This window comes from Giraffa tippelskirchi, chromosome 5 (genome assembly GCF_054371585.1).
Source record: "Giraffa tippelskirchi isolate mGirTip1 chromosome 5, T2T-mGirTip1v1.2.pri, whole genome shotgun sequence".
Classification (NCBI taxonomy): domain Eukaryota; kingdom Metazoa; phylum Chordata; class Mammalia; order Artiodactyla; family Giraffidae; genus Giraffa; species Giraffa tippelskirchi.
The window spans coordinates 131424083-131568261 of record NC_137279.1 but is presented as its reverse complement, the minus strand read 5'-3'; the positions used below and the strand labels follow the sequence as shown (position 1 = coordinate 131568261).

General features: G+C 40.2%; 1 protein-coding gene and 1 long non-coding RNA gene across 9 annotated transcripts; one reads left to right on the top strand and one right to left on the bottom strand.

Annotated features, from left to right (window-relative positions):
- Positions 1-50316: 50316 nt before the first annotated feature.
- On the top strand, positions 50317-115249 carry LRRC8B (leucine rich repeat containing 8 VRAC subunit B). 7 transcript variants are annotated; one of them, XM_081495471.1, is made up of 8 exons: positions 50317-50433; positions 75039-75161; positions 75493-75539; positions 78255-78311; positions 92717-92771; positions 101468-101570; positions 104069-106236; positions 114799-115249. In XM_081495471.1, exons 7-8 carry the CDS (start codon positions 104095-104097, stop codon positions 115069-115071), a joined length of 2415 nt encoding a protein of 804 aa, XP_081351597.1. In that variant the 5' UTR covers positions 50317-50433; positions 75039-75161; positions 75493-75539; positions 78255-78311; positions 92717-92771; positions 101468-101570; positions 104069-104094; the 3' UTR covers positions 115072-115249. The 7 variants fall into 7 exon arrangements, with proteins under 7 accessions (XP_081351597.1, XP_081351596.1, XP_081351599.1 ...); XM_081495470.1 differs by lacking the exon at positions 78255-78311 and adding an exon at positions 78100-78209; XM_081495473.1 differs by lacking the exon at positions 75039-75161.
- A 9772-nt stretch (positions 115250-125021) lies between these two features.
- On the bottom strand, positions 125022-140451 carry LOC145507957 (uncharacterized). 2 transcript variants are annotated; one of them, XR_014055254.1, is made up of 6 exons: positions 139571-140451; positions 129084-129242; positions 128455-128582; positions 127826-128166; positions 125961-126036; positions 125022-125577 (listed from the first exon to the last, which is right to left on the bottom strand). It is a non-coding gene; the product is annotated as an uncharacterized LOC145507957 (long non-coding RNA). The 2 variants fall into 2 exon arrangements; XR_014055255.1 differs by lacking the exon at positions 139571-140451 and adding an exon at positions 132583-133564 and having other exon boundaries at positions 125961-126031.
- Between the last annotated feature and the right edge of the window lie 3728 nt (positions 140452-144179).

Below are 144179 nucleotides of genomic sequence, written 5' to 3'. Positions count from 1 at the left end.
TTAATAAATTACAAGATGCGCATTTTGTTCAAATTATAATAGAAGCTATGAGCCTTAGAATACAAAGAGATTACTCATATTGTAAGTTCTTCCCCATTGTATTACAATATTGAGAAAACAAAGAAAGGTATTTCAAACACCCAGCAAATGAAAGGCATGACTGGGTATAACTGAATCTGAAATACTGATGAACTCTAAAAATTGTTGCCAGATTATTTCTCAAGTTAACCCTATAAGGAATGTGTTAATACAATTCAGATTAAAATTATAATACTCTACTACATTTAGGTGATAGGCAGTGGTGTGTATTATGGAAACTAGGAAGATGACTAAGGTAAAATCTCTGCCTTTGAGAACAAAGAGTAGTGAATAGTCTTTAGTCATTCATCATCAGTTGGAATCATTGCTTATAAAATTAATTATTCCCTTCCCCCTCTCTTCCTCTTTCTCTTCCTCCTCCATTCTCTCTGGTCTACATGTTTTGCTATGTATCTATATACATTTACATGTGTGCATGTATACATATGAATATATATGTACAATTGAATATATGTTTATATATCATCTAATAGCCTCTGGGATAATTTCTCACCCAGAAAATTACTTGTCCCAAAACATACTCTTGCCTCAGTCTTTTTCACTAAGTAAATGGCACCACCATTTCCCTAGTTGCTCAAACCACAGGGAACCTTGAAAAATAAGAGTGAAAATAAACATATTTTTATAAATGATCTTGAAGTCATAAGAGAAGATATGATAGTAGTTAACAATATTGAAGGCTTATACATCAGATATTGCCCATCTCATTCAAACCTCAGAACTATGCTATAGTTAGAAAAAGACCTGAATAAACTTTTTGGTCAACTCAATAGTTATTTCTGTAAATCCAGTTTGCAGGTAAGGAAACTGAGAATCAGAGAATTTTAGTAGCTTGCTCAAAGTCATCCAGTTAATGTGTGATAAAACCTCGAATGAAAACCTAAATCTGTCTTATTGTAGAAATCATTTTTGTGCATGTGTTTGTGTGTATGTATTGCATAAAGTCTATGTAAGTATTATAAAAAACTGTAATAAGGAAAGCGTACAGGCTCAGTGGAATCCAATTCTTTGTGACCCCATGGACTGTAACCATCCAGGATTCTGTCCGTGAAATTTTCCAGGCAGGAATACTGGAGTAGGTTGCCATTTCCTACTCCAGAGGATCTTCCTGACCCAGGGATAGAACCCATGTCTCCTGTGTCTCCTGCATTGGCAGGTGGATTCTTTATCACTGTGCTACGTGGGGAGCCAGTAAGTAAGGCAAACTTGAGCATTTAATCTGAAATGTGAAAAGTACAAGAAGCCTTCTGTGTATATTGATGGAAATCAGATAAAGATTAAAGGCCAGATTCCATAAAAGGACATATTTTAGGGGAATGAACTGATCCTTTTTTAGGAATAAAGGAGCTCATCAAAGAGATATTTTAATAGAATGATCTTGCTGTCTTGACGTGATTAACTGCTTCTAAAGATGGCTCCCTTCTCATCTCTGTGTCCATGACCCTTCCTCTTGAGGAAGGGGAGTCTACTTTTCCTCCCTTTGAATCTGGGTTGTCCTTGTGACAGATTTGTCAAAAAGTTTACAGCAGAAGTCACGTTTTGATAGTTTCAGGCTTAAATCTTAAGAAATTTGTAGGTTCTACTTTAATTCCCTTGGACGATAGTAGCCACATAAAGAAGTTCAACTACCATGTCAGAGAGGAGAAGCCTCTTGGATGAATGGGTGCGTGGATAAATGGGTGGCTGTGTGGATGACTAAATAGATAGATAGAAAATGATTGATAGATGGATAAATGCTGGCAAGAAGATAGATAGATAACTATGTACATAGAGAGAAGCCCTGGATAATAAGAAAATTTGAAGGAAAATAGAGAAGACCAGCCAGCCCCCAGCTGATCCAGCCACTCCAGGTTATCAACATGTAAGTGAAGCTTGAATTACCCCAGTCAACACCACATGGCTCAAAGACAATACATCACCACCGAGCCCTCTTCAAACTCCAGAATAAGGAGAAAATGAATAGTTTTTATTGTCTTTTGTTTTAGTTACCTATTGCTCTGTAACAAATTGGTTCATAATACAATTTACGTTGAGCAACAGAACCAAAAATCATGACTGTATAATGACTTTCTCAGTTTTTTAATCAAGCCAAAGCTGAACAACAAATTCTTATTACTTGCAGCTTAGTGATAACTATAAAAATGTGCTAATCTAGTGCCAGTAGTGATGTATTTTTGATGTTCAAATTTGGAAATTGCAGGACTTTGAGCAAACATCTCATTTAGCTCTCAAGGGAAATATAACAGATTTTAAAAGATAAAAAAACTTGAGTCTTTTTGAAAGGTTAAAAAAAAACTTGACTCTTTTGAGAGATATGATTAAGAAGCTGGGATACCTAAACAAATTACAAATAGAAAACATTCATCCCAAAGTCTTTTTAATTTTGTTTAGTTTAAAACATGATAAACTGAATTTAGTGAAGCTGAGAATTTGAAAAGGAGAACAAGAAAGTTTTGTTTTTCTTTTAAATCAGAAACCACTTTACAGTAGCTGGAGACAGGGTGAAGTCAATTTTTGCTTTATTCCTGCCAACCTAGAAGACAGAGATGGAAGAGCTCCAAAACCACCCTTCATCCTCAGACTGGATATTAGTTTCAATCCACTCAAGTTCAACAAGAACAGTTTAAAGAGAACAGTATTTCCTTAGATTGGATTTCAAATCCCTCGACATCTAGTGTAATTGAAAATGGCCAGAACATAGACAAAGCCAAACATTAGGAAGGGTTTCTGGATATCAGGAAATATTTTAAACGACGGAAAAGTTGACTCAGAAAAGCTCTGTTGAAATTCTGGAGGTAAAGGCCATTAGTCTGCCACATGTGTCACTCCATTTATCACCAAGTTTGATGGTTGATTAAGGTGAATGAGGGCCCCATCCCCTGTCATTAAGTCCCATATCCCTACAAATGCTGCCAGGTCAATCCAGGACAGTATTCAACATTAAGGATAGATGAGTAGGTGTACTTCCCTGCTCCATGCCCTAGAAAGCTATCTGTTTGTGGCAGAGTACTCAGGAAACATTTGTGATAGTCTACCAAACATAAACTACGTAATGAATTTAAGAAATAATCAATATATTCTCCAGCCTCTGAGCGAGAGCGTAAATATCAAAAGCAAGAACTTTCTAATAAATAATAAAAGCAAAATAGTTCACAAATTCTTTAAATCTCTACCTATAAAGTTAATTTGTTTGTACAATGATCTCATTCTTGACTATTACTATCAGCACAAAAAATGTTTTATGTTCTGTCTTCTGCCAAACCAAGTTCTCTGATACAAAATGAAATAACAATACATTATATTTTTCTTAAATTCTATTTGTTTTATTCTTAACAGCTAAAATATTCCTGTGGAATATTAAAAAGAATGCATATGTGTAAAAAATTCTTGTGGTCCAAAATTCAAATGAGGATGTAATGTTAAAAGTAAAATTCCTATCCCACCTCCTCACCACCCAGTTCCCCTTCCTAGAGTTTCTTGTGTATTCATCCAAAGATATTTTATGCCTTTAAGGCATTTATTTTCCCCTTCCCATGTTTTTAATATACAAATGGTTACCTTATAGTTGTATATTTTTCTATAATATCCATTAAGATAAATTATGTTAAGCCTCAAAACTCCTTGAGGTAGGCATTTGCTCCAATTTTACAATGAAAGTGAAAGTTGCTCAGTCATGTCTGACTCTTTGTCACCCCATGGACTGTAGCCTGCCAGGCTCCTCTGTCCATGGAATTCTGCCTGCCAAAATACTGGAGTAGGTAGCTGTTTCCTTCTCCAGGGGATCTTCCCAACACAGGAATCGAACTAGGGTCTCCTGCATTGCAGGTAGATTCTTTACCAGCTGAGCTACAAGGGAAGCCCAGTGAGGACACTGAGAAAACATTTCAAACACTTGACCAAAGTTGAGATGACACAAAAACCTAGATCTGCTTATTTCAATAAACATTCCTTTCACTATAATCCAGTATTCTTGTTTATTTGTTTATCTCTCCACTCGTTTTGCAAATATATATTAAGCTTCCAGTACATTCAAAATATACGTTGGATGTTCTGGAGTGTATATATTTTGTGGTGGTGATTTAGTCACTAAGTCGTTGGTGAGACACAATATCTTCTTCCCAAAAGCTTTAATTTTACAGTGGAAATAAAATCAATTTAGATGAAGTAGAATCTTGCAGTGTTACTTTGCAAATTAACATGACGTCCAAAAGAGGAAGTAAGTATTTTACCTTGAGATATCAGAAACAGTTTCATGGTAGAAATGGCATTTGTGCCAAGCCTTAAACTATTAACACAAGTAGAATAGAAATAACTCAAACATATCTGTACAATTAAAATATATGTATTTAAAAAGTGTAATAAGTATGTATGTTATAAGGCATTTAGTTAAGCAAGCAAATAATTTTTTGTAGTAATAAATTTGGAATCTCTCTAGTACATTAATTTGCTTGTTCTTTATAGCAGTTCTATAGATAAAGAGAGCTATTTAATGATAAAATTTTCAATTCACCAAGAAACTATAATAACTCTAAATCTGTATGTATCTAATAATAATAATGTCTCAGATGATATAGAGCAAAAATTGACCAAACTTCAAGGAAAAATACATAAATCCAATATGCCTACTGGGAAATTTTACCATGCCCCTCTCATCAACTAGAGCAATGGGACAAAAATACTAACATGTCTAGAAAAGTTTCAACAATAATGTAATGACATGATATATGAAATGCTGCACAAAACAACTACAGATATCCTTTTTTTGAGCACTTTCTGGGTCATAAAATAAGTCAGAAATTTCAAAACTTGCAGGCATACAGAATGCAGTATCTTATCACAATGGAATTCAGTTAGAAATCAATAATACAAAGATAAAATTAAAACCCTCACATATTTAGAATTTTTAAAATACTCTGTAAATAACTCATGAGTCAACAAAGAAATTGCAACAAAAATCATAAAATATTTTGAACTAAATGATAATGAAAACAGTCAATACCAAAACTTTAAGAACGTAGCTAAAGCCAAACTTTTATAGTCTTAACACATACATTAGAGAGAGCCAAAAGTAAAAAAATCAATGAGTTAATTACAAAACTGAGAAAAAGAATAGCAAATTAAACCCAAAGAAAGTACAGACGAAAGAAAGGTAAGAGCAACTAACAAAATCGAAAAATAAATGTAGAATAAACAAGATCAACAATGCCTAAGACTTATTTGAAATGTATAAAAATAATGATTGATCCCTGGCAATCAAGAAAAGAGAGAAAGAAGGTGCAAAATAAATAATACTGGGAATTACAAAGTGACATCAGTATGAATCATAAAGACATTGAAAATATCATTAAGAGGATATCATAAAAGACAGTATTCAAGTGTATTTTAAAATTTAGGGGTAAATCAGTACATTTCTTTAGAAAAACTTAACTTTCTAGAATGACACAAAAAGAAATAGCAAATTTAAATAGTGCTGTAAAAGAATTGTGTATAATTTAAACATTTTCCATAAAGAAGTCTCCAAACACAAAGGATTACCAAAAACAAAAATTTTTTTTACTGATTTACCAAATACTCCACAGGAAAGGAGGTATTTAAGTTTTTCTTATTGATGACCATTGACACAAAGATCCCAAACAAAATATTAATAAAAGCAAAATAAGCACAACAATATATTAAAAGGATTATATATTACAACTAATTTGAGATTATTCAAAGAATGCAGTTAACATTTTTAAATCAATTAATATTATTCTTCACATTAACAAAATAAAAGAGAAACCCATATGATTATCTCAATAAATGCAGAAATTTCAATACTCTTTCATAATTTAATACAGCAAACTACAAAGAGAATCTTCCTTAATTTACAAAGGACACCTATAAAAGGGCCACAGAAAACACCATACCTAATGATTTGATGCAAGTGGTGGATCCTGCAAGAATAGAAACGAGATTAAAAATACATAATATACTCACTTCTATTCCACATATTTGGAAATCCTAACCAGTAAAATAAATCAAGGAAAAGAAATAAAGTGATTAATAACTGGAAATTTGTCATTATTTGCAAATGGCACAAAAATATAAAAAAAATAAACAAAAAGCCATAGGTCATATACACAGGTCGGTATTACAAAACTCAATTCTATTTCTGTTTACAGTACATGTGTATATGTCTGTAAAAGCTAGAAAATTAAATTTCAAAAGATATTAGCATAAATAAATATCAAATATCTAGGAATAATATTAATTCAATTTTTAATATGCAAGAAATCTACAACAAAAATTTATATATATATATATTAACTGTGCTTGGTCTTTGTTGCTGCACAGGCTTTTCTCTAGTTTCAGCAAGTGGCGATTACTCTCTAGCTGTGTCCGGGCTTTTCACAGCGGTGGCTTCTCTTGTTGCGGAGCATAGGCTCTAGGGCATGCAGGCTTCGGTAGCTGTGGCACGTGGGCTCAGTAGTTGTGACTCCCAGGCTCTAGAGCACAGGCTCAGCAGTAGTGGTGCAGGGGCTTAGCTGCTCCACAGCATGTGGGATCCTCCTGGACTGGAGATTGAATCCATGTCCCCTGCACTGGCAATTGGACCCTTTACCACTGACCCACCAGGGAAGCCCTACATGGAAAATTATAAAAGTATAGAAAGAAATTAAAGAAAATTTACATATACTATATTCAGGGATTAAAATCCTCAACTGTAAAGATGAAAATCTCAAAGTGATCGATAAGTAATTGCAATCCCAATAAAAGTCATAACAGATTTATATTCTTAGGTTAATTTTCCAATGGATTCTGAGATTTGTATTTGAATACAAAGGGCCAAGAGTAACCAAGACACTTTGGAAAAAATGACTGGAAGAACTACTTTATGAGATATCAAGAATCACTCATTATCAAGCTTCCATAACTAAGATACCCTGGGCAAGTGGTATTGGAACAAAGAGAGACAAATGGAACAGTGAAGCAAAACAGAGGGCTCAGAAAGCAGACCCCATGTACATGGACCTTTGTTTCGTTAAAAAGGTAGCACTGCAGAGTGTCTGAGAAAGGTTAGTGCTGGATGAATTAAAATATTTATGTGAGGGACTTCCCTGGTCAAGTGGTTAAGACTCTGTACCTCCAATGCAGGGGACATGAGTTCGATTCCTGGTTGGAGAACTAAGATCCCACAGGCCTGTGGGCCCAAATAAACAAATAAATATTTATGTGAGAAAAAAGTTAAACATTACCTCTGCTTCACACTATTAACAAAAATCAAGTCCAGGTGTATTGTAGACATAAATATGAACAGTAAAACAATAAAACTTTCAGATTTCATGGATGATATCAAGATTGGGGGGCAATGGGGCTTCATGGTGTAAAGATCACTAAAACAAGACTCCAAAAGCAAAAATCATAAAGGAAAAAATTAATTAGACTAAATTGAAATTATGAATCTAAGTTCACAAAAAGATTCTATTAAGGTAATAACAAGCGGGAGAAGAGAATTTCAACCCAGACAGTCGAAGAGTGCACGTTCAGAATATACGAAGATTCCTACTAATTAATACAAAAAGGACAAAGAAAGCAATTTACATATGGTTCTCTTAAGAAAGATTCTTCACAAAAGATGCTGACCAAAGGGCCAACAAACATATAAAAAGGCTCTCAATCCCACTGATCCTCAGGGAAACACAACAGGCCCATTAGAGTATCTAAGTCTAAGTATCAAGTGCTGGCAGACTAGGACAAAACAGGAACTTTTTCCCCTTAAGGTAGAGTTTCAATTAGTAAAACACTTTGAAAAAATATTTTCTAAAATGGTCATGCACACCCTACAGCCCTATGTAGCAGGTCTAGCTGCATAATTTGTGAGTCCAATACAAAATAAAAATATGGGACATGTTGTTCAAACAGCTGGAGAAAAGTGCTGCAAAAGGTACTAGAACAAAAAAAAATTTTCCTTTCAGTCTCTCTGGCAACTTGTGATGCTGTTTATTTTCCCTTTACTGTCTTCTAAGTAAAGAAAAATTAAAATTTTAAATTATTAGCCTGAGTTTTACAATTAATCTCTGTATTGTGCAATGCCAGTTTTAAGTGCACCTATAAAGACCTTTGACTCAGCTGTGGAATCAGCAATATTACACAATTTGTATTTTATAGCCCATACATGCAGATGTACTTTATTCTACCAAACAGTGGAAACTGCACAAAAGTAACTCTGCTATTTTTATTTCACTTCACATTCTATCTACATTCTCTAGCTTTGGCTTACTTTAGACTTTACTAAGGAAGGACTAAAAAGAAATGAAACTAGGATTTCTCCTATCTTTCCCTTTCCTTCTCTGTCATCATTTTCAAAGTTACGTGGTTGGCTAATAAAACGAAGCCATATTTCTTAGCATACATTACCATCTCCCTGCATTTGATGAAAATTATGATTCAAATGAAAGCATGGCCTCTCAAAGCTGCCATCCCCCACTTACTCTCTTCAGTCTGTAGATGTAACACATTATCTTAGAGTTGTTTTGAATCTTGTTGAACTTCCACGAGTAGTGACTCCACTGGAATTCTGTGCTTGCAGGCATTCAGTCACAGGTGAGTAAAGCCACCAGGAACTGTGAACATGGACGTTGTGCCTCTCTCCTTTGCTACGCGCCTGCTCATTAATCTATCAGGCTTCAATTACAAAACACAAGTTTCAAGGTAAAATTAAAAATTTCAAGCAGGAAAAGATGAAAGCTCTAATTTGAAAAGATAACATGTACCCCAATGTTCATAGTGGCACTATTTACAATAGCTAAGACATGGAAGCAAACTAAATGTCCATCAACAGATGAATGGATAAAGATGTGGAATATGTGTGTGTATATATATATATATATATATATATAACGGAATATTACTTGGCCAGAAAAGAATGAAATAGTGTCATTTTCAGCAACACAGATAGACCTAGAGAATATCACACTAAGTGAAGTAAGTCAAACAGAGAAAGACAAATGTTACATGATATTACCTACACATGGATTCCTAAAAATGGTACAAATGAACTTATTTATAAAATATGAACAGATTCAGAGACATAGAAGACAAACTGATGGTTACCCTAATGGGGAAGCAAGGAAGGCTAAATTAGCAGTACACATTACAACATATAAAATAGATAAACTGCAAGGACCTACTGTATAGCACAAGGAACTATATTCAATATCTTATAATAACATACAATGGAAAAGAATTGGAAAAAAGAATATATAGATAAATAAATGTATAAGTGAATTACTTTTCTGTACACATGAAACTGACACAATATTGTAAATCAAATATAATTCAATAAAGAAGAAGAATCTCAAGACAGCAATGACAGAGCATTAAACTAAGAACTGAACTTACATGAGCACAGGGCATTGTACAATTGTACAAGTTTCATGTCCATGAAGCCAGCTCTGCCCAACAAATCCACTCTTAAATTTATAGCCAACAGAAAGGCCTGCATATGTGCACCAAAAGATATACTCAAGAACATTCCTAATATCATTATTTCTAATAGCCTTAAACTGGAAATAATTCAAATGCCCATCAATAGGTTCTGGAGAAGGGGACAGCTACCCAACCCACTCTGGTATTCTGGCCTGGAGAATTCCATGGACTGTATAGTCCTTGGGATTGCAAAGAGTCGGACATGACCGAGCGACTTTTACTCACTTTACGATCAAGGATAAATGAATAATTTCATAGTAACAGCTCAGTTCAGCTCAGATGCTCAGTTGTGTCCAACTCTTTGTGACCCCATGGACTGCAGCATGCCAGGCATCCCTGTCCATACCAACTCCCAGAGCTTAATCAAACTCATGTCCATTGAGTCAGTGATGCCATCCAAACATCTCATCCTGTTGTTCCCTTCTACTACCTTCAATCATTCACAGCATCAGGTACTTTTTGAATGAGTCAGTTCTTTGCATCAGGTGGCCAAAGTATTGGAGTTTCAGCTTCAACATCATTCCTTTCAGTGAATATTCAACACTGATCTCCTTTAGGATGGACTGGTTGGATCTCCTTGCAGTCCAAGTGTCTCTCAAGAGTCTTCTCCAACACCAAAGCTCAAAAGCATCAATTCTTCAGCACTCAGCTTTCTTCATAGACCAGCTCTCACATCCATGCATGATGACTGGAAAAACCATAGCTTTGACTAGATGGACCTTTGCTGGCAAAGTAATGTCTCTGCTTTTTAATATGCTGTCTAGGTTGGTCATAACTTTTCTTCCAAGGAGTAAGCATCTTTTAATTTCATGGCTGAAGTCATCATCTGCAGTGATTTTGGAGCCCCCCAAAATAAAATCTGTCACTGTTTCCACCGTTTCCCCATTTATTTGCCATGAAGTGATGGGACTGGATGCCATGATCTTAGTTTTCTAAATGTTGAGTTTTAAACCAACTTTTTCACTCTCCTCTTTCACTTTCATCATTTAGTTCTTCTTCACTTTCTGACATAAGGGTGGTATCATCTGCATATCTGAGGCTATTGATATTTCTCTTGGCAATATTGATTCTAGCTTGCGCTTCATCCAGTCCAGCATTTCTCATGATGTACTCTGCATAGAAGTTAAATAAGCAGAGTGACAATATACAGCCTTGACGTACTCCTTTTCCTATTTGGAACCAGTCTGCTGTTCCATGTCCAATTCTACCTGTTGCTTATTTACCTGCATACAGATTTCCCAGGAGGCAGGTCAGGTAGTCTAGTAATTCCATCTCTTTAAGAATTTTCCACAGTTTGTTGTGATCCACAAAGTCAAAGGCTTTCAGTTCAGTTCAGTTCAGTCACTCAGCCAATTCCAACTCTTTTTTACCCCACGGACTGCAGCACTCCAGGCCCCCCTGTCCATCACCAACTCCCAGAGTTTACTAAAACTCATGTCTGTTGATTCAGTGATGCCATCCAATCATCTCATCCTCTGTCATCCACTTCTCCTCCCACCTTCAATCTTTCACAGCATCAGGTCTTTTCCAATGAGTCGGTTCTTTGCATCAGGTGGTCAAACTATTGGAGTTTCAGCTTCAACTTCGGTTGTTCCAATGAATATTCAAGACTGATTTCCTTTATGATGGACTGGTTGGATCTCTTTGCAGTCTAAGGGACTCTCAAGAGTCTTCTCCAACACCACAGTTCAAAAGCATCAATTCTTTGGCGCTCAGCTTTCTTAATAGTCCAACTCTCACATCCATACATGACTACTGGAAAAACCATAGCTTTGACTAGACGGACCTTTGTTGGCAAAGTAATGTCTCTTCTTTTTAATATGCTGTCTAGGTTGGTCATAACTTTCCTTCCAAGGAGTAGGTGTCTTTTAATTTCATGGCTGCAATCACCCTCTGCAGTGATTTTGGAGCCCCCCAAAATAAAGTCTGTCACTGTTTCCACTGTTTCCCCATCTATTTGCCATGAAGTGATGGGACCTGATGCCATTATCTTAGTTTTCTGAATGTTAAGTTTTAAGCCAACTTTTTCACTCTCCTCTTTCACATTCAACAAGAGGCTCTTTAGCTCTTCTTCACTTTCTGCCATAACAGTGGTGTCATCTGCATATCTGAGGTTATTGATATTTCTCCTGGCAATCTTGATTCCAGCTAGTGCTTCATCCCCAGCGTTTCTCATGATGTACTCTGCATAGAAGTTAAATAAGCAGGGTGACAATATAACAGCCTTGATGTACTCCTTTTCCTATTTGGAACCAGTCTGTTGTTCTATGTCCAGTTCTAACTGTTGTTTCCTGACCTGCACACAGATTTCTCAAGAGGCAGGTCGGGTAGTCCGGTATTCCCATCTCTTGAAGAATTTTCTACAGTTTGTTGTGATCTACAAAGTCAAAGGCTTTGTCATAGTCAATAAAATAGAAATAGATGTTTTTCTGAAACTCTCTTGCTTTTTCGATGATCCAACGGATGTTGGCAATTTGATCTCTGTGCCTTTTCTAAAACCAGTTGAACATCTGGAAGTTCACGGTTCACATATTGTTGAAGCCTGGCTTGGAGAATTTTGAACACTGCTTTACTAGAGTGTGAGACGAGTGCAATTTTGCAGTAGTTTGAGCATTCTTTGGCATTGCCTTTCTTTGGGAGTGGAATGAAAACCGAAATTTTCCAGTCCTGTGGCCACTGTTGAGTTTTCCAAATTTGCTGGCATATCGAGTGCAGCACTTTCACATCACCATCTTTTAGGATTTGAAATAGCTCAACTGGAATTCCATCACCTCCACTAGCTTTGTTTGTAGTGATGCTTCCTAAGGCCCACTTGACTTCACTTTCCAGGATGTCTGGCTCTAGGTGAGTGATCACACCATCATGATTATCTGGGTCGTGAAGAACTTTTTTGTACAGTTCTGTGTATTCTTGCCACCTCTTCTTAATATCTTCTGCTTCTGTTAGGTCCATACCATTTCTGTCCTTTATTGAGCCCATCTTTGCATGAAATGTTCCCTTGGTATCTCTAATTTTCTTGAAGAGATCTCTAGTCTTTCCCATCCTCTTGTTTTCGTCTATTTCTTTGTACTGATCGCTGAGGAAGGCTTTCTTATCTCTCCTTGCTATTCTTTGGAACTCTGCATTCAAATGGGTATATCTTTCCGTTTCTCCTTTGCTTTTTGCTTCTCTTCTTTTCAGAGCTATTTGTAAGGCCTCCTCAGACAGCCATTTGCTTTTTGGAGTTTATTTCTTGGGGATGGTCTCGATCCCTGTCTCCTGTACAATGTCAGGACCCTCCATCCATAGTTCATCAGGCACTCTGTCTATCAGATCTAGTCCCATAAATCTATTTCTCACTTCCACTGTATAATCATAAGGGATTTGATTTAGGTCATACCTGAATTGTCTAGTGGTTTCCCCCACTTTCTTCAATTTAAGCCTAAATTTGGCAATAAGGAGTTCATGATCTGAACCCCAGTCAGCTCTCGGTCTTGTTTTTGCTGACTGTATAGGGCTTCTCCATCTTTGGCTGCAAAGAATATAATCAATCTGATTTTGGTGTTGATCATCTGGTGATGTCCATGTGTAGAGTTTTACCTTGTGTTGTCGGAAGAGGGTGTTTGCTATGGCCAGTGTGATCTCTTGGCAAAACTCTTTTAGCCTTTGCCCTACTTCATTCTGTACTCCAGTTGTTTCTTGACTTCCTACTTTTGCATTTCAGTCCCCTGTAATGAAAAGGACATGTCTTTTGGGTGTTAGTTCTAGAAGGTCTTGTAGGTCTTCATAGAACCATTCAACTTCAGCTTCTTCACCATTACTGGTCAGGGCATAGACTTGGATTACCATGATATTGAATGATTTGCCCTGGAAACAAACAGAGATCATTTGTCATTTTTGAGATTGCATCCAAGTACTGCTTTTCAGACTCTTTTGTTGACTATGATGGCTCCTCCATTTCTTCCAAGGGTTTCTTGCCCACAATAGTAGATACAATGGTCATCTGAGCTTAAATCACCCATTCTAGTCCATTTTAGTTCGCTGATTCCTGAAATGTCAATGTTCACTCTTGCCATCTCCTGTCTGACCACTTCCTATTTGCCTTGATTCATGGACCTAACATTCCAGGTTCCTATGCAATATTGCTCTTTACAGCATCAGACCTTGCTTCCATCACCAGTCACATCCACAACTGGGTGTTGTTTTTGCTTTGGCTCCATTTCTTCATTCTTTCTGGAGTTATTTCTCCACTGGTCTCCAGTAGCATGTTGGGCGTCTACCAGCTAGGGGAGTTCATCTTTCAGTGTCCTATCTTTTTGCCTTTTCATACTGTTCATTTGGTTCTCAAGGCAAGAATACTGAAGTGGTTTGCTATTCCCTTCTCCAGTGGACCACGTTTTGTCAAATGCTTTGTCAAAGGCTTTGGCATAGTCAGTAAAGCAGAAGTAGATGTTTTTCTGGAACTCTCTCACTTTTTCGATGATCCAACGGATGTTGGCAATTTGATCTCTGGGTCCTCTGCCTGTTCTAAATCCAGCTTGAACATATGGAAGTCCACAGTTCACATATTGTTAAAGCCTGGCTTGGAGAATTTTGAGCATTACTTTGCTAGTGTGTGAGATGAGTGCAATTGTGCGGTAGTTTGAGCATTCTTTGGCATTGCTTTTCTTTGGGATTAGAATGAAAACCGAACTTTTCCAGTCCTGTGGCCACTGCTGAGTTTTCCAAATTTGCTGGCATATTGAGTGCAGCACTTTCACATCACCATCTTTTAAGATTTGAAATAGCTCAACTGGAATTCCATCACCTCCACTCGCTTTGTTCATAGTGATGCTTCCTAAGGCCCACTTGACTTCACATTCCAGGATGTCTGGCTCTAGGTGAGTGATCACACCATCGTGGTTATCACATAGTACACATTCATAAAATTGAAAAATATACAACAATTAAAAATTTAAAACTATAGCTCACTGCAACACTGATGACTCTCAAATTTAACGTTCAGCAAAGGCAGCCAAAAACTGAAGAATACATGATTTGTAACTACTTTCCTGTAAAGAGTTAAAACAGCCAAAATGATGCTAGAAGTCAGAATAATGTATGCTCCTGGGAAAGAAGGAAGGAAGCATTGATTGAGAGAGGAATGAAGACAATACTCGGTCTCTTAGCCTGGTTGTGCTTACTTTATGATAGTTTATTGAGTTGAATACTTATAATTTGCTCATTTTTCTGAATTGTCATACTTAATTCTATTTTTTATTTTAAAAATGGAAATATGGAAAAATACGGGGAAAGTATTCCTTTAGTTTTATTTTAGTAGTACCGTGGAAAGTATGAGTTCATTTAAAATTTTTGTCCAACAAAATATTAATGATGATAAATAGCACCTGCTATGATAATCATAGAAATCTATTTTAGTATATGTGCTGCCAAAGTGAGCACATAGAAATCTATTTTAAAATGAGCACACTACAGCTTTTTCAGTTTGCTGCTTAAGAAGTTCCTCTTTCATTACTGTTACAAATCACCATCACATGTATTTCCTAATACTTTCCTAATTTACTTTTCTAATGACACTACTTCTGGTAGTTGCAATTTGTTCTGTATACCCAAATATCATAATCATGGAAATTATTGAGATTTTATTCATTTTATCACCTTCTATAAGATTGTGACTTTGTCAACATACATATTCAGGGATTTCTTAAATTTCTGTTTATAATTATCATGCACTGAGGAAACAAAAATAGAACAGGCCTTGAAGTCTTGTATGGATTCCAGCTACAAGAGGGCAACAGCAACAATCCAACCATTCAGTATTGACAAGAATATCTTGATTTCTATAACTGCTGAACACATACAACAAATGAATTCATAGAAATTAGGTTCCTACTTCTAATGAGTTGACTGTAGGAATAAGTAAATGGTGAGAATCCCTTGTTTTTGATGTAACTTTGGAAGAGGGGTCCGTGAAAAGCAGAAATTATGCCAGAAGATTAAGTTTTGGCCACAAGAGGGAGATATGAGGTACAGAATGCATTGATTCCAAGGTTTTGAGATCTATGGCTTTCCAGGGTTATAAGAGAAATCACTAACATCATCTTCATCACTAGCTTTAGCCATTCCAAATTCTGTACAATTTTCAGCCCAGGGCCAAGGAGGGAAAATTCAGAAAAGGAGGTAATGAACGGCAGTCTTTTTTCCTGTTTGCCAACTCTATTTAATATATAGTTCTCTTCCCCATTTTTAGGACCTGATGTTGAATACGACAGCTCATGTGGATGTATTAGGAAAGAGTAGAATAAATTTATTTCTCCAATTCTCCTCAGTTCAGTTCAGTTCAGTTCAGTCACTCAGTCGTGTCCAACTCTTTGCAACCCCGTGAACAACAGCCCGCCAGGTCTCCCTGTCCACCACCAACTCCTGGAGCCCACCCAAACCCATGTCCATTAAGTCGGTGATGCCATCCAATCATCTTATCCTCTGTCATCCCCTTCTCCTCCTGCCCTCAATCTTTCGCAGCATCAGGGTCTTTTCAAATGAGTCAGCTCTTCGCATCAGGTGGTCAAAATATTGGAATTTCAGCTTCAGCATCAGTCCTTCCAATGAACACCCAGGACTGATCTCCTTTAGGATGGACTAGTTGGATCTCCTTGCAGTCCAAGGGACTCTCAAGAGTCTTCTCCAACACCACAGTTCAAAAGCATCAATTCTTCGGCACTCAGCTTTCTTTATAGTTCAACTCTCACATCACATCCATACATGACCACTAGAAAAACCATAGCCTTGACTAGATGGACCCTAGTGATCTCCAATTCCTAAAACAACAATGTATGAAAATATAAATGTTCCAGAACCATTTCAATCTTTATGATCATTAAATATGATTCCAACTTATATTAACTGAACTAACACTACCCTACTCTGCATCTATGTAAAAAAATGTAAAAGGTGAATGAAAATTACAATTGGCAGAGTTCTGTAACAATTCTGTAGCTCTCTAAGAAGTACAACTATATCTATTCCACAAATGTAATAGTATTTAATTGTGGCTTTTAAATCTTTATTATATATTTTTTCAAATTCTTTAATTTTCTCTAAAAAGACTAATTTAGATTCAAGTGGATTGATTGTTCAAGTTAACTAGAAGTCAACAAAGAGGAAGTATATAGAATGGCAAGATAAATGATTAAAACCTTCTCACCACATACTCTTTAACCACAAATCTGAACCACAAGATAAAGCCATCAGTAGGAGTTGCTCAATTTTCACTCATACAAGAATATGCTCAATTCATTTATGTCAATGCTTTACAAATTAGCTACACATGTAAGATTTCTTTTTCCTTTTCTTTTTGCCACAACTACTAATACATTGTGAAATTTAATGACCAATTGCTTTAATACCTTCATATAGTTAATATTACTTAAGTCTTCTTTTTGGGGGGATTGGGTTACTTTAAGATACTTTATATCTGAAGATCAGACTACTGGGAATCAAAGAAATTAAAACCATCTAAAACTGTCTTTCCTAGTCAGCATGTTGCCTGTGGTGATTTTGAAAGTATGCCTCAAAATTGTTTGAACCTTCTCCCTTCAGGAGGTAAAAATTAATCTCCTTCCCTTTGAGTGTAGGTTAGTTTTAATGACTAATTTCTAACGATGTGGATATAGCAAATGTAATGGTACTCACTTCTGAGACTAGAGTATAAAAAAATGTGTAGCTTCCTCCTTGGGAATGTGCTTTTTTCATTTACTCTGGGGAAGCCATGTCATGAGGAGCCCTGTAGAGAGGCCCATGTAAGGAGGAACAGAAGTCCCTTGCCAAAAGCCATTGGAATGAGTTAGAAATGGAACCCCAACCCCACCCAAGCCTCCATAGACTGCAGCCCAGCCAACAGCTCAACTAAAACCACATGAGAGATCCTGAGTCAGAACCAGGAGTAGCCAGCTAAGCTACTCCAAGCTGCCTTTGGAAACTGTGAAATAAGAAATATTTGTTATTTAAAGTTGTTATATTTGAGAGTAATTTATTACACAATTGATGGCTAGTATAGTTTTGGTATCTGGAAATGGGATGCTACTAAAACAAAATCTAAAATGTGGGAGTGGCTTAGGAATTGGGCAATGGGCATTGAAGATGGCATGAATGAACACCTAAAGTGCATTGAAGTAGCTATTAATAGATGCCTGGTAGTGTTTGATAAGGCAGTGAGTGAAGACTTACAAGAAAGTGAAGCAACAGTTTATTGGAACCCAGAATCAAGAAGAACTTCGCATTTTAATAGCAGAAACCTCAGCAACACTGTTGCATGTAGTTATATGAAAAGTATAAAGTGCAATGAACAGGGTGACATGAGAGATTTCCAACAATGGTGTTATAAAGTGCTACCTGCCTTCTTTTGCTGCTTACAGTAGAATGCAAGAGGAGAGAAATAAACTAAGGAAGAATTATTAAATACAAAGGAGCCAGAGCCAGAAATCAATGTTTTTGAAACTTCTTGGCTTTTCAGAATGACAAATGACCCTAAAATTAAGAAATGTCTTCCAAGCAAAGAACAAATCCAAGGCACTGCTAAAGGAAAAATATATGGGTCTAGCAAGAAAACAAGGGCTTTTGTTTAGACTTCAGGATCATTGAGGTGATTCTTCAGAGGGTGATCTAATCAGAAAAAGACTCTGAGAAGATTTAAAGTGTGTATCACAGATGCTCTCAATCAAACAATAGGGCCTCTTGGGATTTCCCTGGTGGTCCAGAGGTTAAGTATCCACCTTGTAATGCAGGGGACACTGGTTCGATCCCTGGTCCAGAAGATCCTAAATGCCAAGGGGCAACTAAGCCCATGCACCACAGCTACCGAGTCCATGCTCTAGAGCCCGTTCACGCAGCCTAGATCCCAGGCCCTACAGTGAGAAGCCACCACAATGCGAAACCTGCACGCCACAGCTGGACAGTAGCCCCCGCTCACCACAATGAGAAAGCCCACACGCAACAGCAAAGACCCAGCGCAACCACAAATAAAAATTAAAAAAAAAAAATGGGGCCTCTGGTAAGCTCAAGTGTATTATTGTTCCTCAGCCTTCTCAGAAAAAGCCCAAGGAAGAGATTGGGCTACATTTAAAGGATTTGCAGGTATGGCTTTTGTCTAACAGTTCAAGTTAATAAGGTTCACGGAAAATCCACAATCTTTAAAAGAATTACACACTCAGAAACATCATTCGGTTGGCCTGAGAGGGATAGAAACAGTACAATATGAAAAGTAGACTCTGGACTACAAAATTTCACTGGAAGGAAACAGGCTGAGAAAATCGTTCAGCTGCAAACACATACTATCTGTTGTGAAAAAGGAAGGATTTCTTAAAGGGCAATGCCAGGAGCCCAGAGAAAGGCACGGAGAGCCACGATGAAGTATTTCTAGGCCTGGCAACCTAATCAAGACACTTCTGATATGTCTGACTAGACTTTATAACTGCTCTGATCAGTGACTCACCATTGCCCCTTTTTGTATACTAGAATGTCTACAGTAGGTATCTTGTGCTTTTCACATCAGTGATCATTGTGTGTGAGGGATGATCCTTTTTTTTTTTCTAATTTTTATTGGAGTAACATTATCATCATCAAGTTGTTACTCAATCATGTCTGACTCTGTGCGACCCCATGGTCTGCCAGGCTCCTCTCTCCAGGGCATTCTCCAGGCAAGAATACTGGAGTGGGTTGCCAGTGCCTTCTCCAGGGGATCTTCTTGACTCAGGGATTGAACCCAGGTCTCCCACATTGCAGGCAGATTCTTTACCATCTGAGCCACCAGGGAAGCTTATTGGAGTATAGTTAATTTAAAATGTTGTGTTACTTTGTGCTGTATAGCAAAGTCAATCAGTCATACATGTACATAAATCCACTCTTTTTTAGATTATTTTCCCATATAGGTCATTACAGAGTATTGAGTAGAATATCCTGTGCTAGACAGTAGGTCCTTGTTAGTTATCTATTTTATATATAGTAATCTGTATATGTCAATCCCAATCTCCCAATTTATTTCTCCCCACCATACTCCCTCCTGTAACCATAAGATTGTTTTCTACATTTGTAACTCTATTTGTTTTGTAAATAAATTCATTTGTACTATATTTTTTTAGATTCCACATATAAGCAATATCATACAACAGTTAGGGGCTTCCCAGGTGGCTCTAGTGGTAAAGAATCTGTCTGCCAATGCCAGAGTCATGAGAGATGTGGGTTCAATCCCTGTGTCAGGAAGATCCCCTGGAGGAGGGCATGGCAACCTACTCTAGTGTTCTGGCCTGGAGAATTCCATGGACAGAGGAGCCTGGCGGGCTATAGTCCATAGCATCACAGAGTTGGACACAACTTAAGCGACTTAGCATGCATGCATGCACACAATAGTTGTTCTTGTCTGTCTGACTTGTGTCACTTAGTATGACAATCTCTAGGTCCGTTCATGTCATTGTAAATGGCATTATTTCATTCCTTTTTATGACTGAGTAAAGTAGACATGACTGAGAGACTTCACTTTCACTTTTCCTGTTCATGCATTGGAGAAGGAAATGGCAACCCACTCCAGTATTCTTGCCTGGAGAATCCCAGGGATGGCGGAGCCTGGTGGGCTGCCGTCTATGGGGTCGCATAGAGACGGACACGACTGAAGCGACTTAGCAGCAGCAGCAATACTGAGAGGGATGGATCCTTGTCTGTTCAGTTCACAAATGTACAGATCTAGGTAATTATACCTGAGAAATACATCCAAGGAGCCTCATCCACACCTGTACCTTAAATGATGAGATTCCAGATACTGCAATGACGGCCATGGGAGGAGGTGAGAGTAGGAGAGGAGGTGAGTCAGTGGGGGCCAGAGAACACACTGCCATAACCAGCTTCCTACAATTCCCAGTGATCCCCCATCTCCTGGTGTCAGACCTTTGTGGAGTCCCCTCCCATTCTGTACCAAGGTTGGTCTGTGTGACTAAGAGCATTGGTGGAAGTGACGCCATGTTACTTCCAAAATTAGATTATTAGGAATTACAACTTCTGTTTTAGGAAATGTTTCCTCTCCTCTGTCTTCATGCCCTTCACTCCCTCTCCCTGCCTCTTTTTCTCTCTCTTAGACCACTCGTTCTGGTGGAAACCATGTCATGAACAATCCTATGGAGGACCCATATGGAGAGTAACTGAAGGCTCTTGCCAACAGCTGTGACTGTCAGCCAAGCAGATTCTCCAGACCCAGTTAAGATTCAGATGACTCCAGCCCTGGCAGACACCTTGATTGAAGCCACATGAGAAACTTTGAACAACACCACCCACTTAAGCCTTTCACAGATTTCTGACCCACAGAAACTGTGAAACAATAAATATGTTTGTTGTTTTAAGCTGGTAAGGTTTAAGGTAGTTTTTTATACAACACTAGATGAGAAATACATTGACATATGCTGAATCGGATGCGCATATTTCATAGGAGCAGAAATGAACAACAGACTGGGTTTTTTTTTTTTTCTAAAAAAAGTTGTTTTGCAAATTGATTATGTGCTTTTCCTACTACTCCTGATACCACTCTATGACCTCTCATGGTTAACAAAACAAAAAGTCAAATTCAGTTCAGAAGTTCCCTTAACTATTTTCATTTTATCCATTATAAATAAATAATTATCAAGGACTGTTTAATCAAGAAATCCTATATTGGGACTTCCCTGGCAGTCCAGTAGTTAAAGACTCTGCACTTTCACTGCAGGGGCCACAGGTTCAACCCCTGGTTGGGGAACTAAGATCCCACATGCCTACTGTGGTATGGCAAAAAAAAAAAAAAAAAGAACATGGAGTTCATCTCCCTGACCAACGGACTGGGCAAAATCTGTGATTCTATTAACAGGCCATTTTGACACCACATCTGTCAAAATCGTGCAGTAAAAGATGAGGCTTAATAGAAGTAATTAGGAATATTTATAAATCATTTTGCTTTAAGAATAGTTCTTGAGTCATTTTTAATAGTTTGCATGTTTTTTTAACTAGTATAATAGCAGTTTTCCCTTTTTTTCCAGATGTTCAAGCTACATTTAGAAAAGGCAGAGGAACCAAAGATCAAATTGCCAACATCCATTGGATCACCGAAAAAGCAAGAGAGTTCCAGAAAAATATCTACTTCTGCTTTATTTACTATGCCAAAGCCTTTGACTGTGTGGATCACAATAAACTGTGGAAAATTCTTCAAGAGATGGGAATACCAGACCACCTGACCTGCCTCCTGAGAAATCTGTATGCAGGTCAAGAAGCAACAGGTAGAACTGGACATGGAACAACAGACTGGTTCCAAATTGGGAAAGGAGTACGCCAAGGCTATACATTGTCACCTTGCTTACTTAACTTATATGCAGAGTACATCATGAGAAATGCTGGACTGGATGAAGCACAAGCTGGAATCAAGACTGCCAGGAGAAATATCAATAACCTCAGATATGCAGATGACACCACTCTTATGGCAGAAAGCGAAGAAGAACTAAAGAGCCTCTTGATGAAAGTGAAAGAGGAGAGTGAAAAAGTTGGCTTAAACCTCAACGTTCAGAAAACTAAGATCATGGCATCCAGTCCCATCACTTCACAGCAAATAGATGGGGAAACAGTGGAAACAGTGACAGACTTTATTTTGGGGGGCTCCAAAATCACTGCAGATGATGATTGCAGCCACGAAATTAAAAGACACTTACTCCTTGGAAGAAAAGTTATGACCAAACTAGACAGCATATTAAAAAGCAGAGACATTACTTTGCCAACAAATGTCCATCTAGTCAAAGCTATGGTTTTCCCAGTAGTCATGTATGGATATGAGAGTTGGTCTATAAAGAAAGCTGAGTGCTGAAGAATTTATGCTTTTGAACTGTGGTATTGGAGAAGACTCTTGAGAGTCCCTTGGACTGCAAGGAGATCCAACCAGTCCATCCTAAAGGAAATCAGTCCTGAATAGTCACTGGAAGGACTGATGTTGACGCTGAAACTCCGATACTTTGGCCACTTAATGGGAAGAATTGACTCATTAGAAAATATTCTGATGCTGGAAAAGATTGAAGGCAGGAGGAGAAGGGGAAGACAGAAGATGGGATGGTTGGATGGCATCACTGACTCAATGGACATGGGTTTGGGTAAACTCCGGGAGTTGGTGATGGACAGGGAGGCCTGGCGTGCTGCGATTCATGGGGTCGCAAAGAGTCGGACATGACTGAGCGACTGAACTGAACTGAACTGATTTTACTTATAAGGAGCCTGCTAAATAGTAATATTGCATTCCTGTGCCACTCACTCAGTTATCATACGAGCCCAAGTACAAATCTGTATCTCTTTAAATTAGTTTAATAAACATTTATTATTTTATGATAAATGTTCCAAATACTAGACCAGACACCAAAATACAAGGAAAAGTTGGTATATACACTTATTCTCCAGAATCTTAAAATCGAGTAAATGTAAAAGTGAAATGGTGAGAGCAATGACAATAGTGATATACCAAGTACAGTGACAGGAAAGGGGAAGGGTACTTTCCCTGTTCTCTTATGATCAGGAGATACTTGGACTTGGAGCTCTAAGGATTCTTAGTTTATCCACTGATTCTATAGCCCAATGAACTCTAAATTCCCTGTATCTTAAACATAAATAGTTGAGAAGCTTTTTTGACAGATACATTTTTGTTTGTATGAAAGTGAAAGTGTTAGTCGCTCAGTTGTGTCCAACTTTGCAATCCCGTGGACTGCTTATATGATAAGATATCAAACTGGAAATTTTGTCTCATGCATCACAATACAATAGATATTTAATTTCAAAGTGAGATGCCAGGCCATATGTAAATTTTCAAACAAAATTATGAGAACAAGTTTTGGTTCCTTTAAAACCCCTGACCCACTTTGATGATATAAAAGGTTGAGAGCAGACTGAGAGAGTGGAATTATAAAGGAGTTTAACCTACTATAAGACCTTTATCCTTCTTCAAATGAAGTGAGGAAATCCTGAGGGAGACTCTGGGTTCCCTGCAGTTGTAGCAGCAGGCTGGGCTGGGGTTTGACCAGCCTGAGGACTATGGCTGGATTCTAGAGCTAGTGGCCAGAAGTGTCAGGACACAGACATCCAAGAGATTGGCTGCTGCTGGCTCATCAACGGAGACTGATCACTGATTGACTTTTGTCCTAGAATCATTTTAAAATTGCTGTTCAAATAGAACTTTGGCCTGATGGCAAGCGATCTCAACAGAATCTGGGCTTGGGTGGACTGCCTCAAGTCTAGAAGCTAAGTGGGAGCCAGTGGTCATTGAATGAGCGGCACAGCCCACTGTGGAGTTGAGGTCAGAGGGGCTCAGCAGGTGAGCTGTCAGATAATCCAGAATGACTCCAGAAGGAGAAAGTCAGCATTAAACATCAACCAGGCACAGAGAGTAAAGAGACAGAATGAAAGTACCAGTTAAGTAAGAACCTTCTGTTCCTTTTCTCCTTGTCCATCCTTGAGGCTAATTTAGGTGGGACAAGCAACCCATAGTCCCTCCCTGACAAGGCTGCAAGGAGACAGCTAGGGATGGGAGGGGGAAGGAGAGGGGAAGGAACTCTTATGTATAAATGAAAACTAAAATTTAGTCTAGACATTCTAATTTTTGAATCAAGCTCTATTTTGCAAGTTAAAGCAACCATGAGACTTTCTGTCATTAAGTCCCCTTGAGCTTTTATCTAGCAGCAGGAGAAACATTTATCTTACTGAATACACTTTAAAATGTCAGTGGGAGGCAAAAATAAAATTGCTTTTCTTATTATATCCCTCAAACTATGCTTATTCAATATACCAGTTGTATTGCTAGATTATGAAGAAAAACAAGAATTTAAATAGAAAATTGCATTGCTATCATGAAAAGTTATTATTAGGAATAACAGCCACAATAACTTACATTTAAAAAACTTTTAAAGAAAAAACTTAAAAATCACCATCGCATCTATTTTTCATTATCTCTACAATTCTTTGACATGGTAGCAGAATAAGATACTAACACCACATCAAGATACCTACATACACTTAGGGTTTTATAAATCTAATATAGACTTAGAGGTTTATAAATCTAATAAAATATTAGATTTATAAAGGAAACCAGCTTAGCCTGGTTTCTCATCTCTATATCTTTTCCCACCCAGAATTACTGGGTCTGGATCCAAGTCATACCAGCTGGCTGGGTCCCTAGTCCGGGCCTAGGACTGCCCCAGCCCCATGTCCCAGAGTCCCCTGTTGCTCAATTCTATTCTATTCTATTCCATTCTATTTTATCCTACCTATCCTATTCTATTCTAAACTAACCTGATATGAGTCCCTACTTCTGACATCTGCATTCCCAAATTTTGGCATCTACCTCTGTGACTTACAATTGGCTTCTGCCCATCTCCACGTTCTTGATTACTCACCTATACTCCAGTTCTTTACCAGGATATCTTCCAAAGGTCCTTTCCAAAGGATCGGGGCCCTGTCCTGGAAATCAGCCTAGAGAACCAAGCCTTCAAGTCTTCATTGCTGTGTCTTGCTCAAATGCCAGAACTCCCTGCTACATTATCGTCAGTTCTGTTACCAACTATTTTCCTGACTGAATCTTACTTAGCCCTCGGAAAGTCAGAAAGCGTGCTTACCCAAGAGCTTAAACCTCCAACCCAGCACATGCATCAGATGCCAGCTCCCCTGTAAGAGGGTTTATTGCCAGGTCTTAGGCCCTCCTATGAGTGTATTCTGCTGGGAAGAATTGATGTGCTATACTAAAACTCAATAATAATAAACATTATGCATATCTTACTAAGTTCCAGTCACTGTGAAGTATTGTATTATGTTATTTCTTACAATTCTATGAAGTAAATACTATCACCTTATGCAAATGAGGAAACCGAGGCACTTACTGGTGAGAATCTTTGCCTAATATTACTTGCTCAGAAGCAGCAGAGACCAAATTTGACCACCTAAGTAACATTCCAAGGAAGCAGCATGGGATAGGAGGGGGAAGAATTGATAATTGGATACATACACATTCACCAGGAAATAAAGCACTAGACAGAAATGACACAGGAAAACTTTAACCACATGTAAGAGAGACTAAATGCATTTTAGAAAAAGTAAAGACGAGTGAAAACGAATGACTTTAAATTTGTTGATACACAGGTGAGTTGAGCTATAAAGGGGAAAATAAAAGTTGAATTTGCTAACTGGGCAACTGGACAACCATTGGCAAGAGGCACAAGAGAAAAAGACTGGTTTTAGGAGAAGGACGTTCAGTTGCCAAAACCCTGGAGGGAGAAGGAAGCCCGAACTTTGTCCCGGTTGGACAAGAGCTGGAACTGCTCCAAAGTGCTGCGGGAGGTGTCGAGTCTGGCACACTGAGCACTTTAACTCTCAGTCCAGGAGGGTTTTCTACCACCTATTGGGAAAAAGAGCTGTAGTACAACTGTTTGGAGTCCAACCAAACTAGGCTTCTTGGATTCCATGTCCCACCACTTACTCTGAGAAGATAACTAGTCTTTCTGACTCTATTCCCTCAGTTATAAAATGGGAACATCATGATCTCCCCTGCAGGATTATGACGATGTTGTGAGACATTGTATAAACAACCACCACAGTGCCTAGCACAACCCAGAGGCTCAGCAAATACTTAACAATGGTCCCATTGTGATTTGTTGGGAGAGAAGGGGAAAGACCAACAGGATACAAAGAAAAGGATTCTGAGCTGTATTCCTAACAGAGTTCCTAGCACACAGTAGGCAGTCAAAAAAATTTTGTGTAAATAAAGGAGTAAAACAAGGAATAAATGAATCTTAGTGTTTCCATCTCAAGATCCAGAATATAGTGGTTTGCATCAGATAGGGCAGTATATGTGCTGACATCTGATGTGTCATCCAAAGTTCTGTCATTCACTGTATCTCAAGGGCTTCTGGGTCTTGCAGGCTCTGAGGCAGGGTCCAGTATGCTGGCACACTGGTGTGCTGTAGGATACTCTGATGTTTTTAATATATAGGATTCATTCATAGTAATAGATGCCACATCTAAATCACTTCAGAGTTTTTATGAGTCTAATTTGAGTATTTCCAGGCTTTACTTTTGCTTTGGAGATAGGTGGGTCAAGAAATTAAAAGACACCATGAAATTAAATGACACTTGCTCCTTGGAAGAAAAGTAATAACAAACCTAGACAGCACATTAAAAAGCAGAGACATTACTTTGCCAAAAAAAACTCCATCTAGTCAAAGCTATGGTTTTTCCAGTAGTCATGTATGAATGTGAGAGTTTAATCATAAAGAAGGCTGAGAGCCAAAGAATTGATGCTTTTGAACTGTGGTGTTGAAGAAGACTCTTGAGAATCTCAAGGAGATGAAACCAATCAATCCTAAAGGAAATCAATCCTAAATATTCATTGGGAGGACTGATGCTGAAGCTGAAGTTCCAGTTCTTTGGCCACCTGATGCGAAGAGCTGACTCATTTGAAAAGACCCTGATGCTGGGAAAGATTGAAGGCAGGAGGAGAAGGGGATGACAGAGGATGAGATGGTTGGATGGCATCACCAACTCAATGGACATGAGTTTGAGCAAGCTCTGGGAGATGGTGAAAGGACAGGGAAGCCTGGCGTGCTGCAGTCCATGGGGTCGCAAAGAGTCAGACACAACCGAGTGACTGAACAACAACAACATTTCATAGCCTAGATCCTTCAGTTGCCTGAGTAACCTCTTGGTCCACCTTCACCTGGGCTTCCCAGATGGCACAGTGGTAAAGAATTCACCCGCCAATGCAGGAGAACCAGGAGGCATAGGATCAATCCCTGAGTCGGGAAGATCCCCTGGAGCAGGAAATGGCAACCTGCTCCAGTATTCTCGCCTGGAAAATCCCATAGACAGAGGAGCCTGGTGGGCCACAGCCCATGGGGTTGCAAAGAGTAGGACACAACTGAGCATACACACACACACACACACACACACGCACACACACCTTCACATAGTAGTATAAATGTGGTAAAGAGCATCACTTGAATATAGATCCTTGAAAGTTTTGAAGTGCATAAATGTGACATCTATCATTTTGAAAAAGAATTGAAAGTTGGAGAGAAGCAGTAGGAGTTCCAAGAGTAGGCAGGGTGGATTAAAGGAAAGTCAGTATGGAATGAAATCATACAAGAAAAATGTCGTAGTCATGTAGCAAAAATCTTTCACCACATTCTAAGAGATTGACTACACTCACTCTATATCAAGAATGAAATAAAATACAGCATCATAATGGACAAGAGACTTTGAACCCTGTGATTTTTTTTTTGTCACAAAGAAGGGAACAATGGATTATTTATACTGATGGCATTTGAAGAGTATTTGAAACTAGTAAATGATGCAAAGTTCCACTGCAATTAATAGTATATCCAAAGCCAGTGATAAGGAAGGGAGAAACCAGATGCTTTTAGGGACCCACTCTTAGTGTGAGGGCTAAATCCCCACAGCAAAAATGAATACTAATGAAGAGAACTGGCTAGCAAAATAGATGACTGGAGCTATCATACGGCAGTTGGTTCAGTTCCAACTCAAACAGCAGACCAATCTGTGGCACTCTAACATCTTTCTACATCCTGGCACTAGGCAACAAATAGCCCATCTGTATTGCTGAAATGGCACCAATGAGAGCAGACATCTATTTACATAAGGACAGATTTCAATGGCTAAAATTACTCTATGTTTGGCATGGTTTGCTCGTAAAAACTGAGCATGTAATATGCCAGTGGGCTATAATTTGTTCTATGAATTGTTTTCTTCATGCATGGTAAATTTTCAGTATTTTTTAAGAGTCTAAATTTACAATTTGCAAGGGCCTAAATTGTTTTAACTTAAAGCAAGCTAACTAGAAAAGTTATTTTACATGTTGTTGGGATATAACTATGTTGCCCTTTGTACTCAAATATATATATATATTTACTACTTCCTTCCAAAATTAAGGATTTTTTTTTTAAGTTTTTTCTTTTTGGTTGATGAACTGGGGTTTTTTTGGTTTTGTTTTTGTTTTTAAGGCAAGGACTATGGAGTCCTATGGATCTGGATTATAAACTACTTTCTAGTCCTTACTAGCTGTATTACTGTGGTTATTTGTGGGCCTCTGTTTCTGACTTTCAAAGTAAGAATAGGAACGCTTTTTTCAAAGCTGTTGATGCTAAATGGGACACAGAGCATTTCACAAAGAGTCTGGAGAAATTAAATATTAGATAAATATTAACTACATCTGCTTCTTTCTTCTCTACCCTCAGTGTTCTGACACAAATGCAATGTTTTTAAATTTTAAAAAGTAATTTGACCTAAATTTAGCTCTCTGCCCAGATAGATGTATTTTTCAGGAAGTAAGTAGTTCAGAGAGGAATCTATGAAGTCATAATGATTACAGGTAAAGCTAGTGCACAAATTGAATTTTTTTAATCAAATTATTAACAATGATTTTTTTTTAAGAAAAATTTAGAGAACAGAAAAAAAGTTTATTGAAATAGTAAAAACAAACAAAATTAAAAGCCAATGATTTTTAAATCAGAGTTCACACTTCAAAAAGAATCATATGAGGTAGTAAACTTTGCTTGGAAAAAAATAATCATCCCTAATTAATCTGCTTTATAATTCTGGGTTTCTGATCCTACATGATGACCTTGTCTAAAATGGTATATGTCTCTTCCTAGTTCTTTGTAAGCCTATAATTAAATATTTACTCATCAAAGTCAATAGATTTTGAAAAGGAGTACTGCATAATGTTTATTATATTTTGTATTTAAAAACATACTCTTTTCAAGAGTAATATTTCAATTTTTTGGACTAATAGGGCGATTGTTATATTTCAGTCTTCCATGGAAAGAGCCTGCCTGATGTGTGAGTTTGTGTGTGTGCGTGTGCACGTGTGTGTTATAACATGGAATATAAGCATATACTCCACCTAGTACATAGTAGATTGCTAGTGACTGTTGATTTTAGCAAATAGTAGTGCTAGTGGTAAAGAAAAGTGAAACTTGTTCAGTCATGTCCGACTTTTTTTGACCCCACGGACTATCCAGTCTGTGGGATTCTCCAGGACAGAATACTGGAGTAGGTAGCATTTCCCTTCTCCAGGGGATCTTTCCAACCCAGGTATTGAACCCAGGTCTATAGCATTGCAGATAGATTCTTTACCAGCCTAGCCACAAGGGAAGGCCAATGGAAAACTCGCCTGCTAATACAGGAGACATAGGAGACATGGGTTTGATCCCTGGGTTGAGAAGATCCCCTGGAGGAGGGCATGGCAACCCACTCCAGTATTCTTGCCTGGAGAATCCAATGGACAGAGGCACGTGGCAGGCTACAGTCCTTTGTGTTGCAAAGGTTGCAAAGACTGAAGCAACTTAGCACGCAGACCATCATCAGCCACTAACACTTCTTTAATCGATTTAACTGGGGCAGAGTTTAAAGGGTTAACAAGAGGAGAGATAAGACTGAAAGGATGCAAAAGGTCTTATCCCCTCCGCTGAGAGTTTGGAGCTGTGGGACACTGAAGGGAAACACAGGGTCATTGAAGATAAAAATTCATTGCAAATGAAATACATCTGAGACAAAACCCATAGAAATATTAAAAACTGGCATATGCAGAGTACAGGTTATTTTGCATTACATCTTAAAGTACTTGTCCATTGTTCTAGTTGCATCATAAAATCAAAATAATAACACAAAACAATAGTGAATTATAGGTGGGTCTGATTTTGTCAGAAATCAAATATCAGAAGTGGCCATCTAATCAATCATCAGTATCATTGTGTCAAGCATTCTATCTAATCCAGCTGTGATTTCTGAATCTACTTCTACTGATATGGATAAGGAATCACTTTTTAAGGAAATTTTTTTAAGTTCTCCTAGAAACTGCTATCAGAAACCTTAAAAAAAATTGAAATGTCCTATGCTAAAAAATTTTCTTTCATGACAAATTTAAGCAATGTGAAACCCAAGAGGTTAGAAATTGGTTCAATCATGTTACCTATCTTGGCTGGCATTGAAAAAGCAGATGTTAGACTAAACTTTAAAGCATTTCGTTTGAATATAATAGATCTAATTTTTTCTCAAATGTCTTTGTTATAACTTCCGCACTATTCATATGACAATGAAATCTCTGTAAAATTTGGTTGTTGGGGTTATTATATTGTCAGAGTGCATTGATATTTCTAGGTCTGAAAGCATAACTTCTATTTTAGGAGATTAGGAGAGTTTTGTGAAGAAAATCCCCACTTTCAAATATTTCTGTGATATTCACATGGCACACCATTTGGAATTGCAGGTGTTAGAGAGTAACTTATTGCTAATATATTCTGAATTAGCAAGACACAGTGAAAAAGTGATTTTGAACTTCAGCTAAACATTCACTGTTTAGTTAGGTGCCTAATTTATCATTTAAGTAGAATTGTAGTCCTGCTGAATAGAAATTTCTCTTTCAGTTCAGTTCAGGTCAGTCTCTCAGTTGTGTCCAACTCTTTTGGACCCCGTGGACTGCACCAGGCTTCCCTGTCCATCACCAACTCCCAGAGCTTGCTCAAATTCATGTCCATCAAGTCAGTGATGCCATCCAACTATCTCATCCTGTGTCTTCCCCTTCTCCTCCTGCCTTCAAGCTTTCCCAGTATCAAGGTCTTTTCCAATGAGTCAGTTCTTCCCATCAGGTGACCAAAGTATTGGAGTTTCAGCTCCAGCATCAGTCCTTCCAATGAACACTCAGGACTGATCTCCTTTAGGATGGTTGCATCGCCTTACAGTCCAAGGGACTCTCAAGAGTCTTCTCCAACACCACATTTCAAAAGCATCAGTTCTTCAGTGCTCAGCTTTCTTTATGGTCCAACTCTCACATCCATACATGACTACTGGAAAAATCATAGCTTTGACTAGATGGACCTTTGTTGGTAAAGTAATGTCTCTGCTTTTTAATATGCTGTCTAAGTTTGTCATAGCTTTTCTTCCAAGGAGCAAGCGTCTTTTAATTTCATGGCTGCACTCACCATCTGCAGTGATTTTGGAGCCCCCAAAAATAAATTCAGCCACTGTTTCCCCATCTATTTGACATGAAGTGATGGGAACAGATGCCATGATCTTAGTTTTTTGAATGCTGAGTTTTAAGCCAGCTTTTTCACTCTCCTCTTTCACTTTCATCTAGAGGCTCTTTTGTTCCTCTTCGCTTTCTGCCATAACGGTTGTGTCATCTGCATATCTGAGGTTATTGATATTTCTCCTGGCAATACTGATTCCAGCTTGTGCTTCCTCCAGTCCAGCATTTCTCATGATGTACTCTGCATAGAAGTTAAATAAGCAGGGTGACAATATAACAGCCTTGACATACTCCTTTCCCAATTTGGAACCAGTCCATTGTTCCATGTCTGGTTCTAATGGTTGCTTCTTAACCTGCATACAGATTTCTCAGGAGGCAGGTCAGGTGGTCTGGTATTCCCATCTCTTTAAGAATTTTTCACAGCTTGTTGTGATCCACACAGTCAAAGGCTTTAGCATGGTCAATGAAGCAGAAGCAGATATTTTTCTGGAACTCTCTTGCTTTCTCTCTTAACCTAATCTAAAAAAGCAAAGGTTTTGAAATGATCTCTATCATCTACTTCACAAAACATCTTCAGTGTAAAAAGAAAGCATTTATTGTACCTAACAATGATTATGGCTCAACCTATAAATCCTCCTTTACATTATTCTTACTAAGAAATATCACACTGTCACTTATTGAAGAGAGACCAGGTGCTTGTATCCTCTGTTTAAAAAAATCTGGCTCCTTTGGAATAAATCACTGCAGGATGCTATTTAAATTGGTATTCATGGAGCACCTAAATATTTAGCTCTTGAACCACAATGGGGCTTAGGGGCTATGTAGCACCACTTGAAGTCTCTCCATTGCCAATTAATTTGAAGGAAAACATTGCCATGTGGGGTTCTTGATTTAGAGAAAAAGCTCTGCTCCTTGCTAAACCAAGTAATTTAAGCGTGTTGAGTGGGGAATGGGCCCAGAAGCATATTACCCCAAATTTTCACTCCTTGGAGGATCTTAATCAACAGATTTCAGCATTGTTGAGCCCTAACAAGGCGGACCCCAGAAGACTTGATCAAAACCAAGGGTATTTGTGCTGATGAATACCTACTGGGGCAAGTGCTGGTGTGTCCTCCCATGCATGCTGCTGCATTTCTGCTTACTATTTTATTCTCTTTGTCCCCCCCCCCATTTTTTTTACTTCTCATTTCTTTACTTCTTCTTGGACAATTTTGTGTAGGTAACAGACAGGGGACAGGCTGAGTGACCTAGGATAGGTCAGATCCAATCTCTTCATCTGCAGAAATGAAAGAATAATACTAAATTTACTGTGTTATAAGAATTAGAGATAGTAAGTGTAAACTTATTTGAAAGATGGAAGGTAGCCAATAAAAGTAGCTATTACACTATTTTTATTAATGATTACTACAGTTTTTTTATGAGGTTGATTTAGATTCTTACACTAGGTACTATTGAACTCTATTCTGAATTTCTTTACTACAGAAAATCCATCCCTAGATGCTATGAGTGTTGGCTGCTAGACAGGCTCACACCATCTCCCTTGAGATGCCTGGGAACTTGCATGCTCTCATGTCAGCACTTCTCTAAAGATTTCTTCGAAGAGGACTTGATTAACCAATCAGCTATAAATACTATGACCTTAGACTTTGCCTCTGGGATACTAACCTAAGAAAATTATTGTTAGTAGTAGTAGTGCTATGACTCAGTCATGTCTGACTCTTTAAGACCCTTTGGACTGTAGCCTGCCAGGCTCCTCTGTCCATGAGATTTTTCAGGCAAGAATACCGGAGTGGGTTGGTATTTCCTACTCCAGGGGATCTTTCTGACCCAAGGATCAAACCCGCGCCTCTTGTGCCGGCAGGTGGATTCTTTATCACTAGTGCCATCTGGGAAGCCCATTAGTAGCAATAGCAGCAGTAGTAGTACAAATATATCTTGTGCCTCCCACTAGCAACTAAAAATACTTCAAGCATTCAACTAAAGACAAGGTAATCTATACTTGATCAGTTTCTCCTTCCTACTTCCACTTCTGGCATTACAATGTGCAACCCAGACTCACTCCTCAGCAAAACTGATGAGAAGCATTTTTTAAATAGCCATTTAGAAATAGTTGGCTGGGGACTTCCTTGGTAGTCTGTGGTTAAGAATCCACCTTCAAATGCAGGGGATGCAGATTCAATCCCTGGTTATAGAACTAAGATCCCACATACGGCAGGGCAACTAAGCCCACGAGCCAGAACTAGAGAGAAGCACAGACGTTACAACTAGAGAAGCTTGAGCTCCGCGACGAAAAGTCCTCATGCTGTAACTAAGACCCAACATAGCCAAGTGAAAAAAACATATTTTTAATTATTAAAACAATAAAAAACAGTTGGTCATATAGGCATATAAAAATATAAATGGCCCTACAGCATACAAGGAAATATTTACTCAAGAATATTTACTAAAATTCCATAAAACTACAAGAGTCTGCAGTATTTGAACCAAGATGCACACTGTCTCTCCCTATTCCCAGCTCAAGGAGATGGGAACTCCACCCAGACTGGTACAGCCAAGAGCACAAGGTTCTGACTCCTCCCCAGGTCCCAGCTGGCGGACTATCTTCCTGGAAGAGATAAGAAAGACATCAGCATTTTTCATGCTGCACCCAGCTACTTGTTCCTCAGGGAATGTTCTAGATAAGTGTAGCCAAGAGGCAAGGGCTCCATTCTCCCATTCATGAGACACAGGTTCTACCTATGTAGGACACTGAGATCCCAACTACTCTTGCCTCAGCTCATAGGACAGGGGATTTATGCCAAGGGAGACAAGCCAAGGCCACCTGGGGCTGGGCCCCACATCCACTGAGCATTTAGTTCCTCAAGCTGGGGTGTCACTTAGAATTGAGCTGTTTCTTTCGATTTTTTTTTTTATATTCTTTTATTTGACTGTGCCAAGTCTTAGTAGCAACACACAGGATCTTTGATCTTCACTGTAGCATGTGAACTCTTAGTTGAGGTATATGGGATCTAGTTTCCTCACCAGGAATGGAAACCAGGCCTGCTGCATTAGGAGCACTGAGTCTTAACCACTGGACCACTAGGGAAGTCCCTTGAGCTATTCTTACTCTAGCGCCAGAGTTGTGGCTCAGACAATCCAATCAAAAGGCAGAGACTGGCAGACTGGGTTCAAAAAAAAAAAGCTCCAAATATGTGCTGTCTAACAACATTGCCAATCGGCTATTAGGCTTCCCTGGTAGCTCAGATGGTAAAGAATCTGCCTGCAACGCAGGAGATCTGGGTTTGATCCCTGAGTCAGGAAGATCCCCTGGAGAAGGACAGGGCAGCCCACTCCAGTATTCTTGCCTGGAGAATCCCATGGACAGAGGAGCTCGGTGGGCTATAGTCTATAGCGTTGCACAGACTTGGACACAACTGAAGCAGCTTAGCATACTCCAGTATAAAATAAAAAGTTTTTTAAAAAACAAACATATGCTTTCTATGGGAGACACAGGTTATTGTCAAAATTACAAATAGATTAAAAGTAAAATAATAGAAAAAGATGCACCCTGCAAACAACAACCATAAAGCTGGAGGGACATAATATGATACTAAAACTATCAGTCCATCAGGAAGATATAGCAAATGTAAATATATTTTCACCTAACCACAGAGCACCAAAGATATGAAACTAAAGCTGACAGAAATGAAAAGAGAAGTATATAGTCATCCTTTAGTATCCACAGTGTATTATTGGGTCTAGGACTACTCATGGACACCAAAATCTATGAATGCTCAAGTCCTTTATATAAAATGGTGTAGTACAGTTAGTCCTCCATATCTGCAAGTTTTGCATTTGTGAATTCAATCAACAGCCAATTGAAATTCAATCCACATATGCAGAACCTGTGGATACAGAGGGGTGACTATGTTTACATAAAGTTCCTCCTATCATAGCATCCTTAAGCCTTGGTCAGCATTTATTATAAGGCCCCAAATGCACAGTTTGGGGAATACTTGATTGAAGATTCATTCCTTTATAGTTTTTATTTTTAAAAATTAATATACTTAACAGTTTGCCTAATAAAAGGCAAAAAAGTTTAAATTTAATAAAACCAAAATAACCTATTACATTACTTTTACCACTTCTTAATCAGTTCTTTTGGTGTTAAAAAGACTTACTTTTGGATTATTTCTTTAGCTTTAAAATAAAAAGCAAACAAACAAAACAGAAATCACTTGATAGGCATAGCTCTACAGGAAATCTTTCTATGGCAATGTCCAGATTCAAACACTCCACCAAAGCCTGAAATTTTGTCCTATGCTTATTACATTTGGGTATATTCAGAAGATGTTGACTTTGCTTAAAAGCAGATGCAGTTCATAGAACTCACCTTTTTAAAGTGTACAATTCACTGTTTTTTAGTATAGTCACAGAGTTATGCAATAATCATAACTGTCTAATATCAGAACATTTCATCAAACCCCCAATAAACACTATACCCGTTAGCAGTCACTTTCTGTTCCTTCTCCACCAGCCTCTGGCAATCACTAATGTGTGTGTGTGTGTGTGTGTGTGTGCAGACTTACCTATATTGGACATTTCATATAGACAGATCACATATTATGTAATATTTCATGACTGGTTTCTTTCACTTAGCATGTTTCAAAGTTCATTTATGTTGTATATGCGTGCTAAGTTGCTTCAGTCATGTCCAACTCTTTGCCATCCAGTGGCTCGTAGCCCACCAGGCTCCTCTGTCCATAGGATTTTCCAGGCAAGAATACTGGAGCAAGTTGACACGCCCTTCTCCAGGTCATTTATGTTGTAGCATATATCAAATCTTTATTTTTATGGCTACAAAATATTCCATTGTAAGGATATACAACAATGTGTTCATTCACTCATCAATTGGTGGACATTTGGACTGTTTCATTTTGGCTATTATGACTAACGCTACTATGAACATTCATGTACAGTTTTTTGTGTGGCTGTGTATTTTCAATTCTCTGGAATATATTCCTAGGAATAGAATTGCTGGGTCATGTGGGCTTCCCTGGTAGCTCAGATGGTAAAGAGTCTGCCTGCATTGTGGGAGACCTGGGTTTGATCCCTGGGTTGGGAAGATCCCCTGGAGAAGGAAATGGCAACCCACTCCAGTATTCTTGCCTGGAAAATCCCACGGATGGAGGAGCCTGGCAGGGTACAGTCCATGGAGTTGCAAAGAGTTGGACACAGCTGAGCGACTAACACTTTCACTTTCATAGTAATTTCACGTTCAAAACTTTGAGAAACGGCCAGGTTACTTTTCAAAGTGAATACACCAATTTACAGTTCCACCAGGTATGTCATAAGGGTTCCAATATCTCCACATCATTACCGAGATTTGTCTTTTTCTAGTAAGTTTGAAGTAGTATCTCCTGTGAATTTGATTTGCATTTTCCTAATGACTAATGATATTGAGTATCTTTTCATGTGCTTATTGTCCATCAGTATTTTTTATTGGTGGGGGGGAATGTTGATTTAAACACATTACTATTTTAAAATTGGGTTATTTTTGTTTTCGTTGTTTTGTTTCTATATCCTCTGAATACAAGTGTCTTATCAAATATATGATTTGTGGATATTTTTTGACATTCTGTGGGTTGTCTTTTCACTTTCTTAACATTAATATTTTATTTAATGCTGTGTTGTGCTGTGCTTAGTCGCTCAGTCGTGTCCGACACTTAACGACCTCATAGACTGTAGCCTGCCAGGCTCCGCTGTCCATGGGATTCTCCAGGCGAGAATACCGGAGTGGGTTGCCATTTCCTTCTCCAGGGGATCTTCCCGACCCAGGGATCGAACCCAGGTCTCCTACATTGCAGTCAGACTCTTACCAACTGAGCTACGAGGGAAGCCCAGAATAAGCTCCAAAAATGTGAGTTCTCTTCTGTACCCTGAAACAGTCAAGATAAATAAAAATGGCTCCGCTGTTTTGAATTTGGGGACTTGACCTTGCCTTACCACTACCCTTCTCTTTTTATTTAAAATGAATGAGAAGGATACAGTATTTGTATAAATGTATAGCTACGAATGCTCTGGAGGAAAGGCGGAAATACAAGGCAAGGAAGTGAGACTTGGATTTTATCACAAATCAGGTCATTCTCAAGGCCATAACACCAAATCTGTACTTGCAGCACCGTAAAATATGTCTATCTGCCATATCCTATTCCTAAAATCCAGAACATCTAAACTCAAATCAGTGTCTGTCATCAAAAAACAAAAAAAAACAATCCTGAATTCCTGCACTATGAATATCTCCAGTAGAGAGCACTAATGTTTCTTGAACGTTTTGTGTAAGTCGTGTTAAGCTAGAAAAGGCTTAGGAAGCAGTTACGACCCTTTTCCATCCCCACATCCCTGGGAACATAAGACACAAGCATTTATTCCACATTTGTTAACAGTTTGGAGAGCTTCCTGGGTAGCAGGAACAGTTCATAGAACACTCACTATTTCCAGGTACCATGTTAGGACCTGGGATCCTAAAGAGGAAAAGATACACTTCTTACTCTCAAGGAATTTAGTGTCTAGTGAAGAAGCTTATCTCAATTTTCCAATAGTCTCCTCTTCCATCAATCAAGAAAGCATTTACTAACTAATCATGCATTTTTCCATCCCTAGACACACACATATATGGTAGAAAAATGCATGAACTGTCATTGCTTGAAAAAAGTAGGTCCTGGAGAGCCTTAGAGATAATCTAGTCAAAGCCTCTCATTTTGTACGTAGAAATTCTAAACCTGGTAGGTGACTTACCCAAGATCATGATCAAAGCTAAGATTAACATGGGACTTACTATGTGCTTGGAGCTACACTAACCATATTATTTATTTAATCCTAACAACCCATTTTCCAAATAGAAAGCTAAGGCATGGAGAAATTAAGTAATCTCAAAAATCAAACAGCTCATAAGGGCAAAGCCATGATTTGAATCCAGTCTTGTTCCAGAATCCATGCTTTTAAACTATACTATATTCAAGTAGCTATTTCCACAGGTAATCATGATTTTCTGACTCATGCCTTTACACTGTCTTGTTACTTTCCAGCATCTCTGATGCAAAATTTTGGTCAAAAATTATCAAAGAAATCTCAAGATATTATGGCACTTCAAAGGCACAAGACACTTAAGTTGGGAAAAACAGCCCAATCCAATGTGGATGTATACATTACCAAGGTGAAGAGGTGGAGGCATACATGTGTGTGGGTGCTAAGTTGCTTCAGTGAGTGTCTAACTCTTTGCAACCCTATGGACTGTAGCCCACCAGGCTCCTCTGTCCGTGAGATTCTCCAGGCAAGACCACTGGAGTGGGTTGCTATGCCCTCCTCCAGGGGATATTCCTGACCCTGGGATCGAATCTATGAGAAAAATAAGAAGTAATCTTATAATAGGTGATTTTTTTTAACTAGTTTTAACCAATGTTGCCACTTGCATATCATTGTTTTTTCTTCTTGACTTACCCTCATGTACTCCTCCCCACTTCCAAATCCCAGTCTTTGCTTTTTGGCTGTGCTGGGTCTTTGCTGCTATGCACTGGCTTTCTCTGGTTGCAGTGAGCTGGGGTTACTCTTTGTTGGAGTGCTTGGGCTTCTCTTGCTGCAGAGCACAAGCTCTAGGTGCGTGGGCTTCAGTAGTTGTGATATGTGGGCTCAGTAGTTGTGGATCTTGGGCTCCAGAGCACAGGCTCAGTAGTTGTGGTGAAAGGGCTTAGATGCTCTGTGGCATGGACTAGGGATTGAACGTTGTGTCCCTTTCATTGGCAGGTAGATTCTTATCCACTGTACCACCGGGAAAGTCCCAAATCCCAGTCTTTTAAATTCGCTAATTCTTCAATCAAGTAAGATCAAGTTAAACTATGAGAACTAAAGTGGACAAATCTAGGAATTAAATCCTGAGATGACCCTAGAATACACAAGATAGAAAAGATGTGCATTTCAGAAGTCTCAAACTTCATTTCATTTCACTCTTTCATTTATCATTCAACAATTACTTGTTTTGTGCCTACTATGTGTAAAACACTGCACCTGTTTCTGAGGATGCACAAATCCTTGTGATGGCTATGACCTTTGCCCTCCTGAGGTTCACAGTCTTGCAGCATTCCTCTAGAGGATGTTAGGGATGTAGAGTTAAGTAGTTGTCAACTTTCAACCTACTGGGGCTCTAAATGATGGCTAAGCTGCAAGAGGATTAATAGAGTGACTCAGCAAGTCTAAGGACTGCTAATAGATGACACTGTTAGATATACAGACTTTAGAGGAAGAACATATTGTTTAGAAATGCTTGCAACACATTACTTGAGTGATTTGTGTGAATTATATAACAGTCCATAAATAGAAATTATTTGCATTATGATTATATTTTTTTCAGAATGTAACATCCTTTTTGTCTTCTAGGACCCAGGAGGACAAAACATTCTAGTTTCTTATTGAATTGGTAAGTAAATTAAGTAAATCTAGCATTACTGGACAATCGACTTCATTGAAAGATAAAACTATAAATTTCCACCCACTCATATATCTGTTTTCATCGTTCAGTATGCTTTTGCCTCGTCTTTACTTGTAACCAAGCTGTCTGTAACTCCTCCACCTAACAGAGACCTTTGTCAGCCACCAAAAGCTGTTCCACTCACCAAAACAACAGGCTTCCTTTAAGCCCTAAGTCATTTACCCATTAGGTCTGAATTTCTCTGAGAAGTCTTTCCTACTTTAATCCACTCTTTCTTCTACTAGCGTAAGACCTGACTACCTTTGCCTCTCAATTTTGAAATGAGATTAAGGACACCTGGTTTATTACTGTTCTTTTCATAAGGTAACCTGGTTATATAACTGCTATTATAAAGTGTATTTGAGTTGTAGGTTCAGAACCATATCAATATCCTGCATTAGGAGACGCTACTTAGCCCCACAGTTGCTCATATAACCAGCTACATATTTGCCTCTATTTCTTTAAGATTTAAAACTTTAAGCTTCTCAAAGGTACATGTCTTATTGCTCTTATATGCTCCCCAAACAACAGTTTGGTGGAGATATTGAATTGGATGTAAAGACGTCTGCTGCTAAGTCGCTTCAGTCGTGTCCAACTCTGTGCGACCCCATAGACGGCAGCCCACCAGGCTCCTCCGTCCCTGGGATTCTCCAGGCAAGAATACTGGAGTGGATGGCCATTTCCTTCTCCAGCTCATGAAAGGGAAAAGTGAAAGTAAAGTTGCTCAGTCGTGTCCGACTCTTAACGACCCCATGGACTGTAGCCTACCAGGCTCCTCCGTCCATGGGATTTTCCAGGCAAGAGTATGGAGTGGGGTGCCATTGCCTTCTCCAAAAGACGTCTGCAGAGATACGTTAGTAGAAGAATAAGCAGACAATTTAAATGTGTGTCTGCATTTGGGTACACAGAATTCAGGAGACAAAGCCAGAGAGGATGGTGGTGTGGAGAAACATTGGAGTTTGGTTAGTTAGTCCTCACTGATTTATTAATATCACAGCCAGCCTAACATTCCCTGGAGGAATGCTGGGAGACCGTAGACCTCAGGAGGGAAAAGGTCACATCTATCACATGACCCAGTGTATCCCCCAAATCTAGTACAGTGTTTCGCAGGTAGTAGGCACAGAATAAATAAATCAATAAATATTTGTTGGATGATAAATGATTGAGTCTTCTTCATGGATCACAACCTTGTCAAGGCAAAGGGGTTTGTGTAACTCAGTGAAGCTATGAATCATACTGTGCAGGGTCACCAAGAAGGACGGGTCATAGTGAAGAGTTCTGACAAAATATGGTCCACTGAAGGAGGAAATGGCAACCCAGTCCAGTATTTTTGCCTGGAAAACCCCATAGGCAGCATGAAAATGGAAGAAGATGTAACACTGGAAGATGAGCCCCCCAGGGAGGAAGATGTCCAATATGCTATTAGGAAAGAGTGGAGAAATAGCTCCAGAAAGAATGAAGAGGCTGGGTCAAAGTGGAAAAGATGCCCAGTTGTGGATGTGTCTGCTGGTGAAAATAAAGTCCAAAGCCAGAAAGAAAAATATTGAATAGGAACCTGGACTTTTCAGGTCATGAATCAAGATAAATTGTATGTGGTCAAGCAGGAGATGGCAAGAGTGAACATCAACATTTTAGGAATCAGTGAACAAAAATGGACAGGAATGGGTAATTTTAATTCAGATGACCATTGTATCTACTGCTATGGGCAAGAATCCCTTAGAAGAAATGGAGTAGCCCTCACAATCAAAAAATGAGTCTGAAATGCAGTATTTGGGTGCAATATCAAAAACAACAGAGTGATCTTGGTTCATTTCCAGGGCAAATCATTCAACATCACAGTAATCCAAGTCTATGCCCCAACCACTAATGCTGAAGAAGCTGAAGTCGAACAGTTCTATGAAGACTTACAAGACCTTGTAGTGAAGTAAGTGAAAGTCACTCAGTCATGTCCGACTCTTTGTGACCCATGGACTTTAGCCTACCAGACTCCTCTGTTCATGGAATTCTCCAGGCAAGAAACCACTGGAGTGGGTTGCCATTTCCTTCTCCAGGGGATCTTCCCAAACCAGGGATTGAACCCAGGTCTCCTGCATTGCAGGCAGACTCTTTACTGACTGAGCCACCAGGGAAGCCCAAGACCTTGTAGAACTAACACCAAAAAAAGATACCCTTTTCATCACAGAGGATTGAAATGCAAAAGCAGGAAGTCAAGAAATACGCAGAATAACAGCAAGTTTGGCCTTGGAATATGAAATGAAATAGGGCAAAGGTTAACAGAGTTTTTTCAAGAGAACACAGTGGTCATAGGAAACACCCTTTTCTAACAACAAAAGAGGTGACTCTACACACAAACATCACCAGATGGTCAATATCAAAATCATATTATGTTTTTAGTAGCCAAAGATGAAGAAGATCTATTCAGTCAGTAAAAAAAAACAATACCTGAAGCTCACTGTGGCTCAGATCAAGAGCTTCTTATTGCAAAATTCAGACTTATATTAAAGAAAGTAAGGAAAGACAATAGGCCATTCAGGTACGACCTAAATCAAATCCCTTATGATTATACAGTGGAGGTGATGAATAGATTCAAAGGATTATATCTGGTAGACAGAGTGCCTGAAAAACTATGGACAGAGGTTCATAACATTGTATAGGAAGCAGTGACTAAAATCATGGAAAAAAGAATGTAAGAAGGCAAAGTAGTTGTCTGAGGAGGCTTTACAAATAGTCGAGGAAAGAACAGAAGTTAAAGCAAGGGGGAAAGGAAAAGATATACCCAACTGAACGCAGAGCTCCAGAGGATAGTAAGGAGAGATAAGCAGGCTTTCTTAAATGAACAATCCAAAGAAATAGAGGAAAAGAGTAGAATGGGAAAGACTGAAGATCTCTTCAAGAAAATTGGAGATATCAAGGGAACATTTCATTCAAGGATAGGCATGATAAAGGACAGAAATGGTAAGGACCTAACAAGGCAAAAGAGATTTAAAAAAGGTGGCAAAAACACACAGAAGAATTATACAAAAAAGGTGTTAATGACTCGGACAACAACGGGGGTGTGGTCAATCACCTAGAACTGGACATCCTGGAGTGTGAAGTCAAGTGGGTCTTAGGAAGCATCACTATGAACAAAGCTAATGGTGGTGATGGAATTCCCGTTGAGCTACTTAAAATCCTAAAAGATGATGCTGTTAAAGTGCTGCACTCAATATGTCAGCACATTTGGAAAACTCATCAGTGGCCACGGGACTGGCCAAAGGTCAATTTTCATTTCAATTTCAAATAAGGGTAATGCCAAAAAATGTTTCAGCTACTGTACAACTGCACCCATTTCAAATGCTAGCGAGGTTATGCTCAAAATCCTTCAAGCTAGGCTTCAGCAGTACCTGAACCAAGAACTTCCAGATGTTCAAGCTGGGTTTCAAAGAGGCATAGGAAACAGAGATCAAATTACTAATATTCGTTGGATACTGGAGAAAGCAAGTGAATTCCAGAGAAACATCTACTTCTGCTTCATTGCCTACACTAAAATCTTTGTGTGGATCACAACAAACTGCAGAAAATTCTTAAAGAGATGAGAGTACCAGACCACCTTACCTGTCTCCGGAGAAACCTGTATCATGATCAAGAAGTAACAGAATCGGACATGAAACAATGGACTGGCTCCAAATTGGGAAAGGAGTACATCAAGGCTGTATATTGTCACCCTACTTATTTAACTTCTATGCAGAGTATATCATGTGAAATGCCAGGGTGGATGAAGCTCAAGCTGGAATCAAGACTCCTGGAAGAAATATCAACAACCTCAGATATGGAGATGATACAACTATAATGGCAGAAAGTGAAGAGGAACTAAAGAGGCTTTAATGAGAGTGAAAGAGAAGAGTGAAAAAGTTGGCTTAAAACTCAACATTCAGAAAACTAAGATCATGGCACTTGGTCCTATCACTTCACAGCAAATAGAAGGGGGTAAAATTGAGGCAGTGACAGCTTTTATTTTCTTGGCTCCAAAATCATTGCAGACAGTGACTGCAGCCATGAAATTTAAAGATGCTTTCTCCTTGGAGGGAAAGCTATTACAAACCTAGACAGCATATTAAAAAGTAGAGATATCACTTTGCCAACAAAGGTCTGTAGAGTCAAAGCTATGGTTTTTCCAGTAGTCATGTATGGATGTGTGAGTTGGACCATAAAGAAAGCTGAGTGCCAAGGAACTGATGCTTTTGAACTGTGGTGTTGGAGAAGACTCTTGAGAGTCCCTTGGACTGCAAGGAGATCAAACCAGTCAATCCTAAAGGAAATCAGTCCTGAATATTCATTGGAAGGACTGATGCTGAAGCTCCAATACTTTGGTGACCTGATATGAAGAGCCTACTCATTGGAAAAGACACTGATGCTGGGAAAGATTGAAGGCAAAAGGTCAATGGGGTGGCAGAGGATAAGATGTTTAGATAGCATCACCAACTCATTGCACATGAATTTGAGCAAACTCCAGAAGATAGTAGAGGACAGAGGAGCCTGGTGTGCTACAGTCTATGGGGTTGCAAGAAGTCAGACACGACGTAGTGACTGAACAATAACAATAACAAATGTTTGAGTAAAATAAAATGAAATCTGACATATCTGAAAGATGAACTATATCTGTCTTCTTTTCTTATATAGTCCAGGATACATTTATTAACACATTGGAAATTAGAAACTCTAGCCTAGACTGTTAGTGGCTTGCCCTGGGTCTCATGGCCAGAAGAAACACCAAGTCTTGTGCTCTTTTTGGCATATATTTTTCTCCTGCATCTCTGAAATGTTCTGAATCTTATTCTTTTATTAATAAATTTATTTTGAGTTCTAAAATTCTTAATAAACTACATGTTTAATACACATATTAGCTCCTACTCTTAGAGAATCATTTTATATGAAAATTGAAGTCTAGTTTTTTAAGTATATTATAATTAACAGATGGCCTTATATTAGGCCAAGAAGCCACACACACAAGCACATACACACACAGCTGTTGAGGAAAAAAAAAATGGTGGGAGGTGGTGGGGAGAATCAAGGGCTGGATAGTGTTAGATATGAGCTACTTTAAACCAAAGAAATAGAAGGGTCTACTAAGAAGAACCTCAGAAGCCAGCTAAACCAGTTGCTTTTTCCAGTAGCAGGAGACTTTTTGCCTAGATTTCAACATGGTTCAGGGAACACAGACTCAATCCTCACAGGGATCCCAGTAACCACTCAGTGACTAGCAGAACCTCTAAGGGCTTTTTTCAGACTACTTTGCAGGAGCACAAATTTTGCTTTAATTCTAAGATTTCAGTCTGGCTTCACTTGTAAATATTTTCTTAGAAGTCTTCTTTTTATGGGTAGGAAAGGGACAAGAGTCAATAATTGGCTGGCTGCTGTGTGGCAGACTCCAATACATGATCCAGATGACGGTATATATTCTTTAAATGGGATGCATGGGAAACTTTCAAAGAAACATTTGGACATCTTCCCAGAAGACAGATCAACTGGGGATGCTGGGCATCCTGCTGCAGGAATTCATGTTTTTCCTTTGGAGAAGAGGCTGGAAGTTCACCTTTCTAGCACCTGTCTCATAAGGAAATGGAAATGCATATTAAAGACAGAGTGGGCAACCAGCACTGTGGGACATGAGAACACAGTGTAACTAGTCATGAGTATTCCATCCTGGGACCACGATAAAGGATCAACTCACACAGAAGTGCACAGCTGGCCCTGAACAATTAGTTTCTAGTCAAGTTCCCTTATTTCAAAAACATGTGCAATGTCCCACTCATTCTATCTTTGGAATTCTCACCACTGAGCTCATTCTCAGGGGTCATTCTCAGAATTTTCCCCATGCCCAAGGAAAGCTCATGACAAACCTCTGCAGAGACTTTCTTGGTGGTTCAGTGGTTAAGGTAGAGGCCATGGGTTGGATCTCTGGTTGGGGAATTAAGATCCCACACACAGAGCAGCCAAATAACTTAAAAGCAACAACAACAAAAAACTCCTCTGCAACCATGAAATTGAAAAGATCAGGAAAACATGGTGAAGTGTTTGGTTAAAAATAGATAAAAATCTTTGTCAGTGACAATATGCCCAAATATACACAGCTAAACCAGGGGGCTTCTGGCAAAGTTTCTGAGAATGCAAAACCATGAATGTCTTCTAGCATTTCTTTTCTTCTGAATTGATGTCTTGGTAAAACTAACAAACCTGAACCATGATGGTAACACAATATTTAAAAGTAATATTCTAATTTAGAAACTTAAAGCTAGCCAAACTTCCCCAGACCCATGTTCATTTGCAGACCCATGTTCATTTGATTCTCCTCCAACCCTGTATGGCTCACCAACCTCACCTCACCTTTAAGATGCTATATGCTATCTGGATAAACCTTCTCCATTAGAGTGCACATCTTTTAGGAAAAGGAATTATTATATTTATCTCGGTATTCTCCCTCATCTCTGTCAGATCTCCAGTGCTTTCTTTTATACACTGTAGGCATTCAATGTTTAATTAATTTAAAGAAATGAAGGATTTTTCATTATCAGAAATAATTTTAGAATTAGAAAAGAACTGTTAATACTGGATAATATTCTGTCTTACATTAATCATGAAAATTCTCAAGACACAGAGAAAACTCTTATCAAGGCAGCCACATGGAGCATAGTTTAATACTGATGTCACTCAGAATTTTTTCCCCAGGGTGTCAGCTCAAAAGGGGCCTGCCAAACCCAAAAATTACTTAACTACTTGTTGGTCATGCAGTTCAATAACCAGATGACCAAATCATAGTGCTCCTTTCGTTTCTATTATTTGTGTCACTGGGCAGAGGAACCAGCCAAATTTGCTATCTATAGTCATCCCCTTTGTCATATGAATGGCTTCCCTGGTGGCTCAGACGGTAAAGCATCTGCCTGCAATGCTGGAGACCCGGGTTTGATCCCTGGGTTGGGAAGATCCCCTGGAGAAGGAAATGGCAACCCACTCCAGTACTCTTGCCTGGAAAATCCCATGGACAGAGGAGCCTGGTAGGCTAACAGTCCATGGGGTTGCAAAGAGTTGGACATGACTGAGTGACTTTACTTTACTTACTTGTCGTATGAATATGATGAACCTATCACTCACTAGCTATTCTCTTACTCAGTGGGATGTTGTAGAAAACAGAATTTCAACTTCTGCTTCTTCTAGAAAGTCTGAACTTACCAGAAAGAGATTGACTAAGCCCTAAGAATGGATTGGTTAGTTTAAGACAATATTTGGGGTAGATAAGACAAAGATATAGGATTCAGTTTCTTTAAATTTTGCTTCCCTTTCAATAAAGTTCCCCTTTCTTCATGAGGCTTTGTATTACCATCTGCACTGATCCATCTCTTCAGTGGAGCATAAGTAGTACTTGTTTTCAATGTGTTCATCTAAGCTATGGGCAGCTGAGGTCACGGACCGAGTCTCATGCTTTTTTTTGGTATTGTCCACCATGTCTAGCATACTTATGTGCACATAATAAGTGCTTTAATATACATGTGTGCATGCTAAGTCACTTCAGTCATGTCCGACTCTTTGCAACTCTATGGACTGTAGACCACCAGGCTCCTCTGTCCATGGGATTTTCCAGGCAAGAATACTAGAGTGGTTTGCTATTCCTTTCTCCAGGCGATCTTCCCAACCCAGGAATTGAACCTGCATCTCTTGTCTCCTGCATTAGCAAGCAGGTTTTTTACCACTGGCAACAGATTTTGACAATTTGGCTGTGGAAATAGTGACTGAATCTTTTAGAGTTTTCTTTGATCAAAATAATTGATTTTCTTTCATCAAAATAAATTGCCAGAGTCCCTTAGCAGATTTCAGATACTTCTTTAAGGACTGAGCATATTTCAAGATTCCACTCATCCTGTTTTCGAAGAGATTACAATGTAGTAGAAAAACTGGGCACAGGCATAAAATTCAAACAGTATTTGTATTTCTCATTATAAAGTCTAGCCTGGGATGCCAATAATTTTAATTACTAAATACTCCTCTGTATGGGCTTGAATCATGTGCACAGTATTAAAGTTCTTCGAGAATAGCATTTGAGGTCATTTATTTTTCTCCTGTGATGTAAGCAGGAGCTTATATGAAGTGAAACAGGAGAAAGAAGAAACAAGAGAAGCATCTGTTTGATGCTACAGTTTCAGAGAAGTATTCTCAGAAGCAACATCACAAATTCAGAAGCCCACTTTCTCCGTGTCAGTAATATATGTGTCACCATGGAGGATGATTTTGTTAATGAGAACTGGAATAAGTACATTCATAAGCCACATATCCGAGATGAACCCAAAGCTAATACAGTTTTAATGAACTTGAGCACGTTAACTTCCTGCTGATGGTGACTTGCGTTATCAAGCATGGGAGTCACTTTTTTATTCCTATTCTCATAGGAATTGAAAACATAATTTTCAATTATGATCATTCAGTTTATAATCTATTTTATAGATGAAGAGGTTGACTTCCAAAAGGGTTAAGTATAACTACTCCAAGTCACACAAGTAGTGATATTAGTGGTTTTGGGAAGGAGAATATTCTTTTCCAAACATTCAAAGATACATACGGAAAATCAGACATTAAAATTTTTTAATGTCATGACTTTACAATCGCTCAGTATTTTTTATAGCACTTGCTTTTTTCCTGTTTCATATGTAATTCTGAATACATTTTATCTTCTTCTCCAGGTTTTAAGCAGTTTGATGACCAAACTCAAACCTAAATTAGCTTAACACATCTGTACATACAGTGTCTCACACTCATAAGCTATATTAAAACTCTATCAATGATCAAAGGAAGGAATGCTCTTTTGGCTTTTCCTCCAAGACAGCTGCCAACCCAGAATGGAATGGATCAGGAGAGAAAAGAGTAGTGTCATCACAAAGACAACCAACCCTCTTATTCCCTTCTGGGGTAATTCAAATGTTAGTTCTAGTCTCAACAGTTTCTGTCTGACACAACCCAGTCTCACATAACTCAGTTGTTCCGTTTTCTTTACTCCCATTTATACAAGCGGATCAGATATGTTCCAACTGTGAGTCTTTTATCGTTTCTATTTAGTTCCTTTGTGAGGTCCCTATACAAACTTTTTTTTTAATGGAAATGTGACTGCCATAGCAACTCAGAGATATAAATGTTGCCTAAGTGAATCACAGTGTTAAGGATGATAATCTGCAAAAAGACTGAGTTAAATCTGGGGTGGGGATGAGAATCGGGAGTGAATGATGATGATAAAAAATTTTGTCCCCTGAATTCCTGGCTTTGGATTTACTTTTTAACTTTTCCCACCTAACTGTGGAGGGAAAGCAGCGGGGCAGTAGACGGGGTGAGCCTGCAGTTTACCAGCAGTAAAACGCTGGTGATGAGCAAAGCAAGACCACTCTACCGCGTTGTTCTCTCCCCATGAGGAGGATAAGGACATATATGAGAAAGACGGATGCTATTGGAGGCCCAGAATCTTAACTTAAGCCGCTTAGTCTGGTACAACTGTAAACTGCCACACAGGGCTCGGCCCAGCAAGCTAAGGACACAGCGTAAGGAAAGGTAAAGGAATTTCCCGCAAACTCCACCCCAGGCTTCCCTGAAGATTCAAAACACATTATGTAAATAAGTTACTCTGGGCGTGCACGTGAGAAGGCGCTGGTCCGACACATAAATACTGTACTTCCAAAGCCCCTTGCACGTGCACCTGGACAGTCCTAAGCCCTCTTTGGTCTCTTGGAACCAACCCTCCGCGTTCCTAGCCCCAGCTCGATGGGCGCAGGGCACTGCAGCCTGCGCACCGGAGGCTGTGCGGAGCGGGCCGGGCGGCCACATGGCGCGCTCCTGGGTGATGGCAGCTGCGCTTTGTTTCCATCAGCAAGCGGTGAGTCACAGGTTCCCGCAGTTGCTAAGCTGGGCAAACCACTCGGGCCAAGGCTGCTGTAAATACAACAGCAGGAGCAACTACCGAAGCAGCCGCATCCCATTTCTCCTCTTCCTACTCCTCCTCCACCGCCACTGCCGCTCGGCAGCCGCCACCTCCGCCTCCTGCCTCCGCCCAGTCCCCTCCTCCTTCCCCCGCGAACTTAGTCAGCGGTTCGCGCCGCCGCGCCCCGATTGGCCAGCGGAACTCGCCGCGTCACAATGGAGCCGGTTGGAGGCGGTGAGCCGGGCAGCGCTGGGGCTTCCCGCTGAGCCCGCAGCAGCCGGCGCCGAGGAAGTGCGGGCGCGGGGCCGCCGCCGGCGCGCCCGGAGCGGCGCGGGGCGCACGCCGTGGGGAGCGCCGGCGCCCGGGGCCGGAGGCGCGCAGGTAGGTTGGGGCCGGACGCCCCCGGTCACGGAGGAGGAGCGGAGCCGTTCCAGGTGATGGAGGCAGAGAACCGGGCGAGGGGACGCTGCAGGTGGGGTTGGCCGAGCAGGTGCGGTTACCTGTTCTCGCCTCACCTGAGAGCCAGGCCTGCGGGCAGGTAGCTGGGCGGGAGAGATGAGAAGCGGTTTTGCCACTCCCTTGTCTCCAGGAGAGTGGGAGTGATGCCCGTGACTACTCCGGGGTGCTGGGGTCATTCGGGGCAGGAGGAGTGGACGCTGTCTCCCCCATAATCGCGGCGCTGCACCTGAGTGTGAACCCTCGGGGCTGGCGGGAATGGGTTCTGTTTTCCCTGGGCTGGAGTCGCGCCCTCCCTAGGTGAGCAGACCCGTCCGGAGGGCGTCCGCGCTTGGGTCGCTTTCCTTTGCCCCCTGCCCTGGTGCTGTTCGTTGGCACACATTTTTCTGCTCTTGGGAAACCTATTATACAGTTGTTCACCTACTGTTTGATGGTGGTGTTGGCACTCATTTGTTTGTTTAAGGGAGAAGGGAGCAACTTCTACCCTTTTCGAAAGAGAATCGAATCTGAGTTTCCCCTTCCAGGGCTGCAGCTAAGCAGGTGCCGAGAGGTCAGAAGGGAGGAGGCTGGTGTTGGCTCATCACTATGTCCTCAGCTGACTTCCCAAAGTCCATAGGTTGCCTTTAGTCAGATGACGTGTGTGGAAGACTTTTTTGTGGTCAGGAAGACCCTGTTGGCAGCCCCCTTCCCACCTCCCCCCAAAAAGGTCAAACCTGAACTTAAAAACCTACCTTTAAACTTTCTTGAATAAATTCGCCTTGCCAAAAACTTTAAAAAATCCATAAAAAGATACCGGTATGAAAATTTAATTTGCAAATAGGTTACCAACTTAAAATAGACAGTATTCAGTTTTTTTAAAGAGGAAATGGTATATGTCTTTATCATACTATTAGGTTTCCTAAACCTTAGTTAGGTTGTAGTACACGGAAGCAACCAAATTGCAGTGTAATTATTTAACTACAATAACTTCCAGGTGCTGAGGTTGAACCTCCTGAAAACCCCAAGTGCTCTTTGATTTGTGAGTGTCAAGGTGACTTCCTCTAACTCCTAGTTTCCTAGTCAACAGCTTCACCCTTGAAGGAATGTGAAATGACAGCCAATCCCGCAAGTGACTGGGCCTTTGTGATTTAAGAATATTTGTCCTAACATGTCTGATGTTACTTTTAGTTCAGGTAATGAGGGGCACAGAGTTGTCTCCAAGTGTGCAGTTGAGTCATGATACCTACTATCCATCTGCTACATGTTAGAATTAAATTTTGTATTATTTGAAACTTGTTCTTTTTTTTCTTAAATTGGAAAGGTGTCCCAACACGTCCAGCCTAGCGTGAAGATTCGCATGTTGAGAATGATTTCATTTGACTAGTTGTTAAGATTTGCTTTATAAAGACCTTTGCCCTCCCCACTGCTGTTTCACTGCTGTTTCATATCTCTGAAGCCTCGGAATGAAAAAGTTTCTATTAAATATCCCTGAAAAAGGGTACCAGGTCTTCTAAGGTGTTTTTTTGGTTTTTGTTTTTTTAAAGAGAATTTATTTTTTAAAGCGGTTTTAGGTTCACAGCAAAACTGAGAGTAACTGCAGAGAGTTCCCATATACCCCCTGCCCCCATTCATGCATCAGTTCAGTTCAGTCGCTCAGTCGTGTCCAACTCTTTGCGACCCCATGAATCGCAGCATGCCAGGCCTCCCTGTCCATCACCAACTCCTGGAGTTAACCCAAACTCATGTCCATCGAGTCCGTTCATGCATAGCCTCCCCCATTATCAACATCTCCCACCAGAGTGGGACACTTGATACAGTAGATCAAGCTACATTGAGACGTCATCATCCAAAGACCATAGTTTAGAGTTCACTGTTGGTGTCATACATTCTGTGGATTTAGCCAACTGTGTAACAACGTGTATCTGCCATTATAATACCATCAAGTATGATCCCATATCGTATGATCACTACCCTAAAAATCCTCTGTGATCTTCTTATTCATTCCTTCTGCCTGCCTAACCCTTGGCAACCACTGGTATTTTCACTGTGTCTACACTTTTCTTTTTTCCAGAATGTCAAATAGCGGAAATCAGTCTGGAGCCTTTGCAGATTAGCTTCTTGCACTTAATATTATGCATTTAGGTTTCCTCCATGTCTTTTCATGGCTTGATAACTTTTTTTTTTTTTAGCACTGAATAATATTACTTTATGGCTCTAGATTTTTTTAGACTGTGTGGGTATTTTCCTGTAAGTGGCTTGAAATTTGTGACTTTTTGTTTTGTTTTCTGGTGTGGAAGGTTGGAAATATTTTAATACGTGCAAGATTCTTGTTTGAGCCTAAATTTTTATTTATAAACAAGTTTTTGTAATTTATGAATCTATTTTGATGGTATCTGAATATTTTTATTTTCTTTTTGATTTTTTTTTTCTCCCATAGAAATAGTCTATTTAATCTAATCTCTGATGTTCATGTAGTGTGTCTCAAGTTGAATTTCCAAATTTTTTTCTCTTTCCAGCATCCTTCTAGCATACACTGGTGTTATCAGAAGCAAATGTATGCTGACTCTGTCCTGTTACCCCAGACTCAATGTCATGGTTTCCAGTGCCTTCTATATAGCATGTCCCCTCTGCTTTCTTGACTCAGGGAATACTGCTTGTTCTGCAAACATTACAAACCCATGACCACGTGTGAGGAATTTGGGAGGCCCAATTGTAGTGTAGAGTTTCTTTAATGAATTGTAAAGTGTATTCTAATTTCTGTCATGTCTGTTTTCATATTGCTGCCTTTTCTTTTATTGCTTTTGCCCACTTGCATTTTATTTCTCATCTATATTTTCTAAACTTCCTATGTACCTTTATTATGACAGGTTTTTACCAGGTGTTTAAAATAATGTCTTTGACAGACATAACAACTTGTTTTTTCCTTTTCTGGATCAGTAAGATTGATCTCAAATAAAATTAGTCCTGTCTGCAGTCACTGAATCTGTCTGCTAAGTTCTTATCAGTGCTGTTCATTTAGAAATTGAACAAAGGGAAATAATAAACTCCCTGTTCTATGACTTCCTCTTATTTAGGATTCTGCTCAGTTGCAACAGAATTTAAATTCACTTCTTCAATGCTGTTGTGAACGCGTGTAAAGGAAATGAATAAAAATGAGTTGTCAGAGCTTCAACCTTGACCTTTGCTTTTGCCTTCTTGGCCGTTATGCCTTGATATGGGTCACATGATTCTGCTTGGTTCTTTCCAGACTCTGTATCTTTGAACTTCATCTCCTGCTTCTTCAGTTTCAGGGTTCCTCTAATTCTTTGTTGTGTTTGTTTCATCCTGTGGCCATTTTCAGGGCTTTGTTCTACAATGCCTACTTCTTGGTCAACAGTATCTGTCAGAGACATTATCAGCTGCAAAGCTTCTATTTCACTTGTCTTTCCAGCTCCACGCAAGTGACTGAGATCTTTCTCTGATGGAGACTAAATTCTTTACTGTCAAGTAGCATATTCCCTTTGATGGTCTCTCAGGTAGGAAGATTTGAGAGCATATTCAAACCTTCCTTCTTTTCTTCTGTCATATTTTTTTCGGCATTTTTACACTTCCCCCTCAGATCTATTGCAGATTATAATCAAGAATTCTTCAGGCTTCCACCTAAGAGCATAAGCTGTGTAGATTGATGGGCCTGGATTTGAACCCTATACTATCACTTTGGATAAGTTACTGTATTAGTTAAGGTTAGCTGCCAGTTACAGAGACCACAAAGAACAATGGCTTAATTAAACAAAGCGATGTTTGTTTCTCTTTCATGTTAAAAAAAAAAAGTTTGCAGAAACAGTCCAGAGGTGGTATTATGATTTTGCAAATCTTTTCAGACCTAGGCTGGTTCCATCTTTTAGAACCCCAAACATCAAATCAGACCCTCAATCTTGTGATCCAAAAGGGAGCTTAGGCCGTCACATTCAGGTTCCAAGTTTAGAAAGGAAGACAGAAGGAAGGAAGAAAAGAAGACAGGGGGAAAATGTAAGAGCCCAGGGTCTCTTAAGGAAATTTCCTGGAGGCTGTTGTACACTTCTTATTACATCTCATTGACCAGACTTTGAGTAATATGACCTCATCTAGCTTTTCACTTTCATGCATTGGAGAAGGAAATGGCAACCCACTCCAGTGTTCTTGCCTGGAGAATCCCAGGGACAGCAGAGCCTGGTGGGCTGCTGTCTGTGGGGTTGCACAGAGTTGGACACGACTGGGGCAACTTAGCAGCAGCAGCTAGGATAGAGACTAGGGAATATTGCCCTTACTTGAGACAACCTTAAGCCCAGCTAAAACATGGGAGTTTTGCATCCTTAGTAAGATAGAGGGAAAGAAATATTGGAGTAGTCAAACACCACTGTTATTCTATACTTCTTTTTCTTGACTGTTATTACCCATCTCACAGGAGTCTTAAGATTAAAAGAAATATTAACGTGAAAGCATATAATACAGTATCTGGCATAAAACAAGCTTTCAGTAAATGTTAGTTCGTATTCCTCCTTACTCCTTTTTCATAAATTATCTCATTTCTCTGCTACCACATCATTGGTATCCAAATCCCATTTTAAATACTGGCCCCAATTGATGGTACTAGACTATAGTCGGGTTCCTTATCATGGGAGGGAGCAAAACATTATGACTCAATAATGTCAGCATCTACTTCTTAGCTTAAAGGGCGGCTAAGATTTAAGATATAGCTCTTGGAATCAAATATAGCTAGATATAAATCCTGGCTCTGTCACGTACTCAGTATGTAACCTCAGCCTCTTGCACCCTCAATTTCCTCATCTGGAAACTTGGGGTAAGATTCAGATATGAAGAGTATGGAAAAATTGTATTTAGAGTGCCTAAGAAATTGCGTGATAAAGTGCTAGCTTTTCTTTTAAAATTTGGCCCAATCTAGGTGAACCTTTCAGAAAATGAACTTATTCCATTAAAAAGAAGTTTTAAAATTGGTCATCTCCATACATGTCTAAATGAGAGTTGTTAAATTTTTAGTCAGACTTTTGAGAATTGTCCCCAAAATCAGTTTAAACCTTGAATAGCAGCAAAGTCTTTGCTTCTTTTAAAAAAACAAAAACCAGAATAGCTCAGCCTTAACCTTCTTCAGCCTTGATTTGAATGATTTGGGCAGATCCACTCTCAGAAGCAGAATCATTCCCACCAGTGAGTATATGTCATAGTATTTTTTTTTTCCCCAGCATCTGTTTGTTAAGCACCTACTGTGTATCAGATATGACTATGCCAGGTTCTAGGGACACAGCAGTAAGCAAAAACGTACATGGTCCCTGACACCCTGGGGGTTGCAAGGTACTAGGGGAGACAGGAGAATCAATCACTGCAAATAAATGAAAAAAATTGCCACTTAATATGGTCAGGAAGAAGATGTACAGGTGCTATGAAAGTATGTGCAAATATCTTATGGTCGGAAGTTGAATGGTGTCTTTAGGAAAAAGTCGGCCAGTGAGTGGAAGCAAAGGGGTGTTGTGGGAGTGTGGTTTGAAATGAGCTCTGACATGAGATGAGCATGATCTGAGCACGGATCAGAGTGTCCCACAGGTTTTCAGCACTATACCAAAGAAGGCATATCGTTAAGAGCCATCATTAAAATACGTGTACATAATATATAACTTCTCCATGTGAGTCTCTGAAAGGGGCTACATAATTCAGGAATAATTTAATTCTTTCATAATTTATTTATGCTTTAGTGACAAACTTTAAATTCAGATACCTTTTTTATTTTTGATACACCAAGCAGATGCATCTGAGAAAATAGGCAGTAAAACAGGGTCTTTTGAGAGGGTTAGAGGATTGATCTGCATCATGCTTAGCAAGTGGAATTTAAAGACCTTTGGCTGGACAGGGTTACATGAAAGAATGTTGACAGAAGAATAGGTAACCCACAAAGCAGCAGTGGATGATGACCTCAGGCGGGGAGGCAAAGGCATGGAGAGTGGGCTGCATTACTAAGCTTGAGATGGCCCATCTCAGGGCCCACAGGCCACCCAGCATCCCGTCTCACCAAGGCTTTCAGGCTTGCATAGATAGGACCCAGCTTAGCACCTTGACAATGGTATACCATTTTTGCTTGTCCTTTCCAGCTGAGTTAGTGGCGGCATCCTTTGGGAGAAGTGTTGCATCTCTCATCCCTTTGAGGGCCTTGGAGAGTGTCTGGGAGCCTCTGCTCCCACGTAACATGTTAAGGCACGACTGAGCCTGCGGGGCAGAGCTGCCTGCCATTGGACTTCAGGTTGTTTCTCGCTCTGAGCAGATAACATTTATGATGAATTTCATCCGTCTAAAAACTTTGAAGTTCATCTCTCTAGGCAAAACTGAGTTTGTTCCTGGCCCCTGTTTCAATGCCCAGATAGGCAACTGAGCAAGTGACTTGTCTTTAAAAAGTGCGTGTGAGTCATGATGCAGTTTCTAGATGTGCAGTGCTGTGCTTGGTGGGCAGGTTCCCAGAGAATTTATGCCCTAAGGGGCTGCAAGCCTTTTAACTTCACCCTCCCAGGAATGCCTTTGGAGCTGGGACTTCCTCTGGCTAACCACTTGCCTGGTAGTTGGAATTCCTCCCTCAGGACATGCCAACCTTGTTACTACACCAGGGACTTCTCCATTGCCTGGACCCCCTTCCCTTATGAGTCTGTGTAACGGCTTCCTTTTCAATGAATAGTTGGCTCCAGTGACCTCAGGGATCCTTTCCCTGATCACCTCCGATAAAATACATCTGCCTGCCCTCATTGTACTCTTTCAGGCTTTGGTTTATTGTTTGCTGGCTTGTCCCTCTCCCTACCCCTACCAGAATATAAGTTCTGTGAAAGCAAGGATCTTGTCTCCCTAGTATACCTACTCTTAAGCCTGATATGTAGTCAAACTCCCCAGACTGCTACATGTGGTTTGGGGCAAAAAAATTAGCTGTTTGAACATAAAATGGGGATAATAGCACCTGTGCTATCTCATGGAACAATGAGGAGCTGGAGTGAGTGTATACCAAAGATACTCCCCCCACCCCCAAACTTGCTATTCATCTTTAGATTTCATATTTTTTCAAATAGCAATACCATTTACCCAATTATATAGCCCTAAATACTTAGAACTCATTCTGGGCTTCTCTTTGCTTTGTTCCCTGTTAAACTGCTCTATAAATTATGGTAACCAGTTTGTCCAGAGGCCGCATCCTTCAGGTCCCTCCCATCAGCGCCCTTCCTTCACAGCTTCTTGAATGCCTTGAGTCTTTTCCAGGCCCTCTGCTTATTGCCTGCAACCAGTAGTTCAGTTTGTAGTCTTTCCAGTCTTTGAACACAAGAGGAAAATAATGATTATGAAAGGTAAATTTCATACTACCACTGCCTGGTTTAATAATCCTTTAATGACTTACTTTGTCAAAGCATCAAGTCCAAATGCCTTGGAGAGCTATATAGTACAGTCTTCCTCTGCCTGCTTCTTCAGCTCTCTGGTTTCACCTTACACCCCTCATCATTTATAAATCACCAGCGCATGCACTGTGGACACAGCATGCAGTCACAGCCCATGCACCAGGCATCCTAAACTGTTTGCAGTGCAAGGAGGAAGGTAAGAGGTAGCCAGATGGCTCCACTCCATGCCCCGCCCCTTTTTTTGTGTTCATATCCCCTTGTTACCTGCCCATGTTTCAGGAATCAGTTCAAGCATACTTTTTCTGGAAGACCATTCCACACCCTTCCCTCTGCCTACCACTTCCAAGAGATTCTGATTCCCTTCTCTGTGCTACCTTTGAGCCTTGTACACTTCCTATAAAGATAATTTTGTTCATCCTCTGATTGAGCTTCCTGAGCCAGGCATTATACTTGGCATGTAAATTGATATCTGGGAAAGAATTAGGCAATAAAACTCAGTATACTTATTGTCTAGTCCAGGGCTTTGTTTCAATAACATGCTTCTGACTGGTATTTGAAAATTTGGAAGATCTCCTTGAAGGTTAGAAGTAGGAAGAAGAATTATCATATATATGCTGGTAGTAGGTATCAATTGAATGACCAAAATATTTTGTCAGTGAGCTAGTGTTTACTGAACATTTATTGTGTTCAGAGTTCTGGATTTGGCCATTTGCAGGACAGGCTTGAGTCAGCTTTTGGAACTTTTCTAAAATAACTCTGGCTTTATCATTCTATCAGAAGTCAGAATTTTAGATGGTCAGCACAAGTTCTTGGTTTACAGGCAGTTTAGAACAAAGTATCTGAATGTTTTTCATCCAGTACCCCCTAAAAGGATTTTGAAACACTATCTCCCCTCTTCATGTGTTTTAAAAGTTTTACCTAAATTTTTTTATAGTTGTAAAAGATGTCACCTGTGATATATAAATATTGATTTAGAAAAACATCTTTTCTAAAGTACCCAGTGTAAGTTAAATACTAACATGATTTTGTATCTACCATGCCATCCATTTAAGAAAACACAAAAACAAGCTTGTTTAGAAAAGCTGGAAATTTTACATAGTTGTTTCCCTTGTGGAATGCATTTCATTCTTCTATAAAACTTACTCCCCATGTTATGTTTGAAAATCTTTCATTGAATTCCTTATCATACTCTTGTGACACACATATACACACAACATATTTTTTGAAGTTCTTGTGATTATAAGGCCCTAAATGTTACATAAAATTTCATTTGGATTGAGTTTTTATGATCTTAACTAATATACAGTTGACCAGAACAAGTATATTAGAATTTTGATAAGTAATTATTAAGTATAGGTAAAATTTTATGGGAAATAACTTCTCGATGAGATGCCTGGGACTTAAAAATATTTAAGTGTTAGTTGCTCAGTCGTGCCCGACTCTTTGCAACCCCATGGACTGCAGCCCACCAGGCTCCTCTGTCTATGGGATTTTCCAGGCAAGGATACTGGAGTGCGTTGCCATTTCCTTCTCCAGGGGATCTTCCCAACCCAGGGATCTAACCTGGGTCTCCTGCATTGCAGGCAGATTCTTTACCAACTGAGCCACAGGGGAAGCCCTGTAAATATTTACGCATAAGTAAATATTTCATATTGCTAAGATAAGATAGGCTTCATAATCAAGTTTTCTTTTTAAATGTAAATGCTTAAGACACTTTCCCATATGTATATGGAAATGAAGGCAGTATAATTCCGCTCTATTTTTGAAACTTCTGAGGTGTATGCCAAAATTAGTTAGTAACTGATCACAAAAATGATTTTCCATGTTCTGTTGTCTGACTTGGTTATGTCTCCCTCCAATGTTGCTTGAAGCAGAAAAATGGATACTTTTCCTTAACTCCCAAAAGGATGTTACAGTCTTCAAAGTCATTTACTTTCTTAACATCTATAACCCTACAGTTATCTCAAATGACCCTCAACTTGGGGCCTGGAGATTTTTACTCCCCAAGGCAGTGTACCATAAGCAGACTCCTGAGAAATGAAAGGTTTGCCTTTCTTATAGAGTGTGGGGAGAGGATGACTATGAAAAGGGGAAAAGGGAGATCAGCAGAAGGAACCAACTGGACATCAGGTGTTCTGAAATAGATACTTTATTTTTTGGCTATGCTGCAAGGCATGCTCAGGCTCTTTGTTCCCCAGCCAGGGATTGAACCTGTGCCTCCTGCAGTGGAAGCACCGAGTCTTCACCACTGAGCAGTCAGGGAAGTCCCAGAAGCAGATACTTTTAGACAGGGGTTAGTTGGTGATCTGAAAGTAGATTCTACCAGATGACCCCTTCTTCCGAAAACAAAAGGACCTCCAAATCCCATACTTCACTTTGTAGATCAGTTGATTGGGTGCTTAAGAGAACTTTCCCCTGTCAAGTTAGCTATCAACTCTAAGGGAAAATGCCCCTAATAAGCCAATTTAAAAATTTCTTCTTGGTGGACAAGAATATTCAATAGGGAAAGAACATGGTTAGAGTGAATCACTTTTTAAAAAAGACTTGATACCATAGTGATTGAATCACCATTATCCATTTTAAGAAGTATACTCAAACTCTCCTAGAGTATTTAGAAATACTTTTTATACCCATTGTTAGGTAGACTAAATACAAATAGAATGTTGGTAAAGATCAACAGATGCTTGACTGACAGTCACATAGGTCAGTAGGTGACTGATTTCTAATTAGTCCCATTGAAAAAATTTTTTCTGCAGTGTTTTATCAGGAAAACTAGTCCCCCCCCGCCCCCCAAAAGAGGAGGTTGTGAATTACATGTCAAAAGGTTTCGTCCCAAGCTAGGTTTTGGACATTTTTTTCTTTGCAGAGTAATGCATTCTGAAGGGAGAGGAGTTGAGCCTGGCCATCATCCCATTGATTAGGAAGTCTTTTCTGGGGTCCTCTTGATCCTAGATGCTCTCGACGCCATGTATGTAAGGAAACTGTTCAGAGGTCTGCTGTGCCCTTGCCTTCTCCCACCAGTATGTAGCAAATCTCTCCCAAAACACTTACAGAACCTCCACTGCATTACTTACTATATTTTTTGATGTTGCTTCTAATATACTAAAGGATTTATACTCACATTTATTCTCCTGATGACTTGTGGAAGACAGGGCAAGTATTAGTTCCGTGATGCAAATATGCATACTGGGTTTATAAGGGGATATGTGGCTTGTCTCAGCACACTCCACAAGTTAGCTGCAGATCTGGTACCTGATGAAGCAACTTTTTCTATGTATATTGGCTGCTTCCTTTTCCCAGAGTCTTCTGGCTCAAAAGATTGGAAAACTTGCTGTAAAGTGGTCTTATAAAAATTAAGATAAATATGCTCACAAATGCTTAGTAGAGTACGTTGTTCTTAGCAGGCCCCTAGCTACTTTAAAAAGAAAAAAGATGTATTTGAATTTTGAATCTGCTTTTCTTCATTTTATGGATTAAAAAAATTATTCAGTATTTTTGGGGGCACTTAATATTTGCCCCCAAAAATACTTTTCCAAACCAGGCTTCAGCAATACGTGAACCGTGAACTTCCAGATGTTCAAGCTGGTTTTAGAAAAGGCAGAGGAACCAGAGATCAAATTGCCAATATCCGCTGGATCATCGAAAAAGCAAGAGAGTTCCAGAAAAACATCTATTTCTGCTTTATTGACGATGCCAAAGCCTTTGACTGTGTGGATCACAATAAACTGTGGAAAATTCTGAAAGAGATGGGAATACCAGACCATCTGACCTGTCTCTTGAGAAACCTGTATGCCGGTCAGGAAGCAACAGTTAGAACTGGACATGGAACAACAGACTGGTTCCAAGTAGGAAAAGGAGTACGTCAAGGCTGTATATTGTCACCCTGCTTATTTAACTTATATGCAGAGTACATCATGAGAAACTCTGGGCTGGAAGAAACACAAGCTGGAATCAAGATTGCCGGGAGAAATATCAATAACCTCAGATACGCGGATGACACCACCCCTATGGCAGAAAGTGAAGAAGAACTAAAGAGCCTCTTGATGAAGGGGAAAGAGGAGAGTGAAAAAGTTGGCTTAAAGCTCAACGTTCAGAAAACTAAGATCATGGCATCTGGTCCCATCACTTCATGGGAAATATGTGGGGAAACAGTGGAAACAGTGTCAGACTTTATTTTTTGGGGCTCCAGAATCACTGCTGATGGTGACTGCAGCCATGAAATTAAAAGACGCTTACTCCTTGGAAGGAAGGTTATGACCAACCTAGATAGCATATTTAAAAGCAGAGACATTACTTTGCCAACAAAAGTCTGTCTAGTCAAGGCTATGGTTTTTCCAGTGGTCATGTATGGATGTGAGAGTTGGACGGTGAAGAAAGCTGAGCGCCACAGAATTGATGCTTTTGAACTGTGGTGTTGGAGAAGACTCTTGAGAGTCCCTTGGACTGCAAAGAGATCCAATTAATCTATCCTAAAAGAGATCAATCCTGGGTGTTCATTGGAAGGTCTGATGTTGAAGTTGAAACTCCAATACTTTGGCCACCTCATGTGAAGGGTTGACTCATTGGTAAAGACCCTAATGCTGGGTAGGATTGGGGGTGGGAGGAGAAGGGGACGACAGAGGATGAGATTTTTGGATGGCATCACTGACTCGATGGACATGGGTTTGGGTAGACTCCGGGAGTTGGTGATGGACAGAGAGGTCTGGCGTGCTGCAATTCATGGGGTCGCAAAGAGTCGGACACGACTGAGTGACTGAACTGAACTGAACTGAACTGAATATTTGCCAGGCATCACACCAGCCCTGGGAATAAATCCAACAATGAAGAAAACACAAAAAAATGTTTTTTTGCACAGAGTGTACATCCTAGAGGAGGGAAGATAGAAAATAAGCAAACTCGACATACAGTATCAATCTTAATGAGTATCTCTTTTTAACTGTTTTGTATTGTAGGTATCCTTGAGGGTCTTTCCCAGAATAATACAACACATATACACAACATTTTAACATGCCTTGAAATCATCCTTACAACACTTCAAGTTCATTATTTCTGTTCTCAGTTTTTCTTTTTACTGATAAGACAGTAAGGTTGAAAAAAGCAAAGTGAAAATCATCCAGTATCACAACTAGTTGGCTTCCCTGGTGGCTTAGCATTAAAGAATCTGCCTGCAGTGCAGGAGATGTGGGAGACATGAGTTTGATCCCTGGGTCAGGAAGATTCCCTGGAGAAGGAAATGGCAACCCACTCCAGTATTTTTGCCTGGGAAATCCCATGGACAGAGGAGCCTGGCAAGCTACAATCCTTGGGGTCACAAAGAGTCGGACACGACTGAGCGACTACACAACAACAAAGTTGCTAGATTGTTAAACTCTATCAATTTAGTCCGTGAAGTGTCTCCTGCTTTATGTCTGTGTGTGTGTGTGCGCGCGTGTGTGTGTATACTGCTTTTATTTATGTAGAAAACCTCCCCAAGTAGCTTATGTGGCTAAGTGTAGCTCCTTTTCCCATTTCTTGACCTGTAACAACATAAATAATATCCCAAGTGTTCCAGATGTCTTAGAAAGTTTTCAATGAGGAGAACTCAGGCTGGTAGCAGAAAAGGAAAAAACAAAAACCTTAGTGGAGATCTTGGAGTGGGAAGATTTTCTTACAGACCTGATAGGGACTAACAGTGCCTTTGAAGGTCTGTGTACAGACACCAGAGGGATTGGTGGGGGGAAAGGCCTTGTCCCAGTTTCAACAGGGACAGTGACTCCCTAGGGTGACACAACAGTCACCCTCACCAACCCACCCAATGATTTCCTCTTTGGACATTTTATACAAAAACTTCGAAGATAAACTTGTCAGTTTCAGGAAAATAACCATTGTGTCAACTTATCTTCCCAGCCACACTTCCGTCACAGATGTCTCAACTTTTAGTACTACGAAATAACCAAAAATTTTAGGTAGTAATCGGACTGTGTGTACATTTCAAAATTGGATGCTGTGTAAAGGTTTTGATTTGCATGCAAGATTTTCTAATAAAACACACCTGGCTTTTAAAACCTTCAAAACTTACCAACTCCACCTCCTACGAAACACTGATACTTACTGAAATTTTAGGCTGCTTTCTATTGTTGCTCTCTTAAAGACAAAGAAAACCTACTTTTTTCCATTAGAAGTTCCCCTTAATGTTATGTTGATAGAAGAATTGTATCCTCTTCTCACTTAACCAGTGAAAAGCCCTTTGTTCCATATTCCCCATCCCCACCTCCATTTCTGGGTATTTCTAGCCTACTTTTCCATCTGTGTGCCTTGTTACTATGGTGATGGGCACCATAGAAATGGAGAACAAAGCGGATGTAATAAGCATCTCCTACATGGTTCACGGTGCTAAAAAGGGATCTAGGTTTTTTCAGGCTTGTTCTTTATTGGTAGTAGAACTGGACCAACCCAACTGGGAGGGGGCACTGGGGTTATGAGCTAATTCAGGCCCTGCTTTTCCCCTTATTCTCCTCTTCCCCAGACCTTTCTTTACCCAGAGTCATGAAGGTGAACAAAGAGTAATGGGGGCTTGTGGAGGGGATGTAGTACAGAAATTAATGCCATAGAGTCACCACACTGCAAAAGACAAATCTACTGAAGCATATTACATGGGAGGGAATCATGAACTGGTTTTAAGGTTTACCAGTCATCAGTCGATTACCTGAGTTAGCATTGTTCAGCTTTACCTCACATTAGAGATTTGCCAGCCTAGGTTTTCCTGCCTTCAAGATGCTTAGCCTGTATTAGACTTTTTTAAAAAAAATGAATACCAATTTATCTTAATTACTGGTAGCTTGCAGTATTTGCTCCCATCTGTTTGAATTTTTTAAAATAAGCAGTTAAACTAATGTGTACTTACTTTGCTTGTTTTAGAATTACAGTTAAATATTTTCCCTGCATTGTGGAAATCAGTATTTTCCATAAAATCTGGGAGAAGGTGGGTATTTACTTTTATTTTTAATTGGAGGATAATTGCTTTCCAGTGTGTGTTGGTTTCTTCCATACAATAGTGTGAATCTGCTGTAAGTATACATGTATTCCCTCCCTCTTGGGCTTCCCTTTAAACATTCCACATGCATGATCATTCTTTAATACATCTTCATGTATCAGATTCTTGGACACCCATAATGAAATACCCAAAGATTAAATAAAATATTCCAGTTAATCAATTCCATCTTCTGGACAGTTATTTTTAAGTTTTTTAAAATTATGTTTTAAGTTTTACATTGCTCATATTTTATGTCTGTTTTATGTACAAGGGAAATAATTTAGCACAGTGCTTTAGATAAAGTCATAGGACATGAATCAAATTTGGAGCTAACAAAGATGAACATTCTGTTTTTCTGTTGCATTGTAGTATGAAGGCCTAAAGTTCTTTTTGACTCTGAATTCTTGTTTCTTTGGTCACATGGCTCCTTTCTTTTTGCCTGATGAAATAGTATTTTGTCAATTTTATCTGCTATAATGGCTCTTACACTGATGTGAAAATAAGCTCGAAATCAACCTCACACTTTGTGTGTTTTAAGTGTAGGCCCAGTGTAGCCCTCCCTGCCGAAGTCAGCTCTCCCGCTTTGTGTCGTGAGCAGAAGAAGGGGAGCAACAGAGACTAGAGTGGGAGCTGGAGCTTTGAAAATTGTAGCTTCTGCTGTAGCAAAATTCATGTGTTAAAACCTAACCCTTAAGGGGATGGAGTTGGGGGAGGTGGGTGAGAGGTATTAAGTCACAGGAGTAGAACCTTCAAGAATGGGAGTCCTGCCTTTATGCAAGAGACTCAGGAGAACTCCACTGACCCTCCCACCACGTGTGGACACAGAAGGCCTCCGTCTGTGAGCCAGCGAGTGAGCTCTCACCAGATAGTGACTCTTCTGACACTTGATATTGGACTCCTCAGCTTCTAGGACTGTGAGAAATAAATGTTTATTGATTAAGCCTCCCAGTCTTTGGGATAGCAGCCCAGATGGATTAAGACAGGTTCAAAACCTGAGTGTCTTCTGACTAGAAACGAGAGAAGACTTGGGAGAAGTAGTGTAGGTTCTGTGGGAAGAATAACAACTCTTTTTGCAGAGGAGAGGTCTGTGGAAACCAGGTAATCACTCCACGCAGGACAGCTCCTTGTTTCCCAGAAGGCTTGAAAACTCTGGGCATGTTGGGTAGGTTTTGTGGGGAGAACAGAGCTTGTATTTGCCAGGAGTTTCTCCCTTCATGGGCAGTTGTTCTCTGATGCCTCCTGGGAGGAGAGAGTATCCATTGCATTTGAAATTATCATCAGTGAGAAGGTAGAAAGTAGGCCGGCTAAACTGTTTCTATTTTTACAATCAAGCAGACGTTCTGAGACACTGTGTCACTTGGCTCCCAGTTAAGGAAGATGTTAGGCAGGATAAGAGTTTACTCTCCTTAGTCATTTTGCTGACCTCTACTACTCCACTCATGACTGAAGGAAGAGGTGAATAAATGAATGCATGTTTAGTCTGCTGGTCATTTTATTGAGTTGTCAGTCAGTCAGTTCAGGCGCTTAGTTGTGTCCGACACTTTGTGACCCCATGGACTGCAGCACGCTAGGCCTCCCTGTCCATCACCAACTCCCGGAGCTTGCTTAAACTCATGTCCATCGAGTCGGTGATGCCATCCAACCATCTCATCCTTTGTCGCCCCCTTCTTCTCCTGCCTTCAATCTTTCCCAGAATCAGGGTCTTTTCAAATAAGTTAGTTCTTCCCATCAGGTGGCTAAAGTATTGGAGTTTCAGCTTCAGCATCAGTCCTTTCAATGAATATTCAGGACTGATTTCCTTTAGGATGGACTCGTTGGATCACCTTGCTGTCCAAGGGACTCGCAAGAGTTTTCTCCAACACCACAGTTCAAAAGCATCAAATCTTTGGCAGTCAGCTTTCTTTATGGTCCAACTGTCACATCCATACATGACTACTGGAAAAGCCATAGCTTTGACTAGACAGACCTTTGTCAGCAAAGTAATGTCTCTGCTTTTTAAGATGCTGTCTAGGTTAATGCTGAGCTACTTTTTATTCCCCTCAAAGATCTCTTTGAACATTATGCACATTCTGGCTGGTCTTCTGAGTTTGCCAGTTGTGCTGAAATAGATAAATTCCATAACTCTGTCTCAGTTGCCTCATCTGTAAAGTGGAGATAGCCTCATGGTGTTGTTGGGAGCATGAATAAGTTCATTGATATGAAGGGCTTAGTAGAATATGTAACATATGGTTATCTTTGGTGAGCATCAGCTTCCATGACTGAGTGTTACAATATGCTGAGTGAATTTGACTACTTCAGCCTGGCATCAGCTACTTACAAGGGCTTCACAGAACACTGGGCTTGTTTTGTCTTATCTACCTAGGAGGAGCTATTAGGGCCAGTCCCACTTCATTTGTCTTTAGATGATTTATAATAAGTTGTTTCAGCTAACTAGGCTTTAGATGGGCTTTTTTCTGGTTATTTTTAGATTCAAATTACTGAAGCCTTGAAGATTAGGCTTTTGGATAGTTATTGATTGTACAGGAACACTACAGACAAAGAATTTGTCTGTACAAAAAGCACTACAGTGTTAGAAGAAATAGCTGCCCCAGGAGCAGATTGGAAAAGCCTGTAAGTCTTTGTTTTAGCCTGAAATTTGTTCAATCTTCACATTCTCTGAAATTCAACCTTGAATTATTCAGCAAATGAACATGTAAAAAAATTATGGTCCTTCACATTTTTAATGCATATTTTTTGCGATATGTAAACTTTAACTTTGGAAAGTCTTTCATGGTAATTGATCAGCATGGGTAACAATACTGAAAGCCACATAAGTCTAGATGGTATAAAATCCCCATTGCTATTTGTTAGAAGCCTTCAAACTTTGTTTCTTTTCTTGTTGTGCATGAAGGTGACTGAATCAGTGACTGGTAGTTTCCTTAAAGCGTCTAGATAAGAGAAAGTTTATTGTAACAATATGATCTCATTTTTGAAAAATGATTTGTTTTGTTTGTTTTCTTCAATCTCTATCGGTTGTGTGTGAACAGAGAATGAGTTGTAAGGATGCAGAGAGTTACTTAGTGTGTGCAGTAGAGGATGAGAGGGGAAAGGGAATAGTGGAAGGAAACCATTCGGTAGTTCTCCCTTTTGATTCTGTGTTTTTCCTCTCAAGTGAAGTCCTCAGAGATGTTACACATGGTGCAGTCTTAACAAAAAAGAAAAACTCTTTCTGAAAACATTTTGTTTCTTAATGAGATTTATTTTGGTGCTTTGTTGTCATTGTGCTGGGAATTTTGAAATGTTCTCTGTGTATTTCTGTGATTTTTGACCTAATAATCTCATTTGGGTTTACCACGCTTAGCAGCTGTTGTTTTTACCAACTATTGCTAAATTGTGTTAATGTTCAAAGTTGAAAAACCCTGTTTTCTACATTAGCCTAGATTATCCAGAGTTTTGTAAAATTTAAGCCTTTTCCTCATTCCTTGTACTTTTCATTTAGTTGCAAGAAAACTTATAATATTAATATTCTAATGAATGGTTTAGATAGGCTGAAGCTGTCTCTCCCAGGACTCCAGTGATAGCTTGCAGTGTCATTTGTAGAACAGTATTTTTTTGATAAAGCTGTCTATCCTCTTTTTTACTGGAGGAGGGAGAGACCTTGATTCTATTGTAATTTAAGTAGTGTTTAGTGTAATATGATAAGTGTTTGCAGTTTGATAGTAATGATTATTCTCTGGCAAAGCAAAAGGAAAATTTGAGAAGTCAAAGGCTTTGAAAATGTCCTAGGAGAGAATAAACTCAGAATTATAGCCATTTTATTGGATAATTCTGCAGTTTTATTTGAAAGAGGGCATCAAATGTTGAATTTTGACTTTTCATTTAATTAAAGTAACAAGAAGTTTTCTTAAATAGCTAACAATACATCTTGCTTCCTTTGTAGTCTGTTTTTAGAGATCCTTCAATGTGTCTGTTGTAATTATAAAACAGTGGTGGGGGGTTGGGGTTTTTTTTGTTTGGTTGGTTGTTTTTGTCTTGTTTTTTGTTTCTTTTATGGCTGTGCTGCTCAGCATGGGGGATCCTAGTTCCTTGACCAGGGATTAAACCCATGCCCCCTGCAATGGAAGGGTAGAGTCTTAACCACTGTACCGCCAGGTCCCAAGGCAGTGGTTTTTGAAACTAGACTCTAGGAATACTCTTAAATTCCCCCAGGGTTTAACTTTGTTAGTTCTGAATCTCGTCTGACTTCTATTTTTCACATTCACATTTCCCCTGTTCAGAGCTTAAATCTTTTCTCATATATTCAAGATCTAAAGCAATAGTTGTCCTTGTTATCAAGTCAGATGGCCAGGTAATGATATGTATCAACAACATGCTTTGTAATTACAAAGCCATCTTTACATATATAATTGCATTTGATTCTGACAGTTCCAGGCGGCTCAGAGGTAAAGAATCCACCTGCCAGTGCAGGAGACACAGGAGATGCAGGTTCGATCCCTGGGTCAGGAAGATCCCCTGGAGAAGGAAATGGGAACCCACTCCAGTATTCTTGCCTGGGAAATCCCATAGACAGAGGAGCCTGGCAGGCTACAGTCCTTGGGGTTGCAAAGAGTCAGACATGACTGAGCATGTACGCATGCATGTCTGACAGTCTAGTGAGGAGAAGAGAGAGAAAATAGCTATAATTAATTCCTATTTTATGGGAAAACTTCAAGAAGTCACTCAATACACCCCAGAATAACATACAAACAGTAGGACAAGAGCAAGAACTAGTTGTTTTAGCTCCATGTCTAGTGTTCTCTCTGGTTTATCATACTTCGTGGGCACACTCTGTTCTATGCCATGAGATGTTTGCCATACAAATAATTGAGTCAATATGCTGTGTGAGATTGGTGTACTAAATTTTTATAAACTTTCTAAAGCCAGGTTGTTACTTAGTTCGCTTCTTACTGAGCATCATCATTTCACTGTCAGTGCAGAGCAGTTTCCTGCTTTGCAAGCTAATGACATTGTGAGTGTATAGCTTAGCAGGTCAGGAACAACAGGACAACAATAAGAGAGGCGCCCAAGGAGACATATAACTAAGTGACAGCTTCAGTGGAGAAACAATGTAGGAAGAGAGACCCAAGCAAGCCTGGTTGGATGAGATAGAATTTGGAAAGGTGATGGGAGTGGAAGGGAAATATCTGACTGGAGATGTACAGGACAGAACTGAAATACTGTATACAGAGGTACGTATTTTTGGACAGTGAGTCGGCTGCCTGTTTGGAATTAAGGGCGTGTTCAGAGGCATAGTGGGAGATGATGTTGGAAAGGCAGTGTGGGAACAGAGTTGGTGCTGGGAGGAGTTGATGAAGTCTGGGTCTCTCTGAAGTCCAGACTCTCTGGAGTCCCGATGAAGGCCAGGACTCATCATGTTCTAATGGAGTCTCTGCCGGAGTCCAGACTCTCTGGAGTCTGGGTGAGTACTGGTAGACACTGCTTCATTTTCTAGACTTGAGTTTCACTTGACTGTGAACTTAAAAATGGAGTTGCAGTACAGCCTGCTTCTTCATCAAGGATGACAGCAGCCCCACTTGGGGGCTTATTTGGCCCCATCACATCTGACATGCCATATTCCACTCTGGAACGCACGTTTAAAAAGGGCTTTTACAAACAGAGTCGATGATTGTGTGACAGAAGGTGTCACATCTTAGGAATCGTTCTTGTAGAGCATTTCATCAATTTATGGTTGTCTACCTGAAAAGGACTTATTTCCCATCTGCCAAGTTCCTGCTCTGCTCTTTTTTAAAACTCTCCTTCTTGTGTGCCTGAGAATGGGCAGTAAAAGCGAAATAAAAACACTGCTGTTGTTGTTTAGTCACTCAGTTGTGTCCAACTCTTTTGTGGCACATGTGCCTGACAGCCTGTAATTTCACTTCCTGGAAGCAGCCTTTAACAGCAGACTGAGTTACACACAGCAGCACCGAAGCCTATAGAAAACCAAACACCTTGGTGTAGCTTTCTGAAGCAAAGTTCCCTCTTCCTTCCTGCTTAATGTTTCTCTGTTGCTAAGGGAAAAGAGGTGAGAGAGAAATTTGATAGTTGGTACTATGAAGGAATTATTAATTATTTGGTTGTGATTCAGTGGTATGATAGAGAGTTAATTATTATATTTTCAGGAATTCTACAAGCCAGTTGTTAAACACAGCCTTCAAAAAAATACACAAACTTAAAGTGTTAAAATAATACTCAAAACTTAACACTTCCTATTTATTTTTCTATAATTTGCTGTAATCTGTGCTCTTAAGATTATTTATAAATGTATAAACTACTTAAGTTTATTTACATATAATGTATATGTAAAGTTCAAACTACCATACAGTTGCACTCACATCAGCAAAATCTGCTCAAAATCCTCCAAGCTAGGCTTCAACAATACGTAAACCGAGAACTTCCAGATGTACAAGCTGGATTTAGAAAAGGCAGGGAAACCAGAGATCAAATTGCCAACATCCATTGGATCACAGAAAAAGCAAGAGAATTCTAGAAAAACATTTACTTCTGCTCCATTAACTATGCTAATGCCTTTGACTGTGTGGATCACAACAAACTGTGGAAAATTCTTCAAGAGATGGGAATACCAGATCACCTTACCTGTATCCTGAGAAACCCATGTGCAGGTCAAGAAGCAACAGATAGAACTGAACGTGTAACAATAAACTGGTTCAAAATTTGGGAAGGAGTGTGTCAAGGCTGTATATTGTCTCCCTGTTTATTTAACTTACATGCAGAGTACATAAGGTGCAATGCTGGGCTGGATGCAGGACAAGCTGGAATCAAGATTGCTGGGAGAAATATTAATAACCTCAGATATGGAGATGACACCACCCTTATGGCAGAAAGTGAAGAAGAACTAAAGAGTCTTTTGATGAAGGTGAAAGAGGAGAGTGAAAAAGCTGGCCTAAAACTTAAATTCAAAAAACTAAGATCATGGCATCAGATCCCATCACTTCATGACATATAGATGGGGAAACAGTGGAAACAGTGACAGATTTATTTTCTTGGTCTCCAAAATCATTGAGGACGGTGACTGCAGCCATGAAATTAAAAGACACTTGCTACTTGGAAGAAAAGCTATGACCAACCTAGACAGCATATTAAAAAGAGAGACATTACTTTGCCAACAGAGGTCCGTCTAGTCAAAGCTGTGATTTTTCCAGTAGTCATGTACGGATGTGAGAGTTGGACTGTAAAGAAGGGTGAGCGTCGAAGAATTGATGCTTTTGAGCTGTGGTGTTGGAGAAGACTCTTGAGAGTCCCTTGGTCTGCAAGGAGATCAAATCAGTCAACCCTAAAGGAAGTCAACCCTGAATATTCATTGGAAGGACTGAGGCTGAAGCTGAAGCTCCAATACTTTGGCCACCTGATGGAAAGAGCTGACTCATAAAGACCTTGATGTTGGGAAAGATTGAAGACAGGAGGAGAAGGGGACGACAGAGGACGAAATGGTTGGATGGCATCATCAACTCAATGGACATGAGTTTGAGCAAACTCCAGGAGATGGTGAAGGATAGGGAAGCCTGATATGCTGCAGTTCATGGGGTTGCAAAAAATCAGACCCAACTGAGCAACTGAACAACAACATATATAATGTGTCTGCATAGTGGAGGTACCATATATATGCTGTACATTTCTTATCAATCCCATTGAAACTGGCAAGAACTACCCTCCTCCCCTGGTTAGAGAACTGGTTGTTAAATACATACCAGTACACTCTTGGGTATGATTATGATGTTGTGGTTATGTTTTTAAAAAATTCTTTACCTGTTGGAGATGAGGACTGAACTAAGCCTGATAAAGGATTATATCTAGAATTTGTTTCAAATAATCCCATTGGAGTGGGTATCATGTTTGTTGCGTCAGGGTAATGGACACACAGGCTTTATTTTACTACTGCTCTCTACTTTTGTGTATGTTTCAAATTTTCCATAATAAAATGTTAATAATTAAGGAATGTGCTAAGTCACTTCAGTCATGACATGTCCCACTTTTTGCAACCCATGGACTATAGCCCACCAGGCTCCTCTGTCCATGGGATTCTCCAGGCAAGAATACTAGAGTGGGTTGCCATGCTCTCCTCCAAGGGATCTTCCTGACCCAGGGATTGAACTCACATCTCTTAAGTCTCCTGCATTGGTAGGTGAGGTTTTTACCACTAGCTCCACTTGGGAAGCCGAATTTAGGAATATTACAGTATAAATAAGTTGCCTATACCCAGTAGATGGTCTGGTACCTGTCTATCCCTCAAACTTTGGTGCATCAAACATTGAAAAAATATGATTCTCTAATTTTAGAGCCCTTTCTTGTAACTGGTTGATGTAGATCATTGAAATAAATGTCTGTTTCTTAAATAAAATCAAGAAATCACTATGCACAGTTTACCCTACCTGTAAGTATAAAGGAACCCAACAGAGCCCTGTCTATGACACTGAAAAGCTCTCCCTTCACAGTGGGATGAAAATGTACTTGTTGGATTGCAATCCTGTATGCAGAAGCAGTTGGACAGATAGGGAAAAAATGAATCAAATTATTGCTCAGAGGACTACTTTGGGCTATATGACAGCTGTGTACCCTCTAGATTTATTTTCAGTCTAACTGATTTGAGTCATTGCTCAAGAAAGGAATGCTGTCAAGTGCATTGTCTTCTCTGCAGTTGATGAGCCTTTCTAAACATTGCCTTGCTGATAAAATTGATGTGTTTGGAATTGCTGGCCTATGAATTAAATTAGGCCAAATCCAATGACTTAAAACACATAGCCTAGGTTATGTGCTGACTATATCTCACAAAGAGTGCACAAGCACAATATTTTTTCTAACATATATCTATACATCAACTGGATAATTTGTAGCTTAGAATACATCTCTTTTTTTTTCTAAGTTTGAAGTCCTTTTTAATTTCATTCACTGTATGCATCTGGAGACTGGTGGTAGTTTTCTTCTTATCTTTGACTGTATAATAATTCTTACTTACCAAATGCAGTTGACCAGAGGAAAAAATTTATGTAGAAAAAGGAATGCAAGTGATCACTGTGATTATCCCATCAAGCCGAGTGGTGAGGAAATTATTAGGTTTTATGTGAGGAGGACAGGCAAGGGCAGTAAAAACCTTGAGGGGAAAGTAGTCTATAATATTTATCTTGTAACTTTAAATTATGTGAGTTTCTAGGCTGTGTAAGAAATATAGGCTTAGACCATCCTCTAGGTTTAACCAAACACACCAAAAAAAATTAAAATGTCAAGCAGTGAAAATAACAGATGTTAAACTCAGGTACCCTGGGGTCAGATTACCAAAAGGAAGTCTAGGTTGAAGCAGATGCTGAAAACAGGAACTGAGGTCAGGAAACAAGAAGTCAGAGTAGGAGGGTAGAAGAATCATAACTCCTTGTAAGACAGAGCTTGGCAGAGGAATCACCTGGAGAATCTGGGAAGGTATAACACTTGGCTACCATTTCTCCCATTTTCATTTGTTTTGTACCAGTAATCTTCAGTGCCCTACAGAATCTCACAATGATATAGGTCCTAAAAGAATTTCTTTGGAGTATATAAACAGAAATCATGGTTCAAGATGAAGTTAGAATATGGAAATTGAGCCATGATTGCTAAGGAAAAACACGTGTCAAGTTTGTGAAGTACGGAAATCACAGGACTGTGATGTATTCACTCAGCAGTTATTTACTGAGCTCCTATTATCTGGGTTAAAAGCTAGAGAGAGAGATGTCATTGAACTTCACAGATAAAGGCTCTATGCTCTTGGAGCGTACTGTGCCTGGTGGGTAGACACAGAAAGTAGACAAAATAATTATGTAGTACACTAAACAGAGATAAATTATACAGAAGAACAAAACAGGAAGTATTCTTCAGAATTGGATTCCCCAAGGGTACATTTCCCAATTCTATCAAAGCTAGCAAAGGAAAGATTGATATTTATAATTATACAAAACATACCACATCTGAAATTCCTTCCTGTTTCTATTAACTCTGTTGATAGGCTAAATATATTCACTATTCCTGCAACCAACCAGTAAATTTATAGCACAAAATGAAGTGTAAGTAGCATGAAAGAGAACAGCTTTTTTACACCGAAGTATACAATGAAAAATCTGCCCTTACACATTTTCTTAAAGACTTGGCCATTCATGATCAGGAAGGCAGTGAGCACCTACAATGGGAGACTGGAAGTTCATATTTAAAGTCTTTCAATCCTGTTTACCTCCATTTGGGCAGACAAGTAAAAGCCACATTAAGAGGTATGTATATGTGTGTGTGTTTTATAACATACAGATTTTATATTTTAGTCAACTTGATTGCCTTCATAAAAAATTAAATTGTCTCATCTTTAAATAAAAATATTCACAAAGGAAAGTATTAAGTGAACTACTTTTTATAGGAGATAGACTCAGTCTACATTTAGTTTTTTATTTTTAATAACTTATTTTTTCAAAATTACCAAATGCAAGCCTTTATTTTAAATAACTTATTTTTTCAAAATTACCAAGTACAAGCCTTTGAATCCAACACTGGCCATAGTCAGTGGCAAAAACAGTCTAACAATTCATTCATATGTTCTCCTCTCCACAGGACTCCAGTTTATTTCCTTCTGCCTACTAAACATCACCACCTGAAAGGTACCGCAAACTCAGTCTTTTTAAAAAACCGTTCTCCACTGACCAATTTTCACCATTGACCCTGGGTCCAAAACAAGGGTGGTCACTTGCCCTTGAGTCCTGGCTCTCCTTATCATCGGGTTTGCCACCAGTCTTGATTAGTACCTGAGTAAGCCCTAGGATCCATGCCCATAAATTATTTAGCAAAGTACCTGCTTGAAAGTACTGAAGAGTGATGGTACTTTAAAGTATTTGCTTTTATTCCCCCTTTTCTCACACTCAGTCACATCGTAGTTCACGCCTTCTTTTTTGTTTTTATCCCTTGGGCTATTGATCTGGTCTCTTGCATTTCCCCCTTCTAATGAATCCTTCATGATACCAAAGCAGCAAATACTAAATTTCTAAATTTGAAATTTAACACTGACCAGATCATTTCACTTCCTTGTATAAAAACCTTCATGGTTCCATAGCATGGTACCCAAGTCTCTTTATGATCTGAACCTAAGTGGCCTTTTCACCTCACCTTCTTCAACTGTCCCACAGGGTTCATTCCCAAGAGCAATACTCAGTCAAAACTTAGCCTAGCCAAACCCCTAATAAAGGAATAAAACCTTTATTATGTTAGTAAATTATCCTTGATCAAAGTGAAAGCGAAATTCACCAGATTGCTCATTGGCCTTCCAGTGAATAATTGCATATTAACTCACACTTCATGATAAAGCCTTTCACCCAACTTCATTCCTATTTCCTTTCCTCATCTCTCCCATCAGCCAATACTTGTCAAGTTTTTTTCTGTTGCTGCTACTTAAATTCACTCCTGTTGTTTTCACCGACACTACCCTGTTTGGGTCCCCACCACTCGGTTATTGAGTTACTGCAGTAGGATCCTGCCTGGTTCCTTTGCCTTCGTTCTGTCTCCCCTCACTTCTGCCCCAGGGGATCTCCCGTGCCCCACCAGGTTCATTTTCCTAAAACATTCCTTGCATTCTATTTTAGACTATATAGTGCTTCTCTTTTGTGGGTCAAGACAAACTATATTCTTCATTCTGGAATCTTAAGTCTTAAAAGTGTCCTTTTATATCTTTGTGAAGTCATTTCCCTTTGGCTAGAAGACTACCATCAGTCATCAGTGGGACCTGCTGACTCACTGCTCTTCCTCACTCAGGACCTCCCTGCTCTTGCCCTTCCCCAACTGGAATTCTTCTTGATCCAGCTCCATCATATTCCCAAAGTCTCAGGTTCACATCACCTGTGCTGCTTTCTCCATTCCCTGAACTCTTACTGTTGGCCTTTGTGAGAGGCAGCATTAATAGTGAGAACAACACCATATTTGGTGTCCGTGATGGGATCAAGCTCTCTTGTTCACCATACGTCTGACTTAGGCAGCAATTTTTTCTCTCTGAGCTGGTATCCTTAGTAAAGTCAAGTGAGTGATTTAAATGACTTATGGGAAAAATTACTCCATAGACTTTAAAGCATTATGCAGGTGAATCTCACTGTCATTTCAACTATACTGTTTAATCCTTGATTATATATATTTCTGTTCCCTATTCATTTTGTGTATATTTCCTGTCTCCCTAACTTTTGAGTGTTTGAAGGGTAGATATGAGGTGAAATACAAAAGTAAAATGAATTCTCATTTAGTGACTGTCATTCCTTCGTGTCCTGTTTAGCCCACAACATAGCAAATGTTCAATAATTTCTCCCCTGTCAAGAGAATCCAATGAATACAAATGTAAACTAAAAGGCACTAGAGTGGAAAGTACAGGGAGAGAGAGTAACTGGCAGACAATGAAATGACCAGAGAGAAGGAGACTGTCAAGGCCACTGGCCTGCCTCAGTACTGACTTACTTTATCAGTTTTCAAGTGGGCTCATTAGCCCCCTAGGCAATATCTTTAGACAGTGAAATAGAATTGCCTCATTTTCTTGGGAATAATACAGTTCTTGCATAGAATAAGCTCTCAAATGTTTATTGAATTCACTATCCACATAATTAATTATGCATACTATTATATGCATACAGTTTTTACAGGCATATATAGTGCCCGTGTATGTCACTAACATTCATAGTTTTTTTCCTTTAAATTTCATTCTCATGTGTAGCAGCAGTGTCTGCTCTATCTGCAGAGGAGCACTGGCCTGTTTGCCTTTGCATTGTGTTTGTGCAGTGTCTGACAGGGAGTACCTGATTCCTTGTTGAAGCCTAGCTTATTTACCTAAGAAATGTCTATGGAAATATTGCATTATTTTTATACTAAGTCAAATCCTGCTTAAAATTAAGAATAAAAGTAACTGTCAGTAAGCGGGAATTCCTTCTATTTTTGCACAAGTATCTTCCAGCTGCCTCTTCCACAAGGCAGACCTCTAGGAATGAAGGAAAAGGTGCAGAGTGCAGGTGCTTATGAGTCTACTTGGAAGGGGAATATGATCTGTGACAAGTCTTGTTTGATAACGTTTCCTTGAACAATAAAAATAATCATTAGATACGTATAACTCTTGTTATGTCTGGGTCACTGAGTCTTCATACTCAGTGAAAAAACAAACTGATCAAACAGTAAAATATGGTTCCTGTTTTTAAGGAGTTTATAATTTGAAGTAAATCACAGGGAATGACAGAAATCTCAGCAAAACCATTAGGAGGAATGGAATTTGCTTGTTACCTTTGCAGCAAAAGGCACATTTCTCCAAAGTAAGTTATTAAAGACTGCGATTGTTTTTTGTTTTTTTTTTTCAGAACTGACTTTGTATCATGAAAATGATAGCTTAACCCTGTTCTCCATTCACCAGGCAGGTGGGTGAGCACCCTCATTTCAGATGAGCCAGCCCAGCTGCAGGAAAAGGCATTTGCATAGGAGGTTGAGGGGAATTGCCAAACAACAAAATGAAGACTTCTGCTTTTGCAATTCCTCCTGTTACCACTTTAAATAGATTGATGTTTCCATAGGAATGAACTTTTACATGAAATCTTAATAGGGCTTCCACAGATTCCAAATGTATTCTTTCTGCTTTCACAACGTGATCATATTTGTTCTCACTTCCTGGTTTGTCCACACAAGCATGTTACTGGGGAATATTTAAACAAAGTGTTTATGAAAGAAGAATATAGTTTTTAATGGATGTGTTTTGATTTGATTTAGATTTAGTTCCCATAGTAATTTTTATAGAAATAAGATTTCTGATTTCTAAACTGGTAAATCAGTTACATAAAGAAAACTTTAAAAAAATCTCTTTTTGCATTGAATTTAATTAAGTTACCTTGTGGTGAAGTCTACAGAACTGTTTGATTAGGCACCGGTTGTGAAACAAATGAAATGTTGGCCCATAATTATAGTAACTTGATTTTAAACAGAGATTTGGTTGCATGGTGAGTGACATAATGCCTAACGATTTCTCCAAAAGAAAAAACCCAGTATACTCTTGGATGGATGGCTTGCCTCGGGCATGTCTAACATGGCCACTTGTGTTTCTGGCACCATTGTGTGTGTGTGTGTGTGTGTGTGTGTGTGTGTGTGTGTGTATTTTAAATGACTGTTCTTCTCTGTTATAACATTGCATGAAATATTTGGCTACTAATTCTAAAAGTATTATTTTTATCTCAAAGCATCTAATTTCTACCAAAGTATTCAAGTACCATCTAGTGTAGAGAAACTAATCAGGAATTTTCCTGGCAGTCCTATGGTTAAGACTCCATGCTTCCACTGCAGGGGGCATGGATTCAATCCCTGGTCCAGGAACTAAAATCCCTACATGCCGCGTGATGCAGCAAAACAGTAATAACAACAACAGAAACTAATCAAATCCTTCTCTCTTTTGAAAACATCAATTATGACTTCTAGGAAAACTCTGTCCCCTCAAAATCTAATTGTTTTGTCCAATTGCATCATTTTACTGGCTAATCTGAAAGCTTAATATTTTTAAGCATAATTGCTTTTCTACTTGGTATTTCAAAGTTCCATTATGTTTTTTTTAATTAGTTTATTTTCTATTTTAATATTGTATTTGTTTTGCCATACATGGACATGAATCCACCATGGGTGTACATGTGTTCCTCTTCCAGAACCCCCCTTCCTCCTCCCTCCCCATCCCATCCTTCCAGGTCATCCCGGTGCACCAGCCCCGAGCACCCTGTATCATGCATTGAACCTGGACTGGCGATTCGTTTCACATATGATTATTTACATGCTTCAATGCCATTCTCCCATGTCTTCCCGCCCTTGCCTTCTCCCATAGAGTCCATAATACTGTTCTATTTATCTGTGTCTCTTTTGATGTCTCGCATACAGGGTTATCTTTACTGACTGACTAAATACCATATATATGTGTTAGTATACTGTATTGGTGTTTTTCTTTCTGGCTTACCATTATGTTTTATTTTACAAGGTGACATGATATTTCCCTAATACAGAATTAGGCTTACTGCTCTCATCCTCAAATCCTTTCCAATGAATTCTTCCTTATGCTTTCAAATTAATTTCCCTAATATATACTAATATGCCCTTAAGTTTTTTTCCATCATTTCTCTGCTCACGTGCCATCGGTGGTTTCCTATTGCTTGTATGTTCTAATCTAAATTCCTTTCTGCTCTCATAAAAATACTTGACTATTAATTCTAAAAGTGATATTTGTGTCCCAAAGCAATTATTTCTCAGGTGCCTATTACACACCAAGGGCTGAGATGCATCTTGAAAAATTCTTAGCCTGACAATCTAGACTTTAATATTTAACACTAATCTACTTTACACTCACCTCCATTATTGTTGTCTCAAAAATTCCACTCCATCTACACTAAATTCTACTCCAGTCTCTTCACTAACTTCTGAAATATCCTTCTGCCTTTTTATTTGTTCCCCATCCCTTCACATTAAATATTATGTGCCCCTTATTAATCCTCCCTTCTATCCCTCATCCCATTACCTCCCATTTATATAAATCCTGTGCATTTTTCTTGGTCCAACTCATGAATCTTGTGCAATGACTACTATTTCCTTAGCATATATTACCTTAAAACACAACTGTGTAATCCATTTGTTTGATCTTTCTTGTATTCATGCTTTATTTACCAAAGCATAAGCTCCTTTTGAAGTTCATGTCTGAGTCTGATACCTTTCTGTCCCCTTCAGCACCTGGGATGATGCTTTTGCACCCAGTAGAGGCTAGGTCATGATTGTTGAGGATACCTAGTGAATGAAAGATGTGACAGTCCTCCTACACTCTCTGAACCCCATCTCTGGTTGGGACCAAGTTGGTGGCACATAGGACGCTCTTCATTTCTGTCTCTGTTCAACTCACAGTGACTTTGTTGCTGCCTTCCTTCAATGAGTAAAGACTTTCCACAATAGAAACACGCGATGTTGTTGGGTGGAAATAGAAAAATGTTATTTATTGTGTATGGATTAAGGGGAAAAAAAATAGAGATAGAAAAAAAAGACACCATTACCTTTTTTGGTACAATCTTTCTACCTTCAAGTTTGTTGCTGAGATATAATCGTAGATTCATTTGCTGTACACAGAAGAGAAACCCAGGTCACTGACCAAAGATGATACCTGCTGTGCTGCTGAATTTGTCACTGAGCCAGGCAAAGCCCCACCCTGATTTAGAAGTCATGTATTAAACTTCCAGACAGAGAGTGTGGCTTTTGTTTCCTGGAAGCCATCACAACTCTAAACTTTCAGAGAGAGCATGGTTTCTCTCCTTTGCTAACACCACATGAAGCCACAGAGTCCTCTGAGTTCTGAAGCCCAAAGCCAACCCGGTGTGTGGAAACCCTACCACCCCCCTTCTCTGGAATGTGGACAACCTACCTGATTCCTGTTATTACAGTTCTTTGTGGGTTCTTTTAGAAGCCTGACCTTCCTCTTATCACCTCAGTAACCCCAGAGCTGCCTCAAATTATTCTTAAGGCCATGCCTAAACTAAACCTCTTTTCTCTACTGACAGGGCTAGAATAGAGACTTAATTTCCTAAAGGATTCTGGGGTCTTTGCACGTCAAGTGGAATTTGACATTATTTGGTGATTTGAAGGTTAGAGGATGCAGTGTTTGTAGGAAATGGTTCTTGCTTCAAGCAAAGGGGGGGGAGTTCTAATTTTAATTATTTTAATGTTCATTTAATATTTAATAGCAGTTCTGCCTGGTAAGCCCTGGCATACAATGATGAGCATGAGACATGTAGGCCAGACCTCCTAGAGCTTATCATTTTAGTTGAAGAGAAATAAACCTCAATTGAATGATTACATAAAGGTGTGTAATAAATGCTGTGAAAGCAAGGAATAGAAAACTAAAAAAGCTGGATGTGAAGGTTCTAGTCAAAGGTGTCCCTTAAGAAGTAACTTCTCTAAGTCATTAACTCAGGACATCCATGGCTTAAGTGACTGCCTGCTCTGTTTGGGCCTTGAAGGTGAACCTGACTTTCTAAGTGGACCACTTGGCACTGTTTCAGACTGAAACTATTTTGAATAAGAATAAGCGCTCCTGTAAGACTGTTCTCATGCAATGTGATGCCATGAGTGGTATAATAAATACATGTATGTTTGGTCTTTGCCTTCAGTTTATAGAACAGAGCTCCTAAAATCCTTGGAATTTCCTGATAGAAGCATCTTTTGTTACACAGGAAGAGCCCCTTTCAACCCTACCCGAGTTTATGCAAATAGAGTGACTCTGGGTGAGCCCCTAGATGGCTTCTGGATGGGGGCTGATTGCCATAGGAACCAACCAGATGATTAGAGGGTTGGAACTTTCAGTCTAGCCACTGAGCTCTGAGGAGGGAGGAGGGGGTGTCAAGAGATTTCTAATCGCCAGTGGCCAGTGATTTAGTCAATCGTGCCTATGTAATGAAACTTCCAGGAACATGCCTAGACTACAGAATCTGGGAGCTTCCAGACTAGTGAACATATTGAGGCTCTGGGAGGGTGTCATACGTAGTGCATGAAAGCTTCACACCCTCCGCCACCCTCCCCACAACACACCACCAAATATTCACCCTGTGCATCTCTTCCATTTGGTTGTTGCAGAGTTATATCCTTTACAATAAACCTGTAAACATAAAGTGTTTTCCTGAGTTCTGTGAATCGTTCTAGTGAATTACCAAGCTTGAGGAGGGGGTTGTGGGAACCCCTGAATTTGTAATCACATTGGACAGAAGTGTGGATCATCTGAGTCCCTGGGACTTGAGACTGGCATCTAAAGTAGGGGTGGTCTTGTGGGACTCTACACATAAACCTGTGGAATCTTGCACTAACCTAAGTGTCGGAAGAGGATTGCGTCAAAGGCTACCCAGTTGGTGTCAGAAAAGGCAATGTCAGAAAAAGACAACTCACTATGTTTACCCTAAATGGAAACCAGACATTTCTCTGTTCCAGCAGAGGAGCAAATAGAAGCCAGTGTTTTTGACCACCAGCAGCCATTAACCAGGGTTGCAAATAGGAAGCACTGATTTAACACCGAGGTGAGGGTGGACTTTTTAACCTCTGAAAAGTGGATGATATAAGAGCTTGCTTTTCAAAACTGACCTACTTCTGTCTTAATGCTCTTGCTCAATCCTTTACTTCCCACACTTTCCAGGGAAACCAGGAGCCAGATGAGATAAGCAGTCTTGGCTGATAGAATGTTTTAAAAGGCCTCTGGGTTGGGCAGACAGGCATGGCTGCACTTCTTTGGCATTGTGAACCAGAGATTGTGGGTGTTATTTTTTTCTTTTTCTTTCTTTCTTCCTTCTTTCTTTCCTTCATTCCTCTCTCTCTCTCTCATCCCTAGTTGACAGTATGAATGGTCCAGTTTCAGTCCATTATTGCAAGGTAAATTTGGAGAAGACCCATGTACTCGAGTTATTGTTTTCTCACAGTGAAGAGATTATTGCAGTTTTATGTTTTGGTCACATATTTCTACCCAGACCCCTGTGCCTTTTTAAAAAATTCTTTTTTGACTTTGTAGCAGGACTTCGATGTGAGGGGGCGTCACTGACGTTGTAACATTTGCTGTTTTGTTTCCTTGGAACCAAGGTGGTGTAAATAAGGCTCACTTCATGGGCTGTTTTGTCCAAGGTGGTGTAAATAAGGCTCACTTCATGGGCTGTTTTGTTTCAATTTAGGATAGTGCTCCAAGGCCAGAAGCATCCTCCTCTAAAATTACTTTACCAGCAAAAAAAATTGGCTTTCTCTAATGGGTTCCCCTTTATATTTATGTACACTTTTAATGATTGAAACGTGCTTCTGCAGTATTTCTTTATCACTACTATCAAGTCTTGGGGCCAGTATATATTGGCCCTATTTCAAAGCCTAGGACATGGTAGCCTGGACTAAGTGAGTGGTTTGCTCTAGCCCCTGCAGATGGCGATGCAGGCAGGCCTGGGAATCATTCCAGTGTACATTTTCCACTGTGAGCAGAGAAAACCGGCCCCTACCTCCTACTCTCACTTGTGGGTGGAGTGGAGGATTAGGGGAACAAAAGATATGAATAAATAAAACATAGGCAGTTTGCAGGCACCTAAAGCAGCTCCAGAACATTCACAGAGCAACACCTGTTCTCAAGTGACTGGTAATCACAGAATAAGGTCCAGTCTGCCCAGCCTTTGGGGAAGGAAATAGCAAGAGCTAATAAAACCACAGAAGGGGCTGGATAGCTCTCCTTTCCATCCTGTTCCATTGACAGCTTCCCTCCCACCCCCCTGAGACATTGTCTTTATAATAACAAATAACCAAATCAGGAGATGATAAGTTTTAAAAAGAAGTCTCTAGCTACAGTATGGAATTGGGACTAAGGAAGTCAAGAAAGGAGGCTATTCCAGCTGTCTTCCCCAAAGATGAGGCAGGCTTCACCCAAGGCAGTGGTAGCAGGGATGCAGAAGGGAATAGTTTAAGAAAAGAACCAATTGATTTCAGAGACTAGAGGAAAAGAAGGTTTGCAGTTAGGTACCTGAGTTCTGGATGTTGCCATCAACCTTCAGCATCATTCAGCTATCAGTGTTAATGTTGCTTCCAATATTCAGGCACTCAGGAAGAGCAGGTTTGGTGTGGGTGTTGAGAAGTGACAGGTTCAGTTTGGGACATGCTAAGTTTCAGTTTTCCACACATCTCAGTGTGTAGCCAGGAAGGTAATGGGCAGGTGATTCTGTGGTTTAGGATTAGGGAGCTGGGCTTGTCGTGTAGTGTTTGGGAATCATTTGCAGGGAGATGTGGGTGATTCTTAATAGAGGATGTTCCCCCAGGAGAGCATATGCATGCACAGAGAAGCTACTGTCCAAGGACTGAATCCTGGCAAACCCTGCTGCCTAAGGGATGGTAGTGTTAGGACCCTTCGATGGTCCCCACTTACCTTTTTAGCTCAATTAAAGCCAATACTTTCATCTTATGCTAGACCTGATGACCTCCTTTCTTGCGGCGACCCACTTTTCCTCTCATTTTGGCAAGACCAATTTATTAGTTTCTAATTGCATACCATTCAGTGTACTCTTTTTCTAAGAAAACACAGCATTTACCTTCAGGTTAATGCTTTTCCTGGTCATATTGCTTTCTTCTCTTAAAGCCCTGCTCAACTCTCATCACTCCCAAGTGGTCTTTTCAGATTAGGTCTCACTTAGCTCCAGCTTCAGTAAGTCAACTCATAGGATGGTGGAATGCTGGGGATTGAGGGTCTTATCGTTTGGCTCTCTATAACATGACAAGTGAGGGAAGTCAGGTCAGATGAGGTGAGATGACTTGTCTAACATATGATCAGTTAGATATAAAGTAAAGAGTGGAAATTCGGCGTTCCCATACCTAGTCAGATTCTTTCTGTTAGGGCATGATGCCTCAGACTCTTGATTCTTCCCTATGCCATGGTGATGGTTTCCTTCATTTAAACCTCTAATCTCATTACTACATTCCCCTCATTCTTCTTCAATATAGCCCTGTAGAGAGTCAGAGCAGCTATTTCTCATTTTAAATTGTCTCTCATTTGATATGGACCATCACCTTTATTCACTCATGCCTTGAATGGACGTTTCTGCCACACATAATGCAGAGACCAAGGAAGTAACAAGGCAGTCCTACAAAATTGTGTGTTATTATGAAAGCCTCAAGGATTGATTGATTGACCACTCTAAGAGCCCAATAAGTATGTCTGCTATCAGGCAAAGGATTATGGTGAATCTTCTCTAACCACTTCCACACACAAACACACACGCATGCAATCTCTCCACTTTACCACCAACCTCTCCCTCCACCCTGTGTCACACCCTATAAGGGTATCCTAGATGCTTTTTGCTGAACTGACCTCTTAATAAAAGAAGATTAACAGGAGGATCAAATACTTTCCAAATTCATCACAAGTTATTAATGATTTTTATAAACATGTGGGTTCTTCATTTCTTTTAGGAGGAAAAAAATAAAGATCTCATATGTGTGTGTTTACCTAACTAGTCACTAGAAGATTTTTGAATGTCTTAGCTTCTTCATATATGGTTGTTTATCTAGTATAAAAGAGACCCATGCCTTTTCTGGGAAAATTGGTGAGATCATATCTCCCCCACTCAAATCCTTCCAATTAAAAGTAACCAAAGAATTCATAATGAAATATTTAGTGTTATAATAATTGGTGAATTATGGACAAAGCAAATTTGACACAGTATTTTTATGTGTTGGTATGTTTTCTGGTACATGGGGGCCCGCTGTGTATTTCATTTGTGTAATCCATTTATGCTCATTTTAAAGCAGTCAAGGGAATTCCCTGGTGGTCAAGTAGTTAGGACTCTGTGCTTTCATAGCCAGAGGTGTAGGTTCAATCCCTGTTCTAGGAACTAAGATCCTACAAGCTGTGAGGCATGGCCAAGAAGAAAAAAAAAATGAAGCAGAATAGTTTTCCTGTTTCACATGAGAGATTTTTTTGTGGTAAAATATATATAACATAAAATGTACAGCTTTAACCATTTTAAAGTGTATAGTTCATAAAATATATTCACATGGGTGTGCATCTGTGATTATAGACTTTAAAACATGGTCTTGGGTGACATTAGCTGTATCTGACTTGTCTGCAGCATGAACCTTGATTGGAAAGATAGGCATTGTGTGAAACAGTGGAGGTTACTTGGACAGGTTAACTTTTTTAAAATGTTTCATCACCCTGTGTTGTTTTGGCTTCACAATACTTGGTCTTCCCTCTGTGTCAGATATTAAATAACTGAGGTAAGTTACATTTATATTTGTATTTCACAACACTTTGTAGTAACTGAAGTCATGTGATACATTGCAAAATCTGGCATGGAAATCACTAACTTGGGTGGAGAACCAAACTCCCTAATATCCAGTCTGGTTTCTCTTTACAGGGTAATACTTTAAAGGCAACTTTTTAAGAATTCATTTTAGATATACCTATTACTTAATAAATTACCAATTTTGAGCATTTACTTTGGACCTCCTGCTGTGCTAAGCATTTGATTTTTATAGTTACCTCATTTAATTCTTAAAACATTTAATTCTTATTGTCATCGTTTTGCAGATGAGAAAACTGATACTTAGTTTATCTAAGATCAAGCAGGTGGTGAATGACACAGAACTTGATCTTAACCATTCTGCTACACTCCCTTCCTCATAGGAGTGTCAGATAAGAACTAGGCCTAACAAAGCAGCTAACAGATTAAGACATGCAATGCTTCTTTATTAAGTCATCCAGAAAGGTCATATTTAGGTGTTATGACATAAATTTATTTTGTTGTTGTTTTAGTTGCTAAGTCATGTCCAACTCTTTGTGACCCCATGGCCTGTAGGCCTCTGGACTCCTCTGTCCATGGGATTTCCCAGGCAAGACTACTGGAGTGGGTTGCCATTTCCTCCTCCAGGAGATCTTCCCCACCCAGGGATTGAACCCACGTCTCTTAATCTCCTGCATTGGCAGGCAGATTCTTTACTACTGAGCCACTTCATTTTAATAGGAAGACCAGGAAGAAAAGCCATGTAAAACATCATTTAAATACAGATGAAACTTGGGTTACTCCTCTTGTCATTACAGGGATGAGTGACTGTTTCTCTATAAGAGGCTGTGGCAGCAAGATGCACGCCTGCTCTGGCTGGCTGTCATGCTGATCTTAATTACTTAATAGAGGCAAGCAGGATGGAGGGAGCAGTTGGTGATTGTGTTTCACTAGATGGAATACTGAGTAATGAACAGGAAAACTTTATAGATCTGATTTTTAGTTTGTGTCTTTCAGTTTCTCTAAAAGATAATCTGTAGGTTTTTGGGGTTTTTTAAAGCATTATCACATTCTATATAAAACTCCTTTTAACATAGCTCGCTGGGGAGGCGGTGTAGCAGATGGCTCTTAGTCAGAGCTCGTGTGAATTCTGGCTTTGCTTTGTGAGATTGAGCCTGAGCAAGCTTCTTTGTTCCTCTTGTTCTTACCTTTCCCACCATTAGAGTTGAGATCATAATACCTACCTCACAAAATGCACATTAAATGGGAGCCTTCTCCTTTCCACCTCCCACCACCTTTCTCCATTTGTCAGACAATTACTGAGAATCTTGTGTGTTAGCCCCTGTCTTGCACATGAACTCTTCTAAGAGCTCATGGTGAGAGGCAGGAAGACATCTGACCAGCTCTTGGTGATGCAGTTTAATAGAAGTGGTACAACACTCAGTACTCCCTCAATGCTGAAGAAGCACCAGGTATGGAACCACTACTTGTTTTGGGGGGTGAGTGAGTAGCAGTGTTTACTTTAAACATCTTCTGTGTTTAATGTTTAGTGGTCATTCAGTACTTGGTGAACATTACACTTTTGTATTTTGTGGTTGAAAATTAGCTTGATCTTAACACGAGTCTGATTTGCAGTGTGTGGCAATTTTATTTTTGTCATTGGGTTGACAGTATGGTAGTGCAGATATAGCATTTTTTACAGTGATCACGGTCAGAAGTTACTGGTTTTATGAGACTGAAACCATCCCAGGACATGAATATTGTCAGCTTGATCATGGCACGCAGGATTGTGGAACTACAATAATTAGGGAGCACCTAATATGTGGCAGGCCCTGGGCAACGTCCTTACCTCCCCAGAGCCTGTGGTCTTGGGGGAAGGTGAACTGGGCATCAAATGGGCACAGAATGACTTGGTGCACATTATCCTTGTTAGGTGGTAACTTGATACTTCCTCTGGCCCACGCGGTTTCTCATTGCCTTATACTGTTAATTCATACAAAAGAAGAATTGTGAAGTCATAATTTGATAAGATATTAAGGTCATTTAAGAATGTCGTGGCATTTATCCAGCGATCCATCACTGATTCAAATTGACTCACTGTCATTATAATGCAGCCAGTCAGGCTGAATTTGACAGCACTTCTCTATTCAGATTTGTGAGATGTCATGTTTGGTGAGTAAGTTGACAAATATGAATTTTTCTCCTTTCTTTCTGAAGGGTAAAGGCTTAGCCTCTGCTTCTGAATCTCTGCACCTGTCAAGAGCTGATGGAAATGCCTGAGGCTCTGTCTCCACTGCTTTGCTTATCACCCTTCCAGGCCCACTGTCTGTGCTCGAGCTGTGTGCACATATCTTTTAGAAAGCCAGGCCTGCTCCTCCATACCCTTGGTGCTTAACTGGGTGGGGAAACCTGATCTGGTATTATTGGTTCACTCGATAGTTACTTAGTATTTATGATGAGGGCAAAGGCAGGGCTGAGACATGAGAGTACCCTAGGTGGGCTATTAACTTGTCACTCTGGGCAGGCTAATGATTTGATGCCACTTCAGCCTGCTATTCTTGAAATATTTGTTCACAATATTGTTAAGAGAAGCCAGGAGCTGTACAAGAGATAATAGGGTAGCCAAAGAGCGCCTCTAGTTCCCCCTTTTGCCAGTTCTCAGGATCTCAACTGACCAGAAGAAAAGTATCAGACTCCTTGCCTTTTCTTCCAGCCATGTTCTGTACCATCCCTGAGAAAAGGCATAATACTTTAATTTTAATTTCACTAACTTTCCAAAGATGTTTGAACACCCCATTGAAGAATTGGTACAGGGAAGCTGCCATAATATCCAGGCCCTAAGTCTAGCCTTAGAAAGAGACACTGGGCTAGATCCTGAGAATATAGGTAAATAAGATTCTGCCCTAGTCCTCAAGGAACTTGAAACAGTAACTTATTACATGTCATAAAATAGTGGGAGAGAACTATTGTTCAGTTGCTCAGTCATGTCCAGCTCTTTGCGACCCCATGGACTGTAGCACACCAGGCTTCCCTGTCTTTCACCATCTCCCAGAGCTTGCTCAAACTCATGTCCGTTGAGTAAGTGATGTCATTCAACCATCTCATCCTCTGTTGTCCCCTTCTCCTCCTGCCTTCAATCTTCCCAGCATCAGGGTCTTTTCTAATGAGTCGGCTCTTCCCATCAGGTGGCCAAAGTATTGGCATTTCAGCTTCAGCATCAGTCCTTCCAATGAATATTCAGGGTTGATTTCCTTTAGGATTAACTGGTTTGACTCCCTGCAGTCCAAGGGACTTTCGAGAGTCTTCTCCAATACCACAGTTCACAAGCATCAATTCTTCGGTGCTCAGCCTTCTTGATGATCCAACTCTCACATCCATACATGACTACTAGAAACCATAACTTTAACTAGACAGACCTTTGCTGGCAAAGTAATGTCTTTACTTCTTAATATGCTATCTAGGTTTGTCATAGCTTTTCTTCTAAGAACAAGCATCTTAATTTCATGGCTGCAGTCACCATCTGCAGTGATTTTGGAGCACAAGAAAACAGTTTTCAATTTCCATTGTTTCCCCATCTATTTGCCACGAAGTGATGGGACCAGGTGCCATGATCTATTAGTCTTCTGGGAAAGCAGATGGAAGAACAGTGAATGTAGCCTGTGGAGGTCAGTGTGGCTCAAGGCAGTGATTCATGACAGTGATCCTAGGGCAGGATCATTGGTGAAGTGAAATACCCGTTCTTAATTTTAAGTAAATCTGGTATTCAGAGTTTGCATCTTTCCAATGGATGAAAATAGGATGCTTTCATTTTACACAACCTAAAGCCTTAAACTTATGGAATTGCACAAGGCAGGTTGAGTAAGTGTGACATTGCAGTGATTCTTGCCATGTTGACCTGGTGGCTTGGACGGTAAAGAAAGATTCTTGACTCCTTGCTACATCTTAAAAGGAATCTATCACTGAGAGACAAATCCTCCCAAATGGAAGGCCTTTCTCAGATTCTAAAATTTTACAGTAGGCCTTTGCATTACTACCCAGAAGTTTGTTTCCTCAGACTGCTATCTCCATTGACTAGAAGGAAATAAGAGCCCCTGGACGTCTCAGTTTTCAAAGTAAAAGACTTGGGACCTTTTGTGTTTCTGTCTGAAAGCTGGTTGCCCCCTATTGTTCCTTAATCCTCAGTCCCTTGGGAGGCTTCTGTTTTGTGTCCCTGCCTGGGACTTCTGAAAAAACCTCTTATTTGAGAAAGGGAGTTCTCAGTGTTTGTCATCTCCAGATCTTCCAGAATACATTTTTTAAGGTTATCTTGGGATTGATTTTTTTCAGGGAAAATAAGCATCTTGTGTTTTGCCTCTGGGGAGAGTAGATGTTTTTCAGAGGGTAGATAAGGCCAGTTCTGTAACACTCCAGCACAGCAAGCTGGGGAACTCGCTGATGCTGCCTCAGCAGCTGGGTTTGTCACAATGACTGTCACAGTCCAAGTCCTATTTTGATCTTGCCTAATATGGAATATTTATTTCTATTCTTAGAAGCATTGTGACTTAGTACTTTCACATTTCATTATTCCAGCTTGTACTGTTGTTTGGTGCTGGGGAGGAAGAGAGGTGTTAACTTTTGCTGTTGTTTCTAAAATGAGTTTGAGTGATTTGATTTTAGGCTGGATAAAGACACTGAGCTACATTTTGTTGGTTGTTTTTTTTTTTACTTGACAACAGTGGCTTCACTCTGAGATGACAAGCTGTCATTGTGGGAGAGTTTGCATTAAGTTCTATATTTATATCTTCTCAGCAAGATACTCCAGTTTAGGTAAATGTGAAATGGAAAAGAGTAATGAAACTCATTGTTGAAACATGTTAGGAAGCATTCAAGCCAGTTCAAAGAAATGTACAATAAAGCAACAATGAGATTCTTTTCATATATGGAATTAGCAAAGACTTTTATTTTTGAAGATGATTCCCACCTCTAATGAGGGTATTACTCATACTGTTTACAGGAAAGAAAATTAGTGTAATCTCCTTGGGAAATAATTTGATATATCAGAAGCCTTAAAATGTTTATGCTCTTTAGCCTAGTACTCTTACTTTCAGAGATCTCTGCAAAGGAAATCACATGAACAGAGTTACATATTAGTAATAATATGCATTATTAGTAATAAAAAGAGAAAAATCTATGATTCAGTAGGGAAATGATTTTGTAAACTATGACATATCCATGTGTGAACTATTATGATTTAAAAATGATGTTTAGAGAAACTACAACATCAAGAAAGCCTATGAGAAATGATGAGTCAAAAAGATCTCAATATCTTATCATTGAATTTTATAATGGTATAATTGTATAAAACTAACAGGCCAGCAAAAACCAAAACAAAAATAAAACTGGAAGAAGAAAATGATCCTAAACATTAGGTTGTTTTCTCCCCGTGTTTCCCTATTTTCTGTAAGAAGCATAGATATTTTCAATGAATTTTTCTTTTAGTTAAGAGAAAAAAATTTTCTTGTAGTGGTGCCTTAGATAGAATGCTTATCTCATTCTTCATTAAAAATTTAAAGTTCATATTTTATGCCTTGTAAATTGCCATGGTGATGGGATTAAATGCTTAGCTTATGACATGCATGTGTGCTAAGTCGTTTCAGTTGTGTCCGACTCTTTGCAACCCTATAGACCACAAAACCCCTCTGAACGTGGGATTCTCCAGGCAAGAATACTGGAGTGGGTTGCCATGCCCTTCTCCAGAGGATCTTCCCAACCCAGGGATTGAACCCGCGTCCCTTAGTCTCCTGCATTGGGAGGCAGGTTCTTTACCACTAGTGCCACCCAGTGATTTATTTACCTCCCTGGGTTTTAGTTGACAACTTTTGTGAGAGGTTAAAAGTGACCTCTTTAACAGCAATTGCTTTATTAAACCGTTATCTTTTGTATGTTTCAGAAAGTTGTTATAGATGTTTGAAACTTTAGAACCACAAAAATGGATAAAATTGTCTTGCAGTTTGTGATGGATAAAATGTAACAGTATGTTTATGATTTCTCTTTAGGAATTTTTCAAATAGAAACTAATTGCAGCATTTCCAGTTGACCAGCATTCATAGGGTAAGATTAATATTCTGAATTGTGAACATATGGTAAAGATAATTACTTTTACATTGGTAGCTTGGGGCAAATAAGTACTGAATACTTAGTATGTAAAAAGAGATTACTATTCTTACAGATGTTTTGAGTAAAATCCTTTTGATATTTTAAAACCAATTAAACAGAAAATTAAATCTGTATACATTTTGGTAAAATATCATCTTCCTATCCTTTGTTTATTTTGTATGTAGGAAAGGATATGTGTGTATGTATGTGTTAGATATTTGTAATTTTTTAATGTTAAGGATCTAAAGAATATAATGAATGTTTATGAGAGGTTTAGACTCCATGACTCTATTTTTCTGATTTTTGTTTAAGGTAGCATTTTTAATGCGTAGAATTGGTTTGTTTGGTATGTTTCCATAATAAAACGATGGCCTTCCTTTCCTCGAGTAGGTAAGTCAGAAGTAAACAAGTCCCATCTCCTGTTGCTTCCTGCAAGCATCATTCATCTTTTATAGTTGTGGAAGTTTAATCTTGAGCTAGCTCTGTGGCAGAGCTTTTGACTTGGACATAATGAATGATTAATTTTTATGTATTAAATTGCATGGCTCTCCAGTGTTCTGAATATGGCACATGTCTTACTTAAAGCTGTGTCACCCAGCTCTGAACATAGTCCCTGTAAAGCAGTGCTGAGGACAGTGGACCTGTCTCCTACTGTTTTCTGAGCATCCTTCTTTTTACGGATGAAGGTAGACACTTGGACTTCTTGAGTATATCCACATTTTCCTGTTGAATTATTGAGTTCACTATGAATTCTGAAAAGCTAATAACAGATCAACCACTTTTCTTCTTATGACTCTTCAGTGGCTTTTCCACCACTCCTATACTACTTGTTATCTGAACTGTTTATCTTGCCTGCAGGTCCTCTGTTACTCTTACTTTCCCCAGGCTTCTGACTCTGCAGCCAAGTGTCCTCCTTTCTGATCTGCACACATCCTAAGCTTCTTGTGCCTTCTGCTTGAGATGATCTCCCCCAGTATCATCACATGGTTGGCTCCCCGCTCATCTCTCCCTCTAAAGAGAGAGGCCTGCCCTGACTCCCTGGTCTAAAGTAGCTGTGTCTTCTTCGTAGCCTTTCTGATTTTGTCACGTGCATGATGTATCTGATTTTCTGTCTCTCCTTACTACACAGTAAGGTCCCTGGGAGCCAGGATCTTGTCCGTCTTGCACATTTCTGTATTTCCCTAACACTTAGAACTCTGTCTGGCACTTAGTAGACATTCTAAATATTTGTTGCATAGCAGACTAAAATCCTGACCTCTCTTTGACAAGCACTGCTTTACTATTCTCCGTAATGTTTCACCCATTCTCTTTGGGTATTTTGTTTGTGTAGAACCAAAGGCAGTGCTTATTTTTGGCCACCATCCTACTCATTTTGGCACTGAAATGACAGTATAAGATGGTGTTGCTAACTCTCAACTGTGCAGGTCATCTCTCCACAATAGGATTTTAAATTCCGTGAAAGCAGAAACAAGGCCACGTGTTTCCTTGGTATACCTTTGTGGTCCTAAACTCCATGATGGAATGCACATAAATGTTAACTTTAGAGAAAGGGTTAATGGCTTAATCATGTTTTTAAGAATCTAGATACTTAAAAATATAATTCTGGTTTGTGTGTCCTAGAGCAGGAAAAAAAAAAAAACTTCTCATTTTGATTTATGGCTTAAAATATTGATAACATAGAAATGATCTGGACTATTTTTGCAGTTTCATGTTCTAAAACTGTTTAAGAAAGCCTATTATTACTTAGGCTAGGTGACCAGAAGCAATGTTCTCAACTTCCCAGTTCTTTTCGAATTAGGCAATAAACCCATGTTGTACTACCCTGTGACCCTAGAGAAGCTACTTAAACACCTCTGAAATTTAGTTTCTTTATTTGTAAAGAGTTAGACTCTGATCTCTATGGTTTCTTCTTGGGTTAAATAGTCCATATGATTCTGCTCCTGTGAAAGGTAGGTCACCTGTGGAAGAATTAGAAGCAAATAGACTGATGACTGCTGTTGTCATTTAAAAGGAGAGCATGTGTGATTCTCCAGGGACTGCGCAGGGACTGAGTTTGGCTCAGCTTTGTGATTTGCTGACCCTGGGATGATGGGAGGGGGTCAGGAAAACAGTTTTATAAACAATGAAGATGGTAGAGAAGGGTTTGAGGTTGCTGTCTGTTTACACATCCTAGGAATTTTGTAGCCACTGGTGGCTTAAGGTTTACTGTTAATGAGATACAGTAATAGGGCTGCAGGTTCTCTTCATTTTATTCTATATGATTTGGTAGCTTACTTAAAGCATCAAAGAATTGAGAGGTCTTTTTCTGAAAGCACAATTATCATGTAAATTAAACACATGATGTATTTTGTAACCATCAGAAACAAGAAGTGAAGCAATGTTCCCTAAAGTTCAACAACTCCGATTTAATTAAAATTTCTAGAGATGGCCACATGCTCTCAATTGTCATATTCAGTAACTTTCTCCTGGGGCTTCAGATGATTAGGGTAATTTTTCTAATATCTAGCATATCATTTGATTGTTTCACAGATCTCTTACCACGCTACAGCTTTGGATAAGAAGCTGTAGAATGACAGTTACCCGTCACTATTCTCCTTTGGTTTCTCTGTTTTGACTATGATGTCAGATCCTTTGATTTCTGTGCTCCAGAAACACTGTGCTGCTCTTTTACCTGTTTTTCTGTCCACCTTTACTCTTCATTGTCTGATAGCCCTTCCTCATCTGGTATGTTATAAAGGAGAGAGAGATTCTAGTCTTATTTCACCAGATTCTTCCAAAGAATTCATTTCTTTGGCACTAGCTGCTACTTAAATGCTCAGGACTTCCCATGGTGGGTTAAAGATGGCTGCAAATACTTTGTGATTTTTTTCCCGTCAAGAGATGGAGTCTGTTTCCCGTCCTTTTAAATCTGGGCTGACCCTGTTATTTTTTCTGACCTGTCACATGTGGCAGAAATGGTATGGGGTAAGGCTGGGCCCTAAAGGGATTTGCAACTTCTGCTTTTGTGTGCTTATAATTTTCTTAGTTAGAACTCAGCCACCTTGCTGTGAGGAAGCCTAAACATCCATGTGGAGGAATGGCAAGGCCCCATGTCAGTAGCTGGAGCTGAGGTCCAGGCCAAGCTGCCAGCCAGAATACCAGCCCTGTGACTGAGGCATCTTGGACCTTCTAGCTAGCCCGGTGTTCCAGCCAACACCATGCAAAACAGAAGAACTGCCTCTTCATCCCAAAGAATCATCAGAAATGATGAATGGTTATTTCAGCTGCTAAGTTTTGGGCTGGTTTGTTACATAGCAATAAAGAACCAAAACAAAAATTGGTTCCTAGACCCAAGGTGTTGCCACAACAAAACATCTAGCATTGGCTTTGAGACCAGGTACCAGTGAACCTGAAGGGGAAGTAAGAAGATTATTAATGGTGGCTGGAAGGGCAAAAAGAAAATTTCTACTGGAGGATATAAAACAGTACCCTTGTTATGTATTGGCAGAAAACTTGACAAGACTGACACAGTAACGTGGCATATAGAAAATGAACCTAATCGATTTGTATATCTAGCTTAGATTTTCCTTCAGAATATTGGAAGTACTAATTGACTTCTTAAAAACACTTATGACTAAAGAGAGATATTAATTATAGAAGAAACAGTTCAGATTTTAAGTAGACTTTTAGAGGACATATTTCCAATTCAGAATTTTCTGGGGTCATGAATAAAACTGTTCCTTATCCTAGCTTCTCTTACAAGCGAAAGGTACTCAAAGATGAGATCCAGAGCAGCGCTAGTGCAGTAAAACTTGGTCTCAAGGTAGGAATAAAGGCCAGGGCACAGGTATAGGGCCCTCTACTTAGACTTCAGAAAGATTTAAGGCAGTGCCTCTTCTCAGCTAGATAGAAAGGCTTCTAAGAATCTGAAGGGTGTTGTCCCATAGTATTCCGAACATGATTTAGATGACAAGATCTGGATTTTAAGCCTGAACTTGATGCCATAGTGGAATAAAACTTTGGGCAGAGGGCAGGACTTGGGAGAGGGTGAGGCTTTCATGTGAGAAGAATGTAAATCATTTGTGGGTAGAGAGTCGACTGATGTCTGCACATTCTTTGCCGTTCTTCCACTGAGAGGAGGCATTTATCCCTGAATAAATCTGGGCTGGTACATGACTCCTTTGGCCAGTAGTGTATGCTGGGCATGACACCGTGATTTGAGAGCTGTGCCATAAAAGAACTGCAGTTTTCACCTCTCTGGAATGCACTATCATAGAACCCAGGCACTGCTGTGTGAGGATACTCGAACAACCACAAGAAGTCTCACATGAAGTTTCAGTCAGCACCAAGTACCAGCCTGATGAATAAGGACATTTTGGACCTTCCAGCCGTCTTTGTGCCAGCCAACTCCAAGAAGTGAAAGAACCACCCACAGAATCACAAGAAATAAACTTATTTTTAAGCCACTAAGGTTTGGAATGTACAGACTAACTAGCCAAAATCCTTCCCATCTATATGCTTCCAAGATCTTGCTTCTCCAAGGAGAGGCTTAATCCCTTAGATACATCCTGCCTAACATATGAACATAATACGCTTCTGCCTTATGCATTTTTGTACATTCAGTTATTTATTGTACAAATACTTACTGTACACCATGTGCTAGAAACTGTGGAAGATCCTATAGTGCCATAGGATCAGAATCAGAATTCTTTTGACCCTGCTTCTCCATTGTCCTCTCTTAGGATATTTGATGTTGCTAAGTGGTGTTGAATTTTCATTTACAGTGACTATTTTATTCATTGCTTTTCTTTCCAAATATATTGCAGAGGTTTTCGGTGTTATTTCTGGCCCACATGACTGAAATAACCTTTCAGCTGCCCCCCTGTTTCTAACCCCATCCACCTTAAATCCATCCTGCAAATCTCTGTAGCTCAGTGACTCATTGTTCCCCCCTCTCACCTGAAGATTCCTGTGGTTGATGGTAGCTGTTACTTTGTAGTCTTTGGGGAAGGGGAGCACTCTAGACATCTGAAACTTCCAGAAAGACTTAAAAGACAGGCAATTTCCCCAGTTATTTTGTTGCCAGTCTATCTTGTGAGCTCTCTCCTCTGACCTCACTTCCAACAACTTTAAGAGTAGCATCTGGGCTTAAGTTTCTTATAAAAGTGCTCCAGGTAGTTCTAATGTGAAACCAAAGTTGAGAACCACTGTCTTAGATTTTTGATTCTCAAAAAGTAATCTTGCACCAGTAGCATCAACATTACTTAGGAATTTGTTAGTAACACACATTCTTGGGGCCTACTGCAGACCTAATGAATCAGAAACTCCAAGAGTGGGGTTTATCACGTGATTTCACAAGCTCTCCAGTGATTTATGAGCATTAGTGTTAGAGAAACACTTTACTAGATGAATCCTATGGTTTCCTTCTAGATCGCAAAACTAGTGTCTGGCTAGTAAAAGTGCTTGAGGAATGCTAAATAATTGTCATCAAACCTCTGAAGAGTGGTTCAGAGGATTATTTAGTATAAAGCAAAGGAGCAAATGAGTCCTGGACACTAATGCATTGTTTCCCAGAGTGAATTTAAATTTCAGCTAAAGATATGTTAGACCCAAGAAACATCTTGATGAGAAGAGTAGGACTAAATATTTTGAAAGACTATAAAGTGATTTTTTAAGTCAGTTATCGGTGAGAGTAGTGTACAGAAACCCCATTTTGATTTGTTTGGCTATGTCCCTGCCCGGAGCCAGAGACAGAGATCTTTGAAGTAGCGTCCAGTTCTCAGCATAGAATGACTCTAAATACCATCTGATCATCATTTGTTTATTTTTTCACTGGTTATTTTGGAAATGCTTTCAAAGTAAAATTAGGACTAGTGGGAAGTAAAGACCATCTAACTTGAATGTTGTTGTTCCAATCTTAGAGACTTCGGGGTGAGACCGTCAAATGAATTCATGTGCTTTGAAAAGCTTTTATGATTTTTTAATAAGGTTTAAAAGCTAAAGGAATGGGATTAAGACCATAAAATCCTTTACTTTTAACATTGTTTCTTTGAACTGATTTAGTGCATTTGTGTATTAGAAATAGAGATCTGATTTGGATTGAATTGTCATTGTTTGCAAAAATATGGTCTGGAAAAAATTTCCTGGACACACAAACAGTATTCAACTTTGTAACGACAAAGGACAGCTATGTTCTAACTCTCCACCAGTTAAGCACTTCAATTAGAAAAATTAACATCATTTAATATATAGGAATGCTTGAGACTTCATACAGCATTAAATGCAGATGCTATATATTTATATAAAGTCTTAAATAGTTCAGTGGAACATGTTTAGTAGAAAAAGTTTAGCTGAGAAAGCAGATTATATAGTATGTAACTGGAGACATTGCAGAAAGCTATACATTTATATCCTGGTCTTTCCAAAGATTAAAAATGGAACCCACTTATAGTGCAGATGTTGGAGTAAGTTGATGTCTTAGTCCCTTCAGGCTGCTATACAGCAAACTACTGCAACAAACATTTATTTCTCAAAGTTTCTGGAGGCTGGAAAGTCTAAGATCAGCAGACTCAGTGTCTGATGAGAGCTCACTTCCTAGTCCATAGATGGCCACGTTCTTTCTATTTCCTCACAAAGTGGAGGGGGCAAGAGAACTCTCTGGGGTCCCCTTTATAAGGGCACCAATCCCATTCACTAAAGCACCATCCTCGTGACCTACCTCCCAAAGTCCCACCTCCTAATCCTGTCATGTTGGGGCATTAGGATTTCAAAATACATATTTTTCAGGGACACAAATATTCAGTCCATTGTAGTTAGGGGAAAGAGTTAAATATTAAACTTTTTGTTAGCTTTTGAAAGAACTGAGATTGGTATAGTTAACTGGATCGAGTGGCCTAGACCATGTGGTCTGGTGTGGACGAACCTTGAGATTTTAGCCTGAGGACCTAGGTTCTAGTTGTAGCTCTTTCTTGCTGTTCTTGTCACCTTGGGCAAGATAACACCTTTGCGCCTGCCTTATTTTCCATGTTTATAAAATGTAACGAATCATACTTATTATAATGATTTGTTGTAGGTATAAAACTAATGTAAGTGAAAGTGCTTTGATAGTAAGAAAACCGATATTAGATTATCAATAATAGATATTTATTGGTTCTCTTACTGATGAGGAACTTATCCAAGAAAGTCTAAATTAAGTGATTAGAGGAAAAGTTTATAATTCTTAAAAAAGAGGAACAGGAAAAATGATTTACAAATAATTTAGAATAAATGTCACAAATTTGTAGTGAATTATGGTCCTCCAACGGGTTAGTTATAGTAATCGCTCATGCTGATTATTTTAAAACCATTACTGTAGTTGGAAGTTTGTGATTCTGTTTTTTTCTTCTTATATCTGAAGTAGAAAATATATTTGCAGTCTTTAGGGAAACTGTGTTGTATAGTGAGTATTGTGAGCAGCATTTTAGAATTATGCAATAAATTCTCTCCTGGTACATTACAGCTGCAATGCAGTGGAACAACATGTAAAATGTTTCACACATCAAATGTCTTTATCGTGATTACTGCACATAAATGCAGTTGTCTATTATATGTTGTCAGTCTTTTAAAAATGAATTGTGAATAAGAAACTCATACTCCAGTGGTGCTAAGTATGAGTTCATACACAGTTGGGTTGTCACACACTAACTGTGCTTCCTGGCCTGAAAAATAATTTGATCCTGGGTAGTAGTTATAAAGAAGCTTTTATACATGGATTGGTAAATCCAAAGTAAATTTCAGACATGCTAACTTTTTGATCTTTGAAAATGACAAGGTTACAAGAGTATTGCTAAAAGTACATTAAGTATAATTTGGAGTCAGTACTCTGAGCTGGATTTCGAGTACTTAATAAACCAAAAAAAGGATTGTATGTTCCAGGCAAATATGTAAGCCTTCTCAGCAACTTTTCAGAGGATACTTAGGCACTAAAAAATACAATTTTCACACCCAACTAAAAAAATTTTGTATGTTTTAAAATGTTCTCACATTTCAAACTAATCAGTGTATGTGTAATTTAAATTATTGAAAATGATTGAAATAGATGCTCAGAATGGCTTTTATTAACTTACTATGTACAAAACAAAAACCTATAATGTAAAGGGTAGCTACATTTAATAATATAATTTCAGAGAATTTCAGTCTTATTTCTGAGCTTGTGTAAGTTATTAACTTGTAACTACATTTAATGAATTAGTAGGCTGAATTTTAAGAGCACTCTCATTTGGATAGATGTGTGATAAAGTGCAAAAATTATATGATTTGACAGGCCATCTGATGAATGCAAATAACACCAACTGAATGAGCAAAATTAGAGTATGTAGACTGCCTGGAAAAGGCTAAGTGTTCACCCAAGTGTTGTAGCTATGGCACTTTAAAATATGTTATTAATAACATGTAAATTTCTGTAGAAACATCTCTGTAAATTAAGGAAGGTCAGAGGTCGTATGTGATCTGGTCTGCGGGTGGGGTCTTATATAAATAGCTTTGCCAGAATGTCCTCCAATGTGAAAAGTAAACTGAGCTATGAAAATCCACTTGCCATGTCTTATGATTGAGAGGGCGTCTAAAGACAGTATCTCCAATTTTGTTTGTTTGAATGATCACAGCTATTTCAAGATATTTATACTTTCTCTTAGAATGAAGACAATCACAGAGATGGTGTGTCTAAGAAATTTCAAAAGGTGTAGGCCTCCTGATTGAAGTACAGTCAACTTACTGGATTCATTTTTTTTCATTATAGTAAGTATAAACATTTAAAGTATATTGTTTTGGCCAATGTTGACTTGTATTCTTTGTTGAATAAATATTTGCTCTCTGTCAAATACCCTTATTGTTAAAGCTGTTTGTGTTTATATTATTCTATAGTTTCAATTGTGTATCTTTAAGGAATTGAACTCTGAGGATCTTTGAGAGAACAAATAAAGCTATAGACTTTGAGCTGGCAGAGTCCTTAGAGATGATCTCTTTCACTTTCTTTATCCATTACAAGAAATTCCTTCACAACATCCTTGATGGATGGTCATCTTATTTAGCTCAGTCCTGGTAGGGAGAAGGGCCTAAACTATTTCACAGAACTATTTCTGTGGATGTCCCAGTACAAATTAAATCAAAATACCACTTTCTAAAATGTGCACCCTCTTAGTTCTGCCTCTGGAAGAAATCTACTTATTCTTTAATCCAAGAGGTAGTCCTTCAAAAAGGTAAAGATGAATTCTTAGATTCCCCTAGTCATCTTTTATCTCAGCTGAATATCATCAGTTTCCTGTGTTCCTCCAAGGGAAATGGTTCATAGACAAGTAGCTCCTGATTATTCAGTGTCCAATTAGTCTTTAACCTGTGACTCAATGTTGGGTTTCAGATGTGATCTCACCAGGCAGGCACAGAAGGACTGTTGCCCCTTTATCTGGGTTCATGAATTAATATGGCCACAAATTACAGTCATATTATAGCTATATGGAGCACAAATATAGCTATATGTTGCATAACAGCTGTGACACAGTTAGCTTAAAGCATGCATTCATGTCAGCTAAAATCCTTAGGTATTTTTCCCATGTTCACCCAGCAGTGTCTTCTGCCATCCTTCCCTCCCATCATATTTATGGTATTTTGGGGTCCAAGTCCAGACTTTCTATCTGTTGCCTATAATCCTCTTGTTTTGGTTTTTTGTCATGTCTTGACACAGTTATAATTAACTGCAGTGGATTGAGGCAGAAAGGGAGGAGTTGAGAGTTAGAAAGAGATCCACTAAACCAGAGTAAAAGAGGGAAGCCCTGAAGAGTTATTTAATCAAGTCATGGGTCCTAAGAGGAAGTTGCCTAGAAAGGATCCAGGTGGAAACTCGTGCTGCAGGCCAGTAGTTAAAACCAGAGATCCTGGGATGCCCTACCAAGGGGGAGAGCATGAAGGTATAGGGTTCAGAATCAGATGGCCCGTTATATGGTAAGGCTGACCAGCAAAAGCAAAGACACTTATTCATAGGTACCATAGCCTCTGTAATGGGATTTTAGGGTTCAAGGCAGGATACCAGTCCCTCAGAGGAGGACTAATGAGAGCAAAAAAGTTTGTCTTGGTGATGCTAACAGGACTAGGGTATCTAGAGAGAGAAACTCAGACCCAGGGAAGACAGGAAGACTTTAGACTCAAAAAAGTGCAAGAGAAGTCCTTGGATGAAGGTTGTAGCTGGACCACTAACAAGGATGACCATACTACTGTGATTCTTTTTAACCAGAATTGTTATTAGATCCACATATTTCCTTTTTATCTGTCTTTACTCTGTGCCATCATATAGGTGATCTGGATTTTACCAGTTAACAGTTTTTAAACAATTGGTTTATGTAAGGCTGAACACCATGTAAGTCATTTCTGTAAGGAGCGTTGTCTGAATACTTTTCAATATGAAAATGAAAAATCCACCTTGTTGTTTCTGAAGGCAAAAATAATAATAGCATATGCCCTTAATCATTTGTACTATTAGTACTTTGCCATCAAAACACTAAATACAAGAGAGTCCCCATAGTAGGGTGTTGTAACTGGGGCTTTCTTCCCCATCCATTTTTTTAAGCCATTACCGTTATGTATCACCTTTTAAGTATTCTAAGTTGGATGTGAATTTAAGTTACAAAGTTAGAGCTTGGGGGAAAAGGAGATAATATATTAAATCATAATTTTCCTGAACATAGATAGGATTGGTAGATCCTGCTAATCCTAAGGGATAATTTTATAAAGTGTAGTGCTCGCTCAAAGGAAGTTCCTGTAGTGGTTGAAACACAGCTCCTAGGCTGTAACCGATGCTCCAGCCTTGGAAGTGGGATGTGAAATAGAGCTTATTCAGACCTTTAGAAGGTACAACATGTGGTTGTTAGAAATTAGTAGCATAGGAACAGATTTTCCTAATGTTGATTGAAGAAAATTCAGCTTCTGCTTTTTAATAGATTAGCATGAAGTGGAGATGCAGGAGGAAGCTAGATAGCTGCTTCACATCCTACCCCAAATACCTTTGCAGAGATCCAGTCTGGCGGTCACCAAATAGTCTCTCATCTAAGGGACTTTATAGTTCTCAGTTGGCATAGCCTAAGGTTTCGAATGAAGCCAGGAGACTTTGATACTTTTTGATCATCACCCCTGCCTGCCAGGTTTTGCCCCTGAGCTAAATCCTACTTGGATATGTACAAACATTAGAGTTTACCCTCACTTGGGGTACTTGCTTCAGTGGTTTTTCTTTTCTTTTCCTCTTCCAGTTTCTGTCCTCCTACAAGGGAAAGCCATGATTACACTAACAGAGCTAAAATGTCTAGCAGACGCCCAGTCATGTTATCACATCCTGAAGCCGTGGTGGGACGTCTTTTGGTATTACATCACCCTGATCATGCTGCTGGTGGCCGTGCTGGCTGGAGCCCTCCAGCTGACACAGAGCAGGGTTCTGTGCTGTCTCCCCTGTAAGGTGGAATTCGACAATCACTGCGCCGTGCCTTGGGACATCCTGAAAGCCAGCGTGAACGCATCCTCCGATGCCGGGATGCCACTTCCTCTGCCCCTCAGAATCCAGAACGACCTCCACCGACAGCAGTACTCCTACATTGACGCCGTCTGTTACGAGAAGCAGCTCCACTGGTTCGCCAAGTTCTTCCCCTACTTGGTGCTCTTGCACACCCTCATCTTTGCAGCCTGCAGCAACTTCTGGCTTCACTACCCCAGCACCAGTTCCAGGCTCGAGCATTTTGTGGCCATCCTGCACAAGTGTTTCGATTCTCCATGGACCACCCGCGCCCTGTCAGAGACGGTGGCCGAGCAGTCAGTGAGGCCCCTGACCCTCTCCAAATCCAAGGTTCTCCTCTCGTCCTCAGGGTGCTCAGCTGCCGACGTGGATTGCAACAAGCAGTCATTGCCCTACCCACAGCCTGGCTTAGAGTCAGCTGGCATAGAAGGCCCGACCTCTAGCGTCCTGGACAAGAAGGAGGGCGAACAGGCCAAAGCTATCTTTGAAAAAGTGAAAAGGTTCCGCCTGCATGTGGAGCAGAAGGACATCATCTATAGAGTGTACCTGAAGCAGATCATAGTCAAAGTCATTTTGTTTGTCCTCATCATAACTTACGTTCCATATTTTTTAACCTACATCACTCTGGAAATTGACTGTTCAGTGGATGTGCAGGCTTTTACTGGATACAAGCGCTACCAGTGTGTGTACTCCTTGGCAGAAATATTCAAGGTCCTGGCTTCGTTTTACGTCATCTTGGTTATACTTTATGGTCTCACCTCGTCTTACAGCTTGTGGTGGATGCTGCGGAGCTCTCTGAAGCAATATTCCTTTGAGGCACTGAGAGAAAAAAGCAACTACAGCGACATTCCAGATGTCAAGAACGACTTCGCTTTCATCCTCCACCTGGCTGATCAGTACGACCCGCTTTACTCCAAACGCTTCTCCATATTCCTGTCGGAGGTCAGTGAGAACAAACTGAAACAGATCAACCTCAACAATGAATGGACGGTCGAGAAACTAAAAAGCAAGCTTGTGAAAAATGCCCAGGACAAGGTAGAACTGCACCTTTTCATGCTAAACGGTCTTCCTGACAATGTCTTTGAGCTGACAGAAATCGAAGTGCTAAGCCTGGAGCTGATCCCTGAGGTCAAGCTCCCCTCTGCGATCTCGCAGCTGGTCAGCCTCAAGGAGCTCCACGTGTACCACTCGTCCCTGTTGGTCGACCACCCCGCCCTGGCCTTTCTCGAGGAGAATTTAAAAATCCTCCGCCTGAAATTTACTGAAATGGGGAAAATCCCACGCTGGGTGTTTCACCTGAAGAATCTCAAGGAGCTTTACCTGTCGGGCTGCGTGCTGCCTGAGCAGGTGAGCACCATGCAGCTGGAGGGCTTTCAGGACCTGAAAAACCTGAGGACCCTCTACTTGAAGAGCAGCCTGTCCCGGATCCCGCAAGTCATCACGGACCTCCTGCCTTCGCTGCAGAAGTTATCCCTTGATAACGAGGGGAGCAAGCTGGTTGTATTGAACAACCTGAAAAAGATGGTCAATCTGAAAAGCCTGGAGCTGATCAGCTGCGACCTGGAACGTATTCCACACTCCATTTTCAGTCTGAACAATTTGCATGAGTTAGACCTCAGAGAAAATAACCTTAAAACTGTGGAAGAGATCATTAGCTTTCAGCACCTCCAGAATCTTTCCTGCTTAAAGTTGTGGCACAATAACATTGCTTATATTCCAGCCCAGATCGGGGCGTTGTCTAATCTGGAGCAGCTCTCTTTGGACCATAACAACATTGAGAACCTGCCCCTGCAGCTTTTCCTATGCACCAAACTACATTATTTGGATCTAAGCTATAACCACCTGACCTTCATTCCAGAAGAAATCCAGTATCTGAGTAATTTGCAGTACTTTGCTGTGACCAATAACAACGTAAGTAAACCCATTCTTCCCCTTTTTTGGCCAGTCATTTGAGCATCTGCTGTTGCAGTGTGTGATGTCACTAAAGATAATGGACTTTAAGTCATGCTAAGCATCTTGAGGTTGGCCTGACTGCCACTTACTAGACATGTGACCGTGGATGAATTATCAAAACACTGAGAGTCAGTTTTTAATGTAATTTACAAGTTGTTGTGGAGATTTTACGAAAAAAAAAATATATAAGCATTTGACACAGTTTCTGGCACGTAGTAGGTACTCAAATATTCTCTTTATCCTCTTTCCCTGTTTTTTAACATAAACATCACAAAAGTTATGGCAGAGCTTACTTTCGTTTCAGAAAAGGCTTAAGTACAATATTAAGAAAGTTTCATAAAATTTTTCAGTTTTCCAAGTCTGACATAGGAGAACTTCTTGTAAAAAATTCTGGGATTGTGAATTATTCATAAGTTCTTTCTGTGATGCGGTAAGAAAGACTTGAAATCTCCATGCACGACTAGAAAGACAATTCAAAATGAAAGGCCTGGTTCTATAATGCAGCACTAGGGCTTCTTAGAAGCTTTTTCCAGCATCCATGCTTTAAAAATGAACCATAATTTGCAACAGTAAAGCCAAATTAAGGAGAACTTAACTTAGCTGAAACAAGAAAAAACAGAATAAATGAGTAGTTTCCTAGGTTAAAATGTGAAGAAGAAGGACAAAGACAAAAATCATGTTGGCTGAAAGGGCAAGAGAGTGATGGTAATATCCATATGGGAAGAAGAAAAAAACCGTTAGAAATCAGGTCTGCCAAAAGATGAAAGGGACTCCCTCTAGTTAAAATGGGAACTACTTTCTTCTACCCCACCCAGAAATGTATTATCTCCTACAAAAATAAAAATAAAGTTATTTTTAATTGAAAGATAATTGCTTTACAATATTAATTTGATTTCTGCCATACATCAACATGAATTAGCCATAGATGTACTCCTAGACTTTTTATAGTTTATATTGTATGCATTGAGTTGGCCAATAAACATATTTATTGACCAGAGAGTGTTTTTAGAAACCATAGATTGTTGAAAAAATAACCAGAGTTAGGGAAAGAATAGAATTTATGCTGACTTTTAGAACTCTGTGGCTTCACTATACGTAGAAGGATAGAACCCATTATAAGATTATGAGGTTTTAAAACTCCTTTAAAAGTTAGCAGTGTACCTTAGAATTACCTAGAGGGCTTGTTGAAACAGATTTCTTGGCCCCACTCCCAGGGTTTTCATTCAGTAAGTAGGTCTGGTGTAGGATCCAGGAGTTTATAGTGCTAAATATCTCAGGTGAAGCTGGTGCTGCTGGTCTAATGACCATGCTTTGAAAACTACAGGTCTAGAGATTTAGTATTAGTGTTGCTTAATTATGCAGTTGATTAATATTAGCATTTTGGTCACAGTTTTTCCATTGTTAAACCTGTACTAAAAAATATAAATAATTGGTTTCACCAAGTTGTTGTCCAATTAAATCACTCCATGGAGTTTTGAAAGTCACAGCTGATTAAACTGTCATCTAACCATAATTATCTAAATGTATAAGCAAGTTAATGATTTTCTCTAGTTTAATGAAACTGTGAGACTGTTGGTACTGTTGACACTAAGTTTATTGACTTCTTTTGTGGCTGAAAGGGAGACTAGGTGTTAGTATCAGATGTATTTTGTCTTGAATAAGGAAAGGGTACTTGGTAACGTATGAAAGTTCTTATGCTTAAGATAATTTATGGCCTAAGAACAATGCTGTCTTGGGCTATGTTGTCTCAGAAGTCATAACGAGCAGTTGTGAGCATCCTCAGAACCGTTGTAATGACTGCAAATCTTGGACTGGGTGAGAAACACTCTTCTCAGAACTCTGAAGAGACTTACCTCCTAAGGATGTGGTGAAATTGGAAGACAGTAGCCAGAGAGATGAAAGGTTCCTCTCTGGTGGGACAGGGTAGCCTAGTGATAGGAAACACTGGGAAGGGAAGAGAAAGAGAATAGTCCACACTATTGGTCTTCTGTTCAGAAGCCCTACTTAGGAAGGAAAGCCTATTGGGAGTTGCTGTTAGTGTTAGAGCTCAGACAAGCAAGAGAAGAGTTCTCATCTTTCCCAAGAAGGCTGTCCAGAGACTGAATGAACATCTGAGAAGGGAGAAGTGGTTTTCTTAATAAAATTGTCCAGGTATCAATTGTTAGCCGCTTGGTGGGAATATTGGTAAAGGGAACTGAGGATTCATGTTTTATGTAGGAATTTAACTAACTTGAAGGTTTCTTCATGAAACCTTAAGGTTCTCATGACTCTATAAGGTAAACCAAAATATTTATAAAACTTAGAAAATAAAGTATCAAACCTGCCGCATAAATATTTAGATATGCTTATACTCAGAAATGTAAGTTGATTCTTCTCTCTGGAGTGGAGGTTGGTAAAGATTCCAGAAAGAACACTTTTTTAAAGACTTGGGCAGTGTGTCAGGTTCATAAGATGTAGGCAACAAATGCTAACTCTGGGGTTAAGCAGAAAAGACATTTATTGTAAAGATGTCATGTATCTCATTACTGTCACGCTTGGGAAACAAAGAAAAGTTAGATAGCAAGAGAAAAGCAGCCAAAATCATAGTACAAAAGTAAAATGAAGAGGCTACCCCAACACTGACCATACCAGCACTGAGCACCAGTATGAAAGTCGCTCAGTCGTGTCTGACTCTGCGCGACCCCATGGACTGTAGCCCGACAGTGTCCTTTGTCCATGGGATTCTCCAGGCAAGAATCCTGGAGTGGATTGCCATTCCCTTCTCCAGGGGATCTTCCCGACCCTGGGATTGAACCTGGGTCTCCTGCATGTGCTGTCCTGAAAACGATGCTGCTGTTACTGTGGCCCTCACTCTCCCACGAAATCAGTTCTTCGTGGTTTCTGCTTTATGCCTTGAGCCCCACATCTAAGCAACTGATAGAGCTTGTGAATGCTCATGGGCTTCCCATGTGGCTCAGTGGTGAAGCATCCACCTGCCAATGCAGAAGATGCAGGAGACACTGGTTTTATTCCTGAGTCAGGAAGATCCCAGATCCCTTAGAGAAGGAAATGGTAACCCACTCCAGTATTCTTGTCTGGAGAATCCCATGGACAAACGAGACTGGCAGGCTACGGTCCATGGGGTAGCGCAGAGTCAGACCGAGCACACACACACACGCTTATGCTCATGAGTGCTCACACTCAAGCTGCAGGAGATCTGGGAACAGAAGAATCTGGTGTTGTCAGTCCTCAAGTGGGAAGTGGGCACTGCTTCCCACCAAGAGCCCCATGAAAATAAGGTAGAGAATTCTCTAGACATTGAAGATGTTAGACAGCCCCCAGATGAAAGACATTCACTGAGAGGACACTGCAGACTTTACTCCACAGGATGGTGATAGGTCTTCTCACAAAAAACATGAAATAGTTTTTAGCATGTTTTTGAGGCAGGATTCCTCAGAGCCTTTGTCATATGAACAAGCATTGTGCTTCTCCAAGAGGAGGATAGGGTGTGCAACATTTCGCACACATATCTGAGCAAGGCGTTCTTTTTTATGGTAACTCTTGAGAGGAGTGTTCTGAGAACACTGATTGGGGAAATGTGGAAGGATAGAAGTCACGCCCAGAAGATTGTCACTGGCATGCCCATGTGTAATAAGACATGAGAGCCTTTAGACGGTGGGTCAGAATGGAGACTGCCTTGAATTCTGCCAGTCTAGTTCAAGTTTGAGTCATTGGGTGGTAGCTAAGATGAGGCTTGAGCCTGACAGTGCTAGGTAACCTGAATTTGTGCCTCCAAGGAGGCGCTGGTTGCGGCATACTCAAGGGTTGGGAGAGGACAGTTGAGAAACAGAACCCCATGGGAAGTTTTAATCATTTATGATTAGAAGGAGGAATATAGATTCAAAAGAGACTCATGTATGAAAGGAATACTGTGGATCATTGGTCCTGAGGTCAGCAAAGTACAGCCTCTGAGCCAAATCCATGCACAGCCTGACCTAAGAATGGTTTTTAAATTTTTAAGTGATTGGGGAAAGAAAATCAAATAATAATACTTTCTCATATTTGAAAATTATAGGAAATCCAAATTTTAGCGTCCATAAATAAATTCCATTGTTCTCCCTAATGGGCCTATATTACCAAAAAAATTATAGTTATTATATTTTTCATTACATCACTTAGAAATATATGAAAAATTTTTCTTTTGTTATTATAATTATCTACATAGTGTTTTCAGTTTTCCTTTTGGCCTGCAGAACCTTCAAGATATTTACTATCCTGCTCCTTTTTTTTTTTTTTTAAGAATTTTTTTGATGTGGACCATTTTAAAGTCTTTATTGAATTTGTTACAATATTGCTTCTATTTTTTGTTTTGAGTTTTTGAGATCTTAGTTCCCAAAGACATATGGGGTCTTAGCTCCCCTGCACCCCCTGCATTGAAAGGTGAAGTCTAAACCACTGGAGGGAGGTCCCTCTTGCTCCTTTTGAGAAAATCCTTGCCAACCTCTGTTCTAATCCACTGCCCTCACTTTTTTGATACTGAAACTGAGGCTCAGAGCAATTTGCCTGGGGTCCGAAGTTTCCCAGTGATGGATCTGGGCTGGAACCTCTGTTCAGCTCCTCCTCCGGTGCTCTTTCTCCTGCAGCTCAGATGCATCAGTCCAAATGATGCTCCGTGGGAAGCAGTGGTGTGTGTGGTTGATGAGGTAGGAAGAGGCAACCTCCAGCTCTCTCCAGTGCCAAGGTGTAGTTGGATTATGATGGTGTTGGATGTGACCAAGAAGCACAGGAAAGGAGGAGGATTTAATGGCTTTTCTCACTCAAATCTTAAAAATGACTAATTTATACCTCGGTCTTCCAATTTCTCTATTTCTGCATTTAAATGCATTTTATTAACTCACAGACTTTTAGCCCAAGGGTGAATAGTGTAGAAATCCCCTCTAAAGATCATTTATGTGACAATGTTCCATGTTGGTTTTGACATTATCACTTAGATATGGAAATATTCAGCTTTGTCTCTTGAAATGGTTGGACTTTATAGATTTAGGTTGGCATTCTGAAATAACATGTGTCAATGGCCAGAAAAATAGGAAAGCTGACGTTGAGAAGAATTCTGAAGTGAGGTCCCAGCCTCTGGGAAACAGTGAAATGTTTAATTGTCAATTTCAGCTATGAATATAGGAAGAGAACCATCCTTCCTCGGATGTCCTGAGGGCTTCAGTACATTTGGCTGAGATGGACACTTAGTGCTCAGGAAGTGTGCATTGTCCACAGCCTTTCACTCACTTTCTCAACAGTGACGCTACTGAGGGGCCAACCCCAGAGGCTCACTCTCAATGCCTGAAATCCCTCACCTGTACTGGGGGCTGAGAAGAAGCTAAAATCACAAATTCAGAGATTTGAAAGAAGATGAGTGAGACACGGTAGTGCTGATAGCCAGAGAGGGCAATGGCTTAGGGTCTTCACCCAATAAAAAATCAGTACAATTAAGCAAGATAGCTGCTGGAGTCTGGAAACTTGACTGAAGAAGAGAGATTGGGATTCTTTGATGCAGCCCTGGTTAAGGCACTCTCCTTCGCAGCAGCCACTGTAGACTAATGGTCTCCATAATTGTTTAACACTTCTCTTCCCCAGTAGACCAGTGCTTCTCAAAGGGGGGGCAGTTTTACCCTTCAGAAGACATTTGTCTGGAGACATGTTTAGTTGTCACAACTAGAAAGGGCAGTAGCACTGGCATCTAGCAGGTAGAAGTCAGGGATGCTGCTGAACACACAGGGCACCCACACACAAAGAATTATCCCACCCCAAATGTCCGCAGTGCCAAGGTGGAGAGACCCTGCGTGGGTCTTAAAGACCCATCTGTCTTGCTCAGCATTTTATCCCCAGCACCTGGTTGGGAGCCTGGCACAAAACAAGGCTCTCAGCAGGCATCTACTGAATATAGGTGAGACAAGTCTGCCCTCCTTTCAGCCTGTTTGCCTAAGTCATTCCTTTTGTGCCAGCAGGCACTCTCAACCCTGAGCACATTCATTGCACAGGACTGATCATTCCCTCTACTTGTACGTCACTGACCCTACTTTTGAGCTGCCGATAATGTCTGATCAGAAGGAGATTACGTTTTTTTCTCTCATTTCTCTGCCATATCTATACCGAAATTGACATATCTGTGGTTTTCTATCTGCATTCTTAAGGAATTAAATAAAAGGGTAGATATTTTCCTTTGCTTATACCACCTAGTATTTTGATGTAGAATGATGAGTTATGTTGTATGATAGTCTTAGAAGCAGTGATCATTAGATTTATTTTCAACGATATCCAGTACTGAATGTATGTTTGAGTGATAGAGGAAGGGGCAGATTCCAACATAATAAGCCTTTTTTTAATGCAGTCTGACCATCTTTTACACTGTATAGGGAATGTTTATCTTTTTGAAGAGATATTTCTGGAAGGCTCTGGAAGTTCCTGCAGAGAGCTGGCTCAGTGGGGTTGTGCTAGGTCTTCAGAGGAGCAAGTTGAACTCTGGAGTGCCCCTTTCATCCCTCTTTCTAACAAAGCAACTTCTTGAACTAAGGAGCCTGCATTGTTTCATAGTTGCAGAGATGCTTGGTCTAGGCCTGTATAAATTTGTGAAGCATTAGAGGGTGGAGTATGTGCAGTCCAGCTTAGCCTGGAGCAAACTTTCAGTTCAGTGGCAGGATGAGAGCTGAGCGCATTGAGTATGCTAACCTTTTCTCTAGCTGTCTTTCCCCAATTAGCCCATTTCATACAATAAACTGCGGAAAATTCTGAAAGAGATGGGAATACCAGACCACCTGACCTGCCTCTTGAGAAACCTGTATGCAGGTCAGGAAGCAACAGTTAGAACTGGACATGGAACAACAGACTGGTTCAGATAGGAAAAGGAGTACGTCAAGGCTGTATATTGTCACCCTGCTTATTTAACTTATATGCAGAGTACATCATGAGAAATGCTGGGCTGGAGGAAGCACAAGCTGGAATCAAGATTGCCAGGAGAAATATCAATAACCTCAGATATGCAGATGACACCACCCTTATGGCAGAAAGTGAAGAAGAACTAAAGAGCCTCTTGATGAAAGTGAAAGAAGAGAGTGAAACAGTTGGCTTAAAGCTCAACGTTCAGAAAACTAAGATCATGGCATCCGGTCCCATCACTTCATGGCAGATAGATGGGCAAACAGTGGAAACAGTGGCTGACTTTATTTTTCTGGGCTCCAAAATCACTGCAGATGGTGATTGCAGCAATGAAATTAAAAGACACTTACTCCAACGTTGGAACGTTATGACCAACCTAGACAGCATATTAAAAAGCAGAGACATTACCTTGCCATCAAAGGTCCGTCTAGTCAAGGCTATGGTTTTTCCAGTGGTCATGTATGGATGTGAGAGTTGGACTATAAAGAAAGCTGAGTGCCGAAGAATTGATGCTTTTGAACTGTGGTGTTGGAGAAGACTCTTGAGAGTCCCTTGGACTGCAAGGAGATCCAACCAGTCCATCCCAAAGGAGATCAGTCCTGGGTGTTCATTGGAAAGACTGATGTTGAAGCTGAAGCTCCAATACTTTGGCCACCTGATGCGAAGAGCTGACTCATTGGAAAAGACCCTGATGATGGGAAAGATTGAGGGCAGGAGGAGAAGGGGACGACAGAGGATGAGATGGCTGGATGGCATCACCGACTCCATGGGCATGGGTTTGGGTGCCCTCAGGGAGTTGGTGATGGACAGGGAGGCCTGGCGTGCTGCGGTTCACGGGGTCCCAAAGAGTTGGACACGACTGAGCGACTGAACTGAACTGATATACACACTGTGACTCCCTTAGAAACTCACATGCAACCTTCCCACCAGATAGAGGAGCAATTCAGTTGAGCATTTCTAGGTGTTCACCTAGTTACAGGCTATTTATCATATTCCAAATGATTTCTCTGTTTCATATGACTTAAAACTCTCGGGAGCAGATAGAAAAAGAGTTAATACTCATGAGTGTGCATGTAGAGGAGAATGAAACGTACATGTTTATACAATCGCATCCTCTTGTCTCTGCTTCTGTCATCTTTTTTTTTAAACCAGAATAGTTTTTTAAACCAGATAGTTTTCAGTCTATATTGTGAAACCCTAAGAAATAGCCTTGTGTCTGTTTTTGAGGGTATAGCTCATTACCTCACACGGTAGACTCTTTTTGAGGACTCTTGAGATTGAGTTGCTTCTCCTGAGTTACTGGTTTGTAAATGAGTATGTAACTGATAGGTTTCCTTTGAGAGTTGAGAACTGCTTTGTTAGAGCTAATCTGTTGCCCACCCATATACAGCAGGGGTTTCGAAGTTCTTGGTGGCCTCAATCCTGACTCCAGAATGTCCTTATTTTTCCTGTAAGTTTCCCATCTACTTCAAATATATCATCATTGTTATATGTACTTCTGTAAAATGTCTGGAAATGTTTTGGGGAAAAGGTAGGGGTATAAATAAATACATGTAGTATAGTAGGCCCTCAAAAACCAGTTTTACTGGCTTCTTTTTTTCCCCTTTCCAGATTGAGATGCTTCCAGACGGGCTGTTTCAGTGCAAAAAGCTGCAGTGTTTACTCTTGGGGAAAAATAGCCTGATGAGCTTGTCGCCTCACGTGGGTGAGCTGTCGAACCTTACTCATCTGGAGCTCATTGGTAATTACCTGGAAACACTTCCTCCTGAACTGGAAGGGTGTCAGTCCCTAAAACGGAGCTGTCTGATTGTCGAAGAGAATTTGCTCAATACTCTTCCTCCCCCTGTAACAGAACGTTTGCAAACATGCCTAGATAAATGTTGACCTAAAGAGAGAATAATTTTTAAAAGTACATTCCAGGGCTTTAAATGAGAACTAAAATTTCCTAAGTTATAAAGATGAATAGTGGATAATTGCGACTAACTATAACCAAATGTCTTATTATAATAAGGCAACTCAGTGTCTAAATTAAACAGGTAAAAAGTATTAACACTGAAACAAAGTTTTGTGAATAATTGATCTTTAACTTATGGAGATGTAAGAAGTGTACACTTGGAGGGTAGAATGGGGCCATGAAATTATTGAATCTCTACACTGCAGTTTTTATCTTTTGAAGATGAGGTATTACTTGCATACTTGTTTTAACTGACTTCCTGTTTTGATATTTATCACCTAGGCTATAAACTCATCAACATAAATTCCCTTGAGGTACACTCAGCACTGTATTTGATTTATATTCTTAAATACTTTTAGGCAGGATGCATTGCGCTTGGCAGAGTTCCTCCTTGGCTTAATTTTTACTTCCTGCCTCAGCTTGTTTGAATCTTCCTTCATCTGGTTTTCTCTTAACAACAGTGATGAACCCTGAGAAAGTGCCTGCCTGTGGCCTTTGCACAGAACAGGAGCAGGGTATTTAGGACAAGTCATCCTCAGGCCATCCTGAAATTTAATGTATCCTCTGCAATTTCTTCTATACCATCAGAGCCTTTTTTATTTGCTACTAATTTTTATATCAAATGTAAAACATATAAATATTTTCTATTGTGTAATCTTGGATTCAGAATCTGTGAGAATAGTTTTTGTAAGGTACAGAGAACACATCCTTTTCTTTAAGAACTTACTGTTAATATACTTGGTTTCAGCTGCTTACAACTCTCACGTTTGTGCACACTTGGCTCCAAAATGTTTTTGTAGTCTGCAGCTAATTATTTCTGGATAACAAAAGCCTTGTGTTTCATGCCCTAAAATATTTGGGGGTTTCCTTCCAAGAGGATGGCCGCATCACCTACCTCCCTCTTCCCTAGTTGCTGTGCCATTGTACGGGTAACCATTCTTCATTACTTCAAAAACTGTGATGGAGGGGAGAGGTACACATTTGGATCTTTAAAACTGATTTTCAAACACTCTGTAGAAATTAAATAAAAGTTAAACAAAATACTTTCTTCTCCACATCTGCATGATCTCTAGATAGGATTATAATGTGAAACACTCAGCCTCTATTCATTGTTTAAGATGGTTTCTCAAAGCTCACAAACAAATAGATCTAATTAACTGGAATTCATCTCATGCCTTTGTCTAACTTTTCTGGAATACATTTTGCTCTTTTTTTTAATAAAGAGTTTTGTGTCTGGCTTTTTATTATGCATATTATAAAATGAATAAAGCCGACTGACTCATTTGGGGGAAATGTACATTTTCAATGTGTTTTTCTCTGTGTCTAGGCATTGTGATGCCATTTCAAACTATGAAATAATATATTAACTGCACCTTGACAAAACTGGAAAACACTATGGGTAAAAAGTACTGTAAACATGGAATTGTGATGAATGGTATGTTTTTTCCCTTGCCTTGTCCCTTCCAGAAGGATGAAAAAGTTTTTAAATTATGGCCAAATGTAGCTTCCCTCACCTGCCACACACCTTTGAGCTGACATTCAGAGAAAAGAATTTTTCACATCAAACAAAATTTGAGTAATAACTATAAAAAACATAAAACACCAAAAGCTGCTTAAAACACTGCTGTTTATTCTGAATGAGGAGGAACAATGTAAAAATGCAATTCTTACCAAAACTTGCCTTTAGTCAGAACACTCAAGCTCTCAGGGACCCAGGCATAACTGATGAAACTTTCTTCTAGGACTTCAGAAAACAGATTCTGACTCTATCTAGGTTTTTTGTTATTTTCATTCTTTTTAATGTGAGATCATTGTCATTTTAATGTTTCCCATCTGTGTTGCACAGTAGAATTGTCATGTATACCAATTCCAGTGTTGGATAGAATTATCTTATGTTTGGAACATGAATATGATACATGGAAATAGGTTCATTTTGGGTCATATAATTACTCATAATGTGTATGAAAAATCTTATCCCTTTTGATAAGGAAGAGTTTTCAAAACAAATTTCGGATTTACTAACATTCCCCTGGGGCTTCCCAGGTAGCACAGTGGTAAAGAATCGTCTGTCAATGCAGGAGCCGTGGGTTCGATCCCTCGGTTGGAAAGATCCCCTGGAGGAGATGGCAACCCACTCCAGTATTCTTGCCTGGAGAATCCCATGGACAGAGGAGCCTAGCAGGCTACAGGCCATAGGGTCGCAAAAAGTCGGACATGACTGAGCGGCTGAGCACGCACACACCATTCCCCTGACAGTCTACAGCCCCTCCTGGCTAGTCACTGGGTTCTGTTCACCTGCAAAAGGCACTAGCTAAATCTTCCTTATCACCTGTCTAAATTTCTGGAAGCAAGTTACTATCATAATGAGTTTTGTAAGCTGCTTTCCAAACATAAGAATTTGGTTGCTAGTGCAAACTCTGTTCTTGATGCATAATTTTTAAGTTAACATTTTTATTTCAGTCCTATACACCAGTGTTTAAGTAGCTTTGGGAATCATGTAGCACAGATGCCATGAACTCTGAGACCACCACTCAACATGCAAAACTGTGGTGTTTGCCAACTTTAATGCAATATTGGAGCAGATCTTCATTTTGGAAGAGGATTTTCAAAGAAGCAAATGAAGTTTATTCAATTATAATTTTGAGACTAGTTAGCACTTGCTTTCCAAGAATGTGTAGTGCATTTTCCTAAAAATAAATATGGATGTTATTCAGAACAAAGTTGATGGCTTATGCTAGCCTAGATGTATTTTATTTACATACACACACACAGATACACAATGATGAGCCTGCATGCACATCCCTATGTGTACAAAGTGTAATTTATTCATTTTGGATATATGTAATATTTTTCCAAAGTTGCAAGTGGTTGTAGGTTAATGCTAAAATATTAATTCTTTTTTATTCCTTACTTGTAATCGTGGAGTGCTCTATTCTCTTAGCTATAAGTGAAAAAAATGAAAATGAAAGTCGCTAAGTCGTGTCTGACTCTGCAACCCCATGGACTATACAGTCCATGGAATTCTCCAGGCCAGAAAACTGAAGCAGGTAGCAATTCCCTTCTCTAAGGGATCTTCCCAACCCAGGGATCAAACCCAGGTCTCCCAATTGCAGGCAGATTCTTTACCAGCGGAGCCACCGGGGAAGCCCAAGAATACTTATTAAAAGAAAACCAAATGCTCAGACTTGGTCAGCAACCTAAGTGGTTTTGAGCATTGCAGGTAAGATGTAGTGAGTGTTCGCTCCCTAATGTACATCAAGGTCCATATGTGTGGCACACAGATAAGGTGTTTCCATTATTCATCCTTCGTCTTCATTTTCTCCTGATATCACGTTTCACTGTCACTTAGCAAACGTTTGTGTTAAACAGGGTAAATAGAGATGCCAAGGTCTCATCGTTGTGGCATAGCTCCAGTGTATGTGCTGTGGGGAGCTGCAGTGAGTTATCTGTGTAAAATTATTGTTTGATAGTGGAAATATTTGTTTCTGTTCTTCAGGTGTCTCATGATTTAAATTTTGTATGTTGATTTAAAATATTGCATAATATTGATGGGTTAAGAAACCATTAAAATAATGAGACAATTATTCTGTGGGTTTAGTTTTATTTCCTTGTATTTTCAATCAAATACTTTTTCTATCTTCATTCTTGTAGCATTGTCCCATCCATATAAGCTATTTTGTTTTCCCTCTCTGCTCACCCACCTCCTTAAATTGATATATTAATAGTAACAATATATTTGTGCTAGAGAACTTGAAATAATACCGGAGCATGTATTTATTTGGGGGGAAGCCAAAGCCTGTAATTATGCCTAATTGAATTGTTGTACTCAACCCATCCTCACAGTGTTCATAGCTGATCCAGTGATCCTTCATCCATATCAATATAACTGAGAGAATAAGAATATAACTGTAAATCCACTTTGTTTTCAGGAACTGTATATTGCATCAGAATCTGTGTTTATTTCTTTCTAGAAACAAGAGGAAGTCTGGTCTGGGGAGGAGTTATTTTGCACCCTGGTTTGAATTATGAAGACATTAAATACATGAATTTGCCTAAACTAATAACTGTTGCAAAATGCCCTGGATATAATAATTTCTTCAGCTGTATCTGAAAGCTGAAGCAGTGAAAAGAAACCAATTTAACTGGTTTCTTCCTGCCTCTGGTCCATCACTTCTACATCCACTGAGACCTATCTACTAAATACCTTTTGGTAATGAACTACATTTTCTTCGCCTTTTTTTAAATATGAACAGTTCCATCAGAACCTAAAGTATTAGCATAGAATATAAGAGCCAAAGTACTGAGTTGAGATGGCTTCCGATTGAACTGAATTCATATTTAAATTTTGCATTTGACTTGTATAATACACTAAGGCTGAGAAAAACAATTAGGAATGCCTCCTGCATGTTACATGTTATCTCTTAACAGAGATGGTGCAATTTAAAAAATTCAAAGGGGCATAGAATTAGAATGGGTGTGTTTGTACATATATGTATTGTGTATAAACCTAAATATTCATGCTTAAATATTTTTCAAGCTCTTCAAATGTTTCACTCTCAACAAAATAAAGGGCCAATTCTGAGAAGAAACATTTTGTGTAGTTAGCTTCACAGGGAATGCTAGCATTTGTTATTTTGTTTTTGTCATATATTTTGAAGCATGTACATAATTGGTTTTTGCTTCTGGTAATGAATTATTAGAAAATATAAGATTTTGTTGTGAGCTGAATGTTTTTGGCCCTCAGGTTTACCATGTAAATCTGGATTTTGGTGTTCAATCCCTCTGCCTGAGATTTAGTACTTTTGAGTGAACTTTACTGTTTTTAAAATAACTTTTATGTAACATACAGATTCAATTTTTATAATAAATAGCAAATAAAAACAGATTCAGTGTTGGAAGAAGTTGACTGGACTAATTTTACCTGTATACATTTATCAGTGCCCAAGTTCCAGAAGTGAGTCCCTACTCTTCTCAGGGTTCCCTGTGCAGTTGTGTTGTTATATTGTTCACCAAATGATAGATTTCATATTTATGTTCTGTAGTTGTCTTCCAGTTGCTAAGTTGTGTCTGACTCTTTGCAACCACATGGACTGTAGCCCTCCAGGCTCCTCTGTCCATGGATTTCCGAGGCAAGAATACTAGAGTGGGTTGCCGTTTCCTCCTGCAGAGGATCTTTCTGACCCAGGGATCAAACCCCCGTCTCCTGTGTCTTCTGCATTGGCAGGCAGGTTCTTTACCACTGAGCCACCAAGAAATGGTGTTATGACTATCATCACAGTAATATGAGTTTTTAAACTATACTACAATGGCCACAAGGCTCTGAAGACTGTTGGACTGATCCTAGAATACACTGTGGGAGGGTACGCAGTCTGTCACTCTCCTGATTGATCTGTACAGCAGTGTTCATCGTCCCTTGGGACTGGTTCACAAACCAACCCATCTCTCTCCCTTTCTTCTTCTTGGCTCCTGTTTCTCCATTTGCTGTTAGTTTAGCACTAACATTGACTAGTGGACCAGATGAAATAAAAAGTAAAAAACTAAGACAGGAGATGTTGAAGTTCAGGTAGGGAGAAGAGATGGAATTATCTGTTAAAGCAGGTACATAGTAGTTTGAACTTTTGAATAGAAGACTTTTGCCTATCTCAGTCACATACACAGAGTTTCAGGAGCACATTAGGAAGCAGATACCAAGACCTTTTCTCTGCTGGAGGGCAGAACTTGATATAGACTGAAGCAGGTTATGAAGGAAACTAGATGGCACTAATTTTCCCTGGAAATGTACTTTAAGCAAGGCTTTCTCTCACCTCTAAATGCCTTGAGAGTGGGAATATGTTGAGGAGATGAAACCGGTGCCTGACCTAAGGCATCACTGCGAGGTGCTTTGGCTGGGCCCTGTCCTAACAGCCCAGAAGACAGTCACCGGCCCTCACAATCGTGACAAGGGTGGCTCCGCGTTCTTCACTCCTTTCCACTTTGCAAATCACTTTTCAAACATGCTGTGAAGGGAGCCTGGCTGTGCAGACAGAGGCTGCAGCCATGCTGTTGAGGCCACAGCCTGATGCTCTGGAGCTGCAGCTCATGGTTGGGTTTCTGCCCCTTGTTTGGATTCTCTGAAATCCAGGTTCCTAGCTTCTTTTCTGTGTCCCTCTCATCTCTGAAATCCAGAGAAAAGCAGTTTATCCAAAGGCACAAAGCCAGAGCTTGATCTCAGCCCCATATTTACAGAAGAATATCTATATGCCAAGGAAGGATCAGAAAAAAGTCATCTTTCAACATGTGTAGTCTCTTTTTGGAAAATATACATCTCTCTTCACCCTGTGTTGTCTCATTATGCTCCAGATGAGAGTTCTAAGTCCTGCCTCCTAAATACCAGTACTTCTATATAACAGCCTGTGTGCCACTGAGCTTTTCAGATTACTTCTTATATAGCAAATACCTTACGTTTTGTGTGCCTTTTTACACAGGCCTGTTGGCTTGTGTAGGGCTTCAGGCATGTCATTTTTTTACTCTCTGCCTCCCTCTGCCGCTGAGAAGAGAATAAATCAAATAGAAGCTTGCCTAGTTCCTATGTCTTCCCCTTTTATTCAGTTTCTCCTTGCCTGCCTCCCGAGGGAAGATCTTTAGAATTCAGTGGCCCTCACTTAATCTCAGAGACTCCATCTCAAATGAGATGCACTTAGAAAGCCCTATGCAATGCCCAGCACCAGGATCAGACAGGACATGTTGGGTGCCTGGGCAGGAAACAATTCAGCAACCTTGAAACATGCTTTGAATGTTCATTTATTAGGTATTTGGTAAAGATGAGGGAGCTGGTTTTCTACTAGTAAAAATCATGAACCTTAAATAGGCTAATTATTTCTTTCTCCAAAAGCAATACTCTCACAAAAAAGTGAGGTAGAGCTTAAAGATGACTGAGCAGAGAGACAGGTGGGGATTGGGGAGATAGTGTAAATAAGTCCTCAAAGCATTTCTATCAAACACCCCAACAGTCTCTTCTCCCAGGCCTCATGAGCAGGCCCATCAGCTGCCGGGTCTCCCCTCTCTTTTAATCCCCCCAGAGCATCCTTCTCTTTTGACCTAACTCTTTCCCTTCCCAGATTTCAGGTGCTACACCCTTCAGTGTCTCTGTCTCTGACTGGACTGTTTAGCATTGTCCTAACCACATATTCCAAGCTTACATAAGTCACCCTTTACTAAATCCCAACTTTGAGAGTATTAAATACCCATCATATCAAGGGAGATGTTTTACTTTGTAGTCATCAAAATAAATGTCTTTGAAATCACAGTGTCCAGAGGAGTATGACTATCAGCTGGCTTGACGTGCTTGCAACCCTAGGAACTGGAGGCAAATGGGATTATACTAGGGACAGGATGGTTACCCAGGTTCCTCAGGTTGTAGGTTTACCAGAAGAGGAGTAATAGATTTGGACCATTGAATATAACATGCTGAATAAAATAGGATGCATTTGAAAATAAATAAATAAATGTCTTTCAGTTATTAGGATTCTCCCTTCCTACAAAGTGGTTTCCTATCACAATTTCAGATTCCAAATGATAGGCTTATTCACTGTGCTGGATGGAAGCAGGACCAATTTGCAGTCCTTAGGCTGGTAACCTAACGAATTACATATGAAAATGCAAGTTAATTGGTCCTGCTGCTGTTAAGTCACTTCAGCCGTGTCCGACTCTGTGCAACCCCATAGACGGCAGCCCACCAGGCTCTGCCACCCCTGAGATCCTCCAGGCAAGAACACTGAAGTGGGTTGCCATTTCCTTCTCCAATGCGTGAAAGTGAAAAGTAAAAGTGAAGTCGCTCAGTCGCGTCCAACTCTTCGCGACCCCATGGACTGCAGCCTACCAGGTTCCTCTGTCCATGGGACTCTCTAGGCAAGAGTACCGGAGTGGGTTGCCATTGCCTTCTCCGAATTGGTCCTGACCTATCATCAATTATTGCAATAATATTTGGTGTTCTTTGTAAGGTAGTACCGAGACAAATGTTGGAACACTGAGGGGACCAAATGCCACCTGTCTGAAGGGAGTTTCCCTCTAGTCTTTCCTTAAACTGGGTTAGGATTCACATCCTTGTCTTATGTGCTTATGTCTTAACGTGCTTCTATGGCATGTCCTAAAAAAACACAGGTCATTTTGGGTTTGAGAAAAAAGCAGTTCTGTCACCCTTTTCATAACAGACTGGACCAGTCTCAGGCAACTGCTCTGTAAAAAAGGAAATCAGAAGAAAAAGGAGCCAAGTGAAAAAGCATTGATTCAATCTGCATTCTGAGGCCTGAGGGAAATTCGCTGGCCCGATGATTCCTGGGCAGAACAATATATTATAGACCTCATTAATGGCTTCAAACTGAGGAAAGATAAAAATCTAATCATTTCATCCCTGCTCCTTCAGCTTGGAGTCTGCCACCTTGGGGGAAACATCATATTGGGATACACCAATAACATCATTTACCTTCTGCGGATTCCCAGGTGGCAGCAGTGGTAAAGAATTCGCCTGCCAATGCAAGGGAGACAAATTCGATCCCTGGGTTGGGAAGATCCCCTGGAGAAGGAAATGGCAACCTGCTCCAGTATTATTGTCTGGAAAATTCCATGGACAGGAGCTTGGCAGGCTACAGTCCATGGGTCACAAAGAGTTGGACACGACTGAGCGTGTACCTCCTGCAACTGGCCAAGTACTCTAGCGGGTCCTTCATGTGTGCTGTCTCAGTCCATCCAGCAACCTTATTTGGGGTGTTATTCCCAGTTTACAGATAAGAAAGCAAACTTAAAAATGAGAACTTTCCCAACATCTTGTGACTGTTCAGATTTACAGGTCTGCAAAGCTCTTTCTACAGAGATTTAGATAAACGGCACCCAGGATGAGCACTTCAACCTCTCGCCCACCTGAGTATTTGAAGACTCACAGATCATGCTCTGCTTTTCAGAGTTCACTGGTCGCCTCTTGGTAGCTTTAAGCCTGTTGCTTCCTCCTGTTCCATATCTATCTTAGTTTGTCTTCTCCTGAGCCAATGAGTCACTTCCTGTCCATACTATTTCCCCCATCCTCTCCTAGGATCACAGAACTTTCCAGCAGAAGAAACCATGGAGACTTTTTAGACGAGGAAAACCTAGGTGACTTGTCTAAGATCCCAAGCCCACTGCCTGAGAGAGGTGGCACCGAAATCTGCATATCCCCCTATTTAGTGCTCTTCTCAGGAGCACAGGAGTATATAATAGTGGTCTCCAACCCCCAGGCCATGAACCAGTACCCATCTGTGGCACATTAGGAACCAGGCCACCCAGCAGGATGTGAGTGGTGGGCAAGTGAATGAAGCTTCATCTGTATTTCCAATCACTCCCCACTGCTTGCATCCTTCTAATTCATGGAAAAATTGTCTTCCATGAAACCAGTCCCTGGTGCCAAAAAGGTTGGAGTGTGCTGTGCTTAAATCGCTTCAGTCGTGTCCAACTCTTTGCAATCCTATGGACTGTAACCGCCAGGCTCCTCTATCCATGGGATTCTCCAGGCAAGAATACTGGAATGGGTTGCCATTTCCTCCTCCAGGGGATCTTCCTGTCCCAGGGGTCAAACCCACCTCCTGCATTGGCAGGCAGGTTCTTTGCCACTAGTACTTGGGACGCTCCACTGGTCTAAACCAAAGACTAGTGGAAGAGCCAAGACTAGCACCCAAACTTCCTCCCTAACTGCAAGTCCTGTGCCTTCTCTAACAAGCTATATTCATTTTAGCTATGTCCTATATCCTGATAATAACACTTTCTGTGCACAGTGTAGTACTGGGCCCAAAGCACTTGAGGCTCCTATCCCCACTTCACTTATCAGACAGCTAGGCTCTGAAAGGAGCCATCAATAATTAATCATTATTGAGACTTTTGAGTTCAATGGTCATAAACTTTATAAATGTGTTTAAAATATGTTAAGATAGGCACAGTCTCCATTTATAGAAAAGAGAAGTCAATCCAGGATGGTTAAATGACATGAGGTGACATGTTAGATTATTTAGCTAGTATGTGGCAGACACAGGTTTTGAACTGGAGACTCTAGCACCAAAGCACTGCTTTTTGTATAGTGCACACTGCCAAGATCATGTGACAAGCAAGTGATGGTGGTGTGAGAACAGCCTAGGATTTCAGCATCTGATCCAGTATTCTGTCCTTTAGACTGTGAAGACGTGCTGGGAAAGGATTGATATGCACATAGATATATCCATATACACAAACACATTGTTTCAAACACCCTCTAGTATAAATACAACAATTTCATCCAAATGACTGACATAATTGTAAACTTGTGGTTATTTTTGAAACTGCAGAGTTTTTCTTTCAATGTCCTAACCTAAACTATGAGCACATGTGCTCTCACCAGAGGAACAGAGTGCCATTCTGAGTTTCAGACCCTGTGGGAGATGATGGATAAAGACCTTATCCTGTTAAAAAAAAAAAAGAGTTGTCAATATTTTGGTTCTTGCTTCAAGGTGCACATGGGGCTCCCAGTCAGTTTGGGTTTAATACAGAATTGCTGTTACAGTTTAACTCCCTGAGAATGTTGGTTTATTATACAGAGATGCTGGCAGACATTTTAGACTTGCAAAATGACTACCAATCACAGTTCAGGCTAAATTGATTCTAAATTCGTCCTGCTGATGTGGACTTTTGGAGAGTGGGAAGGAAGGGTGGGTGATGCTGTCCTTATTGAATTCCTGCTGTGCTCTGGATAAGGCAGTGTGTTCCTCACCCCAAGCTGGTGATGTGTCCCTCCCTGGCTCTGCATATTGGCTGAACATACCCCTAAACATGGAGAAAGACTCACCTCAGGCTCTAAGAACACACTCCTTGAAGCCTTGGTTCACTTGGCATTTCCCCTTGGTTTCTTCAGAACGCCTGCCCTTCAAGACAAGGGCACGTCAGACCCACTGTGAGCTGCCCGATCAACCGCCCCCAAGGCCCTTCACACAGTGGAACTGCAGCTCTCAGATGCCTTTCCACCCCGGCCACCGAGCTCAGCTCAGGAACAGAAGATGGCTTACCAAGTGACTTTGCAACATCATGTTAGCTGCTTTTATAGTCTTCTAGAAGGTGAAAGAAATTAGCCTGCCTCCCTTTTTCTTTCCGATGATGAGTCTAATTCCCCCAGCTTAGAAAAGAGCACCAACCGAGAATTTTTTTTTTTTTTTGTAAGATTGAAAATAAGCCAAATGGCTCAGGTGCTGTCTCAAACAATCAGCACGAGCCCCAGCTGAGCCCTGGGCCAGAGTGGCTACAGGGAATCCCCTCCTCGGCGTGAGCTGTGGCTCAGGAGTTTGGACATGTTGAGGATGCCAGGGGCCAGCTCGTAGTGGGAGAGAATGTGGGATCCTTGTGACTTTTAGGATTTGGCATCGGCCCTTGCAACTGCCATTTCCAGTGTGATCTGTGGGTGCCTGTGTGCTAGGATCCCCATCTAACAGAGCCCAATGAGAGGGTGAGCTTAGGTGTTCCCTAGGGTGCCTTCCAACTCCAGCATTCTGATCTACGTAAGATGCTCAGTAAGTGGGAAGTGTTGATCAGGGTTATTATTGAGTAATTTTCTTAAGAGCTCGAGCATGTCATACATTTAATTTTTAGCTTTATAAGTGACTCATTTTTATGGCATATGAACAAGTCTTTTATTCACTTAAGAACCTACTGCTTAACAGCAGGTGAGGGAGGACGGGATGGTTTTTAAAGGGTTGTTCTGCCAAGCCTCCCATCAAGAGAAGCAGATGTGCGATAAAAAGGAGCCATGGAGGGCAGGGCAGATAGGAGCATTCCCAGGAGGTCCTATGTCATCTCAGGTTACAGTTCCCTGTAAGGAAAAAAGACCTTGGGTGGCACGGGTAAAAAGGTGACCTGGGAGGTACTTGACCCTCTTTGGCTTTAACAACAAAGCATGAAATCCAAGGCTGATCCATCACCACTGATGTCCAGCCCAGAGTCTAACCTGAGACCAACTGCTGCCTCCAAGTTTTCAGTTCTTTGGTTTCTGTTTCATGGGGCTCTGGGCCTAAGTGTTCCATCAGCTAACAGGCTCCAGCTGCAGAGACACAGTTCCAGGCTTGGGTGCACTGAGAGGTGTCAGCTCCTCCCTGCTTTAAGGGTACAGCCCCGGCAGGGTGCCAGCGCCAAGGGCAGAGTCATCTGGCTGATCTGACCCATGATTGGCAGCCCTGGAGCTGTGTGCTGTGCAGCTACTTTGTGCCCTGGTACCCAGCTCAAGACTGCTCCAGGCCGAGGTGTGAACTCTGCTGTGTTTAGAAGAGGAGAAAGCAAGCCCCTTGTCTTAGAGCTGGCTGTCAGCCGGCTGCACCCTGGGTTGGAATCTTATCTCTACCAGTGAGATCTGGGTAACCTTACCTCTCTGAGTCTCAGTTTCCTCATCTGTAAAGTGTAGACTCTGTCTTACAAATATTTAGTGCTGCTCCCACACAGGGACTACCTTAGGTATTGAGGACACAGTGGGATCAATAAGGACAAGACAAACAGCGTCCCACCCTCATGAAAACAGACCTCCTTTGGTCTCAGGAGGATTCCAGGAGATTACATACAATGCTTAGCATCATGTTCAACCCCAGTGAGTGTTCACTACATGTTAGCGGTCATGAGATTTCCTCCCAAAGACAGATGGTAGAAAATCTTTTAAAATGTATTCTTTCTCACCTTTATCTTTACACATGTATTTCTCTTCCATGTTCCATTTGTCTAACTAACTTGAGTTCTTCCATTTCTGGGTTTAATGGTCACTTCCCCAGCATAGCAGCTGCCTCACCAGGTCCACATTTAGGCTCCCCTGTTGTGCGTTCTCATGGCGACTGGCACTCTACTTTGAGGTAGCCATCCCCTTGGTAACTACTACTCGTTTAACGTCTGTGTTCCTGACTAGACTGTAAATCTGGTGTGGAAAGCACCCACGGCTGCCTGAAGCATCAGCACTGGGCTTTGAGATTCTCCATGAATGTCTGCCAATCGGACTGGCTTACACGTGGAGGGGACGTTCTCCTCTGAAAGAGAAAAGTACATCAGACCAGAAAACGGAGAACCTGATCCATTAGGAGCACATGGCTCCTTTCTTTCCTCCCTCTTTTCTCTCTGCTCATATGAAGAGGACAGACAGCCAAGAGATGGCTGAGAAAACCAGCCATGCCCTGGACAGCACCCACATCTCCCTGGAAGCAATCAGGTAACCAGGAAGGTATCAGTTACCTGATATCAGGCATCAATCAGGTAACCATATTACGATGCAAAGGAAGGCAAGAAGGGTTCCCTGTTAGTACCAAGCATGTACCCACCACCTCGCAGGGCACTGCTGAGAAGCCGGCAGGCAGAGCCTTCTCTGAGACCGTGCACCACAGTCACGCTTGTCTGTTCTTCCACAGTCAGATTGTGTGATTAAAGGAAGAAGCCTTGTCTCATGTAGCTATAGAGAGAAGAAGGTTGAGAAAATGAAATCTGACTCCACATGACTGGAATGATAATTAGCAGCAGAAATGTAACCATGTTGACTTTTCACTCTGTCACCCAGAGTGACAGGAGCCGCCCCCTCCAACCTCCCACCTCAGTACCTTGAGAAAGAGACACAGTCATTTACATGTGACTCACTGGAAAAGTTCATATTCTTGCCCTCTAGTACACTGTGAGATTTAACAAAGCAGCACTGTGACCTGACCCCAGTGATTTGCTTCTGGCCAGAACCCAAACCCTCAGGGCAGTGCTGTACTTCCCACATGCATTCCTATAGACCCACCACAGGGAATGGCAGGGAACAGCATGGCAGTCCACCAGGCCAGGCCTTCCCAAACCTCCATGCCGTGGCCCACTCTGTTCTCTCACTCAGAGGCCCCTTCCTTCAATATAAATTTGGAAGATTATCTATCATCTATCTACTATTTAAAGAGATGGGAATATCAGACCACCTTACCTGCCTCTTGAGAAATCTGTGTGCAGGTCAAGAAGCAACAGGTAGAACTGGACATGGAACAATGTACTGGTTCCAAATCAGGAAAGGAGTACATCAAGGCTGTATGTAGTCACTCTGCTTATTTACTTATATGCAGTGTACATCATGCAAAACGCCAGGCTGGATGAAGCACAAGCTGGAATCAAGATTGCTGGGAGAAATATCAATAACCTCAGATACACAGATGATACCACCCTTATGGCAGAAAGCAAAGAACTAATGAGCCTCTTGATGAAAGTGAAAGAGGAGAGTGAAAAAGGTGGCTTAAAACTCAACATTCAGAAAACTAAGATCATAGCATCTGGTCCCATCACTTCATGGCAAATAGATGGGGAAACAATGTAAACAGTAAGAGACTTTATTTTCTTGGGATCCAAAATCACTGCAGATTGTGACTGCAGCCATGAAATTAAAAGACGCTTACTCCTTGGAAGGAAAGCTATGACCAACCTAGATAGCATATTAAAAAGCAGAGACATTACTTTGCCAACAAATGTCCGTAGAGTCAAAGCTATGGTATTTCCAGTAGTCATGTATGGATGTGAGAGTTGGACTATAAAGAAAGCAGAGCGCCAAAGAATTGATGCTTTTGAACTGTGATGTTGAAGACTCTTGAGAGCCTCTTGGACTGCAAGGAGATCCAACCAGTCAATCCTAAAGGAAATCAGTCCTGAATATTCATTGGAAGGACTGATGTTGAAGCTGAAACTCCAATATTTTGGCCACCTGATACGAAGAACTGACTCATTGGAAAAGACCCTGATACTGGGAAAGATTGAAGGCAGGAGAAGGGGATGACAGAGGATTAGATGGTTCGATGGCATCATCAACTCGATGGACATGAGTTTGAGCAAATTCTGGGAGTTGGTAATGGACAGGGAAGCCTGGCGTGCTGCAGTCCATGGGGTCACAAAGAGTCGGACACGACTGAGCGACTGAACTGATCTATCTCCCTACCTCTCTATCTACCTAGCTATCAACTTCTCAAACCTGCATTCATTCTTGAAGATTAAGACAAAATATTTTGTCTCTGATCACCTTCCTTCCCTCAAGTTACAGTTCAGTGCTTTTATTCTTAAACTTTATAAAAATGTAGTGAAGTTATTTATAGATTTTCTCCTCACTAAACTGACAACAGAAACCAAATCTTGTTAATCTTTCTTTCCCTTTCAACTAGTAGAGTGCCTAGCACATTGTAGATACAGAATGAATGAAAAGCAGCTTGCTGCTGCTGCTGCTAAGTCGCTTCAGTCATGTCCGACTCGGTGCGACCCCATAGACGGCAGCCCACCAGGCTCCCTGTCCCTGGGATTCTCCAGGCAAGAATACTGGAGTGGGTTGCCATTTCCTTCTCCAGTGCATGAAAGTGAAAAGCGAAAGTGAAGTCGCTCAGTCATGTCCGACTCTTAGCGACCCCATGGACTGTAGCCTACCAGGCTCCTCCGTCCATGGGATTTTCCAGGCAAGAGTACTGGAGTGGGGTGCCATTGCCTTCTCCAGAAAAGCAGCTTAGGCATTGGCAAACCTCATCCCAGGACCAAGGGGTCAGCCAGAAAGCCCAAGGAGAAGTACATGTGCCAGAAACTGCTCCTGGGTACTTTTTGTGGACAGACTGTGAATACAATAAGACTTTGAAGGCTTGTGGGCACATGAGCAACATGAGGGAGTGGAACTTTGGGTGCAGACTTTGAGGGTAATGGGAATGATGAGGTTATGATATGAAAATCTTACGCTCTTTCTACAGATGAGAGAACTGGAGGTTGAGAATGTTAAATGTTTCTGTAAAAACTCACACTGCTGGTAAACAAATCTGGCTTAGAATCCAGATCTGATTTCAGAGGTTGTATTCTTAGATACTATGCAGAAACTCAACCAAATGTGCAAACACTGTCTTGAACTAATATCCTTTAGGTCTTCAGGGAACATTCTCCTAGCTTGTGAAGTGACTCCAGCATGTCACTAACCCTGACTATGCCTACTTCAGTTTCCTATTCAGGAGCACTGAGGTAGGTGACTATAAAGGCAGTTTCAGGCTCTGATTTTCTCTGGAATGCAAATGGTTTCCTAATCTGGGGATCAGTGTGGTCAAATCATAAGTGTACTTGTGTATTAGCCCTGAAAAGCTTTTTCACAGGTTGCAATCATGACTCCAAAACACAACAAAGACTGTGAAATATGATCTTAAGTATTATCTTAAAGGTCTAGTCATTCTTCCCAAATGGGCAGTTAGAATATGCTCAGGCACTAAAGCATGACTGTTGAATTCACAGAAATCATCTGTTTATCTGAATAGTCGTACTCAAGTCACAGCAAAGCTTTCACTTGCTCCCTACCGCCTTACGGCCTTTATTCTACCTGTAATTCTGTATCATAGTGAAAGAAAGCTCAGCACTGCACTACTCCGACCTGTGGCACCTCCCCCCACCCCATCCCATAAGTCTCCATCAGACATAAATGCATTTCTCTGCCTTCAGGCTGAATCTTAGGGTAGAGCGTCTCTGAAAATGTCTGTGTGGTTCAGGATGAACTTCACAGTGAAAAGTTCCCACCCAAACCACTGACTAACATCCTGTTGTTGTTTTCATCAAATCTATGCAGTCCCTCCTTTAATTTGGCTTTCATTTGGAGCGATCTGTCCGATGCCATTTTCCTGAAACATTCAGAACAAGATACAATCTCATTATGGTCAGTGACAGAGTGGACCTTTCAGAGCATAAAGAAACATCTGTCCTCCATCTGCAGTGCCTAAAAAATAGGGCTTTCAATAGAGTACATTGTAGGACTCTAATGCCTTTAAAGGGCAAGAAATTCATTTCTGACTAAAATCTCCATAACTATGTCTAACAGAATATTTTCCTCTTACATACTGTTTTTCAAAGAGCATTTAAAGGCCACTAGTGAAGAGCATTTAATAAGAACATAATCTTTAGGTTCAACCAGACCTGGTTCAAATTCTTTTTCTGTCATGTAGTAGCTGTGTGATCTGGAAAGTGACTCAATCCTGATAATATTAGATTATATCAGGTATGTAAAATAGAATAATTGTACCTGCCCTGGGAGATAACATTGTCAAAGAGAATGACGTGTGTGTGTGTGTGTTAGTTGCTCAGTCATGTCCAACTCTTTACAACCCCATGGACTGTAGCCCGCCAGGCTCCTCTGTCCATGGGATATCCCAGGAAAGAAAACTGGAGTGGGTAGCCACTTCCTTCTCCAGGAGATCTTCCTGACCTAGGGATCAAACCAGGTCTCCTGTATTGCAGGCAGACTCTTTACCATCTGAACCACCAGGGAAGCCTGAGTGACACTTAGTTGGGCACTAAATAAACATCAATTGTTCCTACTTCATTGTTGCTGCTGTTAATCCTCAGGGCAGAGTGGCCTGATTTCTCAGGCAGCTGAAAGAGCACAGGATTTGGAATTAGAAGACCTGAATTTGCACCCTGCCACTGCCACTTACTAGTTGTGTGGCCTTGGGGAAATTACTGAATCCTCCTCAATTCAGCTTCCTCACCATAAAAGAAGGAATATAAAAACTGATGCCAAAAGCTCAATTTCTCTGCACACTGGTGCCAGATCAAACCTCAGAGACAAGAGTGAAGTAGAGAAGGAAGTTTTATTACTTTGCCAGGCAAAGGGGAATACAGCAGGTGCCTGCCTCAGAAAACTATGTGTCCCCCCACATGGAAAGGATAGTGAGTTTTATAGTAATGCTTCAAAGAGGGTTTGTGATCAGCTCATGGACGCTCTTCTGATGTGTTGGTGGTGAGGTAAGGAGGAATCTGCATCATCAACCTTCAGGTGTCAACTGGTCTGGGGTCTACATGCTTGTGGGCAGCATACCATGGTTAACTGTAACTTCTTCCACCTGGAGGGGGTTTCGGTATCTGCAAAAAGCTCAGACATTGTTGTGTGTATCCGTTGATGGGGAAACAGGACCTTGTTTCTCTTGACTGTTTATCCCTAGTCTTGCCTGCCCTCCCTTCCCTAATTAACAACGGCTTGAATTTGCCCATTGGGACTCAGGAAGGTCATGGAGGCTGAATAAAGGTTATTTCCTATAATCAAAGAAATGGGGGACACAGAAAGGCTTTGTGCCCAGGAGCCCCCATAGAGCCCTGTTTGGTATCAACACTAACTTGTGAGGTGCAAATGAGCTGGCTTATGTGAAATATATTTGCCAACTGTCAAACTCTAAGCATTTAGCATTAGCATTATTTTGTCATTGTTAATATTATGGGCTGAATGTAAATGTCCCCCCAAAATGCATATTGAAACCCTAACTCCCAATGTGATCATGTTAGGAGGTGGCAGCTGCTGCTTCTAAGTCGCATCAGTCGTGTCCAACTCTGTGCGACCCCATAGACGGCAGCCCATCAGGCTCCCCTGTCCCTGGGATTCTCCAGGCAAGAACACTGGAGTGGGTTGCCATTTCCTTCTCCAATGCATGAAAGTGAAGTCGCTCAGTCATGTTCAACTCTTAGCAACCCCATGGACTGCAGCCTACTAGGCTCCTCCATCCATGGGATTTTCCGGACAAGAGTACTGGAGTGGGGTGCCGTTGCCTTCTCCGTTAGGAGGTGGGGCCTTGGGCAATAATTAGATTTAAGTGAGGTCATGAGGGTGAAGCCTCTAGGATAGGATTAGTGTCCTTACAAGAAGAGAGAGTCTGGAACTCTCTCTCCTCTCCCACTCCCCATCTCTCTTTTTTTAATTTATTTTTTAATTGATGTATAATTGCTTTACAGAATTTCCTGTCAAACCTCAACATGAATCAGCCATAGGTATACGTATGTCCCCTCCCTCTTGACCCTCCCTCCCATCTCCCTCCCATCCCACCCCTCTAGGTTGATACTGAGCCCTTGTTTGCGTTCCCAGTGACATACAGCAAATTCCCCTTGGCCATCTATTTTACATATGGTAATATAAGTTTCCATGTTACTCTCTCCATACATCTCACCCTCTCCTTTCCTCTCCCCATGTCCATAAGTCTGTTTTGTCTATTTCTCCATTGCTGCCCTGCAAATAAATTCTTTGGTACCATCTTTCTAGATTCCATATATATGCATTAGTATATGATATTTATCTTTCTGACTTACTTCACTCTGTATAATAGGCTCTAGGGTTCATCCATCTCATTAGAACTGACTCAAATGTGTTCCTTTATATGGCTAAGTAATATTCCATTGTGTATGTGTACCACAACTTCTTTATCCATTCATCTGTCAATGGACATCTAGGTTGCTTCCATGTTCTAGCTATTGTAAACAGTTCTGCAATGAACACTGGGGTACATGTGTCTTTTTCAATTTTAGTTTCCTCAGGGTGTATGCCTAGGAGTGGGGTTGCTGGGTCATATGTTGGTTTTATTCCTAGTTTTTTTTTTTTTAAATCTCCATGTCATCTTCCATAGTGGCTGTATCAATTTACATTCCCACCAATAGTGCAAGAGCGTTCCCTTTTCTCCACACCCTCTCCAGCATTTATTGTTCGTAGACTTTTTGATGAGGGCCATTCTGACTGGTATGAGGTGATATCTCATTGTGGTTTTAATTTGGATTTCTCTAATAGTGAGCAATATTGAGCATCTTTTCATGTGTTTGTTAACCATCTGTATGTCTTCTTTGGAGAAATGTCTGTTGAGGTCTTTTTCCCACTTTTTGATTGGGTTATTTTTCTGGTATTGAGTTGTATGAACTGCTTGTATATTTTAGAAATTAATCCTTTGTCAGTTGTTTCATTTGCTATTATTTCCTCCCATTCTGAGGGCTGTCTTTTCATCTTGCTTATAGTTTCCTTTGCTGTGCAAAAGCTTTTAAGTTTAATCAGGTCCCACTTGTTTACTTTTGTTTTTATTTCTACTACTCTAGGCGTTGGGTCATGGAGGATCTTGCTTTGAGTCATCGAGAGTTCTGCCTATGTTTTTCTCTAAGAATTTTATAGCTTCTGTTCTCACATTTAGGTCTTGAATACATTTTGAGCTTATCTTTGTGTATGGTGTTAGGAAGTGTTCCAATTTAATTCTTTTACATGTAGCTGTCCAGTTTTCCCAGCACCATTTATTGAAGAGGCTGTCTTTGCCCCATTGTATATTTTTTCCTCTTTTGTAAAAAATAAGGTTTCTGGGCTTTCTATCTTGTTCCATTGGTCTATATTTCTGTTTTTGTGCCAGTACCATACTGTCTTGATGACTGTAGCTTTGTAGTATAATCTGAAGTCAGGAAGGTTGACTTCCTGAAGGATGTCCTTCAGGAGAATGTCCTTCCTGAAGAATGAAGGACCAGCTCCATTCTTCTTTCTCAAGACTGCTTTGGCTATTCAGGGTCTTTTGTGTTTCCACATGAATTGTGAAAGTTTTTGGTCTAGTTCTGTGAAAAATACCATTGGTAATTTGCTAGGGATTGCATTGAATCTGTAGATTACATTTGGTAGGATACTCATTTTCACAATATCAATTCTTCCTACCCAGGAGCATGGACTATCTCTCCATCTGTTTATGTCATCTCTTTTATCAGTGGTCGTATAATTTTCTCTATATAATTCTTTTGTCTCTTTAGGTAGATTTATTCCTAGACATTTTATTCTTTTTTGTTGCAATAGTGGATGGGATTGATTCCTTAATTTCTCTTTGTGATTTTTCATTGTTGGTATATAGGAATGCAAGTGATTTCTGTGTATTGATTTTGTATCCTCCCCTCCCCATCTTAATTCATCTTTCTACAAGCCAGGAAGAGGGCCCTCACCAAGAACTGAATGTTGACCTTGGGCTTCCAGACTCTGGAACTGTGAGAAAGACATGGCTGGCTGTTGTTTAAGCACCCAATCTGTGATATCTTGTGACAGCAGTCCAAACAGACTAAGACAACACCACCACCATCGAATATTTTTCAGAACTTTTAATTTACAAAAGTCTTGATTATGTGCTCAAGTGATGATAACTGATTTCCACTCAGCCTCTGAAGTGAGGGTTCTGGGACAGACTAAGGGAGCACTGAGGGTAAACCATCTGTCTTCCCCAACAAAACCTCACCATTACGTATTAGGTGTATGAGTTAGTGTGGATCTCCATGGACATTTAATGTTCACATGTCTGAAGAGATGCTGAGGCAGAAAACGGTTGTTGACTATGGCCTCTGCCTATCATGTGTTGTTTTTCTGTTATAATTGTTTGGTTTTTCATATTTCACCTCCTCCCCATCCCCACCCCCACCACATTTAAAACAACTGGCAATCCAGCTCCTTCTACTTTCCTGGGAACTTGATCCCTTTGTCCTGCCCATAGGGTGGAAGTCCTTGGGCTTAGGGCTTTAAAACTAGCCAAACTTAAGTTTGAAGTCTGCTTCCCCGACTTTCTGTGTTACCTTGGTCAAGTCACTTAACCTTTCCACACCTCCATTTTCTCATATGCAAAATGGGTGAGACTACCTGGTTGGGAAAAGTCAATAAGACAGTACATTTAAAATTCTGAGAGCCACATCTGTCAGCCAGGGTCACTCACCAGCTTCACCCTCCTTCCTGGAGCTCTTGTATTATCCCTGCTTGCTTCTTTTACCTGATTATTGACACCTCTCCAGGGCTTTTGGTGAGATGATCACCAACAGAGTCAGCAGCTATTGTTAGCCTGTAAGCAAGTATTCTTGGGGAAATACTAATCAATACTGTATCTCAGTAAAAACAATACACTTTATTAAATATATATGCTGATTGAATATTTGAAAGAGAGTGTGTAAGCTTGGATATTCACAATATCTTTGGTGGATATATACACAAAAAAAGGTAACACTGTAGACCCTTTTCTCTGCATATCTTTTTGTATTTTCTTTTAATTTTGCATCATGTGCATATAATAACTATTTTTAAATTTCTTAAAAAATGTCAGTGATATGGGAATATGTTCTTCATTTGGATATTCTAGAAAGAGTTCTCCAATGCCCTGAAGGTTAGCATAAACTCCAGAACTTTCTAATACATGGATAGGGGAAATTGTGTTTTTTGAAGCTGAAAACCACTGTCTAATAATAGCTTATTAAAGGCTAGAAGAAGAGATTTTAATTCTGTGGCCTCTTTGCTGTAGAACATCTATAACCTCTCACCTCAAGGTGTGCAAAGAAAGCATTTGTCACCAGTAATAGGAGTAATGTTAATGGAGAGCTCACTGTGTCAAGCACTGTTATGTGCATATTTCCCACATTACATCAAGTTAATTTTCACAACATTCTTGTGAATTGAGTCATTATTATTCATATTTTACATAGCAGAAAGTTGAGTCTCAGAGAGTTTCCTAATTAGCAAGTGACAGAGCTGAGATTCAAACCTACTAAAGGTTTTTTAATGTTTCTTTTTTATTGGATAAATTTGGCAGGTAACATTGTGTAAATTTAAGGTGATATTTATCACATTACATACTTATAGTATCATCATCTATATTATACTGTACATTAGATCTCAGTTACTTATAATTACTCATTACAAGTTTGTACCCTTAAACACTATCCGTCTTATTCCCCTACCACTAGTCCTCTGGTAACCAGCATTTTATTCTGGTATTTTTATTTGTTTTTATAGGTCAAACCTGTTGTAGGTTATGATAAGGGGCATTGGACTATTATAAGGATTAAATTAATTAATATATTTAAGTGCTTAGAACAGAATTTCTTATAAGTATTCATTTTCATTAAATACCAATATTAACATCTTGGAGTCAGAGAGGAGTTTTGTAAGTTAGAAATAAGTGCAAGTCAGCAAAAGTACAGGAAGTCATTTTTATAAACTGAAATATGTTAAGGTCCCATTTAGTCTTTAACTTAAAAGAGTTCTATGTTTTTCAAGATAGTTTTCCTTGTTTTCATTTCCTATGTATGCCATTGCCTAGATCTTCCTAGAAGCTCTCCTGCCATAAATTTTTTGTGCTGCTCCTCCTCCCCCAGCATTTTACGCTTTTTCATTACAGACTTTTTTTTTTGGCCCTGCCATATGGCTTGCAGGATCTTAGTTCCCCAACCAGGACTGGAACCCATGCCCCTGCAGTGGAAGTTCGGTGTCCTAACCACTGAACAACTAGGGAACTCCCCCATCATAGACATTTTTAACATAAAAAAAGAGAAAGATAATATATTAAGGTGTAGCTATTAGGATGACCACCCACACAAGCAGAAGCTTTGTGTTTGGATCTTCCTGAGTGGTTCTGATTGGGCTGTGTTTCTACCTGTGGGAGCTGAGAACAGGTGAAGCAGGAGACTTGCAGGGCAGTTTGCTGTTCCAAGTGGTTAAGTCATAAAGACAGTTTGAGATCCTATTTTCAACATGTACGGGAATAGCAACTGCATAACTGCTTGCTATATAAAGCAAAAGAACAAGAAATATCTGAGCCTGACTGACACCATGTTTCTGCAGTCACATGCCGGGCTCACAAAAATACAAAGCAAGAGAGGAAAATCCCTTCCTTTTGCCACCAGAACTGCCTTATTCTCCCACCAGAACTGTAGTCTATTTGAGCTGCTCTAACAAAGCACTGGGGGCTTAGGGGGGGTGGGGCCTGGACTTCTTGCTATTCCTCAACAATAGCAGGTAATCTCCCATTTCAAGGCCTCCACCCAAATGCTCTTCTTCAGATACCGGATATCCATGTGGCTCATTCTCACACCTCCTTCAAGCCTTTCCTCAGCTGCCTCCTTTTCAGTGAGCTCTTCCATGATCTACATATTTTAAATTTGTAATTGCCCATCCCAATTACTCCCTTCCCCTGCTTTATTTTGCTCCATAACCTTTATCACCAGCATATTTTAGCTCCTACTCATTTGCTTTAGTGTTTATCTCCCTCCAAGAGAATCTAAACTCCACAAAGGTGGAGACCTTATTTTATTCACTGCTATCTTCCCAGTTCTTAGAACTGCGCCTGCCACAAAGTAGATGTTCCATAAATATTTGTTAAATGATTGAATGAAATCCTCAGAGGAGGATAATGAAGCAGAGAGAAGCTCAGTTTTAGCCCAAGATCACAGGACTAGTGTGTGCAAGGTTCAGCATTAGAACTCAGCCAGAGCTCATTTCACTCTTTCAACCTTGTTCGGGGCTTCTCTGGTGGCTCAGTGGCAAAGAATCTGCCTGCCAGTGCAGAAGACACAGGTTCAATCCCTGATCCAGGAAGATTCCACATGCCGTGGAGCAACGAAGCCCATGAGTCACAGCTAGTGAAGCCCATGTGCCCTAGAGCCCATGCTCTGCCAACAAGACAAGCCACCACCATGAGAAGCCCGTGCACCACAACAGAGTTGCCCCTGCTGGCTGCAAATAGAGAAAAACCCAGCAGCAATGAAGACCCTGCACGGCCAAAAATTTAATACATAAAATTATATTTTTAAAATTCTGGTTTAGCAGCTGAGAGGGGGGACTCCCCATCCAACCATAAGAGCTGGCTGGCTGGGCTATACTGTGGGGGAGGCACTCACCAAGGTTCAAATGCAAATCCTGCTAGAAGGGCTGAGCTGAAACAGAACCAAGTCTTTTGGCAGCACTGTTGAGAGTCTGATTAAGGCAAGTCATTTGAAGGCATATGAAGGAGCGTTCCAGTTTTAAGACTGGCTTTAACTATTTTTCTTTCAGCTGTAGCTTTCCGGGACGATGAATGTACCATATGTCAGTATCTCCAGGTTCCCATACAAATTAGGAAACTAAAAATGCCCGATGATTAAAACAGATTTCTGCTTGTTTCCATGGGAAATCAACTGCTCCAAAACCTTAGGAAACTGGGAGGGAGGGAGACTGTTCAGCTCGAGGTGCTGTCTCGGAGTGGCTGCACTCTGCCTCCTGCCTAAGTTTCCCTTCAGTCTGTTCAACATTTTGGACAGGCAGGGGGGTGGGGTGTAGTCCTAGGTGGCCCACCCTGCTGGCAGCCAAGTGACACAGGAAGACCAGTGTGTCTTATCCAACTCCTATGAGCCTCCTGCCTCCAGGGGACCAGACACTCGACTCCAGGCCCTTCAGTGCTGGCTCCCAGGCCAACCACATAGGAAGGGCCGCTTACTAATGAAAGACGCTGAACAGTGCCGAGCCTCCGGCCTCATCCTTCCAGCATGGTTTCAGCAAGTGTTGAGCCCACTAGTAGTCTTCTGGTAGACCAAGGGATGTCCCCTCCAGGACTCTTGTTTGCAGACTCACTGCTGGCTACTCACAAGTAGGCAGTGATAATTTGGAGAAGTGGGAGGAGTGGCCTCAAAACAGCAAGGGGGCCCTGGGCAGCTATACCAAGGATGTCTCTAGAAGGCTGTGATGTTGCTTGCTCCTGCCTGCCCCAGAATTAGCACCAATTTGCCTAAAAGAGAGAATGTTCAGAGAAAAGGCTGCAAAAAGATTTCAGTGTTGTCTTGCCAGTGGCCATCTTTTATCTTCTTTGGCAAAACTGGCTCAGGTGCTTACCTTAGCCTAAGTTGCTGTTTAGTTGATAAATCGTATCCGACTCTTTGTGACTCCATGGACTTTAGCCTTCCAGGCTCCTCTATCCATGGTATTTTCCATGCAAGAAAACTGCAGTGGGTTGTCATGTCTTTCTCCGAAGGATCTTCTTGATCCACAGATCAGGAAGTATTGGGAGGTGGGTTCTTCACCACTGAGCCAACCTGGAAAGCCATAACTTAAGTTCAGGGTTGATCAAACCACACCACTACTCTCCCTCAACCATCAGGCAAGCTGAGGGTGAAAAAAAAAAAAACTTTTTTCTGCTTTCCTAACCCGTAATGCAATTCAGGCATGCCAGGGTGAGGTCCAAAGCTGGAAACTCAGCAGTAAAGTTGCGAGTAGAGTTTAAATTTGGATCCAGACAGCTTACTAACTTACTATCTGGGAGACCTCAGGGAACTCAGAGTCATAGTTTGAGTGTCTCTAAAGTGGTGATGACGATACCTCTTCCTCAGTGAGGTTACCAGAATGAAATAAACTAACTTAAGTAAAAACACTCATACTGAGCCTGGCAGTAGGTGCTCAGTGCCTATGGCTTCTCTCTTCTTTCCCTTTGTTGCTATGTTTTACTGCCAAAATTGGAAACATATAGCTTGGTGAGCAATAAATAGGCAATGCTCCTCCCATAGCCATTATTACCAGCACTAGGAGAAGGCAATGGCACCCCACTCCAGTACTCTTGCCTGGAAAATCCCACGGACGGAGGAGCCTGGTAGGCTGCAGACCATGGGGTCGCTAAGAGTCGGAAACGACTGAGCAACTTCACTTTCCCTTTTCACTTTCATGCATTGGAGAAGGAAATGGCAACCCACTCCAGTGTTCTTGCCTGGAGAATCCCAGGGACGGGGGAGCCTGGTGGGCTGCCGTCTATGGGGTCGCAGAGAGTCGGACACGACTGAAGCGATTTAGCAGTAGCAGCAGTTCAATTCTTCTCAGAATTACTACTGGCGATGCAGATAGTACAGAGGATTCCAAATCCTTGTATATATTATCCCGCTGGTAACACATCAGCCATGCTTGGTTGTCTTGCCTGGGTGGAATGTTTCTCAGAGACACTAAATGGAAAAGGACAGTGTGTCTGTCTTCTGCCAAAATAAGCCACTGGTAGGTCCTTGTGGAATTAAGACCATAGATCACAATGCATTCCAAGTGCCTTCCCCTAGGCTAGTCAAAATATTTTAACTTCTCTAGTCTTTAAATGACTCACAGGCGTGATTCCTTACCCTGAGGCCATCCTCAAAGGTTCCATGAAATCAAGATTAGAAGACACAGGCAAGTGTTATCATTTTGTGGTCCTGGAGAGGCTTTCAGTAAATCAATCTTTCCATCACAGCTCTGCTATACAAAATCATGCTCTGGTGACTTGATCTATTTCTGCAGATTTCCAGTAATAGCTTCTCAATACTGTCAGCTCTGTTTCTACCCCAGCCCAGTTCTAACACTTAGTACCCAGAGTTGACACAAGCTCCACAGGTTAAAGGCGAAGTCCTCCACATGACTATCTTCACTTCAGATGCTAGACATAGTCTTGGGAGGTCCCCAGACCACCCACTCTTCTGCCCAACTAGCTACAAGTTTGGGGGTTCCATGACTTTCCCAATGGCTCAGTGGGTCAAGAATCCAACTGCAATGCAGGAGACACAAGAGATGTGGCTTTGATCCCTGGGGGAGGAAATGGCAACCCACTGTAGTATTCTTGCCTAAAAAATCCCATGGACAGAGGAGCCTGGTGGGGGTGCAAAGAGTCAGACATGACTGAGCATAATAAGCACAATAAACAATATGACGACTTGAAAAATTCACTAGAGTGACTAACAGAGCTCAAGTACTAGACTGATTATAACTTTACTGGATACAACCAAGAGCAGCCAAATGAGATGCATGAAATGAGGTCCAGGAGAGAACACAGAGCTTCAGTGCCCTCCCCCCATGGAGTCAGGGCATGTTACTCTCCAGAAACATCTATGAGTTCATTAACCAGGAAGCTCCACTGAGCCCCAGTGTCCAGGGTTTTTACTGGGGTTTCATTACATAGGCACAATTGATTAACTCATTGGCCTCATGATTGAACTCAATCTCCAAGTACCCCAATCCCCAGACGTCAGGCTGGCCTAAGGTTCCAACACTCTAATCACATGGTTGTTCCTTCTGATGTCCATCCCTCATCCTGAAACTATCAAGAGACCCAGGTGAGTCACTTCATTAACAAAGACACTTCATCATTCAGGAGATTCTAAAGGTTTTAGGACCTCTGTCCCAGGAATGGACAAACATCAGATATATTCTTCATTATATCACAGTCTCTTAATATTTACAAACCATCAGGGTTTTGAGTTTAAGCTTTTTCCTTGGGGCAGTGGAGAGATATTTGAAATAAATTGAAGTCATCATGTATTGAGAAACTACTATGGCCAGCCATTCACAACACGTGCTGAGAGTAGTATTTGGACAATAAATTGGGCAACTGTGTGGAGGGTGGTCTGGCTGAAGCTCAAATGGGGAAGACTGAGAAAGAGGCAGCAGCCGCTGTGTAGCCACAAAGTGGTGAGAGCTAAACTAGGGGAGCAGAAGTGGAAATGCAAAGGGAGACGCTGAGAGAGATTTTGAAGGAAGCTTTCAACTGACCATTTAAAGTTTTTTTTCCATTACAAGAGACTACACAATGGACTGAGAAATTAGAACTACTTGAAGAGTTAAACTACCTTCCAAAGATATCCAAGTAATATTGACAAAGTGGCTCCTGTGTGATTAACAGAACTTTGTATTCTAAACATTAAAAAATTCAACTAACATTAGAGATCTTAATGCTTTACCTCTTGAATAAATTTCAGGACCCCTGTCCTCATCATTAATACCATATTCCCATTCATTCTTCTGAACAAAAAATGGGGACTCCCCTTGTCTTCAAATGAAAGACTTGTTTCTGTTTTAAAATGAATATTGTCAGTTTTCACCTTTCAAATAGCCTTCTGAAATTTCTTCACGTCTAAGTTCAAGATCCTTCATCTCCTTTAGATCAAAAATTCATGATGTATCCCTGAATAAATTATGTATAAAAGAGAACCTGTAATATTGTTGCATTAAACACTAGCTATTTCTTCCTGCACACAGATTTCAGTAAACAATAAAAGCAATATTTCAGAATTCTGTATGTTTTTCTCACACTAATTATTAAAACACTGAATTACTCATATCTGTAGAAGTTCTGCAATATGACAGATGTTTTAGATAAGAATTTTTCAAATAAAGTAATTTAACAGAGTTAAATTTAGGGGCAAAGAGAAATGATGATTATTTCATTGTATAGAAATAGAAATGAAATAACAAAAATTACATATAGTTTGCTCAGGCAATAAGCATTCATTTTGTTGTTATTTTTCATTTGCTAAGTCATGTCCAACTCTTTGATACCCCATGGACTGCAACACACCAGGCTCCCTTGTCCTTTACTATCTCCCTGATTTTGCTCAAATTCATGTCCATTGAGTCGGTGATGCTATCTAACCGCCTCCTCCTTCTCCTTTTGCCCTCAGTCTTTCCCAGCATGAGGGTCTTTTTCAGTGAGTTGGCTCTTCGCATCAGGTTGGCAAAGTGTTGGAGCTT

What these genes read in the sequence shown, in the direction of transcription:
- LRRC8B (XM_081495468.1), top strand. Translation starts at nt 104,095, where the DNA reads ATGATTACACTAACAGAGCTAAAATGTCTAGCAGACGCCCAGTCATGT. An exon ending in TTGCTGTGACCAATAACAAC is followed by an intron (nt 106,237 to 114,798) that starts GTAAGTAAACCC and finishes TCCCCTTTCCAG; the next exon opens with ATTGAGATGCTTCCAGACGG.